General features: G+C 50.3%; 5 protein-coding genes across 19 annotated transcripts; 2 read left to right on the top strand and 3 right to left on the bottom strand.

The window, feature by feature from the left end:
• Positions 1-14,299: 14,299 nt before the first annotated feature.
• Positions 14,300-29,562, bottom strand: LOC133359063 (excitatory amino acid transporter 5-like). Its single transcript, XM_061577444.1, is given in 14 exon segments — positions 14,300-15,712; positions 15,714-15,881; positions 21,511-21,607; positions 22,075-22,209; positions 22,697-22,891; positions 23,024-23,257; positions 23,438-23,537; positions 24,094-24,341; positions 24,831-25,084; positions 25,238-25,280; positions 25,428-25,643; positions 26,331-26,410; positions 27,381-27,537; positions 28,116-29,562. Coding segments are annotated over 13 exon segments (2,259 nt in total). The 5' UTR covers positions 27,528-27,537; positions 28,116-29,562; the 3' UTR covers positions 14,300-15,370.
• Positions 29,563-44,365: 14,803 nt separating this feature from the next.
• Positions 44,366-48,439, top strand: LOC133359081 (prostaglandin E2 receptor EP4 subtype-like). Its single transcript, XM_061577464.1, is given in 3 exon segments — positions 44,366-44,521; positions 44,761-47,659; positions 47,661-48,439. Coding segments are annotated over 2 exon segments (834 nt in total). The 5' UTR covers positions 44,366-44,521; positions 44,761-47,368; the 3' UTR covers positions 48,204-48,439.
• A 19,166-nt stretch (positions 48,440-67,605) lies between these two features.
• On the top strand, positions 67,606-81,128 carry LOC133359106 (disabled homolog 2-like). 4 transcript variants are annotated; one of them, XM_061577492.1, is made up of 14 exons: positions 67,606-67,922; positions 69,413-69,926; positions 70,598-70,737; positions 71,388-71,486; positions 72,223-72,354; positions 72,801-72,893; positions 73,696-73,737; positions 74,209-74,259; positions 74,403-74,468; positions 76,257-76,388; positions 77,476-77,536; positions 77,940-78,620; positions 78,838-78,971; positions 80,078-81,128. In XM_061577492.1, exons 2-14 carry the CDS (start codon positions 69,725-69,727, stop codon positions 80,147-80,149), a joined length of 1,905 nt encoding a protein of 634 aa, XP_061433476.1. In that variant the 5' UTR covers positions 67,606-67,922; positions 69,413-69,724; the 3' UTR covers positions 80,150-81,128. The 4 variants fall into 4 exon arrangements, with proteins under 4 accessions (XP_061433476.1, XP_061433474.1, XP_061433475.1 ...); XM_061577490.1 differs by having other exon boundaries at positions 76,257-76,604; XM_061577491.1 differs by having other exon boundaries at positions 67,609-67,922; positions 76,257-76,604; positions 77,940-78,614.
• A 2,050-nt stretch (positions 81,129-83,178) lies between these two features.
• Positions 83,179-112,341, bottom strand: LOC133359107 (dual specificity protein phosphatase CDC14AB-like). 11 transcript variants are annotated; one of them, XM_061577494.1, is made up of 19 exons: positions 112,215-112,341; positions 108,170-108,336; positions 106,822-106,912; positions 106,546-106,621; positions 105,703-105,795; positions 103,112-103,191; positions 102,614-102,680; positions 98,541-98,603; positions 98,370-98,457; positions 97,943-98,025; positions 97,295-97,442; positions 96,956-97,094; positions 96,543-96,744; positions 95,830-96,038; positions 95,376-95,423; positions 94,228-94,392; positions 90,111-90,417; positions 88,940-89,003; positions 83,179-86,484 (listed from the first exon to the last, which is right to left on the bottom strand). In XM_061577494.1, exons 2-19 carry the CDS (start codon positions 108,213-108,215, stop codon positions 86,384-86,386), a joined length of 2,070 nt encoding a protein of 689 aa, XP_061433478.1. In that variant the 5' UTR covers positions 108,216-108,336; positions 112,215-112,341; the 3' UTR covers positions 83,179-86,383. The 11 variants fall into 11 exon arrangements, with proteins under 11 accessions (XP_061433478.1, XP_061433480.1, XP_061433479.1 ...); XM_061577496.1 differs by lacking the exon at positions 112,215-112,341 and having other exon boundaries at positions 88,955-89,003; positions 108,170-108,561; XM_061577495.1 differs by lacking the exon at positions 112,215-112,341 and having other exon boundaries at positions 88,940-89,000; positions 108,170-108,561.
• A 1,772-nt stretch (positions 112,342-114,113) lies between these two features.
• On the bottom strand, positions 114,114-131,941 carry SASS6 (SAS-6 centriolar assembly protein). 2 transcript variants are annotated; one of them, XM_061577411.1, is made up of 17 exons: positions 131,789-131,941; positions 128,637-128,697; positions 127,409-127,488; positions 125,300-125,404; positions 124,641-124,812; positions 123,579-123,656; positions 122,966-123,085; positions 120,488-120,679; positions 120,027-120,221; positions 118,739-118,828; positions 118,264-118,443; positions 117,608-117,689; positions 116,398-116,540; positions 116,065-116,118; positions 115,792-115,910; positions 115,305-115,381; positions 114,114-114,802 (listed from the first exon to the last, which is right to left on the bottom strand). In XM_061577411.1, exons 1-17 carry the CDS (start codon positions 131,878-131,880, stop codon positions 114,675-114,677), a joined length of 1,968 nt encoding a protein of 655 aa, XP_061433395.1. In that variant the 5' UTR covers positions 131,881-131,941; the 3' UTR covers positions 114,114-114,674. The 2 variants fall into 2 exon arrangements, with proteins under 2 accessions (XP_061433395.1, XP_061433396.1); XM_061577412.1 differs by lacking the exon at positions 116,065-116,118.
• Between the last annotated feature and the right edge of the window lie 11,754 nt (positions 131,942-143,695).

The following is a 143,695-nucleotide window of genomic DNA, read 5'->3' as shown; positions in this document are numbered from 1 at the left end:
CAGGGCTAACATTGGTGACGAATATCTGAACCGGTCTTGGGCCTCCCCTAGGTTGGCTCAGCCGTAAATGAGTGCCCAGTGTTGTATCGCTACCACCGCCCGAGAGGAAACCGGAGAACCCGGAGGAAACTCAGGCAGAACAGTGGGAAAACACACAAACGCCACTCACACACACTCGCATACAACACTCAATTACTCTCACTCACTCTCACTCTGCCGAACAGGGGGAATAACACAAACAATTTACACAGATAGGCGCCCGAGCCAGGAATCGAACTCGGGCTCTTCTTGCTGTCATTCGCGAGCCGCTACCAGCACCACCACCACGCGGATAAGATAATTGGGTTCGCTGGGCATTGCTCTCCACGCATGGACTCTGCTGTCGCGAGGGGTAATTGCTGACCGAGCCCGTGAATCTTGTCCCAGCGGCGCGGAGGAGACACGTGTAGACGGGGGATACGTGGGTGCGTGAGACCAAGTCAAGGATTAGTGGCGCAATGATTGTGTAACACAACACGGCGCCACGGTAATGCAACAGATCGTCTCCGAGTGCGCGTTCTGTGTGCGCTCGCGTAACAACAACGATAAAGATCCCAACACGGACTGGCGGTGCAAGTGCGTTCACCGCTGCGCCACCGCTCCGCCCGCCATGCTCACAGCCAACATCGGTGACCAATATCTCAATGGAGCCTCGGCCTCCCCCTTGGTCGACTTGGCCTGACATCAGCACTAGGGTAGCAACGGTGGTCTCGGGGTGACCCTCGTGCGCCCTGCCGGCCTCGGTGACTACTCGCGAACACCCGCGCGCGTTAATCCCAGCTGGCAGGAGGTCACGGGACAGACCCAGGTGCCACGGGTTGGCTGAGATGCACCAACTTTGCTCCCACTGTGTCACTTCAGTTTAACACGTAGGCTTTCGCGACCAGTATTATTCATAATAAAGGCTTTTGGGTTAGATCGCGTAAGTATAAATGTGTCGCAACCCTCCACCACTCGACACGGCCAATCAGTAAAAAATGTGTCACGTTAACGCCAATTAGTTACTTCGGTGTGTTTTAAAGAGTGAATCCACAATATTTCGAATGTGAGTACGACGTTTCGCTGGTAATTACATCCAGCATCTTCGGGCGATTTGCCAGGATAGTGAAGCCATATGACTGCGCTACTCCGCTCGTTTTTGTGTTCGTCGCCTCTGCTCATTTACAAAAACAAAGACACAAACCCACTGCTTATCCCTTCACAGACTCCTGGGCCAGGTGCTGTTAGCGAGCATCTATTAAGGTCGGAAAGGCACACGAGGTGGTGGTGTGGTCAGCACCACGCCCATCTGTTTTTATCTCCCCAGAACGCACCAGGTTTTAATTTAAGGCTGAATCGATCGAGGGAAGGCCCAGGACCGACTAAAATGATCGCCACTGTTATTAGTCGTGAGTAGGAATCTAACGTATGTCGTCGGGTTCGTAGCGCAGTACAGCGCTAACCACAAAACTACCGCCACCCACCTAACCGCACGCACACACACAGCAAGCACGTAATGACACGTGCACACACACACACACGTGCGCTAAGACGAGCACTGCACGACCAATTCCCTTAGCCCGGGCATCACAATTACAGGGGCAGGCGTCGGGCCATAATTGCCTAGATATTTTCCTTGTCTGTAGTTCTTAATTGAGCAGCACGTGGAGCTGTGGTCTCTAATCTCAGGGCACGTTTGTCGGTCTTGTCATCATAATTGCATCGTACTTTTTATTTATTTTATTTGTACTTGTTTACCCAGGAAAGCCTCGCAGAGTCTCAAGACTCATTGTTCAGGAGGATGCTGCCAAGTTGTCACTTTGCTGCTGCTACTGCTGCTGCTGCTGTGATTCCAACTGGGTGATCTGCAGGTAACGTTTTAACATTGGGATGTTTGACTAATGCCAGTTACACTGTGTGGGTTTTTTTTCTTCCTAAGGGAGTATAACGGAGAACCCACAGGAAACCCATGCAGAACAGGGGTAGAACGTACACACTCCACAGAGAAAGGCAGGGAATCGAACCCACTCGCCTCTTACTGTAAGACACGAGTGCTACCGATGCGCCACCCTTCCGCCCAACATCACGACTGATCATCGTTATCATCATCGCTATCGATATCACAGTCAACATCCTCATCTTCACTGTTATCAACTTCATCATCATCAATACCATCATCATCAATATCATCGCCATTATGATTAATAAACGTTGTCACCTCTCATCATCACCATCACTGTCATCATCTTCAGGACACTTTTTGCCATTTCCCAAATTTATTTAAGTGCAGAACCACATTTAAAGTGTGTATGGATTGAAGCCATCAATTCGCTACTACACTTCAGCAAAACCGGGTTTAATCACAGCTCAGTCTGTGTCTCTGTCTGAGTCTATGGGTCTCCCTGTGTCACCATCAACCTCCTGCTCTTGAGACCCCGGTGTGGCCACTGTGCTTGGGGCTGAAACTTGGATTGGAACTCAGGATCTCAGCGGTGCCGACTCCGCTGCTCTGATCTCCGGGCCATCACCCGACCACATCTCGGAGTGAAATCTCTGCACGGGCAATGGCAGTGGTGGGGACCTCAGGACTCGAGCGAGCGGCTCGCCGCGTGGGGGGTGGGACTTGGCCCATCATCATCCATCTGTCCGGGGTCGACAAAATAGGCACAACTTTATAGGAACGATCAACAGTGGTTGTCTTATGGATAGATCCTCCGCTGCCACCATAGGAATGTTGAATTTCTACCACTGGCTCAGCAGGGCTGTAAACAGATGACACCAATGCCTCGATGCTCATTTTGAGCAGCAGCAGCAGCAGCAGGAGATCACCCAAAGCAGGAGATCACCTAAAGCAGGTGAACTCGCAATCTTCCGACTGTGAGCCGCTCGCTCTACCGCTGTACCACCGCCACCCGCCCAGCCAGTGGCGATGGTGGCGGCTAAGCGTCAACACATTTGTTAATAATTTCAGTCTCATTATTTTGTATTATTATTATTGTAATAATTACTACTGCTCCCCACCTGCACCCGGGCCACGTGCCGCCGCTTTCTATACCCCGTATACCTGTACGCGTCGTGCTGGATTAAGGCCTCTCTCTCTCTGGGTGAGTCAATTGCCTTTCGTCGCCAGTGACATCATCATCGCCGCCACCGCCGGGGCATGGACAGAGACGATGACCGCAGTGGGCGGAACGTGAGGATGAGAAAACACGGAGCTGCTGGGAGACACGGAGCTGGAAAACACGGAGCCGGGAGACACGAGGCCGGGAGACACGGGGCCGGTAGACACGGAGCTGGAAAACACGGAGCCGGTAGACACGGGGCCGGGAGACACGGCTCCACCCTCTTCTTCCTCTCTGTTGCGAGTTTCTCATGAAACTCTCAGGTTAACCCAGCAGACAATACGCCCCCGCCACTTGCCTGTTGTATCACGTCTCGAATAGTGGGTTTTACACATCCCGTCAGCACGGCCTTGTGGAATTGTAGACTGTTAACAGCATTGATTCAATACGGGCACAACTCTCGGACCGGTTTCGACATTCAGTGTCTCATCAGTAGAGTAAGGCTTACTTGAAAAAAGTGCTAGTAAACTGCCAGATGGAAACATGTAATTATATACTAGAGTATTATCACGCATAGTACAAAATAATAATTAGCGTCGTTATGCAAGATGAATTGTGATCGCGTTGAACACATTACTGCTGGAAAAAAACACTCCCAGGATGCCGTGTGGCTGGTGGGATGTGTTAACAACACTTTCATATTGTCTATGTGGAGCGACGGATATGGGGAGGGGGCGGTAATGACTGCTGAGTTATTTATATTCTCAACAAACCGGCTGAATATTCTACGCACAGCAAACACTGGCGCACTCACGCAATGTACGGGGCTATAGCGCCCCCACCTGGTACCGAGAGAGATCACAACCAGATGACGATCCAGTCCAATAAGTGAGACTTCCTTGATGTTTCGAGTGGCCGCGTGGCTCAGGGATCAGAGCGCTGAGCAGACACCGCGATGATCCTGGGTTGCAAGCCGAGGTTCAGCCGCCTGTGGCTGTTTTATGGTCTCAGCCCCGTCACCAATAAATTACACAGAGACCTATAGACACAGAGAGCTACAGACTCACACAGAGACATATAGACTCATACAGAGAGCCATAGACTCACACAGAGCCAAAAAATCACAGACCTATAGACACAAACAGAGCCATATACTCACACAGATTCGTACACTCACACAGAGAGCCATATACTCATACAGCGATCCATAGACTCACACAATGACCCATAGACTCCTACAGAGACCCATAGACTCACACAGAGACTCATAGACTCACACAGAGACCTATAGCCTCACACGGAGAGCCATAGCCTCACACAGAGAACCATCGACTCACACAGAGAACCATCGACTCATACAGAGACATATAGATTCACACAGAGAGCCATAGACTTTTACAGGGAGCCATAGACTCACACAGAGACATATACTCACACAGATTCGTACACTCACACAGAGAGCCATAGACTCATACAGAGATCCATAGACTAACACAACGACCCATAGACTCCTACAGAGACCCATAGACTCACACAGAGACCTATAGCCTCACACGGAGAGCCATAGCCTCACACAGAGAACCATCGACTCACACAGAGAACCATCGACTCATACAGAGACATATAGACTCACACAGAAAGCCATAGACTCATAGAGAGCCGTAGACTAACACAGATAGCCAAAGACTCACACAGAGAGCCATAGACTCGCATGCAGTTAAAGAATCACACAAAGAGTCATATACTCACACAAATAGCCATAGACTCACACAGAGAACCATAGACTCACACAGAGACCCACAGACACGCACAGAGATCCATAGACTTACACAGAGGCCTATATAATCACACAGAGAGCCATATACTCACACAGAGAGCTATAGATTCACACAGAGAACCATATAATCACACAGAGAGCCATAGACTCACACAGAGATCTATAGACTCACACGGAGAATCATAGACTCACACAGAGAGCCATAGACTCACACAGATACCTATAGACTCACACGGAGAGCTGTAGACTCACAGAGAGCCAAAGACTCACGCAAAGTTATATACTCACACAGAGCCATAGACTCAGACAGAGAGCCATGTACTCACACAGGGAGCCATAGACTCACATAGAGACCTATAGACTCACACAGGGAGCCATAGACTGACACATGGCTATAGACTCACACAGAGAGCCATAGATTCCCACAGAGAGCCAAAGACTCACACAAAGTTATAGAATCACACAGGGAGCCATAGACTGACACATGGCTATAGACTCACACAGACAGCCATAGACTCACACAGACCCATAGACTCACACAGCGCCATAGAATCGCACAGAGACTGATAGACTCACACGGAGAGCCATAGACTCACATAGAAAGCCATAGACACACAAAGTTACAGCAAGGCGGTAATTATAATATATATTGGGGGGGGGGGTAGCATTTTTGAATTTTGGGGGGGGGGGGCCCAAAATTCAAAAATGCTAAAAATGTCCTTCCCAAAAATTTTATATAAAAAATCGTAAAAAAATAATAAGAATTGCTATGCTACGACATGCAACCACGCACTGCCATCCGAAATAATCATTAGCAAATGTTTTCATAATCATAACTAAACTTAACAAATTACGATGTACTGCAGTTCTGCGTGTGGTTTGTCCAAGTCGTGTTGCCGTACCCCAGCAGAAGCTGTTGCTCAACTGCTGTGGGTCGGTACAATCAATGTCAAACACTGTCCTGTCTCTCCCTTTCATTACTTTAAAATTTGCTAAAAAGTGGAAAACAAGAATGTAATGTGAGTGTTACGTAGGCTATATCATTGTCGAGTGGAAACAAAGTTTTTTGCTGAAAACGGGCTGATTTGCGATTGATAATCAATCAACCATCACGAACGTGATGGTTGATTCTGGCGAATTGCCCGATGATGCTGGTTGCAATTACCAGCGAAACGTCGTATTCAAATTGTAAATGTTGTGGCTTCAACACACCGGTGGGCTAAAGCAGTGAACTATTTGTCTTTGTCAACGTGACACATTTTTACTGATTGGCCGTGTCGGGTGGTGGAGGGTTACGACACATTTATAAATAACGCGATCTAAACCCAAAAACGTTGATTATGAATAACATTGGTCGCGAAAGCCTACGTGTTAAACTGACGAACGTTAGCTATCATAGCTAAGTAAGTTACTTGGAAAGTTAATTAGCCACACATTCACCCAGCGACCAACAATGGCGCTCACGGGCGTATTCAACTAACGTTAAAGCCTTTATTATGTTATATTTGTCAGAAAGCCCGCGTGAAGTCTGAGTAAAGTCTTCTTGGTTCTTTCGGTAAAGTCACGTAGAAGGGACATAATAAAATAATAAAAACAAAACATAATAAAATATAATTATATAATAATATAATAAAATTCTTATTTTATTATTTCCCTTCTACATGACTTTACCAAAAGAACCAAGAAGATGAATCCCTGTAGTCACTAAAGCTTTAAATCGAAATCTGAGTAAAGTGTCAATCATTTATGTTGCGCTGCATGTGTAATATTTGAAGACAGTAGTAGCTTTCATTTATTGCATATTTGTATAGGATAGTGGAAAGCTGTACTTGCTTATGATAAATAGCATTCTAAGTGTTTCTTTGATTAAAGTGCAAGCAGCTTTATTACAGTCAGCTTTCATTCACAGTAAGTGTCATCGTGAGAAAGAGGAAGGGTGGCAGCTGACATTCGTCAGTTTTTTGGGCAGCCTCAGAAAATAAAATAAATTGAGAGCAGTGAGAAAATGAGTAGCAGTCAGATGATAGAAGTTTACAGTAGCACAAGAGATGAGTCAATGTTTCTCGATATAATAATTGCCATTCAGATCAGAAATGGTTATTAATCCATTCCTGAACATCATGGCAAGAAACACCACATGTTTACTGATTATATTTCTTTCATGTTCAATCTGGTGCATTCAGAGTAAAGAGAGAGAGAGGGAGAGAGAAAGCATGAGGATGCCGACGGCAGGGAGAGCAGGTGACATGGAGGTGAGTGAGAAAAGGAGCAAATATCGATGGTTAAGACCGAATAATGACATCACAATAGTCTAATCCTAATGTAAATTTTTAGCTGAGATATTCCTCTAAGTATGGCTTCTCATGTGTATTTCATATAATAAAATCAAGCAGGGAGAATGAGTTTGAGACAATAACAGCGAGAGAGAGAGAGAGCAGACAGGCAAGTGAAGATGAAGATGCGCAGGCCAAAATCAGCCAAATGGTAATGTCAGACCTAGTCAAACCCTATTAAATAGGACACTCTACTTTCAGGAGAAATGGTTTAAAGATTATACTTGGCTCCATTACAGCCCCTCCTTAAAGGGGATCTTCTGTTTCTATTGTGCTAAATACTTTGCAACACAAAAGTCTAAGCCTGCGTCAAAAGCAGATTCAGCTTTTGTCAAGACTGTCTTTCAAAATTGGAAGAAGGCACTGGAGAAATGTAGTGCACATAAAGACAGCCAGTGTCACAAATTAGCTGTGATGACTCGGATTCAGGAGCCCAAACCTGTTAATGTGCAACTTTCACGTGAGCTTGAAAGACAGCAGCAACAAGCGAGGAGAAATCTTATGAAGATTGTTGGGGGTGTGAAGTACTTGGCACGGCATGGTCTGGCTTTTTGAGGCATTGATAAGGAGAGTGGGAATTTCAGCCAGCTTCTAAAGTACAAGGCAGAGGGCGATGCAGAGCTGACCACCTGGCTGAAAGGTCACTTGGATTTCACCAGTCCCCAAATGCTAAACTAAATTTTTAAGCTGGTGGGCAATACAATCGTCAAATAAATTGTGTCGGAAATAACATCAATGCCAGTGGTCCAGTTCGCACTTGTCATTGATGGCACCCAGGAGATATATCAGGAGTTGAGCAGGAGTCGATATGTTTGCGCTTTGTAGATGCAGATCTAAAACCAAAGGAAGAATTGCTGGAACTCTACGAAGTGACATCAACGACAGGGCAAAATATAGCCAAGATGGTATGTGATGTGATGATGTGTCTAAGCATTCCTTTGTCCCAGCTTCGAGGACAAACCTATGATGGTGCCGCAAATATGGCTGGACGATTGCAGGGGGTGCAAGCCATTTGAAGCAAAGAACCGCTGGCGATGTATTGCCACTGTGATCCACACTGCCTGAACTTAGTTACGCACGCTGCCTGTGCAGCCTCTCCACTAGTAAGAGAATCAATGGGTCTCGTGCATGAATTGGGGGGCTTCTTTGATCAATCTGGCAAGTTCAGGGTGATTTTCCAGGAAAACGCAAAATCAGAGAAATGGTTTCACCTCGTTGAAACCTCTCTGTCCCACCAGGTGGACTGTTCGCACCCCTGCCATCCACTCAGTTCTCAGCCAGTATGAGTCAGTGCTGACAGCCCTTGAAGAAATGGCATCATGCAACTCATCTGACACTTCCACTAAGGCCAATGCTCTTCATGGAACACTTCTAAAAGGGAACACTGTGCTCGGCCTTGTAATGGCTGAAGACCTGATGGGGGATTGGAGTGCCTGAACACCTCCCTGCAGCTTAGAAAACAGACTGTTTCAGGCGTATTGGAGGCTATGGACCATGTCAAAACAAGCATGCAGGACAAGCAAACGGAGGAGCACTTTGATGTCATGTTCGCAAAAGCAACTGCTGTGGCAATAAAGGATGGACCTTACAACCTATTCAGATGCCTCATATCCCCAGACCTACAAAGCGTTACACCGGTCAGGCTGCAGTCCATATCCATCCGGATGCCCAGTCTTTGTACAGAGCCCAATTCCTACAACGCCTTGGACACAGTGAGTACCGTATTTTCCCACATATAACCCGCGGGGTATACCACTTTTTACAAATATAACAAGACCCTGCGGGGTATATGGAGGTGCGGGGTATATGGAGGTGCGGGCTATCCCAACAATATTTTACACGTGTGACATGTCATAACTCGTAAATTTCATGGTAGGACTATCCACTATGCAACACTTACCTTTGACAAAAGCACTGCTGAATAAACCACTCGCACTATAATTGCACATGTTATCACGTTTGAAATAATTCTAATTGTTTGTACAATCGAACAACAATGTTTGAAGTGGGCGCACTTTGTTTACCGTAATACTTTCAGTGGCTGTAGGGGGGTGATAAAGTTTCAGCTGAGGCTATGGATTGCACAGTGGGAAGGGCCTTAACAATCGTCTACCAGACGCGGAATGATAATAATTGCTGAGTCCCTTATGCCGCCGCTATTGGCTGAGCACTATACAGTCGCGACCATGAGCTTTGTTTCAAACTTCCAATGGCTTTGTTGCCAGGAGGCAATGGCGTTACCGTAGTGCCGCTATTGTCTGCGCAGTGCGCAATCTACCAGTGATAAAACTGTACAGGGGTAACTACCGGTCCAGTACCTGTAATATGATGAGGTTGAATGCTGGTAAGCCCAACATTACGCTTACTTACTTATCCACCAGTTACGTGTTACTTATTTATTGGATATTTACTTTTGTTACTTATTTACTGTTTTAAGTTCACTCGTTTCCGGTTAGTTTGTTTTCTTTGTGCACGTCATGATTTTAATGTTAACAATTGATAGTGGAATGTATTACAAATGTAAACTTTGTATTAATATGATGGAATTAAGCTGTGGTAACGACATTAAAGATATTAATGCATGCGGGGTATATGGAGGTGCGGTCTATCTGAAATTTGTTTGACACAAAACGCTCTTTTTGCAGGGTATATGCGTCTGCGAGTTATATGCATATGCGGGCTATATGAGGGAAAATACGGTACTCAATTCATAGAGAGGTTTGATCAAGCTGGATTCCACAAGCTGCAGCGATTTGAAAATGTGCTGTTATGCGGAGACATGGACAAGGTGGTAGACGAGTCTCCTGAATTTAATTCAAGACTACTGCAGCTGGTCATGTTTGGGGCTAATTACACATCTCAAATGAGCTCAGATGTTGCTAGCATTATTAGTGAAATTGTGTCAGAGGTGAGAGGTCTCTTCAGTCAGGTGGAAGCTTTAGTAAGGCTTCTGCTGGTCGTCCCGGCCTCCTCTGTAGAGGCTGAGACATGTCTTAGATAGTCGATGAGTCAAACAAGGCTGAATAATGTGGCTATGTGTCACGTGCACTAGGAGAAACTGGACCTTGAAAGAATATGCCAGTCTTTTATAGGCGTCAACGATAAGCGCAAACAGGCCTTTGGATCCTTTGCTTGAAGAATGGCAAGTCAAAACACTTGTCATTGCCTGGAGAGAGGAGGTGATGGGAGGATAGGAGCAGAAATAACTTCAGAGCAGGGGAGAGGAAAACAGATGACTGGAGAAGAGAGGAGAATATAGGACCAGAGGAGGAGAGGAGAGAGGGCTGGAGAGAAGAAGATAGGAGAGCAGAGCAGAGCAAACGCCCCTGCTGCCTACCCAAGTGTACTTGTAAATATGTAAATAAAAACAATTTTCTAAACCTTGGCCACAATATCTGGACTTGGCTTCACATAACAATGCACAGATTTTTGTGGCTATGGTTATACTTTATTAATCCCTAATCTCTGCCATGACATACAATGAAACAAGAAAAGGTAAAAAAGAAAAAACAGAGCGTATTCATTCTAGATTTGAAGCTTTCGTGACTGCAAGGATTCATCCTCTTAGGTTTTTTCGGTAAAGTCACGTAGGTAAAAAATGTATATACATACATAGCAGGCGTGACCAAAAAGATCTCCAAAATTCTAAAAAAACATAAGATCCAAGTCCGATTCAGTACAGTACATAAAATCCGTGATCTAATCCCATCTGTAAAAGATGTCATTCCTGACTTGCAATACCCTGGAGTCTATAAATTGAGTTGCATCTGTGGTGAGTGTTACATTGGGGAAACGAAACGTCATGTCTCCGATCGTGTCCACGAGCACAAGTCAGATCTGAAACACGGCAAAATTGAGTCTTCCGCCGTTGCTGATCATTGCTACAACGCTGTGGGCTCTCATGAGATTATCGTTTCCGAGACCAAGGTGCTCTGCAAACTTTCTGGCTACCATCAAAGGTGTGTACACGAAGCCATCCAGATATACAAACACAGACATAACTTCAACCGTGATGATGGGTACAAACTGAGTAATCATTGGAAAGATGTTATTAACCATGTAAAAAATATTTAATTACACATATTTGGACCATCTTATTTGACAGGTACTAGTCTACTTTACCGGGAGTTGACATCCCCAGCGTTTAACAGTACTGCTTTCTTTTATTTTGATTATCAGCTAACACCGGCCACAACCCCGAGTCGATGTGCATCGTTGTTCTCTTTTAGCCCCCCCCCCCCACCGTTCCATTCCCTGGCTACCACATTCAGATAATCCCCCCTCCCCCTTAACTTGTATTTAAGAGCTTGTCTCTTGGATTTTTCCTCACTTGATACAGTAAATTTAGCTGTGACGGTCCCACCTGATGACGAAGACTTGTGTTGCCTCCGAAACGTCGTGATTTATTATTTTATTTCTATTCTTATTTATATATTTTTAATTTTTTAATTTTTTACATACGTGACTTTACCGAAAAAACCTAAGAGTAAAAATCAGGGCAATGTAATACAATACACTATTAGACATTATTATGAAAATAAATCAAAAGTTTATCCCATGTGTTAGTGATTTTTTTTCATATTTTAATCAGGAAATGAGTTTTCAAATTTAGATTATTTGTTTCGATTGACTCCATGGCTACGGCCTCGCACAAAGCCATAAACACACACAGAGACCGATAGGGGCAATGGCTACTAGATTTTTGATCCAGATGTCGCTGGTTCGATTTGATTTCTCGGAGTGGCAGTTGAAGCAGCAGAGCGAGTCTCTAAAATCCCCCACCCCTCCCCTCCGCAGCTACCACTGTATGGGTTCTCCAGTCACGTGTGGTGGGGTTAAATGTGGGTATTCCCGCCACTTCCAACTTGTCTGGCAATCGTGGACATGTGGGCAAAATTACCACTCGAGCTCCTTCGAGAAGAGACCCCTTCCGCCAGCAGGGCCTCGAGCGAGCAGTTGCAGTGCTATGCCTGTGCCTCGCACTCACCTTGCATATATGATTTATTCCAGCGGTGCATTCGTCACTGACGTTCCCCTGGAACCGGTTCTACAATCTGTTACCTCATTTAGACCACCTTTGCCAGTACCAAAATATAATAATAGGGTTTTCCCCTTTTTTCTGGCAACAAAACTTAAACCTTTTTACAAGGATTCATGTATGTATTAACCACAATACTTGCAGTCGAAATGCAAACAAAAACACACGGTGATCATATATGCATTGTCTTTGAAACTGATTGGTCCACACCAAGGGACGGCTTTCTTTTGAGCCTCGACCCAATTGGTGCTCGACCAGAGGACGCCTTTTAGCGTCCTCGAGGGAAAACCCCTATTATTACAATCTGTTACCTGTGGAGCGGTCATCGTTGAACAATCCCTACCATGAGTTGCTGCACTGCCGCCTTCTGCCCTCGGTGAGTGACCCCAGGGCCCCGTGGCCTCTCTGCTGAGTGACCCTCTGGGTCCCGTGGCCTCTCTACTGAGTGACCCTCTGGGTCCCGTGGCCTCTCTAATTGAGTGACCCTCTGGGCCCCGTGGCCTCTCTGCTGAGTGGCCCCAGGGCCCCGTGGCCTCTCTACTGAGTGACCCTCTGGGCCCCGTGGCCTCTCTGCTGAGTGACCCTCTGGGCCCCGTGGCCTCTGGAGAGTGGCCCCCAGGGCCCCGTGGCCTCTCTGTTGAGTGACCCTCTGGGTCCCGTGGCCTCTCTGCTGAGTGACCCTCTGGGTCCCGTGGCCTCTGGAGAGTGGCCCCCAGGGCCCCGTGGCCTCTCTGCTGAGTGACCCTCTGGGCCCCGTGGCCTCTCTACTGAGTGGCCCCAGGGCCCCGTGGCCTCTCTACTGAGTGACCCTCTGGGCCCCGTGGCCTCTCTGTTGAGTGACCCTCTGGGTCCCGTGGCCTCTCTGTTGAGTGACCCTCTGGGCCCCGTGGCCTCTCTACTGAGTGACCCTCTGGGTCCCGTGGCCTCTCTGTTGAGTGACCCTCTGGGTCCCGTGGCCTCTCTGTTGAGTGACCCTCTGGGTCCCGTGGCCTCTCTGTTGAGTGACCCTCTGGGCCCCGTGGCCTCTCTACTGAGTGACCCTCTGGGTCCCGTGGCCTCTCTACTGAGTGACCCTCTGGGCCCCGTGGCCTCTCTGTTGAGTGACCCTCTGGGCCCCGTGGCCTCTCTGTTGAGTGACCCTCTGGGTCCCGTGGCCTCTCTACTGAGTGACCCTCTGGGCCCCGTGGCCTCTCTGTTGAGTGACCCTCTGGGCCCCGTGGCCTCTCTGTTGAGTGACCCTCTGGGCCCCGTGGCCTCTCTACTGAGTGACCCTCTGGGCCCCGTGGCCTCTCTACTGAGTGACCCTCTGGGCCCCGTGGCCTCTCTACTGAGTGACCCTCTGGGCCCCGTGGCCTCTCTACTGAGTGACCCTCTGGGCCCCGTGGCCTCTCTACTGAGTGACCCTCTGGGCCCCGTGGCCTCTCTGTTGAGTGACCCTCTGGGCCCCGTGGCCTCTCTGCTGAGTGGCCCCAGGGCCCCGTGGCCTCTCTACTGAGTGACCCTCTGGGCCCCGTGGCCTCTCTGTTGAGTGACCCTCTGGGTCCCGTGGCCTCTGGAGAGTGGCCCCCAGGGCCCCGTGGCCTCTCTGCTGAGTGACCCTCTGGGTCCCGTGGCCTCTCTACTGAGTGACCCTCTGGGCCCCGTGGCCTCTCTACTGAGTGACCCTCTGGGCACCGTGGCCTCTCTGCTGAGTGACCCTCTGGGTCCCGTGGCCTCTCTACTGAGTGACCCTCTGGGCCCCGTGGCCTCTCTGCTGAGTGACCCTCTGGGCACCGTGCCCTCTCATGAGTGGCCCTCAGGACCCCGTGGCCTCTCGTGAGTGGCCCCCAGGGCCCCGTGGCCTCTCGTGAGTGGCCCTCTGGGCCCCATGGCCTCTCTGCTGAGTGACCCTCTGGGCACCGTGCCCTCTCATGAGTGGCCCCCAGGGCCCCGTGGCCTCTGGTGAGTGGCCCTCAGGACCCCGTGGCCTCTCGTGAGTGGCCCTCTGGGCCTCTCCGCTGAGTGGACCTGTGGGTCCCGTGGCCTCTCCAGTGCCAGGGGAATGAATCACACACAGCGGCACTGCTAAAGTAAGAAACGCGTTTAATGGAGACGTTGTCCGTACATCAATCTCTGTGACAGCCGCACGAACACAGTGGGAGTGACGCGGTGACTGACCATGACAGTGAATGCCGTGCGTGTGTGGGCAGGCACAAAGACAAAGGTCCCCCGTGTAGCCCACACAGACTGTTGAGGCAGCATCTTTAAGCGAGTGCCTACGAAGGCCGTCACGGCGCGGCACCTACGAGGAAATGTTGTGGGCGGAACCGCGCCCGGCCTGTGACCACCTTTGTCTCTCCCTGTTGCTGAGGTTTACAAGCCCCAGCAGGTACTCATTTAAGGCTGAGTCGACCCAGGGGAGGCTCAGTACCGGTTCGGATATTCGTCACTGATGTTGGCCGTGAGCAGTAATCGAACTTGGGTGGACGGGTTCGTAGCGCAGTGCGTTAACCGATGCACGACTACTCCCCACACACACATGTATATACACAAAAACACACAGAGAGACACAGCGAGAACAGCACAGTAGAATATTTATACGTTTTACAAAAAGCACTTCATATTTTATTGGTTTGGTTTTTGAAAGTTTTTTGTTATGCGGTAAAAAAAACCTTAATTTTAATTCATCGTCACATGGAACAACATTGGTAGATTGAAAAGTCTTGCGGTTCAACACAGGCGTGGCTGTGACTCGTTATGAACAGACAGGGTCCTTGCCTACAAACATCTGGCAGTTCACCAGCACTGGTTCAAACAACCCTGAATGTGCTGATGAGACACGCAGTGTTTAAACCTGTCTGAACGTTATTTCGTACTGGATCAATGCCACTGAAATGATCGACTCTCGGAAGGCAGCGTGGCTGATGGGATTTGTAAAAACTACTTTTAATGTTTATGTGGAGGGAAACATATGTTAAGGAGGCAAATTTTCTACAGAGTTATTGGGTTACTTATATTCTCCACAACAACATCTGAAAAATCAGAGAAGTATGCCACTAACCAGACACTAGCCAGCCAGACACTCACCCTAAGCCCGATGTCTAACCCGATCTACACAACCGATCTCCTCAACGCCCCCCCCGCCCCATGGGGAGTTCATAGTTCACAGGATGGACTCCGAGTCGGTGTCTTCTGACGAGTCGATGACCACGACGACGTCATCATCGTCATCATCACCATTCATGTCGATGACGACGCACGCGTCCGCTCGCTCGCCGCCTCTCGTCGTCCGGTCCTCGCACTCGTCCACAGCCTCCCCCGCTCCTCTGCCTCCTCCCGCTACCCCAGCAGCCCCCGCTGCCCGTGAGGTGCGGATGCTGGTGGTGCTGCCGCTGCTATTCCCCACGCCGCAGCGCGACCTCCAGTACTCGCGGCGCAGTGTGGCCGCGCGGCACGAGCGTGACCGGGGATCGCGGGGGCTCGCCGGCAGCCACGTCCCAGTGCACTGCACCGCCACCGCTGTCACCGCCGCCGCCATCGCCGCCGCTATGGCGGCCGTGCCGGGGGTAGGTGGCCGCTCGGCGGGGCAGTTTGACCCCTGGGATCACCGCGCCATTGCGCTGCATCGCGACGTGGGGCAGCCTCATGCTCTTCAACTCCACGATCCGTTGTCCCTGCGGAGTTGTAATAATGATTGTATAGCGATATAGAGAGAGAGATATACACAGTGTATCAGACTACACGTGCTGGTCCGATATGTTCGAGGGGACGGGTTCACCGATCACGTCTCTCCAACGCCTTGCGAGTAGCGACCTTACCTTTAGCTTTATTATAATACTATAATAATGATATTATTTGGGTCTTTCGGTAAAGTCACGTAGATAGGTTCAAAGAAAACTATGACGTTTCGATCGCAACACAAGCGCTCGTCATCAGGAAGAGGCAGTTAGCTTCTAAAGGTAAACTGTTTATTAAGGTTTGAAATGAGCATAGCCCAAATGTCAGCAGCCAATGTATATAAGTGGTGGGCAGCGACCGCGACAGTGGTGGGTTTTTCCACCAATCAAAGGGCTGCCCAGTGAAAATTTGCATGATAATGTAAGATCATTGAGCAGCCTCCACGGCGGGCGCCCTGATGTGGCTATGTTAACGTGAGAGATTAGCATGTTAATAGAAGATTACACAGCAAAAACCTCGAGCTCAGTGAGCGAGGTGGCTGTGTTAGGGTGCTACATTTTACCTGTTAATGTAAAATCTATCTACGTGATTTTACCGAAAGACCCAAAGAATGTTAATTCCTGGAGTCACTGAAAGCTTTAAGTCAAGATTTAACCGCCTCTACGAGGAGGGTTTCCACACAATCTATTAGATATTTAACAAACTTCGAGACAAGAAGGCTCATCTGATCGAGTCGCTCACATTCCTGAAGAGATGCTGCGAAACTAAGGTAATACCGATCGCCTTTACATTGACATCTGCTGCTGTGACTTCTCACAATGCTAAACGGATCTTGTTCAGGGCCAGCTTAGCTCTGATCTCAGAAAGAATAAGATTTCTCCGATTTGAAGTACATAATTTAGACAAGACTCTCTTGAAATCACACTTAACATTGGCGGAAAAAATGTCTACATCTGATTGGGAACCTGTAGATAACACGACAGCCTCTTCAGTCAGCTAAATGCAAAGATAACCTGATTTCCAAGTTCAACCTCTTTTCCAAGAAGAAGCCAGATCCACACGTTAAAAAGTTAGACGTTGAAAAGATTGTTATCAATCAGAGTAACAGTCTAATTTCTGACAGCCTAATGTCCGTTCTAGATAAAGGGTGGAATTTTGCAGTCCCTAAACACATCCCAGTTGAATATTTTATTGGCCAGGTTTACGTAGCCCTTATGGGTTTAGGACACATTACTGCAGACGTGGCAAGATCAGAAGTCGCTGTAATCTTCAAAAACGCTTAGGCACCTATTAGCAACATCAGTAAGGATGAGCGCTTTGAGTTTTCTCAATTAAAAAAGAGAGATGAAATAGTCATCTTCTCAGCTGACAAGGGCAGTGCCACAGTCATCATGGACAAAACCACATACAATAACAAAATTCAGGACCTACTTAATGATGGTAGCTATACAAAATTTTAAGAAATCCCACCAACAACCTCGTTACGAAAACCAACAAGATCATCACCGATTTGACATCTTTAATTGAACCAACCAAGCGGTTTTCTTAAAACCCTCTGCTGCTAGACCACTCTTTATGGATTTACCAAAAATCCATAAATAGGGTACACTCCTTCGTCCTATCGTCTCCACCATTGACTCATCCACCTACAAACTGGCCCGATTTCTGTCTGAGACCTTACAACCATTAACTGGTAAGACCACCTCAGCTGTACTTAACTCAGCTCACTTGGTATCGTTAATTAAGGACATCTCACTAGATTTGCTCGTTAGTTTTCATGTAGTCTCTTTGTTTACCAAAGTTCCTGTGCCTGACACCATTGTAATCATTGAAGGTTTGGTCCAACATGGACTGAATGCTGATGTACCAGCCAAGGTGAGACACTGCCTCAACAATACTTACTTCACCTGGAATGGTACATTATACAAACAAGTTGATGGTACCCCAATGGGTTCTCCCTTATCTCTAGTTGTAGCCAATGTTTTCATGGAAATTTTTGAGACAGATGCCATCCAGGCATCCACTCTATGTCCATCCTTGTGGAAGAGGTACGTAGATGACACGTTTGTCATATGGCCACATGGCCGACCAGCTCTGAACCAATTCCTCAACCACATCAGCTCCATAAACCCAGCCATCAAATTCACCATGGAGGTGGAAAAGGATGGCAAGCTACCATTCTTGGATGTTTTAATCGAAAGGAGACCAGATGGCTCAATGGAACACTGTCTACAGGAAGGCCACCCATACGGATGCATATCTTAACCTGACTCCCACCACCATCCTTCCCAGAAGAATTCCCTCTACACCACCATAGAGCTCGATGTATTTCCGACCATCATCACCTAGCCAGTGAACTGGAAGACGTACACTAAGCTCTCAAGATGAATGGGTATTTAGACTACACAATCCGTAAAGCTATCACCCCAACCGTTGGGAAAGAACCATCTGAGGATCCAATTAAAACCATCACCTTGTCATACACAGCAGGGGTCACTAAAAAGAGTTCCAAAATCATGAGCAAACACAAGATCCAGGTTCGATTTAACACAGCATATAAAATTTGTGATCTGATCCCATCTGTGAAGGATGTGATCCCTGACATGCAATACCCTGGCGTCTACAAACTAAGCCGTGTCTGCGGCAGTAGTTACATTGGGGAAACTAAGCGACATGTCTCGGACCGTGTTCGTGAACATAAGGCAGATCTGAAACATGGTAGGACCAATACCTCGGCCGTGGCTGATCATTGTTTAATGCGGTGGGCACGCACGAAATGTATTTCTCTTAGACGAAGGAACTCTGCAAACCCACTGGCTATCAACAAATATTCGTTCAGGAAGCCATCCATATATATAGAAACAGACACAATTTCAATCGAGAAGATGGGTATAAACTGAGCAATCATTGGAAGGACATTATTAACCGGTTCAAGTCAAAACTGACTGTGATGTTGCCATCCTACCACCTTCCGATGCTAGTTGTTATTTTCGTGACTGCAGGGATCCATACTCTTTGGTTCTTTCAGTAAAGGCACGTAGGTATTAAATAAAATAAATTAAATCACAACGTTTCGATTGCAACACAAGCAATCATCAGGTGGGAAAACCACAGCAAGAATTTTTTGTTGCTGAAGTGGGAGAGAGAGTTGCCGTGGTAAGAGATAATATAGGTAAGAAAGGGGGGAGGAGCAAGGTGGAGAGGAGAGGGGTGGGGGTGTGGAGTAGGGGGATGGGTAGCGCTGCGTGGGCGCGAGGAGGAGTACGTGAGGCCAGTTGGGGGGGGGGGGTGTAGGCGGGCTGGCTGGGAGTGGGAGGGCCGAGAGAGCTGGGGATGTGGAGGAGAGGTTAACTCGGAAAATTTACCCGTAAAAACAAAGTTTTTCACTATAAATCCTTTATATGCGTGGCAGGCGAACTTCATATAAAGGATTTAAAAATATATTCGCCTGTGGAGGACGCGGGGATCGATCCCGCGACCTTTGGCATGGGAAGCGAGGGCGCTACCAACTGCGCTACTCCGCCACGGCCTGTGGAGGGGTTACGCTCTGGGCTCTTACACTCTGACGTTCAGCCAAAGCCATGAATGCGTTCTATTTTAATATATGTAAAAATAATTTTTTTGCCTAAAAAGTGTAAAATTTTGGGACATTTTTTTTCACGAACAATAATTGTCTCGGCACAACGAGTCTGTGTGGAAAATGTCAGCTCGATTGGATCACGGGAAGTGGGTTAAAAAACGACCGAAAGATTTGCACGGTCCTAAGCAAGCACGCAAGCAAGCAAGCAAGCGAACTTAATATAAAGGATTTAAAAATAGAGTAGTCGTACCCGGCAGATATGATAGACAACAACCGCTACAAAGCAGTTATGGTTTTACCTGTTTAATAACAAAGGTTTGTTCATGAAGCCATCCAGATATATAAACATAGACATAACTTCAACCGAGAAGATGGATACGAATTGAGAAATCTTGGAAGGATGTTATTAACCAGGTAAAACCCGGGTACGACTACTCTATTTTTAAATCCTTTATATTAAGTTCGCTTGCTTGCTTGCTTGCGTGCTTGCTTGCTTGCTTACGACCGTGCAAACCTTTCGGTCGTTTTTTAACCCACTTCCCGTGATCCAATCGAGTTGACATTTTGCACACAGACTCGTTGTGCGAGACAATTAATGTTCGTGAAATTTTTCCAAAATTTTACACTGTTTAGGGAAAACAAATTAAATATTTAATTACCAATTGTTTAATACTGCAGACAATCATCTGACCCATAGGTGGCAGCCATCTCAAGCTAGAGGACAAGAGGACTCTAGCCGCCACGCATATAAAGGATTTAGAGTGAAAAACTTTGTTTTTACGGGTTATACTTATTCAAGTTAACCTCTCCTCCGCATCACCAGCTCTCTCGGCCTACCACTCCCAGCCCCGCCTACCCCCCCCCCCCCCAGCCTCACGTACTCCTCCTCGCGTCCACACAGCGCTACCCCACACCCCCACCCCTCCTTCCCCGCCCCCTTGCTCCTCCCCCCTTTCTTACCTATACTACCTCTTACTACGGCAACTCTCTCTCCCTCTTCAGCAAAAAAATATTGCTGTGGTTTTCCCACCTGATGATGATTGCTTGTGTTGCAATCGACACGTCGTGATAAAAAAAAATAATCACCTACGTGACTTTACCGAAAGAACCAAAGAGTATGGATTCTTGCAGTCACGAAAACTTCAAATCCAGAATTAGTCGATTTAATTTATTGTGTTTTATATCTACGTGACTTTACCGAAAGAACCAAAGAGTAGGTAGAATTTCTCACCCTAACCACAGCCACCTCGCTCACCGAGCTCGAAGTGTTTGCTTTGCGATCTTCCATTAACATGCTAATCTCTCACGTTAACATAGACACCTCAGGGCGCTTGCCGTGGAGCCTGCTCAAAGATCTTACATTGTCATGCTAATTTTTACTGGGTAGCCCTTTGATTGGTGGACAAACCCACCACCGTCGTGGTCGCTGCCCCCCACTTACATTTAACATTGGCTGCTGACATTTGGGCTACGCTCATTTCAAACCTTTATAAACATTTTACCTTTAGAAGCTAACCCCCTCTTACTGATCACGAACGCTTGTGTTGCGATAGAAAAGTCGTAATTTTTTGTTATTTTCTTTGAACCTATCTACGTGACTTTACCAAAAGACCCTAAGAATATGAATTAAGTCATTATCGATTTTGAATGTAAAAATTCAGTGACTGTCTGCTCGAATTAACATTGAGGCATTGGTGCTCATCTCTTGTTTGAAGCCTTGCAGAACCAGTGGTGGAAATTCCATATTCCTCTGGCGGGGGTAAGGGGGGTGGTGCAAGTCTCTCCATAGCACAACCACTGTTGACTTCCCCACAAAGTGGTGCAAATTTTATGGACCCCGGAGGGAGGGATGATGATGTGCTGAGTCAACCCCACCCCCCCAAACCAGTGATCTGAACTCACGACCTTCTGATCGCTGTGAGCCGCTCGCTCCACCGCTGGGCACCCCAACCGTCACCGTCGTGAGAGGTGACAATGGCTTTGGGGGGGAGGGCTTCATCCAGCAGTAGATAGACCATGGCTGATGGTGATGCTGATGGACTCACCCCGTCCAGCTGTTGGAACTCCTTGCGGCAGATGTGAGATATGATCCCGGCTCCCAGGGAGTCACCCAGAACATTCACCATAGTCCGGAACCGGTCCCTGCAGCCAGAGACAAAGACCCGCACACACAGACACATGCACGGACACGAGGTTAGATGGACACGCTGAGAGATGGACAGAGTGCAGGTTAGATGGACAGACAGATGGAAACACATGATAAGCGCGTGTCTCTGTATCTCTCCGCTAGTCTATTGTGTGTGCTTGTCTCTGTGTGGTAGGCGTGTGTGGTTATTGTCGTCTGCCAGTCATGTCAGTCAACCCATGACAGCTGAGTCTGTCCCATGGCCTCTTGTCAACTAGGAGCCTTCCACACTTCCACACTTTACTGGCCTCGAAGTGCACCTAGCCTGACACAAGCGCCGCAGTGATGTCACCAGCTGAATGGCGGCCATTGGTATCGTCGCCCGCCAGGACGGGACGACAGCCGCACGACCCCCCCGGCACTTGCCCCTACAGACCGTGTGGGCTACAAGGGGGAGCTTTGCCTTGCGTGCGTGTGTACCCACAGCGCCCAGTCGACGGCGACGATGAGGGAGATGTCCTCGCTGGGCAGCCCCACGGACGTGAGCACGATGGCCATCGTGACGAGGCCCGACTGTGGAATCCCGGCGGCGCCGATGCTGGCTGCCGTGGCCGTGATGCTGACGAGTCCCGAGGAGATGCACGCAGAGGCACGGAATATTATGTAGAGACTCTCATGGTCACACACACGCACGGCTACTGTTTTATTATTATTTCGCTTGTTTATCCAGGTAGCATGAAGAAAGATTCAACTCTTCACAGGAGGGTCCTGCCAAGTTTTTGTGATGGGGGTGATGAGTGCTGCTGCTGCTGCGTGATAGTAATTGACTAATTTTCAAATTTGGACCGTGATGCTGACATACTATGGCCTTCGCTTGCGAATGGCGTCATGCATCCTTAACGTTCTTACCGCGAGTGAATCGGATGGTGCGTCGTAGTAATTTTTTTTATAAATACAGCACCACCACCACCGCAGTCTTAATCAGGACAGCCACCACATTCGATCCGCGAACCTCTGCAAGTGGCAAACGCCACTCTACCGCTGGGTCACGGCATCCCCGGCGCAGGTTGCAGGGTTTGGCAGGGAGGAGGATGAGGAGGAGGCACCTGATGGTGACGAGTTGGCCGAGGTCCAGCTCGTAGCCGTTGACCTGGGCGATGAAGATGGCCGCCACGGCCTCGTATAGTGCAGTGCCGTCCATGTTGATGGTGGCCCCCACCGGCAGCACGAAGCGTGCGATGCGACGGTCGATGTGGTTGTTCTCCAGCAGGCAGCGGAACGTGATGGGCAGCGTCGCCGAGCTACCATCACGACAACAGCGACAACAACGACGACAACGGTCACACGACGGAGACAACGACGTTGGGCTCCCGTGGCGGCCCCGTCGGGCTGGCCATCCGGCTATCGGCCATGGCGGCGAGGCCGGCGGGCACCTGGAGGAGGTGGCGAGCGCAATGAGCAGGGCCTGCAGCATGCCACGCACGAAGGCCACGGGGTTGCGGCGAGTGACGGCGCAGTAGATGCAGGGCAGCACGACAAGGCCGTGCAGCACCAGCCCCGCCACCACCGTGGCCGAGTAGAGGCCCAGGCGCCGGCCCAGCTGGGATGGGTCGTCCATCTCCAGCACCTTGGCGGCCACCAGGAACACGATGCCCAGCGGGAAGTACCTGGGGAGACCGGGCGGACGGGAGGCCAGAGAGGTTGTGGTGGTGCAAGGAGGAGGAGTGGGTTCATTGTGGTGGTGGTGCTGTTGGTAAAGGAATAGTGGCATTGGTAGTATTGGTAGTGCGTGAGTGTCATTGGTGGTACTGGTGGTGTTGCTAGTGTGTGCCGGTGGTGAGACCCACCACACAGTGACGGATACAATGCGCAGCACAGCCTCGTTGAGACACTGGCAGAACGTGACAAGCGGCAAGCCGTTGTGTCCCATCTTGCCGAGCATCACCCCTAGAGCACACGTCGCGAGCGCCAGCACACAGCCACGTCACCCGCATTGCCCACCCAACTGGAAACGGCAGACCAACGTTGTGCGTTGGCAAGGGCGATTCAACCTCCCCACAACCAGGACGTCAACTCGCGTCGTTCCGATTGCGTTTCTGCTCAAACGCATTTCTCCCCATTGCTGTGCCTGCCTCAGTCCGCTTCAGCTTTCCAGGAGCATTGTTATCGATAAAGAACACGAATCCGTGGACAATTCACCTCCTTCACACATCTGTCCTTCCACATGAAGTATTTTATTTACACATCCCATCGACCAAACGGCATTCTGGGAGTGCATCATATTAGCAGCATTGGTTCAACTCTTGTCGGCAGAGTGGGGCTTGCTTGCACCATCGCTGGTGAACTGCACAGACGGTTACAGGTCAGAAAGGACATGGCTTCTAGTTCCACGCAAAGCCATTGTAACACGAGATAACACTGTCACCAGGTAACACCGTCACGAGGCAATACGAGGTAACACCGTCACGAGGTTACATTGTCTACGTCGGAATGGAAGCCGCACCCATGGTGGCTGAAAAGATGACGATTCCCAGGACGTTCATTCCCGCGCTGGTGCCCGGGACGCTCCGGTAATACACGCGGGGCGGCAGCGTAACCATCTCCACCAGCACCCTCTCCGTGGCAATGCCGCCTCCACCGCCGCTGCCGCCGTCGTCACCATCCCCGTCACCATCGTCGTCATCATCCTCCGCCACGACGTGAAACACGAAGTGCGGTCGGCCTTCAATCGTCTCCACCTCATCGCCCGCTCTGGATGAAGAGTAAAGAGAACCAATGGTTTCGTGTGGCTGGAGTGTGTTATTACTATTATAAGTATTCCTCTACGACGCTTGATTAACGACAAAAGTCTCTAAACTCCTTTTCAGGAGGGTCCTGCCAAACGTGGCAATGATGCTCTTGACGTCTCTCATCCCAATCGAGGAACTTCTCGGCATCGGGAAGTTTGGCCAACGGCGGTAACATTGTGTGGCTTTGTTTTTTAGCTACGGGAGGCAACCAGAGAACCACACACTGGCACACATAGACAAAGATCCCCCGTATTGCATTCAACAGACTCTGAGGGCAAGTGCTGTTTGCGAGCACCTATGAAAGCCGAAACGGCACATGAGGGGGTGGGTGGCCAGCACCACAACCGGCGCCTTTGTCTCCATAGTGGAGATGTTTACACTACACCAGCTACTCATTTGAGGATGCGTCGACCTAGGGGAGAACCACGCTCACACAGTTGACTTTACTCACCCGTGTCTGGCCGGGTGCTCCTGCTGCTGCTGCTGGCTATGCTGTCGCTGCTGTCGCTGCTGCTGGTGTTGCTGGTGCTGTGAGGGGGCTGGTCGCTTAGTTGGAGCCCATTTGCTACGACCACCACCTCTACCAGCACCTCCACCACTCGTGATGTTGGGAGGCAGGGTGGTGCCTGTTGACGACGTGATGGGTGACACGAGGTGCGGAGTCTCGTTTCGCGGCTTCACCACGGAAACCATATTGGTGCGGTACTGAGAAAACAGATCATCGTCGCCCTCATCATCGTCATCGGCCGTGATCTATCCACTGCTGGATGAAGGCCTTCCCAATCCGCCAACACGGGCTGATTTCGTGGCTCCATCTCCGCGGAGAGATCTGTGTGGAGAGATCTGTGTGGGTCTCACCTGCTGGAACGTTGCCTCCACGAGGTTGGCTGGAAACATGTTTCTGCAACGAGAGTGCGGTGACATTGGAAAAGTCGCTCAACAGCAGCAACAGCAGCAACAAGTGAACCGGCGGTCATAATCTCTCGGCGGAACAAGTGGAGAGTGTGGAGGGTCGGCGTGTCGTGGCCGGCGCAGGCCCCGTGGCCACCGTATGAGGTCGAGCAGGGCGTCCGCCGAGCTTGGCAGGCTGCGGCCTCCCTGGTCGCGGCCGTCGCGCTGCGCCGCGCTGCCCGGGTGCACGGCGCACGCCAGCACGATGCCGATGACCACGGCGAGCAGCGTGGTGCTCAGATAGTAGGAGACCGTCACCAGGCCCAGGCGGGCGCACGTCTTGCTGTCCAGGGCGGCCAGGCCAGAGATGAGGCTGCAGGCACAGCACGGTTTTAAATGACAGAGTTTCGTTTAAACGTAAAAACAAAACATCAAACGGAGAGTTGGCGACAGCAGTGCAGGGGTCTGTGGGCCGAGTGCTCTCTCTGCTCCGTCCTGTGAGTCGCATTCAGGTGTACCACCTGGCATCGTGCCATTGGCGATCGTCATAGTACTCCGCCACCTGCGTCTTCGCGTAGAGTTACACTGCACTTAATCCCACGGCTCAGGGAATATGGGTCAAAAGGCCCCTGTTCCGAGCCCCGAGTGGAACGGAGGAGACCTGGGGACGTCGCTAATTCCAGCCCAAGGCAACGCGGCCGCAGCGTAATGCACTAAACGCTTTGATGCGCCTCTCCGCCCTGTCAGAGGGCCGTCGCTTGAAACGGTTTTGCCAAGTTCAGAGTCTAAGAGTTAAAGTGAGTTCCTGCTCTACTGAGCAACATCGACGCATTGGTGCTCATGTTTCGTTTACGGCCCTGAGCCAATGGTGGAACTTCCACATTTCTATGACGGGGGCGAGTATATCCATAGGACAACCACTTCATCTTCGCCACAAAATGGTACTCATTGTATCAACCCCGGAGGGGTGATGGTAAGAGTCAACCCTTCCCAGGATATGAACTCGCTAACCACTGCACCACCGCTCATCACAACACGCATACACACAGGTGTCCCGTACCTGGATGTGACGAGGGGTAGGATGAGCATCTTGAGCATGCGCATGAGCAGCTCACCCGGGAAAGCCAGGTACTGGATCTCCTGCAGGGCAGACGACCAGGCGCTTTACAGAGCACAGCACACCAGAGACTCACCATCGGGCCAAACGAATCCAAAGGTTAACACGGAGGAGCTTTGCGCAACTGATATGATTTGTAATTCATAATTGGGTGAAGCCATTTCATGCCCAAATGTGTGTCGTAGGCCTTACATCACACGACACAGCCGAACGCATGTTCACTTGTCACGTGGTGTACAAGCAGTTAATGCACTGATTGTTGTTGTAGCTCAGATCAGCGCCGATGAGTTGGAGAACAAATCTCAGGGCCTACATTGAGCAGCGATTTGATTCACGACGTTTGGCTTGAAACTGCGGCAGGTGTCTTCAGAACAAGGTGCAGGAAGTCAAAGTAAATTTGGGGTCAAATATTCTGACTTCCTCGACGTTATGTTGACGATTCTTGGCGTGACTGGCTTACACGGCCAAGGCACGTGTGCCTCATCTGCAGACACCTGCACACGAAGTGAACACACCTATCACACGCCTCGCACACACCTCGTATTGTTAATTTTAGTTTAATGTCACGTCTTCGCTGATGCAATTCGCAGTCTCATAGTCGCTGACGAACCACGGACACGCGGGAAGGCAGACAGGCGGTGAGTCGGCACTAACAACTGCCCAGGTTCTGCAGTCCCCTATATATTGAGACGTTTTCAGACAATGAGTTGAGACATTTGGGAGTAAACCGGAGCACCTGGAGAAACCCCGTGCCTGCGAGCGGGCAACATTATTGACATGTGTCACATACACACACACACATCTCTTGACAGGTGTCACACACACACACATCTCTTGACAGGTGTCACACACACACACATCTCTTGACAGGTGTCACACACACACCTCTGCACAGGTATCACACACATAGACACACACCTGTCGACAGGTATCACACACGCAGACTCACACCGACTTCGCAGGCGTGTGGCGCGCGTGCTGGGAGCTCGTCACCTGCTGGGAGAGCTGCTTGGCTCGCAGCAGGAAGCCCAGGAGGCAGCCCACGATCACCGACATAACGGAGAGGATGAGCAGCAGGTTCTGCAGCACGGACGCCTTGACGCGGAGCCACGCTGTGCTGCTCGTCGCTGCGCACGCCATCCTGCTGTGCCTGCCGGTGAGTGGTAGTGGTGGTGAGTGGTGGTGATACTGATGGTGCTACGGGTGAGTGGTGTGGATAGTGATGGTACTACGGGTGAGTGGTGTATGTGAGAGTGGAGGTGACACTGCCTGAGCTGGTGGTGAGTGGTGGTGATAGTGATGGTCCTACCGGTTAGTGGTGGTGATGCTGTTGGGGCTGGTGGCGGCGGTGAGTTGTGATGGTGGAGTTTACGACGGTCGGCACTGGCGGTGGTGGTGCTGATGCTGAGATGACTGCTGAGGCCCCTGGTGGTGGTGGTGCAGCTGATGGTTGTGTTCTGCTGGCGCTGCTGCTGCTGATGCAGGTCTCTACTCAGTCGTGTTTCCCACGCAGGTTCTTTACATCCTGCTGCTGGTGTTGATGTCGCCGCAGATCCAATATTAAGGTGTTGCCTGCTGCTGATGATAATGCTTCTGCTGATGACGCTGATATTCCTGCAGCTTACGATTTCAATGCCAGGTTAAGACACAAATTTATCGGCAAAACCGTGGCGATTTCCGCTTCCGAACAACAACGAAACGAACCAGGCGATCGCTGCCAGATTTTACTTTTCAAAAGTTGCACGGCATCTCGCAGTCCACCCTTGCTGGCTCGTTGGTTGGCATCAGCGAGGCTTCCACCAGCGCTCGGCGTCCCCCGCCAGCGCTGCGCATCCGCTCCACCGCCACTCGCTCCCCGTCAGCGTCCCTCGGCTGCCCCCCTGCTCTGTCACGAACCGGGCTCCATGCCTGACAGACACTCGAACCGGAGCAACAATCCACGGTGCCACTACGAAAACTGGTTAACAGAACAAAAAAAACCCAAACCGTTCGGTTACGCCATTTGCTGTTGACCCCCAGTTTCTGCGCGCAGGGTCCAGATGCGCAATGCGTAAAGCGGCCAGCGACAAACCGCACCGGTTGGTTTGGATTCAGTTAGGGCCTGGACCGCCGGCTGACGCGAGAAGGGCCGGGGAGGGCCACTCGCGAGCGCCGCGATTCTCCCATCCCCGACACCGCTCGCCAAAGGCTCAAAGCATTTGTCTGAGCCACTGCGTAGCAACAAATCCCCTCGGCTTTGCGAGACCCGGGAGTAATCTCGGGTAATCCGCGCGGCACGAACATCACCGAGAGGAGAAACGGGCGACCGTGTAATTGTCTAGGCCACCGCCTCCAAAGCAGTTGAATGATGTGGCTGAACCAACAAGCAACAGCGAAACAAACTCTTTCGAGTTGGTGGTCGAGACAAGGCTGAGAGGATTGTGCGTGCGGTGTGGTGGACGCGTGACGCGCGTAGGGGCAGGGCACATGGAGTGTCGCCTTGCTGCTGTTTCTGAGCAGCTCGCCTGCAAGTGTTGATAAATCTACACACCCACTCAGCCACTGACTCACCTACCCACTCATCCACTGGCTCACCTACCAATAAACCTACCCAGTTATCCACGACCTTACCCTTTAGCTCACCTACCCACCCACTTACCTATTCACCTGCCCACGCACCCGAAGAAACACCCACTCGCCCATATGTGATTATTTTTTAACACAGTTGCTTATCAAAGGGCCAAAACGTCAAGCGGTCAGCAACAAACAGTGCTGTTGAAGTGGTCATAGATAAGCGTTAACACGTTTCATGAATTAAGCACGGTTATTATTGTTGTAAGATCTTTGCGGGAAGAGATGACGATGATGGTGGGAAAGGGAATTCCAGAGTGGAGCAGTGCGAGGGAAGAAGCAGAAAGAGAAGTGAGTGACTTGCAATGTGGTGAGTGTGTGGGTGAGTGGGTAAGTGAGTGAGTCTTGCTCTGACCTGCAGTGTGGTGGTTGAAAACTGTGTGGATGAGACGATTCAGTGTCTGGTAACCCGAGGGAACAGCCGCCACTGCAGTCGCGATTAAAAAGTGATAAGGAGGCGATTGACCGCCAGTGAACCAACGAGTGCGGGACCATCAATGACCCCGAGTGCTGCTTCACTCTGGACCTTGTGTGGTGCAGCAATGCGGTGGGAGCCTGGCGCTGCACAACCAGATGTGACAGCAGCAGCGAGGGTCCGGTTCGTGCCGTCCATGGGAGCAATGATTGCTCGGCGTTGATTCGCTATCGCGTGAGCCCCACTCCATCCCGTGCGATGCCGTCAAGTGTCTCGGTTCGGGGCGTGGAGCGTTTCTCGTGCGAGTGATTTCCTGCTCCGCTAACGAGCACTAAGGCGTTGGGCCGATCGCGTCTCTCGCGCGCCTTGCGAGCGGGGATCTTGGCGCTTTCTCGTTGTTGAACATTCGACGTCGGAGTGATTCCTGCTGCTCGAATCCACATTGAGGCATCGGTGTTCATCTCCTGTTCACAGCCCTACAAAGCCAGGGGTGGAATGTATACGTTACTATGACGGGGGCGACTCTGTCTCGGCGACAACCACTACTGACCTACCCACAAAGTGGTACTTATGTTTAGGTGAACGTATAAGGTGCTAGGTAGGTGAATGTGTAGGTAGATAGATGTCATTGTATCGACAATGGAGGAATGATGTCCACCACCCCCCAACCAGGATTCAAGATGTGAACTCACAAACTTGCCGGCTGTGAGCCGCTTGCTCACCCAACCAGGTGACCACGCGTCACAAAGAGACAAAGACCCCCCGTGTAGTCGCAACAGGCTGCAGGAGCAAGTTCCAGAAAGGCACACCAGGGGTGGGTGATCAGTACTACGGCCGGCTGCCTTTGTCTCCCTCGTGCCGATGTTTACACATCATACCGGGTGCGCATTTAAGTTCAGATTTTTAGATCCAATAATCACGTGTACACGTCGTGTATCCACGACGGCACCTCGCAACCCCTCCTCAACAGCCCCCCCCCCCCCCGCTCCTGCTCGAGCGAGGGGATTTGGACCTCTACACGGATATGGAGGGGTCATGGGGATTAGAAGGGGTCAAGGTCCTGGTGTGACCGATCTCTAAGCCTATGCGTCAGGATCTCCGCTAAATCCTCCAGAGCCGCGCAGCGCCGTCGCCGGGCCTCGCAGTCATAACATGTTTTCATTCATTGATCTCGTTAAATAGAGTGCCGCGTATTGTCACTACGAATGTTGTTTCTAGTGTAGTGCTTTTGTTAAACCGGCAGAGCCTCACGTGCGAGCGTGACCCCCGGCGCCGCAATCAGACAAAGCGAGCACGAAAGGTAGAGTGAGCGAGCGAATAGAATTCGAGACAAAAACAACAAAAGCATTACCACTTGACAGAAGACATTCGAACACAGTGAACAAACGCAAATCGGAGGCGGTGCTGTACTCCCGTTTGCAGACCTGTAGAGCTAGCGGTGGAAAGTCCACGTTCCTTTGGAGGGTGGGTGACATTTTACTTACGACAATCGCCGTTGACACCCCCACAAAGTGGTACCCATTTAATCGACCTCGGATGGAGGGAGAGGTGATGGGCTGAGTCAACCCCCACCCCATCCAGGATTGGAACTCGCGAACTTCCAATTGCGAGCCGCTCGCTTTGTCACTGAGCACTTGGCCGGTTTCAAAATATGCATCGTCATCATCATCATCATTGTTATTGTGCTGTGATGATGAGGTGGCTCGTCATTTACAGATGTTGTCCTAAAGAGGATTGCTACGGAAGTGGCCATGAGCGCTGTGCACTCACGCCGGCTGGCATAGCCCGCGCCCTTCCCTTTCTGCAATTCTCCGCGCATCTCCGCTGGGATTATCGCTGTGTCTACCAAGCCGCGCTGCGCCCTGAGCATGACTCACCGCCACACTGCCCCGTGTTGTTGTGTCCGCTCTTTGAGGACCCGTGTCTGAACACGGGCAATTCAAGAGAGCCTGGCTCTGCTTACAAGACACTAAATGTCAAAATCTGTCCAGAATGTGCTTGTGTATAGCCAATTCTGCTGAAGTTACGCACTCCCAGAAGGCTTTTCGGTCGTATCTGTGCCGATTTCTATTTGGATGTCTCTCACAATTATTTGATTGTTTATGCTCTGGTGGCTGTTTGCTTGCTCGCTGTATTTCGTTACCTTCTCGCTTCTGTCGTTGTGGTCACCCAGACCACTCTTGCAATCGAGACTCAGTCAAAACAAGGACAAACAGATTCAAACAGAGCTTTTATCCTACAGCGATCACCACACTCAATAATGCTAATTAATTATTAAGTAATAGTGTTTACAATTGACTGTGAAATAGAGATGTGCAATGACAAAATGTAACCTTATGTGGGTATGTGGGTATACTTGGGCTGTTTTTATATATAGTATAAATTGATTATCTTTCATTTAATTTTATTTTTATTTTCTTGTTTTATTTAATTTAAATTTATGAATGATGCCCTGACTGGTGAGCATTTTAAATTTCGTTGTACTGGTGACAATGACAATAAACGATCTATCTATCTATCTTTTGAGTCCCCCGCGTGTCAACAAAACACGACAGTGATGTTCGGCTCAGTTTGGCATTGAGGCATCGGCGCTCATTTGTTGTTCACAGCCCTGCAGAACCAGTGGGGGGAAATTCCACATTCCTATGGCAGGAGTGAGTCTATCCATAGGACAACCACTCTTGGCTCCATCATCCTTAACACAAAGCGGCACACATTGTGCCATTGGCTTAGAGGGAAGGCGCCTGGATTAGGGATTTGCCTCGGCTGTCCCCGTGACTCTGGGTAACCAGCATTGGGTCATTGTAACGGTGGCAGTATTAATCCGCTCGTCCCTTGCGTGCGTTCAGCGGTGGAGTCGTTTGCGATGGGTGACGATTTGCCAACAGTCCACAAGGTAGCGCTAACGTCATCGGAGCGGGGAGGGGGGGGAGGTTGATGGGAGGTGGTGGTGGCCGAGGTCGAGCGCAGACTCCTGCTGCTGCTGCTGCTTTCGTGGTTGGTCTGGATAAGCCCCCACTCCGCCTTCCCCGGCAGGATGGTCCCTCCGTTTGCTCTGCTACCCCCGCTGCCTGGAAATGTCCGCCGAACGCACGTGTTCACGAATCACAGTGGATGGGGAACGTGTCCTGATTATTTGTAATATGTTGTGTTTCTTTGACCAGGAGATGTAATTAACCCACAGAGACACGTGAAACAGCCTTTCTTTTGCAATGTCAAGTCTTAATTAGCTTTATAATTATGTCGTTACACTTAATTCATAATTGGTTTTGTGTTCAGCCACGTTCATGATCTGGCCAAACTTCACCACCCGACACGGCGAAACAAATTGTCACGTGCGCAGGCGTTGAACCGGGCAACGACAGCTATCGTTGACAATCTGCACTGCATTCCTCGTGGATGAATCTGAGTTTTCCTTGAGCGATAAACCCGAGGCGGGCCCACGAGGAGGCGATGGAGCCACGTCGAGCGTGACAGTGCGGAGCACAGGAGCTGCATGAGCACGGAACCTCGGTTAAATCTCCTGCGAGCAGGCCTCGATTCATCACGTGGCCTCAACGTGCACCTAGCCCAGGGGTCGGCAACCAAAATAACAAGAAGAGCCATTTCTTTCCAATTCGGTACAAAATTCAGTATTTCAAGAGCCGCAATGCATCTGAGTACATACGTACTCATCGTCAAGAAGCAGCCCGTAAAAAGCCGCATGCGGCTCCGGAGCCGTAGGTTGCCGACCCCTGACCTAGCCGGACACAAATGCTGTGGTGACGTCCACTGAGTAGTGAACGGCGGTTGTGTGGAGGGTGTAAGGCGCTATAATTTCTCTTACAAAAAAAATCTGGACCGGTTTTGATATGCAATGTCTCATCAGCAGAGCCAGACTTGCTTGATCAAACTGTTTATCGGCTTATAAATGACACATTTCTATTTATGCGATCTAACCCAAAACCCTCTGTTATAAGCAAGGAACTTCTCTGGTAGGTATGGGTGATAGACGCAAAATTCTTGGTAATATTGTACTAATATGTGATAGAAGTCTGATAGTTATGCCACGGCTAACATCAGTGGCTAAAAGTTACGTCTGCGCTGGGCACACGCCGCCACGAACTGGTCAAATGCCCTCCACAACTGACACGGCGCGAGCCATCATCCTGCAGTGGATTCACTAACAAGTAAACCCGTAAAAACAACGTTTTTCACTATAAATCCTTTATATGCGTGGCGGCTAGAGTCCTCTTGTCCTCTAGCTTGAGATGGCTGCCACCTATGGGTCAGATGATTGTCTGCAGTATTAAACAATTGGTAATTAAATATTTAATTTGTTTTCCCTAAACAGTGTAAAATTTTGAAAAAAAAAATTTCACGAACATTAATCGTCTCGCACAACGAGTCTGTGTGCAAAATGTCAGCTCGATTGGATCACGGGAAGTGGGTTAAAAAACGACCGAAAGATTTGCACGGTCGTAAGCAAGCAAGCAAGCACGCAAGCACGCAAGCAAGCAAGCGAACTTAATATAAAGGATTTAAAAAGCGACCACTACTGCTGGCGCAGTCGTGGAGTGATTTCAAGTCGTCGTTGTGGGTTGACTCAGCCCATCATTCCTCCATCCGGGCACCACTCTGAACAGATAAAATGAGCACCACTTGCAGCTGAAGTCAATTGGTTTCCTTTTGATAGGCTCGCCCCCGCCATAGGAACGTAACATTTTCACCACTTGGTTGAGGCTGTGAACAGGAGATGAACATTACATGAATGAGCAAATGAGCGAGAATAAAAGTTGGTATCGTGTATTTATGTATTATTCCGCTCGTTTACCCACACAAGCCTCGCTGAGTCGCAGGAGGGTGCTGCCGAGTTTTCGCAGCACGGGTGATTTTGCTGCTAATGCTGTGTGATCTCAACTTGGCAGGCGATTTTTCAGCAATGGGATGTTGTTTGGCCAATACCAGTTGCATTGTTTATTTTAGCAATGGCAGGACATCGGAGAACACAGAGTAAACCCACACAGACTCGAGGGAAAATTACAAATTCCACACGGAAAGGCACTCGAGTCGGGAGTCGAACCCAGGCCCTTCTTGCTGTGAGGCTCAACGAGTGTTACTTTGGGGGCAGACGTCCGCCCCACCGCCCTCGCCGGGCAGGTGGGGCGCAACGTTTCCCCCCTCCACTCCCTTCTCCTCCACTCCCTCCTCCACCGCGTCGATCGGCCCCCGGCGGGCTCCCGCCGACCGGGTGATCGCCCCCCCCCCCCCCCGTGCTGGCGCTCTCTCTGAGTCACGTGGCTGCAGCGCTGGCTCACCGCCGCACGGGGTTACTCCGCGCACGCCCACGGACACCGCCACTAACACGAAGGCGGCTGCGTGAATATGCGCGCGCGCCTCTGGGTGGTTAAACCCTAATCCACTGGCACACAAAGGCTAACGCTAAAGGGCTGCGCGAAATTGCGCACCATTGGGTGGTTATTCGCTACCCCGCACCCACGATAAGACGCGCTCTAAAGCGCGCTCTAAAGCGGCAGCGCGAACGCGCACGCACCTGCAGGTGATTTTATTTAACAAGCACGTGCGTAAAAACGCGCGCGTCGGCGAGCGGGTTTAATGCACCCCGCCTCTGCCCTAATACTCGCGCCACACGGCTGCACGGACGCGCCCGCGTCGGCGGCCGCTTATGTTATAATACACGCGCGCCTCACACTAAAATTACCAACACCGCGTCGAGGTTCCACACATACACACAAATCACACCACACCGATACTCTGTACTAAAGTTTATTAACGGTGCAAATACACACTATCTGGGGGTGGAATATTTCGCGAGAAGAACTTAGTCTAACTCTGCCGACGAACCCAGTCACTCTACCACGTACCTCGAAGCTGTACTCACGTCGTACGGACGCTGTGAAAGTCGGAGGGAGAAGGACGACAGAAAACTTTACCTATCACTGCCTCGTAGCAGCACTCGCTGGCATCACGCGGATGCTGCGAGCGGCTCGAGGAGGCAGGACGGCAGGGAGTGGGTCTTGACAGCCCAGAGGTTGAAAAGGCCCAGAGTGACGTCGCACCGCGCAGCCAATCGTACGCTTACCTGCGCCCTTGCAATTTTAAACCAATTTTAGGGGCATCGCAATGTAACCTATCCTGCGAGGTTCGGCCAATCTCCTGTCACCGGGAAACCGTGGGACTCTCCCTCTAGGGGCCCTTCGCATTAAAACCCGATCGGCCAGGCAATCTCCCGCAGGGACACTACGTGGGTGCAAGTGCTGCGTGTGTGCTCAGGGTGGGGGTAGTGGACGATCACGTCGCTTGCGGAGTCGCTCCGCGGTCGTGGCACCACATTGCCACTCCGCTATCATGACCAGCGCAGGCAGAGCTGTGCGTACGAGATGTTCTTGATGAATGTGCAGTCACGTCCAACGTTTATTACAAACACGGCGCCTCGAGCTCAATTGAGATATTAAACGATTGCTACCAGAAACATATATTTTCCAGAAAGAGAGAAAAAAATAATGACATTAAACCAAATGAAAATCCATGTCTCATCCTGCGTTAAACTAATCCCGTTGAAGGTATTCACTGTCCTTTTGCCGTGCGGCCGATGGGCGGTGTGATAGTCGCGTGGCGCACGCTGATACCCATACTTTACCCCACCTGCTCCTCCTGCCCAATTACCCGCAAGGCATTAGTGGTCGTTCTAATTGATGATTTTGCTCATGTATTAGTAATCAGACGTAATTAGTTTGGCGAAAGGGTGATGGGGGAGTGGAAATGTGTGCGGGGTGTGGGTGATAGTGGTGCTCATCGCGGTGTGTAAACGCGCGCTGCCCTATGCGCCCGGCAACCCGAGTTGGATTCCCGCTCAACACCGGGCCTCCCCTAGGTCGACTCCTCCTCAAATGAACACTTGGTGTTGTTTAAACATCACCGCTAGGAAGACAAATGTGGTCGGGAGTGGTGCTGACCACCCACCACCTCGTGTATCGTGACTGATGTAATAGGTGCTCGCTAACAGCACTTGCCCCGGCTATTTGGGGGATCGTAGGCGTGTATGTATGGCAAGGCCGTAGCCATGGAGTCAACATTGGGGGGAACCAAATCTATATTTGAAAACGAATTTCCTGCCTAAAATATGAAAAAATTCACTAACACATGGGATTAACTTTATTTTTATTTTTAACAATAATGTATAATAGTGTATTGTATTACATGGCTCTGTTTTTTATTTTTTACCTTTTCTTGTTTCATTGTATGTAATGGCAGGGATTTAAAAAGTACAACCATAACCACAATCATATCAAAATAAATCTATTTTATAGCAATATATTGGGGGGGATATTTTGAGCATATTTTAATATTAGGTGGGATGTGTCCCCCCCCCATTTATATTATAATTACGGCCTTGATGTATGGGAACGTATATGTAAATAGAGAGGCCTGGGGAGGCCTTCATCCAGCAGTGGATAGATTGTGGCTGGTGCTGCGTGTGTAGGTGTGTATGTACGTGTCGGTGTAATGTCTGTAACTCGGACAAGAACACGTGTTCAGTAATCCCATCACCCATTAGGGGTCGGGCTCCTCTTGCGCACCACGCCGCCAATTGGAGGAATTGCACGGAGGAGGGACTTGCGGCTCAAATGGTCCAGAATGGTTCTGAGTTCCAGCCCTGGGTCTGGGTGACACAGAGATGATCAAGAGTCTAACGCGTTTCTTGAATTGAGCGAGGATATTGATGGGAGGAGGGAATTCGAAGGTGGAGCAGTGCGAGAGAAGAAGAAATAGAAGTGAGGTGACCTGCAGTGTGGTGAGTGGGTGATAGGGTGGGCGAGTGAGGAGGTTACGGGGTGAGTAAGTGAGTGGTGAGTGTGTGTTGTTGTGACCTGCAGCAAGGCCGTCGCCATGGAGTCAACATTGGGGGGGACCAAATCTTCCAGGGGGTCTGGGGGTCCCTCCTTTAAACTAATTTCCTGCCTAAAATATTAACACATAGGATGGACTTTTTTTATTTTTTACAATAATGTCTAATAGTGTATTGTATTACATTGCTCTGTTTTTTATTTTTTACCTTTTCTTGTTTCATCGTATGTAATGGCAGAGTTTAGGGATTAGTAAAGTCCAACCATAACCACAATCATATAAGGAGAAATCTATCTTATAGCAGTATATTGGGGAGGACATTTTGAGCATATTTGAATATTGGGGGGGATGTGTGTCCCCCAATACATATTATAATTACGGCCTTGAGCTGCAGTGTACATGGTGATGAAACACTGCGAGAACAGTAACCGAGTTCAGGGTAACCTTAACAAGTAGTCGCCATGGAAGAGTGGTAAGGAGACGACTGATGGATCGAATCAATGAGTGCTGGATCACCAATAATCTAGGTGAGTGAGTGACTGGGTGAGTGAGCGAGTTAAACTGAGTGAATCAGTGGATGCTGGATCTTCAAACACCCTGACTGCTTTCCCACTGAATATAGTGTGCAGCAGTGCGGTAAGAACTGAGTGGTTCTTCTTGGGAAGGAATTGTGCTATGGATGACAGCAGCGATTATGAAGCGCACAGGAGCAATAATAGATCGGGGTGACGGCTTATCAATATTGTGTGGTGGCAGTGGTGCCAAACCTTTTAGATCAACTCAGCTTGAAATGCTCCCCACTTCAGCCAGGCGGGGGTGGTGACACTCCGCTTGGCTGCCCTGGATCCAGGACTGTGGAAACAGCGGCGAGGTTTGGTGGACCACACACAGATGTTATGAAACTCCCTTCCTGTTGGCGTAGAGTAGGAGCCATGTCCTGGCTCGCCAGGAGCAGGCAGTACAGCAAGTGGGCTAATCGCCATCTGTTGCTATCTGGTAGAGAATTGCCCTCACGCACGGCGTGGGTGTCCTCTGGGCGCTCCAGTTTCCACACACGTGTGTGGAGGAGTAGTGTGATGACGTCATATCATGGGTGCTGTAAGGTGTGATGACGCCATATCATGAGCGCTGTAAGGAGACACCTTCGAGAACAGGGGCGGGTCCGAGTGAACGGGAGGAGCCGCCAAAGGGGTATTTGAGGGGGACCCCGTGACGAAGGCAGGGTCGTTGTGGGAGCCCGGAGTGTGGATCGGCTGAAGGAGGTCTCTCCCGCTCGTGACCGGACGGTGTTGGCTGAACCCCCGTCCGGGGTCGACGAGTGGGAGAACCGAAGAGATAGCCGAGAGTAGGGCTCCAAGAAGTCTGTGAGAATCGGCTGAGAGTGAGTGGGGTTCTTCTCTCCTCGGCCGGGCGGTGTTGGATGAACCCCCGTCCCGGCCCGAGTGAGAGAGCCCAAGGGATAGCCGAGGTTAGGACGAGTAGAGCTTGGGGGTCCACGGGAAGGACCGAGTAGAGAGAACACCTACCCCTGGTGTGAGCCGAGTGTTTAAACCGGGTTAATAAATGTCGAAAGCCCTTACAAGAAGTTCCGTCTCCGCGTGGTTCTACGATGCAACACTTGTACTCTATAATAAACACTCATTATTATTTGGCTGAAAATATCTTAAAATTAAAACCAAATGCAGGACCCTCCGGAATTATTCTAACTTTGTGGCGTAGAAAAGTCCACTGCATAAGCATTGCCCCATACACAATAGGAAATTGGCCGAAGATGTTATCCGAAAATGCAATAAATGGCCTCTGGGGGCCACGGTTCGTTTATGAGCTGAATTTATCAAATCGCGGGTGACTCAGGGATGCTTTGTCTATAGGAGGTGATTAGGGGCGACTCGGAATGAGATGAAAAATTAATGACTCACTCATTCACGTCCCTTGTTTAATCATTGCGTGGGCCCCTTCACACACAATGCAAACACAACACAAACACACAGCTACACACAAACACAGTACCACCTACACACAGCCATACATACAGGAACACAAAACAGACACAGCAACATACACCCAGCAAGATTGGCATGTCCGCTATGACATAACCAATATCAGGTAACAAACACCCGCGTGTGTTAGCGTGGGGGGATGTGCGTGTGTGTGTAAGGAATGTGCGTGTGTGTGAAATGTGCGCGTGTGTGTGGGATGTGCGTGTGTGTGTGGGTGGTGCGTGTGTGTCGGGAATGTGTGTGTGTGGGGGGTGTGTGTGTGGGGGATGTGTGTGTGGGATGTGTGTGTGTGTGTGGGATGTGTGTGTGGAGGGGGAATGTGTGTGTGGGATGTGTGTGTGTGTGGGGGATGTGTGTGTGGGGGGGGGGGGGGGGGGGGATGTGTGTGTGTGTGTGGGATGTGTGTGTGGGGGGGATGTGTGTGTGTGGGGGATGTGTGTGTGTGGGGGGGATGTGTGTGTGTGTGTGGGGGGATGTGTGTGTGTGTGGGGGGGGGATGTGTGTGTGTGGGGGGGATGTGTGTGTGGGATGTGTGTATGTGGGGGGGGGATGTGTGGGGGGGGGGATGTGTGTGTGTGGGGGGGATGTGTGTGTGGGGGGGATGTGTGTGGGGGGGATGTGGGAAGTGTGTGTGGGATATGTGTGTGTGATGTGTGTGTGTGATGTGTGTCTGTGGGGGGGATGTGTGTGTGGGGGGGATGTGTGTGGGGATGTGCGTGTGTGTGGGATGTGTGTGTGTGTGGGATGTGTGTGTCGGGAATGTGTGTGTGTGTCGGGAATGTGTGTGTGTGTGTGGTATGTGTGTGTGGGATGTGTGTGTGTGTGTCGGGAATGTATGTGTGTGTGGGATGTGTGTGTGGGGTGTGCGTGTGTGGTATGTGCGTGTGTGTGTGGGATGTGTGTGTGGGATGTACGTGTTTGTGTGTCGGAAATGGATGTATGTATGTGTGGGATGTGTGTGTGTGTGTGGTATGTGTGTGTGTGTGTGGGATGTGCGTGTGTGTGTGAGATGTGTGTGTGTGCGTGGGGTGTACGTGTGTGTGTGTGTGGGATGTGCGCGAGTGTGGGGAGTGATAGTGCACTGTTTTTTATGTGCTTGGGAATGTGAATGTGTGTATGGAACCAACAGTGTCAAGGTCGGCCTCTGTGGAGAAGGTTCGTGGAGGACGCTGCTGGGAAGTTGGAGGCAGTCGTCCTTCAGCAACAACAGATGGCAGATGTGCGACGTTCACAACAATGAGCGGAGCGCAGAGCGGCTAAAACGCAGAGTTGACACAGTGGGGAACACAGGTGGGTGCATCTTCCATGCAGTCGTCTTAGTCAAGCCATGACACCTCGGTCTGTTCCGTAACCTCATGCCAGCGGGCCTTCGACACTTTGCGTGGCGTCAAAGTGCGCCTAGCATGGCACAAGCGCCGTGGTGACGTCACCGCCACTCAGTGGTGGACGGCGGTTGTTGCTGTTGTGTGTATGCCACGGACAAGATTAGAGACGAATATTTGAACTGGTCCTGTGCCTTGGATAGGTCCACTCAGACTTAAATTAAGGAGTACCTGTTGAGCAAAAGCGGCCGTGCTTGGCGTGATTCTGCCTACGTGACCTCCTATCTGCGTCGTGCCAGCCGTCGTAGGTGCTCGCTTCCTGCACTTGCCCCAACAGGCTGTGTAGGCTGCACGGGGATCTTTGCCTATAGCGTCATGTGCATATTCATACACTAACCGCAAACATAAGGACACGCGCTTATCTCGCCCGCACGGCTCTGCACGATATCGCTCCCCAAGCACCCAACACTCGACTCCACTGCGCAACACCGATTATTATTATTTTATTTTCCCCAAGGATTCACAATGGCCGTGTCAGGGGCACTGAGTCGTCAGCACCGCTGAGATCCTGGGGTCAAGCCCTGGGTTTGAGTCGCCTTCTCTCTCAGGGGTTCACACAGACAAGTGAGTATACATACACATCGACGTGAGTACATACACACGTGTACATACACACATACACGTGTACATACACGTGTACATACACACATACACGTGAGTACACACATACACGTGAGTACACACACATACACGTGTACATACACCCACGTGAGTACACACACATACACGTGTACACGCACACACACGTACACGTGTACACACACATACACGTGTACATACACGTGTACACACCCACACGTGTACATACACACACGTGAGTACACACACACACGTGAGTACACACACATACACGTGTACACGCGCACACACGTGAGTACACACGTGAGTACACACACACTGACCTCTGCAGGGGTCAATAACACTTAACGCGAAGCAGCGCGCCACAGTTATTGCTATTCGACCGGTTCCTCTCGGGACGTCTCCCTTCATCACGACCGTCATCATCATTAGCAGCATCAGCCCGGGTGTTGGGGCTGGAATAGCGCACGAGGAGATGGTGTGGCAGCATACCCCGACGGCTAGCTGGCCACATCTCTGTGCGATCTGCAGATTCCCCCAGCGCCGACGTGACCACATGCCAGGCGAGGTTGTTCCGAATGGCCTCTCCGTGAGACTCGGGACAGGGGGCTCAGTGGTCGAGCGAGCGGCGCAGTCGGAAGGTTGCGAATTCAAATCGTTGTGGAGGGGGGGTCGATAAGATGGGTAACAGTCAACAGGGATCTTCTTTATGGATAGCCTTTCGCTCGCCATAGGAACGAGGAATTTCCACCATTGGCTCCACAGCAGGGTTGCAATCGGGAGAGGAGCGCCGATGCCTCCATACAGTCTGGAACGATATCCCTCTGCACATTCGCAGCATCACCTCAATCGCCTCCTTCAAGAGACACTTAAAAACTCACCTCTACAATCATGCTTTTGAGCGACTCTGAGCTTGGCTCCGCGCCTCTGAGTTGCGGCCACTACGTCTGCAAATTTGCGCGCGTTACAAATTGTACTATTGTTATTATTACTCGCGGGAGCAGCAGCAGCGGTCGCGAGGCCTCGTTGTGTAAGCGCCGGGGCCGTGGCCCGTGAAGGACGCGGCGGTGGCTCTCGGGACCCGTGGAGGGCATCTCGGTGCGGGTGCCTCCACTGCTGTTACCGAACCATTCACAGGTCGTTATGGTTCACACTTGCGCTCACGATTCGCGCGGATCATTGGAACGCGGTCGCAAATAATCGATTTTTTTTTTTTAAATCCGCATCTTAAAATTGCAAGGTGCCGCTCGTGACGTCAGCACAGGTGTTGGTTTTGTGACGTCACCACGGCTGGTGGGTGTAGTGACGTCAGCACGGCCGGTGGAGGTGGTGACGTCGGCACGGATGAATTGAGTTCAGTCCACGCGCAGCGCTGCGAGGGAGAGAGGGAGTGGGAGACTTTGACTTTTAAACAACTTTTATTGCCGCCAGCAGCAAAAGCACTGGATGCGATTTCAATATGAAATACACAGTCACCAGCAAATAAAATAAAATAAACGCTACAAATCCACGCGCTATGGCGCTAAATGCAGCGCGCACAACACGAAAGAAAAGTCACGTGGTGGTGGTGGTCATCGCGCACGCCACGGTGACGAGCGAGCGCTTCAGAAGGTGGGAGAGAGCGAGAGGCGGTGGGACAGAGAATGCGAGAAGGGAGTAAGGGGAGAGCGAACTCAGGTGAGAACGCATCACGTGACCGACTATTACCATCGATGCACTAATTATACTAATTGACCTAACTACTGTATATTATAGCGTTAATTATAAGCACGATTAATGATAATGAATTGGGTTTGTAATATTGTGACTGCGACGACGAAATAAATGAACAAGCGGTGTTGGTGTGAACTGGACTACCGATTCGCGGCACCACGCTCCCTCTGTGTGCTCACGCTGTGGTGCTGAGGGTGGCAGCAGCTACGCGGGCCGTGCGATGCTAAGCAGGTCGTGCCTGGTTAGTCGTCATTGTCGTCAAATCGTCAGCTATGATATTTCCACTGTTGGATTGAGAAATCTCCAGTCTAACTCGTGTCGCTCCTGCGCGCGAGCCGACTTCATCGCTCCATCTCCACTGATGGACGTGCTCTTGGGGAAGTTGTTGATTGCGGACCGGGATCGTGGTCACCTGTTCCCGTGAACGTCTCTCGTCAATTCCTCCACCCGTGTCGAGGACTCGCTTCGACCAGACTCTCACCCTAGATTTGAAGTTTTCGTGACTGCAGGGATCCGTGAAATATAAATTATTTTATACCTACGTGACTTTACCGAAAGAACCAAAGAGTACAGACTCACGGTTTCGTCTCATCACCACACCGCACTACTTCACTCTGGAATTCCCTCCCATCATCGTCTCTTTTACCCATGCTCTTAATAATAAGTGCTCAATTCAAGAAATCTGCAAAAAACATGTGTATGTCTTATCCACTAAAAGTGTTGATAGTACGTACTGTTTGTTGCTAGCCGCTTGATGTTTTAGGGGCCTATTGGGCATATGCTCAGCAAGTTTGTAAGACGAAGTCGCCATCTCAATCTCTGGGTTACGTTCTCAGTACTCCTGGAGGGCAATCGTCAGGGGACGGACGCAGCAGCGGCAGCGGCATTGGCAGCGGCGGTGCACTCCACAGGGAGCGGTGCCGGCTGCTTGGGTTCGGTCTCACGGCGTGGCAGTTCTCCCGATGGGGGTGCTCAACCCACCCCTCTGTCCACCCACCCAGCATTACTAAAGGGTAACACCGTCACACTGGAGTCGATGGGCGTGTTAGTTTCCTGTGGCGAGGTCAAATGTGAATACACTATAATACATTTTTCCAACATGTCTGGCTCTCTCCCGTGGAAGCCCATTCCACCAACAGTGGCTTGAACGAGCAGTTGCAGAGCTGCGCCTTCATAAACACAACTTGTGATGCACAATGGGGTCTGCTGCTCACACACTGATGCCAGCCTCAATCATGCCATTGACTCTGACTCTCCTGTCACCACAAAGTGGCAGTGTGTGTGTTTGTTATTGCGTCGTGTTGAGTGTGTGTAGGTCGACTCGGCCTCAAATGAGTACCTGGTGCGGTGTGTAAACGTCGCCACTAGGGAGACAAAGACGGCCGGTCGTAGGTCTGGCCACCCGCCCCTTCGTGTTTCGTTAAAGTTTGAATAGGTGCTCGCTAATAGCACTTGACCCGTTAATCTGTTAATGGCTATATGGAGGATCTTTGTCTTTGTTTGTATTCAACATTCTTGTGTTTTTGTCTTTGATCCACAGATTGAACCGGCAACTCTGACTCTTATGAACTCGGCAAGCACTCACAAGTACAGTCACCGGCACTCACTAGCACACATTCACCAGTACACTCACCAGTAGAAACTCACCAATATCCTCACCAGCACTCACCAGTACCGACCCCACGTAGGGAACCATCGCCTATGATGTCGCGTTTTTTACTAGGCAGGTGTGACAGCACTTGACATGGCTCGCACGCAGACACATACACACTTCCTTGATTGAATAATACAGCGTGCGTGCGTGTGTTTGTGCATGGGTGGGGTAGCGTTGTGGTTAGATCGCAACGAACCCGGTGAATCGAGTTTCATTCCCGCTGATGGCCAAGATCAGTCGCAAATATCTTCACCGGTCTCGATTCTGGCCCTCCCCAAGGTACCAAACAGAAATAGTACCCAACAGCACTGGGGAGACAAAGGCCGCAGGGCAAGCGTGGTGTTAAGACTTCTTAGGTGTTCGCAAACAGCCTTGCCCCAACAGGTTCTGTAGACTATACGGAGATCTTTGTCTCTGAAGCGCTTCTGATAATTGGGAGCGCTTTGAAATTCATTACCTCTTCCTGTCGAGGCAGCCTCGGGGTTAATCTTATTTAAACATAAAGGACGACACGCACCGTAAGCGCATGTGCTGAGCGTTAATTATACATACGTAATTGCCTACTTTTATTTCACGGGTGGGAGACCTGTTGAATTCTCCAATCCTGTGACGTGCGTAAAATTTTGACAGCATGTTTGAAGCCACTTTGTGCCTCAGCGCTGTAGAATTCGTAACGCGCAGTTTTATTTCGTACGGATGCTCAAGAAAGCAGACGAGTGGGAAGAGCAGCCAGAAACAGCGCCAGCAAATGTCCAGCTCTGTGGTCCTATATTCAGACATTTGGCCAATTCCATTAATGTGTACTTATGCATACCTTGTTAATTCGTTTAGTCCTGACGGCGCGTTCGAGCGCTGTAAACCCATTGTTAAACACAAGTCAAATAGTAAATATTACTCTGTAGTATAGATGCGCACATTTTGACCGTTAGCGAGACTGCCTTCTCAGTTAGCCCATCATTCCGGGGATCACGTTACGGACCCAACTTTGGGATTCCCTCCCATTGTCTCTTTTCCCAAGCACATAAACAGCCCTGCTATATTCTAGACACGTGTCACACACTCTTAACTACCATACTTTGATAGTGCTGTTTGTTGCTGGCCGCTTGATCACGTTGGTAGGATGAATTGGTGTCGCTGGCGCAACGAGGCACTGGCGTTCATCGTCGCCCCACGGAGTAAACGCCGTGCCATTGTTTGACATCGCCAGGGATGATTCTCGCGTCGGATTTTTACTGCGCGAAACAAAACATGAATTACAATGGCACAGAATTTGCAAGCACTCTCAGCGTGACAGCATCCAGATAATGAACTAGCTGTCTAACAATCTAGCCGTCTAGTTAACGAGCTCGCTGTTTAACTAGCGTCACACAATATTGGCGAAAGCCACGGCCGCTCTTCGCCTGTAGCTCACAGACGCACAGATCAATCAATACATTCAATTACAAAAAAACGCAATTCATACAACGTACGAATGCGTATGTCCATAAATATTAATTCAGAATGAAAATCTAATCGGCGTTCCAGAGAATCCATTGAGCTCAGGTGAAATGAACCAAGGAGGAGTGTAACAGCCACAGCGCTTTTGCAACAGCAGTGGCAGTGACAGGAGCAGCGGCAGCAGCAGCAGCGGCAACAGCAGTGGCAGTTAGCAGGAATTCACTGCCCTCACTGTGAACACGTCCACCGTAAGAACTGGGAGCTTGGAATTGTGTGGAGACATATTACTATTGATTTAAACAAATTCTCAATTTACTTCCATAACCTTTATTTGAACATTGACAACACAAGAAAGCCTGGAGATTCAATACAAGGATTATTTTGTCGTTTTACCCGTGGGTGATTTTTCTCGTCTGGCGTTTGGGCTGTAACAACGGCGCACGGCAGCCGGCTCCTGAAACTGGCACCACCGCCTCTCTCGCACCTTATGGGGCGCGGCAGTCGGTGACGAGAGTAGAACGTGTGAATTAGCACGGGGAAAGCAGCCGTCACACTGAGTGGCTCTACACCATCTCTCCACACCTCGTCACAAACAGTATTCAGTTACAGACACGCATACTACATACACACGCACGTCCCCTCGGGGATTCGTTTTGGCCAGGTATGTTTTGGTTGGCAACCCAGATAATATTTGTGCACCCGGCACACCACATCGAGTATATCTATTGTTATGGCTGTGGTTACTGCTACTTGTCGCATGCCAACTACTCTGGACACCTTATAAACGAGATGATTCCAACTGAAGGAATTTCCAGGTGAACAATTTTTTATGAAGTCAAGTACTCGAGTCTCACAGGGACCCGGAAAATAGTGAGTGAGGGATTTGGCCCTGGCTCTGTCTGTGTGTGTCCACCATTGGCTAGCAGTCTCTGAATGTCTTGTCTCATTGTGAGCAAAGTAGTCCTCTAAGATTATTTAACAAATCTCAGATTCTAGCCACGTGTATTGTGTGTCTTGAAATTACGATGGTTTTTGACTTTCAGCACACATTTGCTTAACAGAGTTAACATTATGGGGCAGCGGTGTTGATGTGAGAGTCCAACAGCAACACCGAGGGTGTCGAAATGTCTCTGTCTCTGCACAATGAGCAAGCGAGAGTCCCTTACGCTTTGTTTCTCGCATTGCGTTTCTCTTGGCGAGGACATTCCCACACAATTAGCACCTTTCCAGACAGTGAACACACACCGCACTCTAATTAACAAGAGCAATTAACGAAAACCTTTCATGACCGGCGCGTACAGCCTGTGTAAAGCACAGAATCGTCTCTTGTGCTCAACATAATCATGGCTAACGCCAGCGGAGCCCTCACGATCGCTGGTTCTCCAAATCACACCAACTCACTCTTTCTGCTGACACCACCACTAACATCATCATCGTCATCGCCGACACCACTGACACCCTCATCGTCCCGCGGTGGCAGCTCCGGTGCCCGCGTGCCACTGTCGGCAGTCCTAACCCCGGCATCGATGTTTGCACTCGGCGTCCTGGGCAACGCCGTAGCCATCGCGGCCCTGGCCCAGACACCGCGGGGCCGCAAGGACGGCGCCTTCTACGCATTGGTGTGCGGTCTGGCGGATCACCGACCTTCTCGGCACGTGCCTGAGCTCGCCGGTGGTGATCGCCGGCTACGTGCGGGGTGGCTGGCCCGGCGGCGACGCGCTCTGTGGCTTCTTCGCCTTCACGCTGCTGTTTTTCGGTGCGGCCGGCATTAGCATCCTGTGCGCCATGTCGGTGGAGCGCTACCTCGCCATCAACCACCCGTACGTGTACAACCGCTACGTGGATGCCCGGCGTGCCCGCGCGGCGCTCGCGGCGCTGTACGTGATTAATGGCTGCCTCTGCGCATTGCCCTGCGCTGGCGTGGGCCGCAGCGTGGCCCAGTTCCCCGGCACCTGGTGCTTCTTGGACTGGCGCAGCGAGGAGCCGACGCACGCCGCCTACAACTTCGCGTACGGTGGCTACAGCGCGGCGCTCATCGCGATCACCGTCTTCTGCAACATTGCCGTGTGCCGCGCGCTGCTGCGCATGAAGCGTCGCACTTTCTGGCGCTCGTCGGTGGCGTCTGTGTCGGTGGTGGTGCCACCGCCACCGTCCTCCTGTTCTTCGGCACTGCACTAGAACGTCACGCGTCTCCGCCGGTCCCTCCTCGTCCCCCTCTGTCGCCACTGCGTTCGCTCGAACGGTTCTGTCGTCCGTTAGGGGCGGTAGCGGTGACGACGGTGGCGGCAGCAGCGGCGGTGGCGCTGGCTCGCCCTTGGTTTGTCCGGAGTTGGAGCGTGGCGGTTCATGTGCTCCAAGCAGCGCTTGTGAAGTCGGCGAAGCATCTTCGTGCCACAGATGTTGTCGTTCGTCGATGCTCGTCCACGCTCGGTGGTCGTCGGCGTCGGTGCGGTCGCCCCGATTCTCGACGAGACCTCAAGCTGACCGAACGGTGCCATTCCTGGCTTCTCCATCGTCGGTCCAGACACCACCACGGCGTCACCCCTCCCCCATGGCCTCGCAGCCTGACCCCGTGACGTCAGTGTCTCTCAGCCGCTGTCTGCCGCTGAGCCAGACGCCACCCGGTCTCCTGGAGAAGGAGCAGTTGGCGAAGGTGTCCGGGGTGGATGCGGATCACGTGGAAATCCAGGAGACCCAGGAGAAAGAGGAGTTGATGAGCGAGTCTCAGAGGGAGTCAAGGCAAGACACAACCCAGGAGACTGCCAGCTCTCGTGGTGAGGCCACCGGCTGCAGTGATGGACGGCTGTTGGAGTCGAGCCGGAGGGGCCGGTGGCACCGCAGGGGCCTCCGGGCATTGGGTCCCTCGGCCGCTGAGGTGCAGATGTTGTGGCTCCTTCTGGTGATGACGGTGGTCTTCCTTGTGTGCTCCATTCCCCTCGTGGTGAGTCCGCGGCTTCCTGTGTAAGGAACCACTTATTTTGTTTGTCCACTGGGTGACTGACCTGGGTTATCAAAGTGATGAATGTAATCATGAGAAATAAAGCACAACAAGAAGAAAATAGAAATCAAAGAAAATGCAACTATACATACATCAGATACAACAAACAAAAAGAATTCTAGATTTGAAGCTTTCGTGACTGCAAGGATTCATATTCTTAGGTTTTTTCGGTAAAGTCACGTAGGTAAAACATCAAAATTAATGAAAATAAAATAAATTAAAAATCACGACGTTTCGGAGGCAACACAAGTCGCCGTCATCAGGTGGGACCGTCACAGCCGGATTAGCTGTATCAAGTGAGGCAATGATTCAAGATGTAATCCCTTAAAAGCAAGTTGAGGGGGGAGAAGAGGGGGGGGAGCTCATCAGAATGTGGTAGCCAATGAATGGAACGTATCGGGAGGGAGAGGGGCGGGGCTCAAAGACGGCACGGAGTGCCACGTACAACGCATCGGGAGGGGGAGGGGGGCGGGGCCAAAAGGATGGACGACGGCTTGGACGCGGTTGCTGCTGCACACGCCAACGCATTGGACAGAGAGGGGGAGGGGAGGCCTGATACACATGATAGAAAAAGAACGAAAATGCCCATGTTTATACCAATGCTGGCTGAACAATGAAGAGAGTACTGTTAAACACTGGGGATGTTAACACTCGGTAAAGTGAAGTAAAATAGTGCCAGTTAGATAAGATGGTCCAAAAAAGTGTAATTAAGTCTTTTTTGCGTGGTTGATAGCATCTTAGTAATCATTGGAAAGATGTTATCAACCACGCGTTGTACGTGGCACTCCGTGCCGTCTTTGAGCCCTGCCCCCCTCCCTCCCGATACATTCCATTCATTGGCTAGCACATTCTGATGAGCTCCCCCCCCTCTCCTCCCCCCTCAACTTGCTTTTAAGGGATTACATCTTGAATCATTGCCTCACTTGATGCAGCTAATCCGGCGGTGACGGTCCCACCTGATGACGGAGACTTGTGTTGCCTCCGAAACGTCGTGATTTTTATTTAATTTTATTTTCATTAATTTGATGTTTTACCTACGTGACTTTACCGAAAAAACCTAAGAATATGAAAACAAAAATAAGATTGTGGTTTCATGTCTCTCTTGGCTCTCCTCGATCTCTCTGCCACATTTAATACCGTTGATCGCACAGCTTCTCTGGATTGTCGTCTCACTCGGGTGGGTCTTGTTTCTAAATCTCTTCTTGGTTCATTTTCGACTGCTCTGACCGCTCCTTCGTCTCTATCCAAAGCACATCTCCGATCTCGAGACCTTTCCATGGTGGCCCCCAAAGTCCTGCTCTCAGTCTCCTCTTCTCCATCTACCTCCTTCCGCTTAGCAAACTCAGCTCATCCATTAGCATACCTCTACACTTCTATGCTGACGACACACAGTCCTACAGTTCTTTGACCCTTGTGATGCTGCTGTCTTCTGCTGGATCTCTTTCTCCAAACTCGGTATCAAAATAATCGAGGTGCGAAGCTTTGGGAATAATATTACTCTCCTCCCACTCCCACCATCCACCTTCTCGACCTGGACTTGAACCTTGCCCCCACAATTTTCGACCTCGGCTGCACAATCCACCCCAGACTTTCACGTTTCCCACCTTGTAGAAATGTTTATTCTCACCTATGGAGAATCACCCACAAGAGGCGTCCTTACTGTTACTGAGATGCTTGTCTGCACCTTCATGACATCTCGACTCAACTGTTGTGACTCCCTCTGTGGTCTCCCTGATGTCCATGATGCACACGTCTAACCCCATTTTCTCCGCTCCTGCCCCATGCCTCCCGCACCGGCCTCACCTTCACTACCATCACCACCACCCTGATTCGCAATCCACCACCACCTTTCTCACCATCCTGCCTTCTAACCCTCATCACTACCACCACCACCACACTCTTAACCTTCACCATCACCACCACCCTGACTCCTAACACTCGCCACCATCACCACGACTCGCAGGTGCGAATCTTCGTGAACCAGCTGCACCGTCCACCGGTGGAGCGCCACATCCCACACAACCGCGACATCCTGGCCATCCGTCTCGCGTCCTTCAACCCCATCCTGGACCCCTGGGTCTACATCCTGTGCCGGCGGGGACTGCTGGGCCGACTCGTGCGCCTGTGCCGGCGACTAACGCGCAAACGCACGCCGGTCACGCAGCGCCGAGCCAGAGGCACCAGCGTCTCCCGGAGGATGTCCGTGGTGCAAGGGGATGGCGACGATGGTGATGGTGGAGAGGATGGAGATTGTGGTGCTGTCAGTGTTCCTCGCCGGTCGGCTGCAGTGCAAGAGGACGATGGTGGTGGTTGTGGTTGTACCGGTGGTGGTTGTGCCACCACCAACAGTAGTCGTGGTTGTAGAGTTTGCAGTTGTGGTCGCGCCGGTGCCATCAACGCCTGTGCCAGTGTTCTCTGTTGGACATCTGTGGCGCAAGCGGATGGTTGTGGCGATGGTGGTTTTGGCACCACCAGCCGTGACGGATGTCAAGGAGAGGTAGTGAAACGATACAAACGAGATGAACACAATCATAAACAATCCAAACGAGATGAACACAATGATAAACAATCCAAACGAGATGAACACAATGAGAAACAATAAAAACGAGATTAACATAATAAGAAACAATACAAACGAGATGAACACAATGAGAAACAATACAAACGAGATGGAGTTGTCTTCTCAATTGACTGATAACCTGTGTTGTATTATATCGGAACATGTATTATTATGTTTATAATTATTTTAAAACGTAATCTTGTTTCTGTAATCAAATGCTCTGCACTTAATAGCATTGCTAGTCTTCGAGTTAAAGCCGGGACGGGACCGGTGGGTTCACAGTGGCCGTGTCACCTTCGGTGGACACGAGCGTTTTATCGTGTGCTTGCGGCTTGAACACAGAAAGATGCCGTAAATCCTCCTCGCATGAGCCCGCGATGCGCGCACAGACCCCGCAAAACGCGAAACACGGATTGCGCGTCTGTCTCAGGCACTCAGGAGCAGCTCCGGATTACATCATCACTTCCGCTACAGCGGCCAATCAGCTGCCAGGACAAAAAGCCTGACGCAACATAGCTGTCGTGATGTCATTGCTCCGGTCTGTGGCTGAGGTAACTTGTATTAGTGATTTACGATTTTAAAGTAACGTGAGTGTGTGTATGTTTGTTTTTTCGTGCACATATTTGTGCAAGTTTGTGAGGGCATGTATTTGTCTTCAAGCTTGTGAGAGAGTTTGTATCTATCGTGTGCCGTGCCAGCCTTCATCGGTGCTACTCTCTAACAGCACTTTCCACAATAGTCTGTTTAGGCTACACAGGGAATCTTTGAGTCGCAGCGTGTTTATTTGTACGATCAAGAGATGGCTCCCGATTGGCCGACCATTGTTTTGTGGATGATCTTGTAAATGCTGCTGATTCTGAGTTCTTTTTTAACCTGCCCAGGGCCAGATTAAGATTTTGTAGGCCCCTGGGCTACAGGTACTGTGAGGCCCCCAGTAATATTTTCAAAAGGAAAACAAAGTTAAAGAAAAAAATATTTTTACAAGGCTAACAACAAATACAATTTAGCATTCAAATGAAATAACTTTTCACTTAATCTCTGGAGGCCCTCCAGCTGGCGGAAGCCCCTGGACTGCAGCCCCTAAAGCCCGTGCCTTAAATCTGGCCCTGGCCTTGTCATCAGCCTCATAAAAATAAATCACGTGCCTGAGTACCCTATGTCATCAAATACTGCCTCCACTCTCCAGAAGCAATGGGGCAGTTGTGCAGAGAGTGGGAGACATTTCCGTACCCGGGCAGTGTGCTTGTGACAAGTTGCGATTTGGAAGTAGGTCTCCGAATCACCCAAAAGGCATTTTTTCATCGTGACCGCCACTTGGTGGTGAACAGCGGTTGTAATTTGTAATTGTACTGGTGATGGTGTGTCTGCGTGTATATTTGTGATGCTGTGTGGCTGCGTGTGTGTTGAGGGGTTGTGCAATGTTAATCGTCTCGGTCAACTCATGGTATATCTGTGTCTGTCCCGTGATCCCCTGTCAGAGAGTCTTCGACACTTGACGTGGCCTCAAGATGCATCTAGTCTGACACAAGTACTGTGTTGACGCCACCGCCACTTGGTGGCGAGTGGTGGCTGTGTGTGAGCAGCGTGTGTGGTGCCGCGACCACAGAGCAACTCCGCAAGCGCCGCGATTTCCTCCAGGCCCCTGCACTAAACACACACCCGTACGCAGCGCACCCACATAGTGTCCTGGTGGGGGGATTGCCTGGCACATCGGGTTTTAATCCGAAGGGCCCCTAGAGGGAAAGTCCTACGGTTTCTCAGTGCCAGGGGATTGGCCGACCCTCGCAAAACAGGTTATATTGCGATGCCCCTAAAATTGGGTAAAATAGTATGGGCGCAGAAAGAGAAGGTTCCCGAGGCCAACCGCAATGAGGTTCAACACGAGGGGAGACGGAGGGCGGCATAAGCGCGAGAGCCCTTCCAGACAAAGGGACAGTGGGTGGCCGCCGCTGCCCGCCGCCCACAGCCGCCGCCGCGCAGCACTAGAGGGAAGACACGGTAACGGGGGTGGGGGGGGGGGCAGTAACCGCAGGTAGGCACACGTTTTGCCACGCAGTACAATGGCACCCGGGCCTTTGAAGTCAAGAGAATAAAAAGAGTAGCCCGGGACGATTTGAGTCAGTTGTCTTCAAACTCCAGGCCATCAAGACCCACTCCTTGCCGTCTTGCCTCCTCGAGCTGCTCGCAGTCTCCGTGTGATGCCGGAGAGTGCTGCTATGAAGCATTGATAGGTAAAGTTTTCTCTCGTCCTTCTCCCTCCGACTCTCACAGCGTCCGTGCGACGCCGTGAGTCCAGCTTCGAGCTACATGGTAGGATGCTTGAGTGACTGGGTTCGTAGGCAGAGTCAGGCTCAGCCCTTGTGAAATATTCCCTCTCCAGGTAGTGTGTATTTGCGCCGTTAATAAACTTTAGTGCAGAGTATCGGTGCAGTGTGATTTCTGTGTGTGGGTAGAACCTCGGCGTGGTGTCTACAATTTGTGTGTGGTGCGACTGCGCGGGGAGACGGTGTGCGCAAGAGAGCGAGCGCAGGGCTGCAACGTCGGTGTGGTGTTGGTCATTTGAGTGTGTATGCGAGGCGCGCGTGTGTAGTAAAACATAAGCGCTCGCGCGTGTTCGCACAACAATAGCATTGACGGCGAGGCACGCGTGCAAATTCGCGCAGCCCATTAGCGCTAGCCTTTGTGTTCAAGCGGATTAGGGCTTAACCAACGGAGGTGCGCACGCATATTCATACCGCCATTTTCTTTAGCGCTAGCCTTTGTGTAAAACGAGTGCCTGCAGGGGCGTGCGTGTACATTCAGCCGCCTTTATATTAGTGGTGGTGTACGTGGGCGTGTGCGAGATAACCCCGGGCGGTGGTGAGCCAGTCACTTAGCTATGTCTCTCAGAGAGGGCGCTGGTAGCAGGGGGGCCGATCACCCAGTCGGCAGGTGCCCGGTGAGAGGCGGCTGAGGGGGTGGATGGGAGCGGGGAGGCATGCAGTCTGCCCCCACAATTTGGTGTCAGAAGTGGGACGACCCCCCACGCCTCCAAGGAAGAGAGGCGCCACACCTCAAGTGAAGGTAAGATACGTATTTACCAGACAATGGATTCCGTCATGGAAATTGTTTGCCCGAAAACTCACGTACGCTAAAGACATTAACGGCCGACTTTGTAGAAGTGCTACCCGCAAGCACGCAAGTGCAGTGGGGGGTACTAATACACCGAATTGACCAATGCTTAGGCGCGTGCAATGAGGAGAAATCGAAGGCGACATTCGATGCGCACCGCCGCCAGCCCGGCAAGGAACTCCGCAACTACGCAGCGCGCACGCCCGGGGTATGCTGCGAAAATTACTGAGGACCTCGCCGCCGAGACAGTCCAGTGATATCTGACTGGCACCTTATGGTGGCAGCCAGATGTGAGCTGCGCGCGCCTCCCATTTAACGTCCTTGTTGAGCGCACATGTGCATGCGAGAGACTCGATAATGAGCGCGCGATCCGGACCTGGTGGCGGTGGAGGCGGCCCTGTGGGAGGAAAAGGTCGCCATACAAGGACCCTGAAGTGGTTTGTACGCCCGGTTGTGTGAAAAGAATGGGGTGGTGCGGGAACTAACCGAAACCGGACAGCTGGGGTGCATGTGTGTTCCCGCCCAGGTGTGGCCCCAGCTGCTACGGCGGGTACACGACCACCCGCTTGGGGGCCATGATGGGGAACGGCGTACTTGGGAGACCCTGCGTCGCCAGTATCTCTGGCCAAAACTGACGCAGGACGTGGCCGTCTAGGTGCAGGGCTGCCGTGCCATCGCGAGCCTCCTTCTAGGGGAGGAGGAGGAGCTCGTCAGGACTGGTGAGAGGGGGCGCTAGGGAGCTCCAGGACCCCGTGAAACAACCTCGGGATGGGTAGCAGGGATACAGACTGACATAGGGGATATTGTCGGGGTCGCTGGCCCCCGAGATCCCTCCCTCGATAATGCTAACGGCCGGGCTAACATCATCACTCGTCCCCCCGCTGCTAGGAGAACCGCTGCTGGGTTCCTCGCCCATGGTGTGGGAGCCGTCGCTCGAGGATTCCCCTCCACCGCTGGGTCCGCGTAGTAGGCATGGTTAGTTACCGAGTAGTATTATGCCCCCCTTCACGCTACCACGATACCTCCCTTTCCTAATCACGCACCTGTAACCCACACACGGCTCCACACGCGACACCCTCTCCACACCCACACACAGCTCCACACGCGACACACCTCTCAACGAGATCACACGAGGCCACGATCAGCTATTAAGGATTTATTGTTTGCTACCTGGGAATTAATGTTAAATCAGTATGAATCGACGAGGCTGGCCTAATAGAGACCTATTCCCTATTTATCGGCTATGATCCTAATTCACCTTCTTACTCACTGTTAGGTGCCCACGGCGGTCCGTTGATCCCGTGCTCGCAGCGTACTTCGATGCGTCTCACGGACGTCCGGGTCGCTGGGCTGGAGAGCGTCTTGTCGCCTGGTGCTGGAGTAAGAGACAGATCTCCCCTTTGCGCCCCCTTTTTATCCTTCCTACATCAAAGGGATGCGGCTCCGAGCGTGGTGGTGGCCCCCTCCCAGTTTTTCTTTAACAATGGGCGCGCGCCCGTCAGCGCGCGTGCGGCGGTTCCGGGCGCCCTTGCTATGCTAATCAGATGCGCTGCGTGTGTGGCGTTAATTCTAATTAATCCCTTTCTCATGCATGGCGCCTTGGTCATGCACATTATGCAGCGGCGTCTATCACAATGGCCTGCTGTGGAAGTTAAGCGCGGAGCCTCCGCATGTCTCCACCACCTGCCCCATAAATTGAGCACTATGCGCCCGAGTCGCCTCTCTGATTATTTGCAATTCCAGCCCTATCCTTTAACTTCCCTAACAATGGCACCTACGCACTCGAGCCCGCTTTGGCACGCTAAACTATGCCGCCCCGTCCCTCCTCTGCCTGTCTCGTCGACCCGTGGGGGTGTGTGTGGGGGGATGCGTTTCAACCGCGGTGGCCGAATGCCCTTCGCCGCGACCATACCATCTTAAGGCCGGTCGCAGCGCCGCGGTGCGAAGTAGCGTCGGGGGAGGTCGTCCAATTCCCTGGTCGCCGGAAACCGTGAAAGTTATCCCGATAAGGGCTTCTCGGATTAAAACCGGTCGGCCAGGTGACCTCCCCTCGGAGCTCTATGGGGGGGGGGGGGGCGAAATGCGTGCGGGTGTGTTCATGTGAGGTGAGGTGAGGGGGACGCGGAATTGGCTCTGTCGCTTGGTGGTGGCGAGGTCGTAGCTGGGGCGCCTGCTGAACGGCTTCGTGGCGGCGGCATCACAATATACGCGAAGAGGTGACCCAAGTATGCGGGGAGGTGACCCGAAATATGACCAAGCTGCAGTCTACAGTGGAGACAATCCAGTCCGAAGGTGTGAGGACTACGCTCCACGGTAGGGGGGCTAACCAGGCGGGTGTCCCAATTAGAGGCAGAGTTCGGGCAGATGCGTATCGGGAGGAGGAGGGGGAGTGGGCCTCCTACGGAGCCACCACTCTTCCCCGGGCGTGTTATCTAAAGCGACCGTCGGGGGCATCTCGTGAGAGACTGTCCACAGATCAGCCATGCTAGACACGCACCAGGGTTATTAGCCAACGCCCCCTAGAGAGTGGACCAACTAGGGGTGCAATCGACACGATCCCGACAGATGCCGACAACAACACCCAATGACGCGGCGACTGCGGAGGACTGGCTGCGGAAGCTAGTGGCAAGAATCACGGGGGCCACGTTGCTGGTGGAAGGGTAGGTAAACTGGCAGCGTACCCAGATTCTCGCTCGTGAGTTGACATGGGCCGTCTACAGGCACTGGACCGCGCGCTGCACACTGCGAGTGCAGCTGGGATGGGGCTGCTGGATAGGGTCACCCTGGAGGTCCGCCTCGGACACCAAGTGTGTGACCAAGAATTCTACTGGTCGAGCGTGTTGTGCCACGAGTGTATTGAAAGTACCGACCTCCTGGAAGGCAGCGGGGAGCGGATTCGGTTCCTGGGACAAGAGCCGGATCGCCCCCTGCTTCACACCCGTGGCCACTACACTGGTGTCGGCCGTCACCATCGGGCCTCTCGCGGAGATGCTGGTGCCGGTGGTAACACCCTCCACCGACCCCACACACCGACCATTGAGTTAGGTAATGCTGACTCCTCACCCAGAGTTGCCGGTACGGTACAGGGTTGTGGGGTCAGCCATGCTATTAAACATGGATGGGGGCCGACTGTTCATGCGGGTATTTAACCCCCACAGTACCCCAGCAACGCTGCGTCAGTGCACCACGGTAGCCACCGTACATCCTCTGCATGCACGCCACTCTAACCAGCTCGGTGTTTTGCCCTCTGGGCTGAGAACCTCTGCCGTCCCGAAGATAACCAGGACCTGGCCTGGCAAGTCGGTCCGACTCCAAGAGCAGATGTCGTTCCCGTGCTCAACGCGTTGCAGGTACCCTGGGCAGATTTACCCAAGGGGAAGGCTGATCAGCTGTGAGGTTTTCTGCGGGAGTATGTCGATGTGTTCAGTGAGCACGATTCAGATATGGGCCGGACAGACCTCGTTAAACACCAAATTGACACAGGTGCAGCCCGACCCATTAATATATATCCGGTCACGGATATATAACATAATCTAGCCCTCAGTGAGCACCTGATCTGCCCTGGTTGTACTGGTAACAAAAAACGAAGGGTCGACCCGGTTTTGCGTTGATTATCGAAAGCTGAATGCGGTTACCCGCGGCGACGCCTTCCCCATCCCCTGCATCGACGACACCTTTGACGGCCTCGCGGGGGATCAGAGGCGGATCGGCCTAAAGACCGCATTTACCACCCCGATGGGACTGTTCCAGTTCCGAGTACTTCCGTTTGGACACACTAACGTGCCTGCAACATTCCAGCGGTTGATGGAGTTGGTGATGCGGGGCTTGCAATGGGAACAGTGCCTAATTTACCTGGATGACGTGATAGTGTTTAGTAGGTCCCTGTCTGAGCTCTGGTCCAGGTTACGGGAGGTGTTCCAATGACTGCGAGCAGCCCATCTCAAGCTCAAGCCGCGTAAGTGTCATATTGCGCAGCGCGAGGTTGGGTACCTCGAACACCGCGTCAGCGACCCGGAAAAGGTACGCGCCATGGTGGAATGGCCACGGCCGAGGAACCTGACGGAGATCAGGTCATTTTTGGGGCTAGCCACTTATTATCATTGATTGCATGCCCTCTCACCCAACTCACTTCCCCTAAGAACCCCTATCATTGGACGGAGGCCGGCCAGACGGCCTTCACCACCCTCAAGGGCCACCACCACAAATGTTATCCTGGACACCGACACCTGCAGCAGTGGGCTGGGTGCTGTTGCTGTCACAGGTGCAGGATGGGACTGCAGCGGGTCATAGCATACGCCAGCTGGACCCTGAGCGGGGCCAAATTGGATTATTGCGTGACCCGTCAGGAACTGTCGGCCGTGATCAGTTCCAGCCAGTATCTGTACGGCAGGAAATGTCGCGTGCGCACTGACCATTATGCTCTGCAGTTCCTCCTCACATTCAAGGAACCACAGGGCAGATGCCCCTGTGGCTGACACAGCTGCAGGAGTATAACCTGCACCACCCCATTCTTTACACACAACCAGGCGTACAAACTACTCCAGGGCTGAGCGTACGCACTGTGAACGCAGACGCATTGTCAAGGCGACCAGCAGTGTGCGCCGAGACGCAGGTGGAGGAGGTCTGCCCGTGCTTCACGGGGAGACGCTGCCGACAGGCAACGGCTCCCCTGGAACACTCTGAGACTAACCCCTCTCCATTGAGAGAGAGTACCATGTGTGCCACAAAGGTCCCTGCGGAAGGAAGCCGGGGGCCCGGTGGGCCGCCCTGGCGGGCACGGAGCCCGCACCCAGGTGCCCGACGGGCCGCTCGATCCCGCCTGGTTGGATCCAAGAGGACATCAGCTGTGCATTACCTCACCCGATGGCCGGTGCGCGGAGTCGATGGATGGTGTTGCCACTGGCACCAGCATCTCGGCGAGCGGCCCGATGGCAGTCACCCGGGTAGCGGCCACGGGTACGAAGCGGGGGCGATTCGGCTCTCGTCCCAGGAACGGAATCTGCTTCCCACTGTCCTCCGTGGTGATGCATTCGCTGGCGGGGCTGCACGTTGAGCCCCAACTTTTCCAGGAGGTCGGTGCCTGCAATACACTCATGGCACAACGCACTCGAGACATAAAACTTCTGGGTGCACACCTGGCGTCCTATGCGGACCTCCAGGGTGGCCCTCCCCAGTAGTCCCATCCTGGCTCCACTCGCCGTGTGCAGTGCACAGTCCGGGGCCTATAGGCGGCTCACGTCGACCCCGATCACGCTGCAGTGCACCACGCTCACGAGCGAGGCCACCGCCCCCGTGTCCAGCAGGATCTGGGTACGCCGCCCGTTGACCTGCCCTTCCACCAGCGACGTGGCCCCCATGATTCCTGCCACCAGCTCCCGCAACCAGTCGCCAGGAGTCACCGTGCCCTTGGGTGTTGTTGCTGGGATTTGTGTGGAGGTCACTCGCTCACCATTATATTATTCTCATTATCGTCTATTTGTGTCGGGATCGTGTCGATTGCACCCCTAGTTGGTCCACTCTCTAGGGTGCATTGGAGTTTAACCCTGGCGCATATCTAGCGCGGGCGATCTCTCACAAGATGTCCTCGACGGTCGCACAGGTAACATGCCCGGGGAAGGGTGGCGGCTCCATAGTGGGCCCCCTGCCCACTCCCTCTCCCAGTACGCAGCTGCCCAAACTCTGACTCTAACTGGGATACCCACCCGGCCAGGCCCCCTACTTTGGAGCGTAGCTCACCCATCTCGGCCTGGATGGGCTTCATATTTAGGTTCGCTTCCTCGCGTACGTGGGTCACCTTGTCGTCAACTTGGGTTATCCGGCCTGCTATGTCCCCTATGCCGGTCTGTAGCCCTGCCACCCATCCCGGGGCTGTCTCGCGAGATCCCGGAGGCTCCCTTGCCCGTCCCCTTATCGTCCTGGCGAGCTCCTCCTCTTTCCTCATCTGGGAGCAGGCTCGCGATGGCTCACTCTTGTCCCGACCCTCGGAGTTGCGTGCGCTTGCCGGAGAGTTCCTCGCACTCAACCGCGCGCTCGACAAGGGTGTCAAAGGGGAGGCTTGCGTTGCCCACTTTGGGCTGTCACCACGTTGGTATGAGCTAAATACCTGGAGGATTTTGTCGGCAGTTAGCTCGTCAATTACCTCCATCGCAAATCATGTCAGCGATCGCACGTCCTCGGCATAATTCGTGAAAGTCCTCGCCGGGTTGGCTGCAGCGCACCTCTAAGGTCGTCTTTGCCTGCCTCACATTACGCGTGCCGTAGCGTAGGTCGAGTCGGATGATCAACTCTTCTAACTGGGTTTGCGCGCTTGCGGGTAGAGCTTCCACAAAGTCAGCTGCCCGCCCATCCAGATTCATAGTAAGTTGCCGTAACGCCTGCATGTCCGTCCAGCCATTAAGTTCTTTAGCCCCTGTGATGTTGCGGGCAAATTCTGTCCATTAAGGAGTCCCCTAGCCGGTGAACATATACCTTATTTTCGCGTGGAGTAACGCACCTCTCTCCCGTGGGGATGTGGGGGTTCGTACCACTTCACTCATGTGAGAGCCGCCGCTGCTCGATTCCTCGTCCATGGGGGGAGGGCTGCCACTCTCCGGCCCCTCTCCCCGTGCCGCGACCCCGAGTCTTGTTTGTGAGGCATAGCTCGGGGCTGGCACTCGGCTGCCTGGAATCAATCCATCACTTCTCAGCCACTCAAACGCGACGTCCCCGCTCACACAACCCCGCGCACCAATCACACGCGTGGAACGGGGGTCAGGGGTCAGAGGGCAATCACGTCATCCGCACACGCGTTGCCGCTGAGGGTGGGTAATGGAGATTGTTTAAAGGGCTGTGGGGTGGGTATTCGGAGTTGGTTTTAGAGCGACACACCAATCGCACGCGTGGAACGGGGAGGGGGGGTCAATGGTCAAAGGGCAGGGACGTTACTCGCACACGCGTTGCTGCCGAGGGTGGGTACTGGGGATTTAAAGGGCTGTGGGGCTGGTATTCGGGATTAGTTTTAGAACGAGTGTGATGCCGCCACCGCAAAGCCGCTCGGCGGGCGCCCCATCTTCGACCTCGCCACTGTGATGCCGCCACTGCAAAGCCGCTCGACGGGCGCCCCATCTTTAACCTCGCCACCACCAAGCGACGGGGCCGACCCCGCTTCCCCCTCACCACTTCCCACATAAACACACCCTCACACATTTCTCCCCATAGAGCTCCGAGGGGAGGTCCCCTGGCCGGCAGGTTTTCACCCGAAAAGCCCTCATAGGGATAATCTTCACGGTTTCCTGCGGCCAGGGAATTGGACGAACTCCCCCGATGCTAATTCGCACCACGGCGCTGTGACCGGCATTAAGATTGCATGGTCACGGCGGGAAGCTGCCCAGCCACCGCAGTTGAAACACACCCCCCACACAGACGTATTGGTGAGGCAGGCAGGGGTCCACAACCATGAACTAAGAGGAAGCCAGAGGGGGGGGGGGGGCGACTGATTGGCGTGGCGGTGTGATCGGGAACCGCCGGCGTGCCGCAGCACGCGGCGAGCCTTGTTACGACAAGCCGCAGCTAATTGACATAACAAAGGCGCCCGGGGGCCGCCGCCGGCACCACGGCCAGCAGGCAAACCCATTGTTAAGGAAACCTTGGAATGCGGCTTAATGCGTGGGGCGACCTGATTGGCCGAGAGGGCCCCGGGTCGGAGGCCTTTAATGTAGATTACCGATAAAAGGGGAACGCAAACAGGGAGAGGGCTCTTGCTCCAAAGTCAGCCCACAGGACGGTCTCCAGCCCGGCGACTCGGACGTCCGTGTGACGCGTCGAGGTGCGCAGTGAGAACGAGATCAACGGAACGCCGTGGGCATCTAACCACGTACGGGAGCCGGCGACGAGCCATGCCTCTCACGCGAACTCGCGGAGGTGCGGACCAGGGAGAGGCCTTGGGGGCCAGCGGCACCAACACGAGTATTACTGCACCCTGGGGAAGTTAATAAATGGTTTACTCGTCCCCCGGCTTTTCCACACAATAATGAAGGCTGGCGACAGGATTTGCGCGCAAACTTGGCTACACGGGTCGCGGTACTCGACCGAATGCGCGAGTCAGGCTCTTGCACGATGGTTGCCCCGATATAGTTGGGCACGCGCCAATCTCCGCGTCCTGACGAACGTACACACGCCACTACACGCTCTCCCCACACTCGGTGAAACCACACGACACTGTTGTAGGTCACTACCAATTTTTTCTCGGCGAAATCAGTGGGGTTACTAACTGGTTCCCGATGGTCTAAACCCAATCTTTCCCGACCTTTTCGACTTATCTTCTCGAGAAATTACCGCGCCGTTCTCTGTTTCTCTCTCTCGCACTCACAGTTCAATTCGTGCGGCGCTCCTGCGGGCCAGTCCTTGCTGCACTGCGACTCGTCACACGGACGTTCGAGTGGCTGGAGAGTCGGCCGATTGCTGGCTTGTGCTGGACGCAAACCCACTCTATCTCCACCTTCCCTCACATTTTATTGTGCTTCACATCAAAGAAAAGTCGTCGCTGATCCGATGGCCTTCCCAGCCAATCAAATTGCTCGTCTGTACCATAGTTCTATTCGGACCGGTGCTTTCAGCGCCGTCCGCATCCAGGTCTCCACATCAAAGGGAATGCCACTAAGCTCCCAACCAATCAGAGTGTCTGCCCTGGTTTCCCGCCGTTCGTGGCTCCGCCCCCTACCTGCCTGCTAACCCCTCTGTGTTGCGTGTGTTTTAACCGCGGGGGCTGAGTAGCCTCGTCGTGACCGTGTAATTCCACGTTAATTCACGGCGCCGCAGCGCAATTTAACCTGGGGGAATCCTCGGTCAATCCCCTGGCCTCAGGAAAAACCGTGGAGAATGTCCAACCACGAGGAGGGCTCCTGGGTGAAAACCTGTGGGCCAGGCGACTTCCCCGCGAGGCTCTATGTGGGGGTGGGTGCGTGTGTTCATGTGGGGGGTGGTGAGGGAAGAGCAGCATCGGCCAGGCCGCTCCGTGGTGAGGGCATCATGGGTGCGGGGCCGGCAGAGCGGCTTTGCCGCTGTGGCATCACAATGGTTATGAGGTGGGGAACGGTGGTGTAATAGTTAGCGTGCTGCGCTTATGAACCCTGCAACCCGAGTTCGATTCTCGCTCACAGCCAACACCAGTGACGATTATCTGAACCAGTCCTGGGCCTCCCCTAGGTCGTCTCAGCCTCAAATGAGTACCCGGGTCTGTGTGAGACATCGCCTCTAGGGAGACGAAGGCAGTCAGGCGTGGTGCTGGCCACCGACCCCCTCATGTACCTTTGCGCCCTTCATAGGTGCTCGCTAACAGCACTTGCTCCAACAATCTGTTCAGGCTATACGGTGGATCTCTGTCTTTGTGGTGATGATGGCGGTGGTAGTGGCGGTTGCTGTGGTAATGATGATGGTGATGTCTGTCCGTCCTTCTCTATGTTCACTGGTGTGTCTGTTTGTCCGTATTCCTGTCCATCTGTCCACGTCAAAGTCAATGGAGAGATTTTCGCATTAAAAAGGTTTAGGCACATGCCTGCAATTGCTCGCTTACGCTCACCTATCGACTGTGGTGAGCCCATTTACATTGGCGTGAGTGCGTGACCCTCCTGTACCAGAGTTTTTGTATTCAGTGAGGCTCTCTGGGGTGGGGCTGGGGAGGAATTAAAGAAACAATATCCAGTGTTTCAACTGGTGCGCCGGGAGATGGAATCAACCCGATGGCTGGATTGCAAGTCCAGTGCCCTGCTGCTGACCCGTTGCACAGCCGTGGTCGCAGCTGCCCTGTTTATCATTGACGAGCTTCAGCCTCTGTGTTGGAGACAGCGGTCCAGAGACGTGCGGCCCGGGTGTGTGCACGTGACCACGCCACGATAACCCTGTGTGTCTTCTAGGTCGAGTTTTCCTTTAAACAACAAAACATCTGTTGAAAATATTTGTATAACCACCTCAATGTTACCGACGGCCAACACCGCAAGGGTAACAATCTCTGTGCTATGCAAAAGGGCCATTCCCAAACACGGGGTGCCTATCATGTCTTCGTTTTATGGCTACAGGGTCCTGCCAAAATTTGGCGGGATGGTTACAATCTGCTGCTCTGTGTAGTGTTCCCAACTGAGTCTATTTTGCAGTCATTCAAATTTGGTAAAAAATTTGAACCGTAAACCGTAAAGTCTATGAACGGGTGAATGCCATGATATCACTTAATGCTGCCTGTTGCTGGCCGCTTTGCGTTATGAACATTTGGGTCTATGTCCAGCAACTGCAATTAAACCCAGTAATTATCAACTCATAAGTTAATGTCAGTGTGACATCTCCGATTTATATTTCTGCCTTTCCACTGCTGGATGAGGGCCTCTCCACACGGTGCAGGTCGTGATGATTATTTGACCATACGTCACTACGCTGGTCAGTGCGGGTTGGTGGTGAAGCGGGGAAGCAGCGACGTGGGAGCATCGTACAGTACAACAATGGCACATTGCAGCACAGCCCCGTATCCTGTAGCACGTGCTATGAGTGATGGGGGTGCCCATGCAAGGGACTATCTAAGCTCAAACCTCTCCACTTATGATTACGACTGTACAGAACTTCACGGTTGTTGAGCGCAGGCCCAACCAGCCAAGCACAAACACACAACTTCACAGACTGACTCATCACCACTACCGCCACCCGTATGAGTAGGGCACGGGCTGACGTTACCGATTAACCAGAGTTTTGTGTTTAATTGGCTCTCTTACGAGGTTACTCATTGCTCACATCGCTTCTTAACCCAGTTAATATTTTAGTGGTTAAAACTTTTACAATTTGTTTCATCCAGTCATCCTCGTGTCCCCGTTGTGCGTCTGGCGCGTTACAAAGTTCAACGTTTAATTCGGACGAGAAAGATGTCTCACCAAGAGAGGTGTTACGAAGAGATTTCTCGCCAGAGAGAGAGCGAGCGAGAGAGTGAGTGAGAGGTGGGGGTTTACATAAAGCAAAGTTTTAAAATGTACATTTAAATTTTAAAAAAATACGACATGATGATCGAAGCAAAGTGTCGAATACACCGAGCATCTTCTTGTTTCCACTGATCGTAAAAAAGAGAGACACATGACTAAGCTAACAGCACAGCCCACGCGTTCCCGAGCACCCGTGGCACGAGCTGACTTTTAGTGTTAAGTCTCAAATTGATTTTGTGTGACCAGAAAAAAACTACCGAATAGAAATCGTCAAAAGAAAAAAAAAATCGCATTTCATGCGATAGCAAGAAAGAGCAGGTTTAATTTGAACAGGAGGCAAGGGAGTCGACAGCACGGATGAGTGTGCGAAGATCGTGTTGGTTTCTTGACCATACTTCACTATGTTGGCCAGTGCGAGTTGGTGATTGGTGGTTATGGTGGGGGTCCAGCCACCGCATGCCCAAGCATCTTCTGTTTGGCCGGAAAGAGGGGGCTAAATGGCCGCGGCACAGGCTAGAGAAGAGATGGACTGATGTGGTACAGAAGGATGTGGAGTTGATTTGACCTGGTACCAGCCAGTTTCGTGAAGCACGCTGCTGCTGGGGAGTTGGAGGCAGTCGCCCACCAGCAACAACGGAGGGCAGATGAGCGACGCTCACAACGAGCGGACTGCCCGGTGGATAAAACGCAGAGTTGGCATAGTGGGGAGCACAGTTGGTGCTTCTGCCAGTCCTCTCAGCTAGCCAACCCATGACACCTGGGTCTGTAGCGCGTCCTGCCAGCGGACCTTCGACACTTCACGTAGCCTCAAAGTGTACCTAGCCTGGCACAAACGCCGTGATGACATCACCACCACTTAGTGATGGGACGGCGATTGCTGTGGTGGGTGCGGGACCACTCTCAGCCACTGATGTCGGCTGTGGCCAGCAATCAAACGCCGGTTGCCAGGTTTATAACGCAGCGCACTGATCACTGCGCCACCGCTCCCCCCCCCCCCCCAATTCCTGAGTTAATTATTAATTAATGTTGTTGTGCTCCTCAGGGGTTGAGGGGCGACGCAGGAAGTGGCGATCAGCTGATTTCCTTTGGGGCGCACAAACATCTCTACTCCAACAACAATCATCATCATTATCAGCAGCAATGCCAAAACTACAGAAAACACACCAGGCGCAAACATTCACCGGCTGCACCCTGATGATGATGCTCAGAGGCATCTGAACCGGTCCCTTAGTCTCTTTTCTCAACCTCAACACAAACTCATGATATAAATATAAAAGTATTGTTTAACACATCCCATCAGCTACACGGCTTTCTGGGAGTGTATCTTAGCAGAATATGCTCAATACCAACAAACTCTAGACCGGTTTCGACATTCATTGTCTCATCAACAGTCGAACTAGGGCACATTTTTGTTGAACTAGGGCATATTTAGTTAAACTAGGGCCCATATATAACAGATATGACCCTTGCCTATACCATCCTGGCAATTTATCAGGATTGGTTTAAGCAAGTATGTCTGCTCATGCAACACTGAATGTCAAAGCAGGTTCAGAGTTTATTTGGTATTGTGACAATGCTGCTGACAAGATGCACTACTCCCAGAATGCCATGTGGATGAGATGTGTAAAGCAATACTTTATTTTTTACGTGCAAACAGCGATGGGAAGAGTTGAAGCTGTGATAATTTATTTTATATATTAAACGGGCATTGGGGCGGTGCTTTTGCCCGGTTTACAGTCATGAGAACCAGTGGTGTATATTCCACATTGCTATGGCAGGGGGGCATCCTTACAGTAATCGTCACAGGGACGGCTGGAGACATCTTCACGGACAGTAGAATTACGCGCAGAGCTCATGGGTTCCCGGCCACGGACGATATCGGAGCAGACAGTGATCTGAGTATCACCCACGTGGCCAGGATCAATAATTGACTGGATTATGGAGGCGGCAGGTTGATGCTGAGTGGTTAATGATCAACACCGTTCGTCTTGTCTCGAGGAGCCCCGAGCTTGGTTTCTCTACCTGACGACACCGACGTCTCCCATCATTCAACTCCACCTCCCTACCCGATCATCTACCTCCATTCAACTACACCTCCCTCCACCATCTCCATCCATTCAATTCCACCTCTCTACCCCATCATCTCCCTCCATTCAACTCCACCTCCCTCCCCCATCTCCCGCCTTCCTTCCCACACTTCCTCCCGCCCCCACTGATCCCCTCCCCCTCATCACGTGCCGCTTCGAGTGGCAAATTCCAGCGGTAACGACGAGGGGAGATGGAGCAGGAGAGAGGTGAGTGAATCTCCATTACCGCCACTCTCGTTATTCTAATCTCTACTAATTACGAGTGTCAGTCTCAACTGTATAAATTACATCACTCATTCGAAGTACTCTCACCTTTGGCAATTCCTCCTATTCCTTAATGTTGAGTCCGATTGACGCGTCCCGCGGCCGCGCTGATCGGGTTCTAGAGGGACTTGAGTTGAACCTGCTAGTACAGGGGTCGGGAACCTTTTTTCCTGGGAGAGCCATAAAAGCCAAATATTTCTAAATATATTTCATTGAGAGCCATATAGAATTTTTAACGTATAATAAATTAAATATGTCTTACTTTTAATGCGACTTCTGGTGCTGCATGGTTTTGCTGATGGCCTTGTAGTCTGGTTCATACGTGGTGAGGTTGAGCTTCGTGCAGGCGTGACCCGTGAAATGTATCTTCAAAACAAATTTCTGTTTACTTTAATATGACACAGTATTATACAAGTGAAATTTATCTTCAAAACTAATTTCTGTTTACTTTAAAATGACACAGTATTATTAAGCAATATCACAAGTATTTTAAAATCAGTTCCAAACTGATTTTTGTTCTCTTTTCAACTCAAAATTGTCTGGGAGCCATATGCCGTCACTGGAAGAGCCATATATGGCTCGCGAGCCATAGGTTCCCGACCGCTGTGCTAGTATGTTACGCTGTGAGCGCGCTCAGAGAGCTCAGGCGCGCGTAGACAGCCCGAGCGAGATGAGACTTGAGGTGGTCAGAGGTGGTGGCTACGCTGCTACACGACGCGGCTTTCTGAAGTAGTAACCCAGCACTGGAGGCAGCAGCAGCAGCGAGCGTTGGTGGATCGCACACAGATCTTGTTGTGAAACTCCCGTTCCGTGGGTGTCGAGGAGGTGCTCTACCCTGGCCCTCTAGTTGAAGGCAGTGTAGCAAGTTGGCTCATCGCCATCTGTTTCCGTCGGTATAGGGATAGAGCGATGCCCACTCGCGCACTTGAATTTTCCCCAGGGGCTCCAGTTTCCACCCACTTGTATAATTAATCGCTCATCAGTAATTAACGTCATCTGTGAGACAGGTGTGTGTTTATTGGAGGTGAGGCGGGTGAGAGTGTTTCCAGGTGAGTCAGGTGTGTCTGTGCTGTCGGTGTATCCAGCCAGGTGGCTCAGCGGTAGAGGGAGCGGCTCACAAGTGGGAGGTTTTGTGTTAAAATCCTGGTTGGATGTGGATTTAGCCCATCATCCCTCCTGGGTCGATAAGGAAGTACCACTTTGTGGGGGAGTCAAGAGTGGTTGTCTTATTGATAGACTCACCCCTGTCATAGGAATGTGGAATTTCCACCAGTGGCTGTGCAGCACTGTAAACATGAGATGAGCAGCAATGCCTAATTGGTCATGTTTGCTAAATTATATTAATATGTACTGAGTCTGCTTTGATAGATGTCACTCAACAAAGTGGATGAATATAAATTCAATGTTCATGTGTTTATCTTTTTTGTTTACAGACGGGAGCTTCAAATAATGACCAGGGTCATTTCAAAGATAGCATTCAGCATATAATTGTTACGTGTGCATTTTTAGTTTAAATCAGATTAGTGGCTTAATTCAATATAAAACAAACGTTAAATAAAGCTCATATCGAGTACATCGTGGGTAGCGCTGTTTGTTGCAAGCCGCTTGACGTTTTGGCCCTTTGAGTCTGTGGTCAGCAGCTGTGTTTAAAATATCAAAACCTCGGACAAATTTTTATTTTGTTATCATCGAGAACATTCACTTTATTCAACAACAAAAATTACACGCTTATTTAAATACCAGTTATGTCAGCCCAAGTGGAAAACCCAGGAGATGGATATGGAACAAATCCTGGATCAGAATCAATGGCTCCAGGGTCTGGAGCCCCAGCCCCAGGATCTGGAATCGCGCCTTCAGGAACCGAAATCTCAGCTGCAGGGTCTGGAACAGCCGGAGAGACGGATCAGAAGGGCGGGTTCTTTGCAAGAAAGTCGGCGAAGAAGAAGTGTGAGTGAACTTGCAGATGATGTCTTCCTCGGCATCGTTGGCATCGTCGTCGTTCAATGACAACCAAAGATTCACAGAGACACCCAGACCCGGGGCTTGAACTCATGCTCCCAGCGGTGCTGGCTTCGTGTCTAAGCCGAGGCCACCCTGTGTCTCCTGGACACAGTGTTTTGCTGAAGCCCAATACAGTAGGAATGGTTGTTCCCTCTTTACATTCTCCAGATTTCTGCTCCTCATCTGCCTGCTCTCGCGTTGGTTTAAAAAATACAGTTTTCTAGTGTCCAAAGCTCGAGGCTGAGTGGGCAATTGTTCCATGAGAAGAGGCACATAATGGCCGGCTTACCACAGTGTGATCTTTGAGTGGTACCTGTGGGTGATGAGAGCACTCCGAGACCATCACGGGGTCTCTCTGTCTCTCTCTGCCTCTCTCTCTCTTGTGTGTGTCTCTGTTTCTATATCACTGTCTCTCTCCTTGTCTCTCTCTCGAGTCACTAATAACCATCTCAGCAACATCATGGTGATGGTAATAATCATGATATCTATAATATTGATGATGATGCTATTCAGAAACATTGTAATTATGAGATGCAGAATCACTGTGGTGAAGGTATGGATGATGGTTTAGGTGATGAGGCTGCTGATGTTGATGGTGTTCATGTTGCTGTGAGTAGCCCAGGAGAAAGGCCTGGAGGAGAGGGCTCAGCGTTTCCGTGACGACGGCGTGCGACACAAGGCCAAGCTTATTGGGGTGGATGATGTGAGTGACTCACGCGGGGAGAAGCTCTGCCAGGACTCCATGATGAAGCTGAAGGTGAGTCAACCATAGTCACAGAGTCACACAGAGTCATGTAGACCCACAGAGTCACACAGACACCCACAGAGTCCCACAAGACCCACAGAGTCACACAGAGGCCCACAGATGCCCACAGAGTCACACAGAGGCCCACAGATACCCACAGAGTCGCACAGAGACCCACAGAGTCACACAAGACCCACAGAGTCACACAGAGGCCCGCAGATACCCACAGAGTCACACAGAGGCCCACAGAGTCACACAAGACCCACAGAGTCACACAAAACCCACAGAGTCACACAGAGGCCCACAAATACCCACAGAGTCACACAGACACCCACAGAGTCACACAAGACCCACAGAGTCACACAGAGGCCCACAAATACCCACAGAGTCACACAGACACCCACAGAGTCACACAAGACCCACAGAGTCACACAGAGGCCCACAAATACCCACAGAGTCACACAGAGGCCCACAGATACCCACAGAGTCACACAGAGGCCCACAGATACCCACAGAGTCACACAGAGGCCCACCGATACCCACAGAGTCACACAGAGACCGACAGCTTGTTGCTGGTTGTTATTGACTGACCTTCGCTGTGGTTGACCCTTGGTGTGGTTGACTGTTGCCGGGTGTGGCTGTGTTGGTGGTGGTGGCCCCAGGGTTTTGCCGCGGCCGCTCGCTCCCGCGGGGAGCACAAACAGAGGGTGGTGATCCACTTGTCGCTCAGCGGACTCCGAATCTCCGATGACAAGTCCGCCGTGAGTCCGCGCCACCCCTAGATCTGTTCAGCCCGAAATTAGCACCTCACCTAGGTCCACTCAACACAAAATGCCCACTAATGCCCTCTCCCCGCTGCTCTCACATGGTTAGATAAAAGGCTGCTACATGAGAAATGTGGCTACCATAGCGGTATAATGATCCACACAGTGGTCTTATGATCCAGAGGTGGCCAGTTCGACTCCATCTCCCGGTGTCACCGCAGTCAATCGGCAGGTCACTTGTGGTGGGGCAAAGCGTAGGTACTTCTTGAATACTTCTGGTTGGTGTGGAAGAATAAACCAATACACTAGCACTCCCTCTAGTGGAGACCTTTCCACCAACAATAAAGTGAGCGAGCAGTTTCAGTGCTGCGCCTTTACTTATGACGTGGTTAATGGACTCGCTGATAAACAACGTGGCGCCTGCTTTACGAAACGGCCATCGACACGCCGAGCCCTCGTCCCACCAATTAGCACTAACGAGCCGCGGCTGTGGAGATTGGCAGTGGGCCGCTGCTGGGGTGGGTTGCGGATGCGCCATCCCCTCACGATCCATCTAGCTCCTTCTCTACACAAGAGGAGCCGATGTCATCGCTCCATCTCCTTCGTGGACACCCTCTAGGACATGTTCTGCTCGTTGCCTGTCGCTCCGTGTCTTGCCCCCTGTGTCTATGCCCCCTGTGACCCTGCCCCCCATGACCCTGCCCCCATGCTCTGCTGCCTCTGCCCCCGAGAGGTGGTGGAGCACGAGTCTGTGCTGGAGAAGATCTCATTCATAGCGAAGGACTCGACGGATACGCGTGCGTTCGGTTTCGTGTGCGGAGCCGAGGGGCAGCACCGGTTCTACGCAATCAAAACGGCGCAGCTGGTGAGGAGCCCTGGGCCATTGGCGATGGTTTGGTGGGTTGAAAGTTACGGGCTCAGTGTCCACGGTGCGTGAGCTCAGCACACGTCTCTCCAATTAGGCCAAGATAGTCCCGGTGGTGTCACAGTGGCCATGTTCCTAATGTTCTCCACGAAACTCTTTGTGAAAATCAGGATTTTGTCGCCAGTTAAAATGTCCTGGACTCGTTACATGGGCGTGGGCGAGGCTGCATGAGTAGTGGGCGGAGCTACTGGATGAGTGGGAGGAGCTGTGTTACAAGTGGGTGGGGCTAGTAGCTGAGAGGGTGTAGTTTTCTGAGGGTGGGGTTGCCAGCAGCACCATTGCTATTCACTCACTAAACTTCGTGTTTCTGTCATGTCTCCATCCATTGTGTCCTCCTCGTTTCTCCATATGTTGTATTGTCCTCTTGTTCCCCTTCTCTCCGACAGGCTGAGACGGTGGTTGCAGACTTGAGGGATCTCTTTCAGGTCGTGCAGGGTCTGAAGATGAGGGTCAAGGTTGAAGACCCTGGGGTTGAGCAGGTAAGGTGTTCCACCTGGGCTCCAACAGGTGAAGGGCACCGGAGCCAGGGCTGCTGTACTGTCGGCCTTGTGTACAGTGTAACCTGTGGCCCTCCTGGGCGGCTATATTGCTCGGAGGGCACAGATGCTGACCCAGCATCGAGCTATCCCGTGGAGCTATCCGCATGGAGCTACCCGCATGGATTATTTGTCTTGACGCGAGGCCAATGCCACGATCAGGGTAATAAAAAGGCTATTGCCTGACATGTCAGGCAATAGCCTTTAACTATTTATTGTCAGGCAGTGTGTGGATGATATCACAACCGTGGTGAAGCCGCGTAGAGGAGACATGTTGCAGTAAAAGCTGGATACAACGCAGGTGTCGGGGGCCGTGAATTACACGCAGTATAGGCTACCCACGCTATCATGGGAAGCACACTCTGAGAGGTCACCGAACTGCACAGATGTCTGTATACAGTGCAGCGTCGTCTCAAGTGCCAAGAGTCTGACCGCGTAACCAACCTGTAAGAGCCATCGTCGTATCTGCCAGTCGGCCGTTTTCCGCTTCTTTTTTTGAGCAACACTTATGGTCGGTTGTCGGCCACAAAGAAGCTGTGGAGTCTGCAGCGCAAGAGCCGTGACCCGATGGCGACGCAAACACAAACGTGTTTGTGCCCACTTGGAATGCCCGATTAACGTGAAGTTCATGTGATTTGTTTTTTTGTAGGACGAGAGTTGACCCGTGTGGTGAATCTGAATCCACTGTATCACGAGCCGTGTCGCTTCGGGCGTTTACCACAACTTGTTCGTTTTTTCTTTCCAGATAACACCAAACGAACAGAGTCATGATGGAGACACAATGCAGGTGAGTGGCGTAGGTATTCCTAACCAATGTTCCCCTGGTTTAGCCAAGACAGTCCTGGTGGCTTCAAATAGTCACGAGCGAGTAGATCGCAATCAGAAGGTTGTGGTAGCAATTGCTCATTAATGTTGGGTAGAGTGTTGCCCCCTCGCACGGGTGGGTTTCTCCAGGAACTCCGGTTTCCTACCACGTATAAACATTGATTCTTAATTGCGTTGGCCAAATGTTCAAATATAGGACCACAGAGCTTGGGTTGTTGCTGGCGCCTATCCTGACTGCCTTCCTGCCTGTCTGGTTGTCGGCGCCTCCGTGCGAAAGCTGCCACGGCACCACAGATTCTACAACAGTGTTTTGATCTCTGCTGTGTGCGTGTAAAACGCTGTGTGTACGGCGTGACTAAGTAAAACATCAGTAGTCATGTTACTGCTGGGTGGCTGCTGCTATTGTCATTTGTCCCCTGCGCCGTTCACTTAGGGTGGAGAGACACTGTTTGGACGTGACGAAGACACCAACAAAATCACGAATGTGAGTTTTTTAAAGCCCCAATGGGATTCCAGCGAGTCGAGAGATTTTTATTCTTATTAAATTATTATAAAATTGGAATCCCTTTGTGGGAGAAGTTAGAAGGGGTTGCACTTGTTTAATGATGTCGTGTTACACCAATCTAGGGACTGGATCAGCTGGATCTGTTTGGGGTCATGTCGACCCAGCCGGACATCAGCATCAGCCCGACTGTGAGTCCATGTGCTCTGTACAGCCACAACAACAACCGCCATTCGCCACTAAGTGATGGTGACGTCACCACGGTGCTTGTGTCAGACTATGTGCACGTTAAGGCCACGTGAAGTGTCGAACGACCGCTGGCAGTAGGTCACGGGGCAGACCCAGGTGCCATGGGCCGACTGACTGAGATGACTGGCCGATGGACCACCTGTGCCTCCTACTGTGCCAACTTGCTGTGTTTTAGCCGCTCGTTGTGAGCGTCACTGCTCTGCCCTCCTTTGTTGCTGGAGGGTGGACTCCTCCAACTTACCAGTAGCGTCCTTCACGAGCCTCCTCCACACACACGCACACATATGCGCACACATACACACGTGTACACAAACACTTGCGCACATACACGTGCACACACACAAAGACAAAGATCCCCTGTATAGCCTTTAACAGACAGTTGGGCGTGGGTGGTCAGCACCACGCCAGGCTGCCTTTGTCTCCCCAATGGCAATGTTTACACATCACACCAGGTACATATTTGAGGCTGAGTCGACCTAGGGGAGTTCCCAAGACCGATTCAGATAATAGTCACTGGTGTTGACAGTGAAGCGGAATTAAACTGGGGTGGCGTAGTATGCTAATCGTTGCTCCACACACACACATCCCCACGTAATTACACACGCACAAACTCTTTAATATACACACATTTTTGCACGCACATAAAAGCACACGGCGCAACTAGATAACTTTGCAAATTGATTTGGGACGGTTGATTGAATGTTGGACACTGTCATTGGATGGGCTCCCACCTGGTCTAGTGCATCAGTCGTTAATGTAATGAATAACGGATGGTTTTATTATTTCAATTAATGTCAACACCGGTCTATAGTTTTGCTCGTGTTGAATGAACGCTGCTGAAACAATAGACTCCCAGAAGGACGTGTGACGATGGCATGTGAAAAAAATACTAATTGTGTCGTAATGAGTTTTGTGTTCATTGTTTTTGCTTTGAATGCACGCATAGTCTACACAATAACAATAACTCTGTAACAGTAAGAGAATAAGGTCCTTCCACTACGAGTTTTGCACTAACAGTGTTGCTAATCACAGTTACGACCGACATCGTGAAAACGAGACGCAGCAACTCAGGGTAGAGCGAGCAGCTCGAGCACGGAAGGTCGGGAGTTCAAGTCTTGGTTTGGTATTGACCCAGCCCATCATAACATGAGTACTGCTTTGTGAAGATGTCAGCAGTGGTTGTCCTATGGGTAAACTCGAACCTGCCATAGGAACGTATAATTTCCACAACTGGCTCTACAGGGTGTAAACAGGAGATGAGAACCAACGCCTCAATGCTCACTTGAGCAGCAGCAGAACAACAAAGCGGTGCTCATTTTACCGACCCCCAGTCAACCTCCTGCGACTGCTCGCTCTACCGCTGAGCTACCAGTGCGGATGCCACTTCTAATCCTGCCACTGCTACTACCATTACTCACTACTGCCACTAACATTACAACTATTACAACTGCCATTACTCACTACTACTTCTACTACTACCATAACTCACAACTATTACCATCACTCACAATGACTATTAACTACCATTGCTCACAACTGCTGCGACTACCATTCATCACAACTGCTGCCACTGTTACTTCTGCTACTACCATAACTAGCAACAACCTCCACAACTACTACTAGTGCCATTACTAACTACTACTATCATCACCAGTACTGCTGCCTGGTTGTGGTTCTGGCTGCAGTGGTGGGGGCAGCTATGTGGTAACGCTCTTGTCTCCACTGTCCAGAGGGCCTCATCCCAGCCACCGTCTTGGTTCTCCTTCAACGATAACCACAACCACGTCCCCTCTCCTCTCTCCGAACCAAGCCCGTGGGGGTCCGCCCCCCCCCAAACCACTCCCTCATCTACGAGTCCTGCAGTAAACCCCTTTGCCGACATACACGCAACATCATTGCCACCGTCATCATCACTTTCATCATTGGCACCGGGGAACCCGTTTGCGCACGGATACATGGATTCGCTGCGTAACGGATCATCAGCTCTTCCGGCCACCGCTGCCGCCGCTATCATCACACCACCCCCCAGGAACAAGAACAACGTGTCTAATCGAGCAGCCGGCTCCCAACACATGCAGGTTCCGTTTTGTGATTCATTCACGTGACTAACCAATAGAGTAGAGCAGTCAGTGTGAATGATGATTTATTACAGTAATTCACTAATTAATTCCAGTCACTCTATAGTAGCGCACCGGTGGTCAGTCACCTCCTTGTCACTCTTCTATCGCCACTACCATGGTCACTGTTCCCATGAACTTCACACATTGATTCCTCTACCCGGGTTGAGGACTCGGTTCTGCCTGACGGATTTGTTCGATCTGAAGTGTGTTCAACCACCACACTGCAGGTCAGAATAATCCACTCACCCAGCTACTCACTCATCCACTCACTCAATAACCTTTTCACCCACCCACTCACCACACCCACCCACCCGCTCTCCACACTGTAAGTCACCTCACTTCTTATGTTTCTTCCCTCGTATTGCTCCACTTTGGACGAATTCCAACTCTTACAACATTAACCGCGCTCTATTCAAGAATGTGTTAACTTTTGCAACTGTAATAGTGATGTTTTGTTGCTGGCGCCATGATGTGCTGAACAACTATTGCACAGATCTCAATTGATTTGGGGGAAACCTTTTTCTTAGACTTTGTGTTGTTATTCAGCCAGGGGGCCCAGTGCAAGTGGCTTCCAACTCGAAAGTTGCGAGTTCCTATCCAGTCCATTAACATTGCACCCTGTGGGGTTAAAATGATTACCACTCTGTGGGGAAGATCAACTGCGGTTGTCTTTTTGAGAAATTCTCCCCCGCCATAAGAATGTAGAATTTCCACCACTGGCTTGGCTGTAAAGAGATGAGCATCAATGCGTAAATGCTAATTTGAACCGGAAATCATTTTCGTGTTATGTTCTATTGCTGTGTTAATGTTTTAATTGATTCCGTTTCAGACTCCGGGATCACTTGAGCTCTTTGGCTCAGATCTGTTCTCAGCTGACGCCTCCTCGACTGGTGTGTCTTAGACGTGGGGTGTGCGACTCTGTGTAGGAGTGTCCTGTAATGATGAGTCATGTTGTGGATGAATCTGGTCTAATGTCTCTGAGCATCGTTGTGGAGAATGTAATAAAATACATAACCAGACAAACATGCCTCCTTCACTTATCTGTCCTACCACAAAAAGTATTGTTTATACATCCAATGCGTGGTTGCTTGTATTTTTATCGTGTTGAACCACCATTGCTGAAATTATGGCACTTCCAGAAGGCCCTTTGGCTTATTAGCATAAAATATTTTATTTGGAGGGACAGATATAAGGAGGCGCATTGCCTGCCTTATTTTGTAAAAAAAAATCCATTAAACGTCTTTTGCTTGCAGCTCAACTCACAAAAACCACTTGCGTCTCTTTTCTCTACAGGCCCGAGCCTGTACACCGCCGCCTCAACACAGTCCAATATAGCCGCCCTGCAAGGCCTACACACCGCCATCACCACCGCCGTCACCTTCGGCTCCCAAATGCCGTACCCACCGAGGCCCTCCGGCTTCTCACAGGCGGCGCCGACGGCCCACCTCCCGAAGCCTCCAACCGCGATCCCCAGTCCCCAGGCCTTTCCGGTACTGGCGGTAGCCGGAGCATTTGGCCTCGCTCAGGCTCCGTTCGGTGCCCAGTCACAGCCGGCATCGGCGTGGGCCTCGCCACCTGGCATGGCCTACCGAGCCACGTCGCCCGCCATCGGCGCCGGTGTGTGGCCGCCGTGCGGGCCGCCGCCATCGCCGTGGGGTGCAGCGCAGCCGGCGGCGATGGCTCAAGCCGCGGCTCAGTCCTATCAGCCCAATCACTTCCAGGTCGCGCCAATTTTGACGCCGCCGGTCGCGATGCCGGTCGCGGTGCCGGTACGTGGTGTTGCAGTGCACGGGGAGAGGCCCAGGCCATCGCAGACGGACGCGTTCCAGATGCTGGACCCGCTGGGCAGTGGTGGCGCCGGGGCCGGGGCCGGGGCCGGGGCCGGTGTCGGGGCTGATGTGCCGTGGGGGAAGGAGATGTTCAAGATGGCACAGCCGGCGAAACCGTCACTCAGCCAGATGCAGAACGGTGCGGGTGTGTGGTGGTGATGGTGGTGTATTAAAAAACATGGTGACGTCGATGGTGGTGATGAGGATATGTTGATGTGCTAGAGAGGATGGTTATGTGTAGATGGTGGTGCGTTCGATAGGAATGTGATGTGTCGATAATGGTTTGTTAGAGAGGATGGTGATGTGGTTATAATCATAGTAGTGGTAAGTTGATGGTGATGTTTATGCTGTTGGTTCCACAGGAGCAACCATGCCATCGACCAATCAGCAGTGGCCTGGGCAGAGCCTTGCAGGGACAACCGCCTTCCCCACAGCCAATCAGCATCAGCCGGCACAGCCCACCCCCACAGGGGCCATCCTCGGAGCTCCTTCATTGGTGGGTTCAGTGTGGCTGACGTGGCTTGGACCCAGAGTTCATGTCACAAATGAGCAGGCAATTCCTCTCCTTCCCATATCGGTCCCTGCACATACAAAATTAAATGTCTCCGTGTCTATTTGTCTGTCTCTATGCGTGTCTCTCTCTTGTTAATATTGCTCACGCAGTGCCAGACACGTGGCTATGAAGAACGTGTTGGCATTCGCGTGTAAACAATGCTTCCCGCTGTGCTTTAAGAACTCCTGCTACCTGTAATTTTGTTCGAATCCTTCTATTCACCTGCGGGTTATCCGTGGGTAATGGGCATTACCTCATTGCTCATTTGTATTCTGTTCACTGGTAAGATTTGTGTAGCAACTTCATCCTATTATCTGGTGGTTATCCACAATATTTTACCCCACGGATAACAAGAGTAAAATCCAGGTTACCCCGCAGATAACAGGATCTGTGATATTGGTTACCCATATCACCATGGCTAAGAGGAGTTCCCCTGCAATACACAACACAAAATAATCATTAGGAATGCAGAACATTGTATTCCAAATGCAGATACACTCATTCACATATACATTTCACATTACAAATCATAGCTTGCACACGCACGTTACAAGATAGAGGTGCAGCGTTGCAATTGCTTACATCACTGCTGGCAGGTGCTCCATCTATGAGAGGGGGCTCTAGAGGGTATGTAGTCTGCGCTTCCATGCTGACAAGACATGCTGAAAGAGGAGGGCCTACCCACACTTTACCCTACCGGACACGATCTACAGATTGACCTGTTGGGTGGAAAGAGGCGGTGCGGGGGGGGGATTTGAAAACCCTTACCCTGCTGTCGCAACTGCCTGCTGTGCCAGAAGATCAAATCCAATTGGTAACCTCTGGATTGCAAAGCCCAGTGTGGCAACATTACACCACTGTGGCAGATCCTGTGTCAATGTACCAAATTAGCATCATATTAAACAACCAACATTCGCCAATAAGCGGCAGTGACGTCACCACGGCGCTTCTGCCAGCATTCGTTGCTCATACCACTACACAGCATAGCAGAGTGAAGTTTGTGATGTTAATGTCTCTTCCTCTATTCCTCTACCTCCCTCAACCCACAGGTACCACAGGTTCCTTGGCAGCAGGGGCCAACAGGTTCCGATGCTTTTGGTGGTAACCCGTTTGGCTTGTGAGGGTGGCAAAGCCACCCAGAGATCCCCACCATGAGTCACCCATCCTCCCCACGAGTCCAGGCGCCTGGTCCCCCCCGGCCTATGGTGGGCCCCAGTGCAATTGCACTGCCTGCACACTCGCTCGTTAGTTATACACCAGGGCCTAGGTGAGTCTTCCGTTTGGCAAATCGATTTCTCAGATTACAGAATTACAAATGATCAGCAAAACTCGAATATTCGTAAAAAGCCGATTAAGATATCTAACACAAAATAATCCTTAGCGTCATATTCTTGGGTCTTTCGGTAAAGTCACGTAGATAGGTTCAAAGAAATTTTAAAAAAAGAACAAACAACTACGATGTTTCGATCGCAACACAAGCGATCGAAACGTCGTAGTTTTTTGTTATTTTCTTTGAATCTATCTACGTGACTTTACCGAAAGACCCAAGAATATGAATTCTTACATTCACGAAAGCTTTAAGTCAAGATTGAATCCTTAGCGTCGTCGTGGAAAATATAATAAAAAATATAATCAGGCACTACGTCTCATATCTGCCCCTCCACATAACACATCTCATTGGCCACAGCCTTCTGGAAATGCATATGATCAGAATTGGTTCAACAAAGCAAAACTCTAAACTGGTTTCTACATCAGCAGTCATGCTTGCTTAAACCAATGCTGGTGAAATAGTTGTTTTGGTGATGTGATAATCACCGGTATAGTCTGAACACCACTTAAGGTGGATTACAATTCCAACGCCAATGCCTGAATGTTAGGAATGTAGACACTGCAAACACTATTAAGATTCGTAGCTACCCAGCGCAATTAACGAAGCCAATTCGTGGTATGTTTGGCGATCGCGTACGGTATAGTTTTGTGGACGTGTTGCTTAAACGATGATTGAAATGTATGGATTTAATTGTCAAAAACAATATTTGCACACATTTTATTTATGTGCAATGTCAAAAAATTTGTGCATAAAACATGAATTTTACTTTTCTCACCGTGTCCTCAGGTTGTTGCGTGTGTACGTGTCACCTTAATATTGACCAATCAGGATCAAGCATTCACCAGTATTCCAATCACAAGCAGGCAGTCGATATCGGCTACCAATCACCATCGCAATGAGCCAGGAGGCAAATGTAAACACTGGAACGCTGACTTGGTTAACCCTTTGATCAGTCCCTTATAGCAACACGACTTTATACTATCTTTGTTCATATTGGATCATCTTTAGGAGCTATTGTGACCCCACGTTGCACGTAGAATAAATGCATCAAAACTTTCAAACTAAGTTGCAAAGCTGATCATTAATTACATGTACTTTTTTATACAACCTAGGAATATAGGTAATAAACAAGTGATAACGATGGCCTATTTTCAATATACGTTGTTTTGTAAAGTTTTCCAAATGTTTGAATGCCAAATATTAGGTGACAGAAAACATTGTTGATAATCACTTTTCATAATCAAATATATAACAAAAATATGCCATGAACACTGGTTTTTGCCTCCATCAACACCACGCCACAAATTAATTTATGCTGACAATTTTTTGTTGGGGGCGCTGGGAGTGACAAAGAAACAGAAGAGAGCCCCACCGCTGATTTAGAAGATGGAACAATATTTCCAAATACTGGTGCCTCAAACCTAACCTCGTGAAAATTGTGGTATCATTGTTTCATTTTTCCAACTCAGAAGCTAACAGGATGATGAACGTGCATTTCTAAGATCATTCCCGACACAAACCCAGGATATATTGGTTTGACGTTGGACAGAGGCCTCACTTATTCTCAAAGAAATGAAGACGAACACCATGTCCAAAATTAATATCCAAAAGCTAACAGGCAGACTTCCCTCGCTTTATGGGGGTTCGGTTTATACAATATTGCAATGTATAAGCAGCCAGCCTATTTCTACTAAAAAATTCCTGTACGGTATGTGTTTGGAGTAGTGCATACAGTACGGCAGGCAGCTGTCTCGTGCGATCTGGATGTATGCGCACTTTTTTCTCCCAGCATCTATCGCATGAAGCGAGGGAAACCTGTACTGGGCTGAGGTTGTGATGCAAAGACACCTGCAAACAGCATCCCTGGGCCCATGTATATAGAACTTTTTTGCACCGTACGTAACCAGCCGTGCTAATCGGAAGTGCGAAACACGAGTGCCTTGCGCACTAAATCTTCCTACAGTCCAACAAGAGAACAAATGCCACATCGCGAGAATACAAAACGACCCTCAAACACGACGCTACCCATCTACGAAGATCTCGACCACATGCCAACGGTTCTGGACAGCAGCAGAGGACCTGGAATCGAAAATCACTCAAGAAAAGTGACGGCGCCAATAAGGCAGCACATTTGTCTAAAAAATGAGCCAAATAAAAGATCCGACGGCCGAACATACTTGCTCCGCACTGTCTGAGCGGCAGGTGCTTAATTATAAACCACATCAGGACTTCTTTTCATGGGCGATGTGGATCTCTAATGCACCAGTTGATTCAGAAATTCTGCACAGCAACTGTGGCAAACAATGGAACACATTGTGAACAATCGATCCCTTATATTCACTTCCAGGCGAGATGACGAATTCCATGTACGATGTTTTAACTAGATATCAAAATGAAACTACCCTTGCAAATGTTGCCATTTCCATACAACAGATTTATTTAGTAAAGTATCTCGCTTGTGTTGTTTCTTTTTTCCCAAAAAGAGTATCATTAATTCCGGTCAGAACTAATAAAGGTTTTGTAAATGTTTGTGAAGACACTAGTACCCGCAGGCCAAGGCCACTCAGCTCCTATTCCTCCCATACCACATTAGCCCATCTCTCGAGCCCGTGCTGGACTCGTTCAGCCCCCTCTATCCACCGAAACAGAACCTGAAACAAATATCCCACGTATACCGATAGTATTGGGGACAGGATTTGTTCAGATATTCGTCATTGATGAGTCAATTGAACTTTCATCACCAGGTTCAAAGCATAGTACACTTACCATTGCGCCACAACTCCCCATGCACAAACACCCAGCAATAACAAAAGCACAATACAGTCTCGAGAGGTTTAATAATACACATTGGTTGCTACACCCTACACTTAGGGTAGAAAGGGAGGTGGACGGTGGAAAGAGGCCCCCCTTATTTTCTTCCCGCCAAAGTAATAGAACATTCAGCCCCCAACAGACCCATTCACATTGCACAAAAATTGGGCTCAACGCGTCCAGATGATCAACAGGGACAATTCGACAGTGAATATTCCGGTCGATCGACGTTAAACATGGAACAATCTCGCAATCGTTACTCCGGTGGTGACAATATAAAAATACTAATATTGTGCACAGTCCCGCCCTTTGTGGTGGTTACTTTTACATTTTATAAATTGGATAAGAAATACTTGCATATGGGTACTGTTTGTGGGTATAAAAATATAACCATGTTCGGCTTGACGCACAATCTCGCGGCGCCGTCCAGACGCGTATCTCCACGTGGGCACAGGCCCCCACGTGATCGTCAGACAATACCGTCGTGGTCGTGACGTTTCGGATTTTAAACGAAAAAGGATTTTTTTTAAAGCTTCTCGCAAACATGATTAGCATATCCCAACAATACATGCTAAACGTCACGTTCCCACTGAATGCTGCACACACGTTTTTGTAAAAACCATTAATTCGCAAATATAATCATTATTGGCTAGTTCAGTGTCAAAAGCTCACTCCGCCTTCGGGTGCACTTGAAAACTCGTGTACATGCGTGTTACATATATATGTTAGTGTACTTTAAAACATCAACGGTAATCGCGACTGTGGTAGTGCAAAGCGTGTTGTGTACTGCTGCTTTATTCATGGTTGGTACTTTATCGTTCTTATTGCTGTCGTCAATGCGATGTCTCTACAACGTCTTGTGTTGCAGGTGAAGCGATCTTGAGAGCAGTGCTCACTCAGATACTCAGTTATGCTTTAGTACAAAGTTTGAACGTATAATTTAACCAATTGTTTGTCGACATTGCTTAATATATCACAAGATTAGAATCTGGCCGAGTGGCTCAGTGGTAGAGTGGATCGCAATTTGAAGTTTGTAAGCACCGTACAAATGTTGGTTGGGGGGGGTTGATAGCCCATTAACCCACCCACCAGGGTTGATACAATTTTGGCGCGTTATTTAAAAGGGTCGATGTGTCGCGTCGTTTGTGAATCAGGTTCTTTGGGCCTAAACTTCTACGTTAGACCTACGAACACCGGCCACAAACTTCTACACTTAATTAGCTTTTTTGCATAGAATACTCCCGCTCGTTAAAAAACAATTATACTTCGATCCCAACCCCACCTTATATAGCGCCATATTTGACCCATTTCAACTTTACAAACTGTAAATGTGTATAAACGCGGACGGCCCTTGTGTCAATCCACTGATTAAAGAGTGCCTTCAGCACGCTGTGCGGGCCACGGTGGGTTGTTTAACCATACTTTACCGTGCAAGTCATTGTGGGTTGGTGTAGGTGGGGAGCATTGATAGTAGAGAACATTGATTGGTGTCTGGACTTATCCCAAGTACTCCTACTAGCTGTTTCTGCACGTATGAGCTATGCATATACATACGTGGCTTTGCATTCACTCCCTCGAGTATTGTCACTCCAAACAGATGCTCACTAATGGAACTATCCTATAATTTATACAACAGCAGGGATTATTCAGCCATGCTAGTATGTAATGTGTACGTGTATAAATGTATGTATATACATTATAGCTATGTGCTAGCGTATGTACGTGTGTATATATACGAAGGAGTATAGATTAGGCACATAACGATTCACCAATTAAAATCCATTCTCAAGTTCATGAAAATTCATTATAAAAATACGATGCAAATGATCTGCTAATTTTTCATACAGGTTAATGAAATGAGACAAAACGAGAAACAATACAAACGAGACAATAATCTATTCTTAAATCAAACCGGAACCCTTCATTCAATACCCGGGGGGGGAATATTTATATGCCTGACCTACATGTGTGTGTGTATGTGCTAGGGTTGTCAAACAGTAACCGGTAAACTGGGAACAGTTTTCGGAATCGGTAACTGGTTACGAATATCAGAACCCGTAATGCATTTCAGTAGAATTTTTGTAATCAACTGATTGGCACGTGCGACTGACGTAAGGAGAGGGCGGCGGACATATGGAAAGGATGGTGGCAGGCATTAGTCACCGCGTGGAACGTTGCTTGTTTCTCAGTTAAGAGGTAAAGGTGCAGCCCTGCAAGTGTCCGCTCACACCACTGCTGGCAGAAGGGCCTCCACTTGAAGTACCTCTGGTGGTATTTGTTCTACTATTCCTCACTGACCAGTCGTACTCGAAAAGGTGGACGTACCCACACTTTACCCCACCACACAAAACCTGCCGATCGACTGTGGTGCACTCATGTACACTGGTGGGTGGACATAATAAATTGTGGGGGGGGGGGGGGGGGGTGTTGTTTCAACGGCCGTGCCACTAGATGGAATTTAACTGGCGATCTCTGCATTGCAAGTACCAGTGTGCTGACTGCTACACCACCCCGGTGGAAGCTGCCTTCATTTCTCAATTAACCCTTTCCCATTCCAATGACGTAGGTGTATGTAATCAGTTTTGCTACCGAGACATACACGTATAATAAAATAATTTTGTCATATCGAGGATCCCACAAGATCATGGGGGTGTGGCAGTTTGGCGCCAGCTATAATACAGTGAGGTCATGTCACTACAGTTCTCTCTGCGGAGAGCACGACTTTAAAAACAACGGTGCTATGCCTCTCTAAATAAAGTAACGTTGAACCACTTGCGTGTTCGGAGGTTCAGCGGTGAACAGAACCCATGCTGCAATTTGCAGACATCTCAGAACGGGAAAGGGTTAAAAAACTAAACACATTTTGTGTCCTTAACTCTAGACATTTCTATGTGCCGCAAACCGGTAACCATTTTATTTCATGCGATTACCAGTAAAGTAAAAAAAACTATCTTAACAACCCTAGTACGTACATAGATACATATACGTACGTACACATACTGGGAAATATGTACTATACATCGATACGTACCATACACATACATCAAAGAGGTGTGTATGCACGCACACGTGTATAGATGTAAGTATAAACACGTATGTACATATACAAAGCTTGTATTGTCCACAGATATGTATCATATCCACACATTAGGTATGTGTACACGCATGGGTACACACACGTGTACGAGAGTTGATGGCGGAGTATGCGATGATGTCACTTCGCATGCACCCCAGGCCCAACTGTAGCCCCTTCCACCGCAAAGCATCTTGGGAGTTCAGGGGTCGTTAGTACTGGCTCCGTGATGGCTGTAGAGACTGGAGGGGGGGCAGGGGGAAATTGGGAAACATAACATCCATTAATGATAGGGTTTTTCCCCTTTTTTCTGGCAACAAAACTGAAACCTTTTGCAAGGGGTAATGTTTACATTAACCACAATTATTGCAGTCAGAATGCAAACAAAAAACACTCTAATTTATGCATTGTCCTTTAAACTGATTGGTCCACACCAGAGACAGCTTTCCTTAGAGCCTAGTCTCATACAGCGTTCGACCGGATAACGCCAAAAGGTGCACAGTTCAAAGACAACGCACTATCAGAGTAATGAGGGCTCAGGGTAAGCATCTACATCGAGGCCTCCTTTGCCAGTACCAAAATATAATAGGGTTTTTCCCCTTCTTTTGTGAACGCAAACTCTGGTGGCACTAAATAGATTTTATACAAACAACAACGATAAGCTTTGCTGTCGGAACAATATTAATAACCGGTCAGGTGGCTCAGCGGTAGAGTGGGCAGCTCGCAATCACAAAGCTGCGAGTTCAAATCCTGAGGGGTCAATAAAATGAGTTGCATGGCTTAATTTTGCAGCTTTCGTGACTGCAGGAATTATTCTTTGGTTCTTTCGGTTAAGTCACGTCTAAAGATAAAATAATAAATTAAATCATAGCATATTACGACGTTTCGATTGCAACACAAGCAATCATCATCAGGCATAAAAGAAATAGCAACAAAAATCTAACTAGAAAACTATAGACAGACATACAAGCAGACAGACATCACAAGGACACACAGAGAGAGAACACATGTCGGCGCAAAGAGAGGGGTCGTTTCTGTGACGGTGCCTTAAATATAGAGAGGGGGCGGGGGCGGAGAGAGGGAGGGGGCAGAGAAAAAATTAGCATATCAATGAGTGGACGGCAACGTGATAATGCAAGTAAGACGACGACGCGGCACGGCAAATCAGGAGAAAGACACTAAAATTAAATAACCTAGTAAAATATCGAAATATAATGTAATGCAACACAGAGAGGCGGTCAACACACAATTAACGCATAGCCCGGTTGATTACGTATTTCAAAGATTGCTAAGTTAGAATTTAAGTTTGAAAATTCCAAAGAGAGGACACAGGCAGAGAGAACAAATAGCCAGAAAGAGAGAAATACGATAAGCTTAAAACTTCCCCGTAGAAGTGGCTCAATCTTAATTTTGGAGCTTTTGTGACTGCAGGAATTATTCCTGCAGTCACGAAAGCTCCAAAATCAGAGTAATGAGGGCTCGGGGTAAGCATTATTCCTGCAGTCACGAAAGCTCCAAAATTAAGATTGAACCACTTCTACGGGGAAGTTTTAAGCTTATCTTTGTTCTCTCTGCCTGTGTCCTCTCTTTGGAATTTTCACACTTAAATTCTAACTTAGCAATCTTTGAAATACGTAATCAACCGGGCTATGCGTTAATTGTGTGTTGACCGACTCTCTGTGTTGCATTACATTATATTTCGATATTTTACTAGGTTATTTAATTTTAGTGTCTTTCTCCTGATTTGCCGTGCCGCGTCGTCGTCTTACTTGCATTATCACGTTGCCGTCCACTCATTGATATGCTAATTTTTTCTCTGCCCCCTCCCTCTCTCCGCCCCCGCCCCCTCTCTATATTTAAGGCACCGTCACAGAAACGACCCCTCTCTTTGCGCCGACATGTGTTCTCTCTCTGTGTGTCCTTGTGATGTCTGTCTGCTTGTATGTCTGTCTATAGTTTTCTAGTTAGATTTTTGTTGCTATTTCTTTTATGCCTGATGATGATTGCTTGTGTTGCAATCGAAACGTCGTAATATGGTATTATTTAATTTATTATTTTATCTTTAGACGTGACTTAACCGAAAGAACCAAAGAATGAGTTGCATGGCGTGGATAAGTTGACAGCAGTTGTCCTATGGAGGGACTTGCCAACGTCATAGTAATGTGGAATTGCCACCGCTGGCTCAAGAGCTGTAAACAAAAGAGCATCGCCTCAACGTTAATTTTAGGAAATCTTTTTGACTATTCGAATTGATACCAAATATGCCAGGAAAGCCTCACCGAGTCTCAGAACTCTTTCTCAGGAGGGTCCTGCTACAATAGGATGTTTGGTCAATTCCATTAGTGATGAGAGTTTGGCTTCATGCGAGAGGAAACTGGAGAAACCGGAGAAAAGCCAGCATTACACTATGAGTGTGATACTCAGCGCTGCTACCTCCTGGCCACACAGCTACAATACCTGGCCAGTACTGGTGGCTTACTCATCCAAGTACTAACAAGGTCCAACAGAGCTTAGCTTTCCAGATCCAGCGAGACCGGGCACCATTCCGGGTGATTTGGTCACACAGAATCAGAATCTTTATTTATCCTGGAGAAATAAAGGGGAGGGTGTGAGTAGGGTATGGGGATGCAGAAATAGTGTGTCATAGAGCAAAGAGAAGAGAGAGAAGGGAGAGAGAACCAAGAAGAGGATGGATACCGGCGCATGGCTGACCGGGGGCAGCTGCCTCCCACACCGCTCCCTCCTCCGTTGCCGGCCTCTGCTGCGTCAGCCGACACGCCAGGTGGGTCGGGGGTCAGGTGGTGGGGGGAGAATTGTAGTGGAGGACGGCATGGGGTGCAGTTAAGGGAGTGGGGGAGCAGAAGAGAAGAGACGGCATGGCGGCAGAGTCAAGAGAAAAGCGTGAAGGAGGTAACGGAAGAGAGGCCGTCGAGTAGCATGAGCCCTTGCAAAGTTGCGGGATTAGTATTGGCACTGTAACTGGGTGCATATGCACAACACTATATACACACACCACATATACAGCTTGATACACGCGTACAACTGCACACACATACTAAAACACACACATATCTATACAAAGATCTCCTATATAACCTTTAACAGACCTTTTAAGGGCGGCACAGCATAAAGGAGTGGGTGGCCAGCACCATACCTGGCCACCTTTGTCTCACAAGTACTGATGTTTACACACTGCACCAGGTACTCATTTAAGGCTGAGTCGACACATACATAAAAAAGACAACAGAGTTACACACATATGCATGCCTTTATCACTCACTGCACACATGCAAACACCATGGTGCTCAAAGGTTTGCACACATACATCACTGCACAGAGGTTCATAAAACATACACCTGCAGGCACATTTAGACACAAATACAATCGGCCGCACACACACGAGAACCTGTGTAGGTACTGTGGTTATGGGATTGGGAGAGGATGGGGGGTTGAGAGGTTTCACCAGGTTTTTGTGAAAATAACAAATGATGGAAGTAACAAGCATCCAGCCTTATAGCCTATACTACCTGTTACTACAGATGGTCGTTGGTCACCAAAGTACTCACTACCAAGGCTCCACCTTGATTGCTTCCAAATTCTGATGGGCGACATTGTAGACAGCAGAGTACAATGATGCCATAGCTATTATTGTACTGTACTTTTACGCTCCCACGTCTATGCTCGCTCCCCACCTTCACTGACCAACTGACCAATTGACCTCACCTTCTAGGAGACTCAGTGCTATGGCCAGTTTTGGGATGGGGTTTTTCCACCGGTCTGACCAGCGGGCTAAACGTCTGGTGGGTTAACAGGCTGGAATGCTAATGAACCAACGAGCAGGCCGGCCAAACTCTCTCCGCCGACTTACTGAAGAGTAGCGGCCGAGCTGTCGAGGGGCAAGTGCCACAGCCCCCGGTGCATTATGGGTGGTGTCAGCAGCACCCGAAATTCTCCCACGGGTGTCGGGCGAGAAGATGACGCAGCCGCCACCAAATCCACCAACGCCGCCCACTCCCCAGTCATCACGATCCGTGGAGCTAAACTGATTGGCCGAGCGGCGCAGCGTCGACACGTGATTGGCCGAGGCTCTTGACGAATTGGAAACCGTGATGGTGACATCGCGATCGTTGGACAGGTTCCCAAGGGAACCGCTCAGTCGCGGGTTGAGTACAAAACTTGGCGGGAGCCAGGAGGTTGAGAGGGAGGTGGGGGGAGGGAGGGATGAGAGGGGAGACACAATGAATGAATGTTCATGCAGTGAAATTATTTTACAAAGTAAATGACCGCGTGTTTGTTCATGCAGATGTTATAAAATAAATGCAGCTGCTGATGATGATGATGGAAACAGTCATTGGGTTAAAAAGAGAATCAAGCGGGAATGAAATGAAGCGTATGTAGTTTTCTACACGTACATAAAGGCACACATACAACAACAACACAACAACCGCCATTCACCACTAAGTGGTGAAGATGTCACCACTACGCTTGTGCCATGGCCATATGCACCCTGAGGCCACGTGAAGTGTCGAACGCCCGCTGGCAGGAGGTCACGGGGCAGACCCAGGTGCCACGGGTCGACTGACCGAGATGACTGAGATGACTGGCTGATGTATCACCTGTGCCCCCTACTGTGCCAACTTGCTGTGTTTTAGCCACCCGGCGCTCCGCTCGTTGTTGTGAGCGTCGCTCCTCCGCCCTCCGTTGTTGTTGGAGGGCAGCTGCCTTAACTGCCCAGTAGCGTCCTTCACGAGCCTCCTCCACTGAGGCCGATCTTGACACCGCTGGTACCAGTCATCGGCAAGTCCACTCAGCTCCACGTCCTCCTGGACCACATCACTCCATCTCTTCTCTAGCCCGTGCTGCGCCCGTTTAGCCCCCTCGATCTGGCCGAACAAAAGCTATTTAGGCATGCGGTGGCTGGGCATGCGGGCTACATGACTCAGCCAATGCAGCCTTGCCTGCCGGAGTTCACCGATGGGACTTTTCCCAGATCTTTCAAGGATTTGCGAGCGCCTCACACAATCCAGCCTGGTTAAACCCAGGATGGATCATAGGCAGGCCAGCCTAAATGTTTCTAACCGGCGAAGATGCTCCATTAGGGGAGTCCACGTTTCGCAAGCATAGAGAAGGGAGGGAATGACTGTGGCCGAGAAGACCTGAAGCACCATTGGAACCTCATTTGCCAGTAAAAAATATGATAATTGTTTTTTTACCCTTCTATCTGGCAACAAAACTGACACCTTTTTTACAAGGAGTCATGTTTGCATAGACCACAATACCTGCAGCCATAATGCAAAAAAAAACATAACTCTGATTGACAAAAAACATAACTCTGATTTTGTTTGCATTATGGCTGCAGATATTGTGGTCTATGCAAACATGACTCCTTGTAAAAAATGTGGCAGTTTTGTTGCTAGTTAGAGGGGTAAAAACCAATTATCATATTTTTTACTGGCAAATGAGGTTCCAATGGTGTAAATGCTTACCCCGAGCTCTCATACTCTGATGGTGCATTGTGTTTGAGTTGTGCGCCTTTTGGCGTCATCTGGTCCAACCCATGTGAGACTAGGCTCTAAGGAAAGCTGTCTCGGGTGTGGACCAATCAACTTCAAGGACAGGGCTTATATATTATCAGAGTTATGTTTTTTGTTTGCATTATGGCTGCAGGTATTGTGGTCTATGCAAACATGACTCCTTGTAAAAAAAGGTGTCAGTTTTGTTGCCAGATAGAAGGGTAAAAAACCAATTATCAAGACCTGACGCTTCGTGTGGAGCGACAGACCAGGCAGCTTCCACACAGCGTTACGCAACCGATGAAAAGATATTGCTGCTCGACTGATTCGGAGTGAGGCCTCCGCTGCAAACCGGAGCCGGACATGAGCATACTGCCCAGGTATGGGAAACTCTCCACTCTCTCCATAACTGCCCCATCACCGATTGGGAGTTGTGGGGGTGGAGTGTCTGATGGTACAAAATACCCAGGCAGGTGCTTAGTTTTGGTGGGGCTGATGGTAAGGCCCCACCTCTTAGTGGCACACTCCAGTTTCAGAAGAAGCGTCTCTAACTCCTCCTCTGAATGAGCAGCAATTACCAAATCATCGGCATACATAACATGGTTGACAATAGGGAGGCATCCCTTGACCGCACCCGGGCATCGATCAGCCTCCCATTATATCTGTACCAAATGGAAATTCCTCCGGTACAGCTATTGAAGGCTTCACGAACTACATGGTTAAAATAGATGTTAAATAATGTGGGAGCTAGAGGATATCCCTGTCGCACCCCAAGGTGTACAGGGAATGGCTCTGACTCCTGGCCACGTAGTTTTACCCAGGCCCGCTCACCATCATGAAGGTCCTTAATGATCGTGAGCAGAGAGTCAGGGACTCCAAAAGCACGAAGAACAACCCAGAGCCCAGGCCTACTGATGGTATCATAGGCCTTGACCAGGTCAATAAAGCAGAGATGTAGGTCTTGTTGGAATTCCCTACACCTCTGCTGTAGCAGACGGACAGAAAATACGGCATCTGTGCAAGACCACCCTTTCCTGAAACCGCATTGGGGCTCCGCAAGCCTCTCCTCAGCGTGCCGAGCAAGACGATGTTGAATAATCCTTGCCAGGACCTTTCCCGGCACACTGAGGAGTGAGATGCCCCTGTAGTTGTTACAGTCTGTGTGGTCCCCCTTCTTAAAGAGGGGGACCACCAGGGCATCCTTCCAATCCTGCAGAACCCGTCCAGTGGTCCAGACTGTTGTTATGATGTCATGTAGGGCAGTCTGTGCACAAACGCTACCCTCCCTCAGCATTTCTCTTGGGAGATCATCTCTGCCCGGTTCCTTTCCTAGTCTCAGACTCTGGATCGCCTTCAGTACTTCATAAACAGATGGCACCTCAGCCAGCCACTCACAGGGGGTGACTTCATCTTCCAATATTTGAAGCACCACAGCCTCAACAGGGTCATCCCCGCTTTGTGCCACGATGGTTTCCTGGCTGAGAGATTTCCCCTCCCCCAGGACCTCACAAAAATGCTCAGCAAATCTGCAAACCTGTTCCTGGGGGTCGGAGATTGGATCGCCGTTTTTTCCCCTAATGATGGTAATAGGTGTGGCGCTGCAGGTTACTTTTTTGATGGAGTTAAATAGGGATTTGTGATCGTGGGCCACTGAGGCAGACTCCATCTCTTGCAGCGCCTCACGGCTCTCCGAACCTCCGAGCGAAGGTTGCGGTAAGGCTGCGTTAAGCCTCCTCTTTCTCTGACGTGGGATGCTGTAGACAGTTAGAGTGGGCTTGTCGCTTTTTCTCAACCATCCTGAACACCTCCTCTGTCAACCAGGGTCTCTGGGGAGGTCTGGACCGCGTACCCAAAGCAGCCATTGCAGCTGCATGAGTCACAGTCCTAAACCTCGCCCATTTACCCTCGACATCAGGAGAAGTGGGGGACGATGCCAACCCCAGTCGCAAGCGATGATGAAATTCTCGCTAGCAACTTTCATCAGCTGAAACCAGGCCACCATAGGTTGGAATGGGGTCTTGGGTGTACACCCACCACTAAACCATGGCACACATACACGCGCATATCCACATTCATAAAACATGCACAGACGTATAGACAAACACATGCACAAAAACAATTAAACACAGGCATGCATTAACAAATGCACCAACATACAATAACACACACCATGTCTCATCAAGCATAAATACTGCCATCACGTATATCTCACCAACATGCACTCACATCATCACCCACTAACACAAGACCGCACACACACAACAGACACACCGGCACCTCTACATTAATTAATATGCCTTCAAGACAAAAACTGCATACATCATCTTCTGTAACCATTGCCCTAACCCAACAGCTCACACACACACTAACATCACTAAATACACACACTGACTCACACCGGCGCACACACGAATACACTACCAATGAATACAATCATCAGGCAATCATCAGGCACCATCATGCAAGCGCTACCTCTTGAGGGCGGAGTGGCCCCCTCCCCCGGTGGAGTGCCGGGTGACACGGGCACTGCTCTGGACGCCCAACGATGCTGGAGACTTTGCCGATTTCACCGGAGACGACGGCGACAGTGACGATGATGACGTGGAAGCGGCGGCAGCGCCCTGCACCGTCGCCGTCCTGCGGGGGATGCAGGCGCGGTGCATTTGTTGAGTGGATGTACACGTATCCACCCGCAAGCGCGTCCACTCCCACACATAACCACCACACACTTAATTGGATAAAGCTATGAAGCAGCAATTGTCATTTCGACAGTGAAAATGTAGTAAGAGTCAGCTGAAAAATAATCTTGAGACTCATTTAGGCTTTCCATGGTAAGCAAGTGAAATATTATTTTAATAATTAATCAGATTGAGTGAATGCATGTATGTGTATGTGGGCCTGTGTCTGAGGATTAATGGTGCATGTGACAGTCATCTCCATCAGTCAACCCATGGCACCTGGGTCTGTCCCGTGACCTGCCAGCAAGCCTTCGACACTTCATGTGGTACATCGCCTGCTTCAGGCGCTGTGGTGATGTCACCACCACTTAGTGGTGAATGGTAGTTGTTGTTGTTATTGGGGACCGGTAGTGTAGCGGTTAACGTGCTGCGCTACAAACCCAGTGACTCGAGTTCTATAACAGCTCATGGCCAACACCGGTGACAATTATCTGAATCGGTCCTGGACCTCCCCTAAGTCGACTCAGCCTCAAGCGAGTACCTGGTGCGGTGTGTGAACAACAGGACTGGGGAGATGGAGGCGGCCGGGCATGATGCTGGCCACCCACCCCCTTGCCAGCCTTCATAGGTGCTACTCGCTAACAGCACTTGCTTTTACAGTCTGTTAAGGCTATATGGGGAATCGTTGTAATTATTTGCCTGCAAATACATTATAAGGGCATTTTCTTTGAAACACAGTTTCTGAGCACATGCCCAAAGGCCCAAATCGACAAACGGCCAGCGAAAAAGAGCATTATTAAAGTAATATTCACAAAGTTACTCGATTTGTTTAATGCATCACACCGACACATACATTGATGGACAGATATACAGACTTACAGATTAATAGAAAAACACACACAAATTGACAGACAGAGATGGTTGTGTCAATGTGGAACGGACCTCAGCTGTTGGGAAGAGGAGCGCGTGTTCATGCGTGTCTCTCCCCGCCTGGAGCGCAACGACACACACACCCCATCACGCACACATGCGTGGGTGTGTGAGCCTGACCGTGCCCAAGTGTATGCGTGAGTGAATGCATGCGTGTCGTTGGCACAGAAGGGAGCACAGGTGGTACATTTGCCAGTCACCTCAGTCAGTTTACCCATAACACCTGCGTCTCTATCAGTGACTTCCTGCCAGCAAGCCTTCTGCATTTCACGTGGCCTCAGTGCACCTCGCCTGGCACAAGCGCTGTGGTGACATCACCACCACTTCGTGGTGAATGCCGGATGTTGTTGTTGCATGCATGCATGTATGCACATGTGGTAATGTTACCGAGCGATAGGTCTTATTTGTGCATCACTGCCAACGGTTAATATGCAACTCAACCACCCGACAAAAGGCCTCCTCCCACCTCAAGTTTCCACTGGTGAGCAAGGCTGCCGAGTGCCGTGTGGTGACGCCGCTGCTGCTGCTGCCACTGCCAGCGCTGCTGCTGCTGCTGCTGGTGGCGGTGGGGCCGGTGGTGGCAGCATGCCGAGTGTGTCGCCGGTTTTTAAGAGCGCGGAGTTTGTCTCCCTGTGTGGGGCCACCACGGCCCATGCCCTCCACCTGCACCTCATACTGCACAGGTACACACATGCACACACATGTGCACACAAAACCAAAGATCCCCTGTGTAGCCTTATAGAGACTGTTGGGGCAAGTTCTGTTAAAGAGAATCGATTAAGGTAAACACCTATTATGACCAAAAAGGCACACAAGGGTTTTGTAGCTACCACTATTGTCTCACCATGCTCGATACTCATTTAAAGCTGAGTCAGGATTATTTGTTGAACTAGGCAAGCACTCAAGAGACCAGGATAATCTAATTTGTCAAAGAGCTGACCTCGGGGAGGCCCAGGACCGGTTCAGATATTCGTCACGGATGTTGACCATGAGCAGTAATCTAACTCCGGGCATGGGGGTTCGTAGCGTATTGTGCTAATAACTGCGCCACCGCTTCCCATGGACCTGATGTAAACACATATACCCATCTACAGACACACAAACGGAGACACACACAAGCACTTGCACACATCTCATTAGTTCCCCGTGACCCCCGACCCCAACGTTTGTGATACTCACGTCTTCGATCTGCGTGGCGTGCAGTGATGGCGATGATGAGGGGGAGATGGGGCCGAGCGGGTCGCGTAGACTGATGTCATCGACACGCGCCAAGATCCGCGACACGCCCAGCGCCGTGCCCTCGCGTCCCGTGGGGCCCGAGCCCACACGCTGCTGCTTGGCACGGAACGCCTCCCCCTGAGCCCACAGGCCGGATTGCCTCCTGCCGAGGGGGGCAAACGGGGAGCAGGCAGTGGAGCAGATTGGGTGAAGGTGTTGTCATGGCACACGAGTCTGTCCCGTCACCGCCTGCCAGCAAGCCTTCACCACTTCACGTGGCCTCGGAGTGCACCTGGCCTGGCACAAATGCCGTAGTGACGTCACCGCCACTTAGTGGCGAATGGCAGCTGTTGTTGTATCGGTGTGGTTCTCACTCGAGCAGAAAGTGCTGCTGGGGCCCGATGATGGAGCCCGGCCGACATATGCGGATCCAAGCGACGGCCTCGGCAGCCGTGAGGCGGTGGTGCTTCATGAGGTAGCATGCGATGAGCGTGCCTGTGCGGCCCAGCCCCGCTGCACGCACACAGTGTCACCATCACCACACGACAACGTTGTCACTATTGACGCATGCGCTATCTCTCCATTACCAGCAGCATCACCCTCCACCACGACTATCATAACTACACCAAGCGCCACCCCAATGACCAACACTCACATTACTACTACCATCACCACTATAACCACCACTCACACCACCACCAGTCGCGACGCACCCTTGCAGTGCACGGCGACGGCGCCCCGCGTGCCCTCGCAGATTTCACAGAACTTGCGCACGATATCGGGACTCGGGGAGCTGCCGTCCGGGAAGAACAGGTCGTGGTGCACCAGCCCCACGTCCGTGAAGCGCCGCGCGTCGTAGATCTACCCCGGCGCGCGGCAACACATATCATCATCATCATCATCGCTCAGCCATTGTTACCACAGTGGCGAGATGTTAACTACCTTGAGTGGTATATAGGTCGTTAGTTTGATCCCGACCCTGACGACTGTATATTTGGAGCTTGCATGTCTTTCTCCCCGTGGCCACGTAGATTTTTCTCCGGGTCCTCTAGTGTTTCCTTACACATTTAGAAACACGCCTTTTAAGAGTATTTGGCTGCTATATATTTCGACATGATAGGCCACTTCTTTGAGTGATCATTTGTGGCCAGATCGCTTCTGAAAATTATCTATATAGCTCAGTGGGCTTTACCTGGTATTTTATATTCTTTTACAGTTTTTTTCACCCCATACCGGACAAACAGCTAGTGCACCGACACTTTCAACCCTCGTCCAGTTTTAAAGCGTTACAAACGGATCCAGCGGCCAAGGCAAGAAGTGCCCGACCCGGTGCATGTTGCTGACGGTGTGTTCGTTCACACCTTCTTGTTGAGCCGGATGACGGTGGTGACGCCGTTCTTACGGAAGTACGGGATGTAGGACTCTGGAGAATGTAGTGGGTAGCCTGCACGTGCACACAAAATACATATCCCCCCCCCACCCCCATGTAGACTTTTAATAGACTGATAGCGAGCACCTATGAAGACCGATACGGCACATGAAGTGATAGGGGGCCAGCACCATGCCTGATTCCCCAGTGTTGATGTTTACACACTGTTCAAGGTACTCATTAAAGGCTGAGTCGATTATTGGGAGACCCATAACCATTTCAGATATAATTATCACTGTTATTGGTCCTGAGTAGGAACCGATCTTGGGAACCAGGGTTCGCAGCGCAGTGCGATAACCACTACACTACCACTCCCCATATGTGCATGCAAGCGCGTGTTTATGTGTGTGCATCATCACCGTTTTCCACTTTGCTTTTTGGGTGGGGACCGCTGAATGCCAGGAACCGCTCGGGTACGATCCAGTTAAAATCTCCATTCTCAACGTGCTGATCACACACAACAACAATAGTAGCTGTCATTCACTGTTAAGGATGAGAAGAGGGGAGGGGAGGGAGGGGAGGTGACCCACCTCGTAATGCTCATACTCTTCTAAGTCAAAACGCGTACAGTCCAGGAAGCCAGTCTGCAGTGCCTGCAAACGAACAGAAGCAGCAACAACACAAGAGCTTAGACACACACATCGACACACGACAACACAATAATGTCAACATTATAACAATAATAATCCCTTTAGCCAAAATAAAGAGGAAAGAAAGGATGAAGAATAGAAGGCGATACAGCCGACAGGTGGAACAGTGGCTACCCTACTTATCTTAACCAATCTTCTTCTTCTATCTATATATAAAAAAGTCAAAAATTGTGTGCGAGTTTGTGTGTGGCCGCGCGCTTGGCTCTCCAACAGCGGGGTTAACGTAAAAAAAAATAGCCAAGTACCACGCCAGAAGCCCCGTGGTGAGCAAGCACTATTCTTTTTTCACATCCGTCAACTTAAAATTAGTTTAATTAGCGATTTAGTGTGATTTCTGTGTGCTTCCCTTTAATTTATTTTTTTATGACGCATGCACGACCATACCAACTCACGTGCCTTTGGTGGGGGGGATGTCCCATGCCAAGTCGCACGCCTTTGGTGCGAGTGAGGGGAACATTTTCTTTCACGTTAAAAATGCTGTAAAAATACACTAAACGCTCAGGTAAACCTTCACTGTGTGATGTCCTCCCGACCCCACTGTGTGCAGTTATTACTACTATACAGTCGCTAAATGCTACCACTATAGGCGGTAGATCGTGGCTGGGGGGGGGGGGTCACAGGTGTAGCAGCCCAGCCCCAGTCTGCCAAGGTGCCACCTCGGCCAGCTGGACAATCTAGGCGAGGACGGAGGCTCTGCACGAGACTAGGCCTCACCACGCCACTCTGTCAGGTGAGTACTTTGTGCTATACAGTCGATAAATACTTCTATACAGTCAGCATGTACTACTGTAATGATAGCAGGTACCACCATAGTCGGTATGCACTGCTGTAATCATAGCAGGTACCACCACAGTCAGTACACAATGCTGTTACATTTTTAAGAGTAGTTTTGAAATATGTTTTTGACCCGGGCAACGTGTTGGATATATGACCCTTTTTCCAAAATTAATATTAAGAATAATTCTGCCAATTTTTTTTTCATATAATCAATCGCGGGGTCACTTGGAGCGAAAACAAACGGAACTCCCCCCCCCCCCCTTTCTCGAGCAGCTGCCTTGTCACGCTCGCAACAGGGAACCGGAGGTGAACCATAAAGATAATGACCCCCCCCCCCCCCGCTGCAAAGGAGAGAGAGAGGGGGTGTTGTAAAACGGGCGGCAAAAAGCGAACAGACGGGTTTTGGAGGCTATTTTAGCTAACGAAAAATCCAAAACTTAGCGACAAAGATTAAGTGAACATTATCGTAGTACGCCTCACACTCACTCCAAGTAAAAACCAGGCTAAAATCTACATCAGTTACTATTATTTCCCATTCATTATTTTAATACAAATGTCATTTATTTTTCTTTATCTACGCGACCAAGCCAAAACGAATTCTCTAACCTCGGGATATCAGATAACATAATAACTCGAGAACAAACCCAGGATACAGGTGGTGGAACGAAGGTTAGTAAAACCCTACGAAATACGCGGTAATGATAACAATGCTAAATCACAAATCTTGAATAAACACAAACCAAATAATAATTACGAAGTATTAGACAAAGGGTCATCTAGAAGAATTAAAGGCGAAATAAGTCAGTCATACCTAACCAAGATGTAATGTACTCCATAGGAAAAGAGCCTCCCAACAACTTTTTTTGCCCGTAAAAAATATAATTGGTTTTTTACCCTTCTATCTGGCAACAAAACTGACACTTTTTTTTACAAGGAGTCATGTTTGCATAGACCACAATACCTGCAGTCATAATACAAACAAAAAACATAACTCTGATAATATATGCACTGTCCTTGAAGTTGATTGGTTCCCACCCGAGACAGCTTTCCTTAGAGCCTAGTCTCACATGGGTTGGACCAGATGACGCCAAAAGGCGCACAACTCAAAGACAATGCACCCCATCAGAGTATGAGAGCTCGGGGTAAGCATTTACACCATTGGAACCTCATTTGCCAGTAAAAAATATGATAATTGGTTTTTTACCCTTTTATCTGGCAACAAAACTGACACCTTTTTTACAAGGAGTCATGTTTGCATAGACCACAATACCTGTAGCCATAATGCAAACAAAATCAGAGTTGTTTTTTGTCAATCAGAGAATGTGTGTCCTCGCGAGTGACGTCGACACATGAGGCCCAACCCCTCGCGTGACGTCACTCCACATGAGGCCCACCCCCCCCCCCTCATTAATATTCACGAGTGGGTGAATTTTTACACGAACGCAGGGGAAGGTCGAGCTGAATTAAATAATTGTTTACGCAAAGTTGCTTCAAATTACATTTCTTTATCGAAAGTGACGGTAAAAAATAAATCTACGCAGCAGTGCTACATCTGTACATGATGTCACTGCAAAAGAGGCCCCCCCCTTCATTAATATTCATGCCCAGGTGGAAATTTACACTCACGTACAAGAAGGTCGCGCACTCCACATGCCGCACCTCTCCCCTCATTAATAATCATGAGTGGGTGACGTCACTCCACATACCGCACCCCTCCACTCATTATTATAACCATTACCGGATGACGTCACTCAACATGGGGCAACCCCCCCTCCTCATTAATAATCATGAGCTGAACAATTTTTCTATTGAACGGGCAAAAAAGCTAGTATATAATCGTTTCCTTGCCTGTGTAGTGACATCAGGGATGTCACTGTATGGTGCCGGCCCGAGAGGGCCGTGGCGCGCGATGCACTGTCATCGCGTACACCCCGTAGGCCGGTGTAGTACCAGCCCTAGTGGGGCTTGGTATGCGCTGGGATCGCGCGTGCACCACGCATAGCGTGTAATGCGAGCTCCCACAAGGGGGAGTAGGAGGGTGTCAGCCCAGGGGCAGAATTGCCCCAGGCCATGGCACTCTGGTTGACCCCGTAGACACGTGATCCGGAGTGTCCACAGAGGGAGCCCCAGGTGGGGGGGCTAGGGGAGAGCTCTCGAGAGGGATCGAGACGGAACTAGAAGGCTCGAGAAGGCGGGCGGAGCGGTCCTGACCCAGGAGGATATAAGGCGGGTCCCTGAGGGGAACCGGGGTCGCTGCATTCTACAAGCTGGAAGCTCTACGTCCTACAAGCTGGAAGTTCTACAGGCATCAACACGTGGTTGGGACCCGAGTGAGGGTCAGACCCTTCATAGCTGTAACTCCTCCGTATAGGGTAGTTAGCTGGGTGGCCACCACCCTAGGCTGTATCTGGTGAAGGGGCAGTTACCCCTTTCTGTTACGTGTTGATGTTACAATAAATGTGTTGCCTCTAAAGAACGTCTGCGATTCAGTTGGACTCACTACACCTGTAAACATCTGGCAGTTTCATCACCATGAGTTGACTGCTGATGAGAAACTCAATGTGAAACCAGTCCAGAGTTTTGTTTGTGTTGAACCAGTGCTGCTGGTAAAATGCTCTGATAAGTCCATGTGGCTGATGGGATGTGTAAAAATGTATTTGTGTATATGGAGGGGCAGATATGTTAATCAGGTGGTGTATTGTATGCTTATCTGTTTCATCTTCACCTAGGTCACCCTTTCAAAAGCAGCAATGATGTTTCATGTATCCCAATGGCTATATTTCATGTCCAGGTTATTTAATGGATACTGTCAGACTGATCTACCAGTTGCACAGTGGTAACACTTGTGCCTCACAGTGAGAAGGGCCTGGGTTTGTTTCTTGACTCCTTCTGTGGCATTTGTTTTGTCGCTGGTTCTGCATGGGTTCTCTCCAGTATCCCTCCATAGCTAAAAACATACAATGCCATCAACGTTGGCCAAACATCCCAATGTAGCAGGACCCTCCTGAAAAATAGCCGACTGTGATGGTGGGGTTAAATGTAGGTAGGCCCACCTCTTCTAAGACATTTGGTCATCGTGGAAGAGTTGACCAAAATATCCTCTACAGGTCACTCTAGTAGTGGAGGCCATTCTGCCAGAAGTGGCATAAGCAATCCATTGCAGGCTGTGTCTTTACCTTGCCGACCCCCTGCAGACAGTCAAGGAGGGTCAGGTTGAAGCTGCATGGTCCGAATGAAGCATCTCTGGTGGGGGGGGGGGTGATGGTAGCAAGGATGAGTGAAAAAAAGACACATAAAACACACACAAGATGTACACAGATGTAGACTTAGAAATACACATGCAGATAAACCTAGACACAGACACAGCTCCACACATATACAGCTAAACACACAGATACAGAGATTTATACAACTACAAAGAACCCTCGTATAGCCTTTAACAGACTGTTGGGGCAAGTCCTGTTAGCAAGCACCTCACACAAGAAGTATTTCCTGATACACACACCACACAAACACACAGATAACTACAAATACACAGAGATAAACACAACTATACAGATATACATAGAGAGGTACACACACAGTTACACATGCACAAAGAAACATAGAGGTACACACAGTGACACGGTGACACAAAGACAATGACAGACTGTGTTGCAGGGTGAAGTTGTCACCTGAAGGGCAGGTAAGGGGGTGTGTTACCAGCCACTAGAGGGCGGTACGCCTCCTCAGGTGTCCTCTTCAAGTAGATAACCTGTGTACACAAACAAAAACAACGTTTTCTTTGGTTCTTCGGTAAAGTCATGTAGATAGAAAAATTATAATAAATAAAGTGAATAAAAAACCGTGAGGAAGAAGCCATCTGAGGACTCAATCAAAACCATCATATTGCCATACATAGCAGGGGTAACCAAAAAGATTTCCAAAATCATGAACAAACACAAGATCCAGATCCAATTAAATTACAGTACATAAAATTCGTGATCTGATCCCATCTGAGGACAAAATTCCTGACATGCAATATCCCGGCGTCTACAAATTAAGCTGTACCTGCGGCAGCAGTTACATTGGGGAAACTAAACAACATGTCTCGGACCGTGTTCGTGAGCACAAGGCAGATTTGAAACACGGTAGGTGCAATACTTCTGCCGTGGCTGATCATTATGTTAATGCAGCTGGCTCACACGAAATAGATTTCTCGAAGACGATGGTACTTTGCAAGCCTACTGGCTATCAACAAACATTCCTTCATGAAGCCATCCATATATAGACACAGACACAATTTCAACGAAGAGGATGGTTATAAACTCAGCAATCATTGGAAAGATGTCATCAACCACTTTGATGACATCTTTCTTGTCAACCTCCACTGTCAGCAGTATGGGTGTGTGCAGCGAGGTGCAATGATTGCCAGGACCGCCCTTTGCTTGGTGTAGTAGCTTGTCTTTTCTCCTACATTAGCATTAGATGCCCTGCCCATGCTGCTGACACACTTGGGAGATGCCCATCTCTAAACCTTTATAAACAGTTTGCCTTTAGAGGCTAACCCCCCTTTTTCCTGATGACGACCGCTTGTGTTTTTGTTTTATTTTAATATTTATTTTTATGACTGAAATGACCAATAATAAGTCTACATTATAGACTGCCAGTACGCTCACTCAGGTTAAGAACCAGGCTACAGTCTACATTATAGAATGCCAGTACGCTCAGTATAATAACAATTGCTACAGTCTACATTATAGACTGCCAATACGCTCACCAGCTTAAAAACCAGGCTGGTCTACATTATAGACTGCCAGTACACTCACCGAGGTTAAGAACCAGGCTAGTCTACATTATAGATTGCCAGTACACTCACTCCGATTAAGAACCAGGCTACAGTCTACATGAATGTTTTTTGGTATTTATTATTTTATTTTAGTTTTATTCACTTTATTTTATTATTATTTTTTCTATCTACGTGATTTTACCGAAAGATCTTCTTGGTTCAGTTACATTGGAGAAACCAAACGACATGTCTCGGACCGCATCCGTGAACATAAAGCAGACCTGAAACACGGTAGGACAAACACCTCAGCCGTGGCAGATCACTGTTACAATTCAGTGGGCTCACATGACATTGACTTCTCCAAGACAGAGGTTCTCTGCAAGCCATCTGGCTATCATGAGAGATTCGTTCATGAGGCGATCCACATATACAAACACAGAGACAATTTCAACCGAGAAGATGGATTCTGGCTTAGCAATCATTGGAAGGACGTAATAAACCATTTCGGATCTTAACTGATTGTGTTCACGTTTACGGTGACTTTCAGACCGCGTTCCACTCACTGGCATGGTGCAGTGTGCAGAGTAATGTATGGTGTCGTAATTGTATAGTAAATATATAGCAGTGTGATACACATTAGGGTGGGTAGAATAATACATAGTGTTATATTAAAATGGATAAGGCAGCAACTGCAGCAGCAGCAGCAACTGCAGCAGCAGCAGCAACTGCAGCAGCAGCAGCAACTGCAGCAGCAGCAGCAGCAGCAACTGCAGCAGCAACTGCAGCAGCAGCAACTGCAGCAGCAGCAGCAACTGCAGCAGAAACTGCAGCAGCAACTGCAGCAGCAGCAGAAACTGCAGCAGCAACTGCAGCAGCAGCAGCAACTGCAGCTCCCTTTGATACTGTTAATCCTGCATAATGCACATGCATATGCAGTACTAATCACATTCCTGCATTTCCCATAAATATGCTAAATTCCTCTTGATATGCAAATTCCGTTTGTCAATGCGCCCAGCTTATATATATGCTCCAAGCTCGTGTGCCGTTTCATTCAGACTGTCGCCTCGACGGACCTGGTTTTCACCTGAGGACGGCTGCTAGCGTTGTGGCCGAAACGTCGTGAGAATAATTTTATTATGTTTTATTTTTATTATTTTATTACTTCCCTTCTACGTGACTTTACCGAAAGAACCAAGAAGATGAATCCCTGCAGTCACGAAAGCTTTAAATCAAAATTTACCGAAAGAATCAAAGAATATTAATTCCTGCAGTCACGAAAATTTTAAGTAAAAAAATACGTTAACGAATCGGCTATATACATCGCACATAACCAACTTTTAGGCGCTCAATGTGACATGTGTATGAATCAAACTTCCATCACCAAATCAATGCATCACCAGGCATATAGCCACTACGTCACACCTTGTCACACCGCCCACCGGAGGGAATATAATTGTTAGAGAGTGCTGCGGGGTGGGTGGGGGGGGGGAAGCTCACTGCGTAAGAGCCGATGAGGAAAGCTGCATTGGCTCGTTTGCGTTGGTCAGGCCCCGTATAGTACACGATCCTCTTGCGTGCCAGAGAGAAGGACTACAAAAAAGACAAAGACATGCACAGACACGCACATAACGACACATAAGAGCTGGAGTGTGACCGCATCTGATTCAAACTTGGGGAGGCCCAGGACTGGTTCAGATAACAGCCACTGTTGATGGTAGCCTTAAGCAGGAATAAAACTTGAGTCGCTGGGTTCATCGCGCATTCTAATCATTGCGTCACCGCTCCCCACATATATACACACACATGTATGTGGAGAGTGGGGAATGGTGCCGCAGCGATTAACACTTTGTGCTGAGAAACCACTGACCCGAGTTTGATCTCTGCTCAGGGCCAACATTCGTGATGAATATCTGAACCATTCCAGGGCATCCAGAAAGTCAATTCATTTGGGCAAAGTGCTGGCCACCCACCCCCTCGTGCATAGTACCAGCATACTCTTAGCTTGTCTCTTGGATTGTTCCTCACTTGATACAGTAAATTTAGCTGTGACGGTCCCACCTGATGACGGAGATTTGTGTTGCCTCCGAAACGTCGTGATTTATTATTGTATTTCTATTATTTTTATTATTTAGTTTTATTTTTACCTACGTGAATTTACCGGAAAAAACCTAAGAGCATGAATCTTTGCAGTCACGAAAGCTTAAAATCTAGAAGATAGTACCAGCCTTGATGGGTGCTCATAAACAGCACCCAAAAGTATTTTAAAGCTATAGAGGGATATTTGTTTTCTTTGTGTGTGCATCTGTGTGTATACATGTATGTGCAGGTGCCGGTCAATACCTTGAGTTTCTTATTGAGCTTGCAACAGAAGCGATATAGCATGGCCAGGTTCAAGGGCCCAAAATCTGCATAAAAGCTGCAAAAACAACACACACTGTTACCTACAGCCTCCACTCACTCCCTTACCTCCACTCAGTCATCCCAAATTTTATTGCCCCCCCACACCCCTTCCCCCACCCACACCAATGTCTGCCTCCTCTCTCTCCGAAGGCCAGCACCTGGGCTCCAGTGCAATTGCACCACCTCCACCTTGGGCGGGGCATAGTAGTTACTCACTTCTCGTAGACCAGCTCATCGTCCGTGCTGAAGTAGTGTGTGTTCGCCGTGCTGCGCGGCTTACTACGCAGCGTGCTGAAGTACAGGCGGTCTGCTCGCGCGCACACACGCACGCACACACTCATTGTACACATATGCACACAAATTATACACACACAGGCAAACTCACTCTCCTACCCCTCCCTTCATATCTCTCAACTACCCTCCACGTACTATTCTGCTTTCCCCCTCTCATATCTCTCTCCCCGAGCATCTCTCTACCCCGTCCAAGCACTCTCCGAGCTCTCCCCTCTAATCTCATTCTACGCCCCTTCATACGCTCTCCTATCTCTCCCCTCACTCTCCTCCATGCACGTAATTTCTTGTTTATTAATTATTATCTTCCAATCAAAATATGGTCCACTCATTTGTAGTTGACAGTAAACGTCATGCTTCATGTTGAATTAATGTAGAATGTTCACTGTGAACCACCACTTGACTGTGGTGACAATAAATACTGGTCATGTTCTATACAAAAAACGCCAGCCAATGATATCAGTTGATTTCTTAAGTTTACCCAGGTGGTAACTCAAGAGACAAGGACAATCATATATCAGGATAGTCATTTTAAAAAGTAACCAGGGGTGTTTGTCTGCCAGCAGGAAGCAATAATTGCTATGCATAATCCTAACTTAGTACTGTAATATACAGGTAATTTGGTACGTGTTGACAAACAGCGACACAAAACAGGCTATTCTTGCAAATTATGTCCTGTACCATCATGGTTATTACACCCACATTAATTATTAGGGCGGCTACTGGAATCGACCTGTGAAACTCTGCAAAAAGCGGTGAACTACTGCAGTACCATGTCACCGCCCCTACATAGCATCACGCAAGATTGGGAATAACACAGTTCCTCACGTTATATTTAACAATGCTATTCTTAAATACAGCAAATGAATCTGCTTTGCACAACAATCTCATCCGGCCTATAATGCAATGGCTATACTGTATTACGATGTTGGAATACTGTTGTAATGGCTGCACCTCCTATTAGCACAGTTGGATACGTACGGTGCGAAAGAAGCTCAACATCTCATCTCATCCACACTGCAGGTCACAACAACTCGCTCACCCACCGAACTCATCACACTGCAGTCACATCACTTCTCTTTCCACTGTGTCCTTCGCAATGCTCCATCCTATCATCTCTTTTCCCCAATCTCTTACAACAATAGCCTTGCTCAATTCATGAGACGCGTCAACTAATATCTATCACAACATTGATAATGCTGCTTGTTGCTGGCCACTTGACGTCATGAACCTATGCGATCGTTTCTAAACAATGCAGCGCAACTCAATTCACCTTTAATGATCTCCGCTGAGCTGATGAGCTCGTTTTCATCAGCCATGGCGCCTCCTCGTCGTCTTCCTTTCCTCGACCTCGTCCGTGAAGCTCAGAGTCCGAAGACCGACTCTCTTGCGGCCTTCTTCTCCCTGCGGCCGAGGTCGCCCCTGCCTGGGTTAAGAAATCTATCCGACAACGGTTAACTGTGGGTACGCACGCCTTGGCCGCACCGGTTCACGCACGTCTGCTTGGCTTGCGGCGACTCGCGAAGCCTACCCCGCGCTCCCGGCGACGCTAGAACATCTCGGGTAATGGCACAGGACAAGTTGAACGTCCCCGTCTGCGCCGTCAGAAAAGCGAATTACAGCAGCGCCGCCGCCTCCGCCATGTTTGACGTCTCGCCCCTGGCAACGGCGCGAGGAGGCGATTGTATTTCCCACAATGTATCGGCGTCCCCCGCGCGCACTCGATTGGCTGCAAGGCATATCACGTGACACGTCCGGGGCCATGCCTATCACCACGGGTGGCTAATCTGCGCTACGAAATGTAATGAAGGTCACGTGACATCCAACAGGCCAATCGCAGGACGCGGAGCTTCACGGCGGTTTCATTCATAAAATGCGCGTGACGTCACCACGGGGCAGGCGCGACTTGGCAATGAAGATTTGAAGTTTTCGTGACTGCAGGGATCCATACTCTTTGGTTCTCTACCTACGTGACTTTACCGAAATAAGCAAAGAGTTTGGCAATGAAGGTCGAGGCGCAGGCCTGCACTGGTGCTGCTCCATCGGGGCGAGAACGACAGCCCCACTCGGGGAGGGTATTTTAGCCAACTCGTGTACGCCGACAGGACGCCGTGGAGGGCCAACACTTTACCCCCCCACCCCCAGCGCAGGCGACCTGCCAGTGGCGGCTCCTGCAAAATCTCTCAGGGGGGGCAAATGTCTGGATGATTGATAAGGATAAGGTCCACCCATGCAATGGATAAATTAACAGCTTAAGCATGTAAAGGCAACTTCACTTCTTTAATATTAATGAAAAATAAAGTGACTCTTACAATACATCTTGTTTGTTTCTATACTCACTATGAAAACAAACCACTCAAGTTTATTTTATTAAAGATTCCACTAGGTGGCGACAAATTATATTGTTGGATGAAACGTGCTTACGTATGATGACGTAGGCACGTTAGGGCGAGCCCTCCCGGAAGCCATAGAGAATGCATTGGAGCGCCCGCCGTTCGAAAAAAAACATCTTTGAATGTAAGTCTATGGGGCCAAATTTCGATTTAAAGCTTTCGTGACTGCAGGGATTCATCTTCTTGGTTCTTTCGGTAAAGTCACGTAGAAGGGAAGAAGATGAATCTATGGGGCCACTCGGGGCGATTCTCAGCCGGAGTGAAATCACCCAAAAAGAGGCGGTACTCCACAGAACGTGACATGACGCTGATTGGACTATATCCAGAGGCACAGTGACGGCTAGCGTGACTCTGTGGTTGAATGACATTGGTGGTGCGTCGCCCAATCGCCCTAATGAAGAAACCGCCCCTGCGACCTGCCTGTCAACTATGGTGCACCCAGTTAGATAGTTGCTGCTGGGTGGACAGAGGAGAAGCCGTGGGGGGGGGGGGGGGGGGAGTGTTAACAAACGTGGCTTGCTAACATATGACAGTACATCACTGTGGGGCGCCGCGGTGGCGAGACGTTAACTCCATCGACTGGTGTCCCGGACCCTGACGCCTCTGTAAAGTGTCCAGTATTTTAAATGTACATGTTCTCCCCGTGGTCTCGTGGATTAAGTTCTCCGGGTCCTCCTGGTTTTCCCTCCATGCATTTAATAGTGTTTGGCCCCTATAAATATTCACACAATACGCCACTTTGTTGAGCTAATAATTTGTGATGTCCACATCACTTCTGCAAAAAAGCTACAGGGAAAAAAGTATTTGATCCCCTGCTGATTTTTTACGTTTGCCCACTGACAAAGAAATGATCAGTCTATAATTTTAATGGTAGGTTTATTTGAACAGTGAGAGACAGAATAACAACAAAATCCAGAAAAACGCATGTCAAAAATGTTATAAATTGATTGGCATTTTAATGAGGGAAATAAGTATTTGACCCCTCTGCAAAGCATGACTTAGTACTTGGTGACAAAACCCTTGTTTGCAATCACAGAGGTCAGACGTTTCTTGTAGTTGGCCACCAGGGTTGCACACATCTCAGGAGGGATTTTGTCCCACTCCTCTTTGCAGATCTTCTCCAAGTCATTAACGTTTCGAGGCTGACGTTTGGCAACTGGCACCTTCAGCTCCCTCCACAGATTTTCTATGGGATTAAGGTCTGGAGACTGGCTAGGCCACTCCAGGACCTTAATGTGCTTCTTCTTGAGCCACTCCTTTGTTGCCTTGGCCGTGTGTTTTGGGTCATTGTCATGCTGGAATACCCATCCACGACCTATTTTCAATGCCCTGGCTGAGGGAAGGAGGTTCTCACCCAAGATGTGATGGTACATGGCCCCGTCCATCGTCCCTTTGATGCGGTGAAGTTGTCCTGTCCCCTGAGCAGAAACACACCCCCAAAGCATAATGTTTCCACCTCCATGTTTGACGGTGGGGATGGTGTTCTTGGGGTCATAGGCAGCATTCCTCCTCCTCCAAACACGGCGAGTTGAGTTGATGCCAAACAGCTCCATTTTGGTCTCATCTGACCACAACACTTTCACCCAGTTGTCCTCTGAATCATTCAGATGTTCATTGGCAAACTTCAGACGGGCATGTATATGTGCTTTCTTGAGCAGGGGGACCTTGCGGGCGCTGCAGGATTTCAGTCCTTCACGGCGTAGTGTGTTACCAACTGTTTTCTTGGTGACTATGGCCCCAGCTGCCTTGAGATCATTGACAATATCCTCCCGTGTAGTTTTGGGCTGTTTCCTCACCGTTCTCATGATCATTGCAACTCCACGAGGTGAGATCTTGCATGGAGCCCCAGGCCGAGGAAGATTGACAGTTCTTTTGTGTTTCTTCCATTTGCGAATAATCACACCAACTGTTGTCACTTTCTCACCAAGCTGCTTGGCGATGGTCTTGTAGTCCATTCCAGCCTTGTGTAGATCTACAATCTTGTCCCTGACATCCTTGGAGAGCTCTTTGGTCTTGGCCATGGTGGAGAGTTTGGAATCTGATTGATGGATTTCTTCTGTGAACAGGTGTCTTTTATATAGGTAACAAGCTGAGATTAGGAGCACTCCCTTTAAGAGTGTGCTCCTATTCTCGGCTCGTTACCTGTATAAAAGACACCTGGGAGCCAGAAATCTTTGAGAGGGGTTCAAATACTTATTTCCCTAATTAAAATGCCAATCAATTTATAACATTTTTGACATGCGTTTTTCTGGATTTTTTGTTGTTGTTATTCTGTCTCTCACTGTTCAAATAAACCTACCATTAAAATTATAGACTGATCATTTCTTTGTCAGTGGACAAACGTACAAAATCAGCAGGGGATCAAATACTTTTTTCCCTCGCTGTAAATAGCTCAGTGAGCCTTACCTGGTAAAATAAAAATTTAAATAAAAAAAGGTTGTCCAATATTAAAAATATAAGCCGACAGTCTTTCAAACAGGGTAGAGCCGTTAATGTCTGTTTTGACCGATGTACTTTGCATAAGGGCGTAATCATATTCATAGCCGATGCTTAAATAATTTAATTTGCAGTTGTCACGTGAGAGCTCACGAACATTTTCATTCGTATTTGTTTCATTTAACCAGGGTAGAGCCGTTAATGTACACAATGACATTTAAATGAAAATCGTCTATGCTTTTTAGTCAAGTTAAATCCCATTGAAATACGTAGGAAAAACCAAACTATTTACAGAAAAACGAATGTCCACAGACTAATAGAGATATCGAAATGCGTTTTGCTCCATTATGTTCTACGCGCATTTATTTTGCATTATAGCCGATGGGCATTGTTTTCTGTCATTTGTTTTAGTCTTTCTGGAAATAATATTGTTCGATGCCATTTAACTCGTTGCTTCAGTGTAAAATAAATTAAAACAGAAATATTTACCTGTCAAAGAAGACGCATACACGTTCCGGAAGACCGATCTTCAAGAATTATCATCCAACCTTTAAGCCTACGTATCCTCCCAATGCAACAGCACTACGCCTGTAAGTTTCACTGTAACTATGGGTTTCCCCGATCTCCATTGCAACACAGGTAATAAACCTCACATATCCATGTGCTCTCGCCTTGTTCAAAGAAACGCGAAGACCTGCCTTACATTGAACACAATCAGCTGCTTTACAAACACACGCCACGCCAGCCACATGGCAACACCACGCCTTAAAAGCACTTACGGCTTTAAAATAAATACGCAATGTCTCTTTCCCATGTGTCTATGCATAAAACAAACCAATTCTTTGTTACACAACTCATTGGCGACACGGCCGCCTGGGAGTGCATAATATTAGTCAGCACTCTTTCAACACAAACTCTGGACTGGCTTCGATATTTCAGTGCCCCATTAGCTTTCAGGCTTTTTTGAACCAATGCTGAACTGCCAGATGTTTATCGGTAAAGACTCCGTTAGATGAAGGCGGCATTGGCTCGATTGTTTGGGTCGGCCCCATATAGTACTTTTTATGTGGATACCAGGAAGAGGCGTATTGTCTTCCGAGTTTTTTTGCGATATATTAATTATTCTTCATGGCACTCATTACAGATTTAATAGTTTTACTGTTTTTGAAACATTCAGCCAGGGTTACTTTAGTTTTCGTAAGTCAGTTGTGCTTTATTATTAAAACGATACACTTTTATATTGACAAAAAAATATTTTCAAAATAAAGCAGTTACAAGCCAAGTGATATTCCATACAGCACACAAGTCGACACCAATTGCCAGGAGACAATACTATTTTGCTTAATTCCTTCAGCTACAGTTGCCAACTTTGAAAAATGCAAGAAAGCTCAGAACTGAAGCCTAATAATGGATACATGTGGAGGCGTAATCTTATTTGAAGGATGGCAGCAGGTGAAATGTGCAGGGTTTTTGTAAAAAAAAAAAAAAGTAGAACGGCTTGTGCATTCATTACACAAGCGGTACAATTACATGGTGAAAAACATGGACACTACGAGGGCGAGATGCTCATGTACACTTAGTTTTTTTTGTTATTGTGCATGATGGAGGCAATACAGCACGCAGGTTAATGACAGATTTTGGGGCAGCCAAATTGAGTGTGCCCTACTCTGGTACATGTGGGTATTCTCAGGCTACACCAGCTTTCTTAAAATAAAAAGTGTTCGGATATAAAGTCTAAACACCAGAAAGCTAACAAGTGGAATATTAAAAAGTCTTGCGTCTCTCTTGGGTAAATATTTAAAATCTTAGTACAGTATTGTTAAAATGCCTACAGTGCATCTCAAAGATGTGATCTTTAAATAAATCACACATACGTATAGTCGTGAACATTTTTTATACTATGTATAACTTGCCAGGTAGCTCAGTGGTAGAGCTGTTCGCAATTGGAAGCTTGCGAGTGGAAATCCAGGTTGGTGGTTGACTTCGCGCATCTTCCCTCTGTTGTCTATAAAATGAGTACCACTCTTTGGGGACAGCAACAGTGGTTGTCAGATGGAATCTCTTTTGCCATAGGAGTGTGGAACTTCCACAGCTTACTCAGGACTGGAAACAGGAGTTGCGCACCGCCTCTGCTCACGCGAGGAGGAATTTACTACCTTTTAGGCTTTATAATCATTACACCGTATAAATTCTGATAGTAGTGTACTTTGTATAAATTATGTTTAATTATAAATGCAGGCAAAATAATCGCGCCTAGAATTGTGGACATCATGAATAGTGGTGCAAGGATGGCTATGTAGTTATGGGATACACTGTATCTGCCAGGTATTTAACATAAAACAAAACCCGTCAACGAATCATCCACTCACAATTTAAGCAACGCACCACCCTCTTCCGCTACCGGAATTCTCAATCCCAGGAAGGTTCGTGTCTCCTTGTTTCAACCAGTACTGCTCAGATTTTCACCAAGCTAAGGATGTACACAAAGTCAGCATTGGGCAATTTTACCTTGAGTGTTTTAAAAAATAACTTGTCCAATCCAACAATTTTTGTTTGTGCACTGTTTGATTTATTCTGTAACATGGTTTTTGTTGTCATTTCTATTTGGTTGTTTTTGCTCTGCTGTATTTTTTTATGTAATTCTTTTTATCAGTCACTCTTGAGTTATCGCCTGATAAAACAAAATAAACCTACAACTTGAAAACCCGACACTTGCTCTTTCCTCAGGCATTCCTTTCCTTCACGGACGTCTCACTCCGGGCGACCAATAAACAACCACCAACTGGCAGAGCCAACTGAAAACAAAAACCGGAAAAATTCTCCCAGCAACACATTAGTGTCCGATAGAGACGACGATTCTCTAACTTGTGGAATGGATGGAGTGAGCGAGCCAACACAGCACCCAGTTGCGAGATTGTGCATCAATTATGTGTCAGTGGCACAGAGATGTCAGGATGCTGACTGTTGCAAATGTAGCTGTTGCTGCTGCTGGGTGGTGGTAGCTGCTGCTGGGAAATAGGAAGACAAAGGTGGAGGAGGTCCTGGTTTCGGAGCCATTGGACGGGTCATGGCCAAACCTGCACAACAAAGGGAAAGATGACATGAGAAGTTCAAAAGGTTTACCTTGGTGAAGGGCCAGAGGGAGAAAAGGATCTTTGTAAAGAATATAAGTTTAATTCCCATATGAGTCTCTCTACATAGCACGGTTGGCTACGATTAGCATGGTTGGCTAGATACAGTACGAAAGAAATTCAACAATTTCAGCAACATTGATTTGACAAACTCTGGACCGATTTTGACATTTAGTGTCTCATAAGCAGTCAGGTTTTCTTGAAGGAATTGTGAACTCTATAGGCAAAGGCCCTCACTGTCGTAAATGGGTGTCCCGGTCTGAAGCAAAACCGTACAATACATGACAATATAATCATTGAGTGTCATTGTGGACAATATAACAAAATAAATGGGCAATACGCATCCTTCCCATAATTGTCTCACTGTATAAAATGTGTTTAAAAAATTGCTTTAATGCGGAGAGAGATATGAAAAAATAAAGATGGGTAAATAGAGGAGGACACCCACCAGTCACCCCCCGCACAGGAATAGAACCGTCACGTCGTTGTAGATACTTGGCATCGAGGCCGACTGGGTCACTCAGGCTTAGCAGTGGAGAGAGAAAATGGGACAAGGGGGAGTGAGAACATAGGGAATGAGGATAAACAATTCATCATCTGGACTTTTACCTGTCTCTACATTCATAAACTAGTGCAATAACCACCCTAATAACATTAAATGTTTCTGTCCCTTAATTTTACTTCAAATGGTTTTCTAGTTATTTGTCTGAGTCAACATTCGTTACACGAAATGTGTTTGATTTAATATTAATTTATATTTTGTCGTCTATTTCTGATTGGTTGATTTTGCTCGGATTTCTATTGGGCTGATTTTTTGCTGAATACATTTATTTCATGATTGTACATTATTTTATGTTATTGTCTTTATAATTTCGGTTCCTCAGACTGACTTTTCAATTTAATGACTGGTTGGCTGGATGGGGGTAATGTCTCACTTTCGGCTAGGGAAGGCAGAAAGGGGGGCCGTCGTTGTGAGAGGGAGTACCCCCCCACTCCCTCCGTGAGAAGGCGCCTCCAACAGTGGTGTGCTTGTGGTGACCATCTGGGCGCCAGGCTGCACACACAGCGAGTATCACCATTACTTTCAATAATAGCATCACAGCCCTACTAGTTGTATCAATATAACTACTACCATCACTGACAGGACCAACATCGTGCTGGAGGAGTCATTAGCACAGTTGGTGCACGCTGCAGCAGGCAGTATTTACCCTGTGTTTGACGGTGAAGTTCCGCATTTGGAAGCCTGTGAGTGGAGACCCCATCTTTATAAAAAGACACATTCACAAAGGAAGAAAATTAGTTGGAGGTTGGAACAAGCACCCATCAGACATACTAATTAATCCCATAATATAATGAACACGTTCTGCCCAAACAAACATCAAACACACCCTTCGCCAGTGAAATAAAAACCAGGTGTTTGTGGAAGTCTGTTGCATTTTGTATAAGCCAGGACCTCAGCAGTGCCAGCTCAGCTCAGAGTCTCCCAGCCACACGACCACCTCTTGACATGGTTGATTTTACGTCATGTGTTTTTGTCTCACCGAAGTGGCCGGGGGCTGAGCTGGGTGGCTTGGGCGGTACACCAGGGCAGTGTCGTCGTCTCTCTGCCGCTCCCTGGCCCCAGCCCGTCCCCCCACGCCAGTGCTCTGGTTCTCATTGAGCTGCTTGTTGAGCCATGAAATCACTGCCGGGGGACACAGGGCATGAATCTCAGCAGGAACAAATAAAAATATCCCCCATAAAGCCTTAACAGACTCTTGAGGCAAGTGCTGTTAGCGAGCACTTATGAAGGCTGGGACAGTACATGAGGCAGATGGCCAAAACCACACCCGGCTGCCTTTTACTCAAAAGAAGCGATGTTGACACATTGCACCAGGTAGTCATTTGAGGCTGAGTTGACCTAGGGGAGCCCAGGATCTGCTCCAGATAATCGTCACTGGTGTTGAACATGAGTCAAAATCGAACTAGGGTCGCTGGGTTCATAGCAGAGCACGCTAACCGCGACACGACTGCAAACACACGCACCCGATCAATGTATAATGTGATACGAAGCACACATGCATATGCGCTTGTGTGATTTTGTGCAAGTGTGTGTTAGAGATGCTCACGAGCAGAGCACTGGGTGGTTTCAATGGGGCAAGGTGCACAGTGGGTAGCATAGTTGATGCATCTGCCAGTCACCTCAGTCAGTCAACCCATAATACCTGGGTCCGTCTCATGACCTGCCAGCAAGCCTTTAATCCTTCATGTAATCACGTCAAAATGCATCAGCCTGACACAAGTGCTGTGGTGATGTCACTGCCACTTAGTGAACGGTGGCTGTTGTTGTATTAAGGCGTGGTTAATTGCATGTAAGTGGTGTGTGCGTTAGTCCAGCTCCCACTTGTGGGGAGCGGTAGTATAGCGGTTAGCACGCTGAGCTGCAAACCCGGGGACCCAAGTTCGATTCCTGCTCTCGGCTATCAACAGTGACGATTATCTGAATCTATCCTGGGCTTCCCCTAAGTCGACTCAGCCTTAAATTAGTATCTGGTATGGTGTGTAAACATCAGTACTGGGGCGTGGTGCTGGCCACCCAACCGCCTCGTGTGCCGTGCTGGCCTTCATTAGGTGCTTGCTAGCAGCACTTGCCCAAAAAGTCTGTTAAGGCGATACGGGGGGGGTCTGGTTTTATATATAAACTCGTGTGCGAGGGTTTTACATGACAGGCGACAGCGTGTTTCTTTGGCATGTCTGGGGCACTCTCCTCACCATTCTCGTTGGTTTTCAGTAGCTGTTTACTTTCCTCCAACTTCTCCACTGTCGCCTCTAACTGCTCGCTCAGTTTTGCAGCCTAATCACAAGCGCACATGCACACACACGAACAGGGGTAACAATAACAATCACACAATCACGGAAGAGGTTGTCATCAACATATCATGCCCATCGACCCTCAGCACAAACATCCATCAGCTCATGAGCATCTATCTCCCTCGTGCTGCCCTAATGGCGATGCCTCAAGTGCTACCTTGATAATATCCTAGTGTCAAGCCATTGTCGCCACTCTTATGCCAAGACTCCCCATTGTAAGGCCCCCCTTGATCCTTCAGTGCCTAAAAATTTCCCAACTACTGCCACCACCCTGTGCCACTCATTGCTCAGGGCTATGCTCAACTGGCTCAATGGTAACAGCAATGCCCAATCCATTGTGCTTCTTATTCCACTTGCTTATGGCAGAATGAATAGCAACTTAATAAAACATTTAAAACCACGTGATGGCTTGAGGTGAGAGCTGCATGAGTTGTTGCTGCATTCCTGCTGAATGTAGTTGATTCACAATGTGCCCTACACTTTGGTCAGCATCCCTCGTGCTTCCACCTCCATGCCCCCCACTCCCACAAAACCACCCACCCGCCCCACGGTTGCACCTGCTCCTCTTTGTTGCACAGCGCGATACGCAGCTCAGCGGTTTCCTGACGCTCGCGCTGGAGGCCGGCATCACGCTCCGCCAACAGCTTCTCCTGCTGTGTGGTGACGGCGTTCTTGAGGCGCACTTTGCCCGCCTGGGCCTTCAGTTCGGCCTGTAGACGCTTGATGATGTCATTTGCCTGGGGGAAGGAGTGAGCAGTGAGCGAACAAGTGGGCAAATGAGTGAGTGAGTGATTGAATGAGTGGGTGTGTGAACGGATGATTGAGTGAGCGAGTGAGTGAACAGGGAGCGCATGGGATGTAACGTCGTCATAGACTGCAACATGACGCGCATTAGCTGGCTTGTCAACTGTTTTTATCATTGTATTTCTACACAAATTACATATCAACCCTTTTACAGAGCAATGTGGGCAGATCGGGTGAACATTTTTTGGATAAGGGAGGGGAAACAGAAGCAGAGGGTCAGGAAGGTACCTTGAGCAGCTCCTCGGAGAGCGATTTGATGGTTGTCTCAAGCTTTCCCCCCTGCGCCTGCTTCTCATCCAAACTCTCCTCCAGCTTTTTCTGAGCATGACACAACAACGTGTTTAGTACAAATAACCTTCCCTCTGTCTATCGAATGAGAGGCTTGTTACACAAAACATTGAGGGCTCCTCTGGAACAAGTTGCTATATCATGGATACTTACCCTTGCTATAGAAATATGTAATTCCCACCATTAGTTCAGGGCTGATTGTGGAAATGTTCATCTGGGCAGATATTTTTTTCAGCAAATCATTTTGAATATTTAAAAGGAAATGTCAGTAGAAAGGACCCACTCACACTTTTATACTCGCACATTCACAATGGGAGAACATATAGGCATACCTCTTATAGTGCTGCCTCCTATAACGCTATTTCCTTCAACGCTTTGGCCTAGATGAAAATTCCTGTGCGGATCAGCCCATATATGGAATAAAGTAGATGTGTTTTTGCCCATATGTGGTCTTGCGGAACCTAAATCGGTGTCTATTGTAAATTCTGTCGATCCGAAAGCCACGCTAGAGTATCCATTCATCGAGTGTCAATCACTGCATCGATTAATTGGTGATCCATGGATCTAGTAATCCCATTGGCTAGTCCTGTATAGCTTCCCGCAGAACCTGTTTACGGCAGATGGTAGTTAATCTTAAGCAAGCTCTGATAGAATGCACTGGCGAGTACAGAACTTATTGTATTTTTTTCATGTAATCATGAAAAGTTTTTATTTTAATTGATAGAATGCTTTAATATATCATGTATACAGTATTCTTTGGGTCTTTCGGTAAAGTTACGTAGATAGGTTCAAAGAAAATAACAAAAAAAGAGAGGAAAGCTGCTGAGGCAAAACAGTCTGCCTCAGCAGCTTTGCTCTCTTTTTTCCTCCTGATGACGAACGCTTGTGTTGCAATAGAAACGTCATAGTTTTTTGTATTTTTTTTTTACCTATCTACGTGACTTTACCGAAAGACCCAAAGAATACAGTATCATTAAGGTTATTACCGATACTGTATTACCCTCATATCGCTCATAGGTAAAAAATAGCGGACAGAAGCATCTCCATTTGAACAATGTTATAATGACCTCCCATAGTGCTCAGTTTACCAAGAGCGCATCCTGAGCGCTATAGGAGGTATGCCTGTACAACCAAATTCCACGCAGAAAGGCGCCTGAGTCGGGAATTGAATCCAAGACATCTTGCTGCACCACCCTGCCGTGTATAGGTAGAGTGGGTGAGGCGCCACCTGCTGCTGCCGCGTGGTGTCGAGCGCTTGCCCCATGCGTTGCACCAGCTGCTCTTTGTCTCTCGCCTCCTGCTCGAGTGAGCTCACACGCGAGCGCAGGGCCGCCAACGCTGCATCGGCGTCACGACGCTCAGACTCACGTGCGCCAGACTCACGGCGCAGCGACGCTGCCTCCTGCTGAACGCGAGCACTCTCCTGCATCGGCGATAATAAGGAAAATGGGACAGCGTCGTCATTGTCACGGCTGCAACCAACAACACGTGGGTGAGGGTCTGGGCTGTGACTAGAGACTCCGACAAGTGTGGTTTCCAAGTTTCAAACGTATTTTAATTAAAACAGGTAAGAACTCAAGAGACCAGGATAGTCTCATTTGCAAGAGTGACCCGAGTCACCAAAATGACAATGTGTCACGAAAGGTCCACTTATCAACCCCATGTCCCCCATGCCCTTCCCGTGTTCACCTCCTCGAGGGCACCGATCCTGGTGCGTGCATCCCTGAGCGCCGTGTCAGCTGCTCGGTGCCGCTCGGCAGCGTCCCGTGCAGAGGCCTCAGCCTGCGACGTCCGCTGCTGCAGCTGCGAGCGTAAGCGCCGCTGCTCGGCTTCCAGTTCGCGTCGCTCCTCCTCGTGCCGGCGCCGGCCCTCCTCCTCCACCTAGCAATGAGAGGTGGTGGAGGTGGGGGTGCCAGTTCAGTTACTTGGTTACTCAGGACATTGGATGAGCGGGTGGGCAGAAGCAAGGAGATAGGCAGGGAGGTAGACACATGCAGAGGCATACAGGCATATGGGCAAAATATAAAGGTGTAGAGAATCCACCAGACGAAGATTGAGAGTCGGCACTTTTCTTTATTCTGTGCAGGCCCACGCCGCACGCGTCCACCCTCCTCCGTTCCTCTCCAAGAAGCGTCCCGATCTCCCGCTTTTCCCAGTGACGTTACCTCTCACCCCCTTTCCTCGTGACATTATCCTGACACTGTACCCTTGGATCACGTGAGTGTTTCTACCCTTGGATCAAGTATTAGCACTACAACAACAACAACCGCCATTCGCCACTAAGTGGTGGTGACGTCACCACGACGCTTGTGCCAGGCCAAGTGCACCTTGAGGCCACGTGAAGTGTCGAACGCCCGCTGGCAGGAGGTCACGGGGCAGACCCAGCAGGTGCCACGGGTCGACTGACCGAGATGACCGAGATGACTGGCTGATGCACCACCTGTGTCCCCTACTGTACCAACTCGCTGTGCTTTAGCCACCCGGCGCTCCGCTCGTTGTTGTGAGCGTCGCTCCTCTGCCCTCCGTTGTTGTTGGAGGGCGACTGCCTCCAACTGCCCAGTAGCGTCCTTCACGAGCCTCCTCCACTGAGGCCGATCTTGACACCGCTGGTACCAGTCATCGGCAAGTCCACTCAGCTCCACGTCCTCCTGTACCACATCACTCCATCTCTTCTCTAGCCCGTGCCGCGCCCGTTTAGCCCCCTCAATATGGCCGAACAAAGGCTGTTTAGGCATGCGGTAGCTGGGCATGCGGGCTACATGACCCAGCCAACGCAGCCTTGCCTGCCAGAGGAGCTCACCGATGGGACTTTGCCCAGATCTTTCAAGGATTTGTGAGCTCCTCACACAATCCAGCCTGGTTAAACCCAGGATGGATCGTAGTCAGGCCAGCCTAAATGTTTCCAACCGATGAAGATGCTCCATTAGGGGGGTCCACGTTTCGCAAGCGTAGAGAAGGGAGGGAATGACCGTGGCCGAGAAGACCTGAAGCTTCGTGCGGAGCAACAGACCAGGTAGCTTCCACACAGCGTTACGCAACCGATGAAAAGATATTGCCGCTCGACTGATTCGGAGTGAGATCTCTGCTGATAAACTGGAGCCGGTCATAAGCACACTGCCCAGGTATGGGAAACTCTCCACCCTCTCCACAACTGCCCCATCACCGATTGGGAGTTGTGGGAGTGGAGTGTCCGATGGTACAAAATACCCAGGCAGGTGTTTAGTTTTGGTGGGGCTGATGGTAAGGCCCCACCTCTTAGTGGCACGCTCCAGTCTCAGCAGCAGCGTCTCCAACTCCTCTTCTGAATGAGCAGCTATTACCAAATCATCGGCATACATAACGTGGTTGACCAATAGGGAGCCATCCCTTGATCGCACCCGGGCGTCGATCAGCCTCCCATTATATCTGTACCAAATGGAAATTCCCCCGGTACAGCTATTGAAGGCTTCACGATCTACGCAGTCGAAATAGATGTTAAATAATGTGGGAGCCAGAGGACATCCCTGTCGCACCCCAAGGTGTACAGGGAAAGGCTCCGACTCCCGGCCACGTAGTTTTACCCGGGCCCACTCACCATCATGAAGGTCCTTAATGATCGTGACCAGAGGGTCAGGGACTCCGAAAGCACGAAGAACAACCCAGAGCCCAGGCCTACTGATGGTATCATAGGCCTTGACCAGGTCAATAAAGCAGAGATGTAGATCTTGTTGGAATTCCCTACACCTCTGCTGTAGCAGACGGACAGAAAATATGGCATCTGTACAGAACCGCCCTTTCCTGAAACCGCATTGGGGTTCCGCAAGCCTCTCCTCAGCGTGCCTAGCAAGGCGATGTTGAATAATCCTTGCCAGGACCTTTCCCGGCACACTGAGGAGTGAGATGCCCCTGTAGTTGTTGCAGTCTGTGCGGTCCCCCTTCTTAAAGAGGGGGACCACCAGGGCATCCTTCCAATCCTGCGGTACCCGTCCAGCGGTCCAGACTGTTGTTATGATGTCATATAGGGCAGTCTGTGCACAAGCGCCACCCTCCCTCAGCATTTCGCTTGGGAGATCATCTCTGTCCGGTGCCTTTCCTGGTCTCAGACTCCGGATCGCCTTCAGTACTACACAGGCAGAGGCAGGAACATGGGTAGAGGCAAGGGGATGTAGGGTGCTGTCCGGGACTCACCTGCTGGAATTTGTCTCTCTGTGTGGCAATCTCGCGTCCATGCTGCGAGGAGATCTCGCTCATTTGGCTCGACCACTCAGCTCGCACGCGTTCCAGCTCACGGCTCCGCTCTGCCAGGGTCTGTGTGCACAGTGACATACAAAAACAACCGCCATTTTTCCATTAAGTTTCAGTGATGTCAACACAGCACTTGTGCCAGGCTTGGTGTACTTTGAGGCCACGTCAAGTGTCAAAGCTTCGCTGACAGGGGTCATGGGGCAGACACAGGTGTCATGTGTTGATTAACTTGGATGACTAGCGGATGTACCACCTGTGCTTCCCACTGTGCCACTTTGTTTTAGCTACTCGGTGCTCCGCTCGTTGCAGGTTGAAACATTTCTTACAAATAAAACTAGAATTACACGTAGAAACATTGTCCTCTTCTTCGAAAACTTTGCAGGAAACTCCTGATAAAGTCCTAATAATATAATCAGTGAGACAATTATGAGTAACTAACGTGAATAGCCAATACATGAAAACGCAAATATTTGTTGTTCGAAATAGCATAATAAACACATTGGCAAGCATCTATTTATTGAAAGGCAATATACCCTCACACACACACAGAACTCACTTGCTGGGCATAGGCGAGTCTCTTTGTTAGGTCCTCTTCGGTTTTCTGTAACCTGGTCTCCAGCGCAGCATTCTCATTCTTAACAATAAATAATTAAAACTTTTAAAAGGCAACAAAGCACGTTAAAATCATTATTCTTACAATGTTTCACTGGCAAACACCTATTTGAAACATCTTATTTACAAGGGTGTCTAATAAACGTAATTGCGAGTATATACCAATACTTACAACAAAAACCCACTATTATCAGACTGCTGGGGCACGTGCTGTTCGTGAGCACCTATTAAGACTAGCACAGCACACGAGGGGGTGGTGTGGCCAGACAACACTTGGCCACCTTTGTATCCCCATTGCTGATGTTCACACACCACACCAGGTACTCATTTAAGGCTGAGTCAACCTCGGGAAGGTTAAAAAACGATTCACATATTCGTCACCGATGTGGGTTGAGGTGGAATCAAACTCGGGTTGGACAAAACTGCCTACTTGTCACAAAGTCCGTTACGTAGTGTGCCAACCACTACACTATAACTCCCAATGTACACATAAACACTCTCACTTGCTCAAATAGACCCACATCCTCACCTACACTCATAAACAAAAGCCAATATCTCCCATGTAGCTTACACACTGTTCGGGCAAGTGCTGTTAGCAAACACTTATGAAGCCCAACACGGTAGAAGGGGGTGCCATGTCGGTGAACTATACGTCAATACATTTGACCTAGCATGTAAACACACTTTACAGTGCTTTACCAACTGGTAAAAAAAAACACTGACGCTCACTCAGTGGATGTACCGATGCAGCTTGTAAAACCACCACAAAGCGCTGTATCAACTGGTAAAGAAATCACTGAAGCTTGCTCAGTGGATGTACCTATCCAGCTTAAAACCACCAGGGTGCTTTATCTCCGACACAGAGTGCTGTATATACTGTATGTACAAATACACTAAGGTTCTCTCAATGGACATACCCACTCGGCTTATAAAACCACCAAGCGGCCTGGCTGTAGCAACGAGGCTTGGCCAGTGAAAGGGTTTGCCCAGCTTGCAGACAACTCACCTTGAGGCTGCGCAGGCAGGAAGCCAGGTACTTTTTAAGATCGCCGTCGGAGGCCGAGAGCAGACGTAGAGAGAGGTGCGTCAAGTGCTTGAAAGGGTTCGTCTCCACCACTGAGAGGCAGGCAGTGCTGCCACGGTCTGCTGCACCTGGGCATTGCAGCTGCAGAAGGAACCTGTGTGAATGTGAACACACACATACGTGAACACACTGACTCAGACGCACGCACCTCCCAGAAAATCACAGCCACCAACCACTAGTGTCACGACCAGCCCCATTGCATTCACCACTGCTGCCTTCGTAATGTCACCAGCGTAGCACATCCACATGTACAACAACGGTTTGTCAATGCTTTCACAAGTACTACCACCAGCAGCAACACCATAACCAGCCTTGCTATATCCACCACTGCTGCTAGTGATTTGTCAGCACCACCCACTGGCATTACCACCACCATGCAGATTTCCTGGGTAAACATGCATACTAAAATAAAAAAGCCACCATTTACCATGACGACCAATGCCATCTCTACCACTATGAGCACCACTACCACGAGCTGTAGCATCGTTCAACACCACCACCACGTCACCATCAGTACCACCAGCAACATCATATACTACCACCACCCACCATCAACACAATATGCCATCATCACCACATACCGAGGCACATCTTTGTCCTGCTCCTGGATGCAGAGTTGCAGGAGGTCAATGAACTTCTGCGGGAAGGATGTGAAGTCCACGAGCAGACCCTGCTGGCTCTTTAGGCTTCACACATGCCCGCACGGATATACACATACACACAAAGCCCAGCATCACACCATGCAGCGGTTTGGAGGCACTTTTCTGTGAGAAGTCACCTAACTCATCTGTAGTACAACATTTTGCAGGCGAGGGTTAGTGGATCACATTTTGTGAAACTCACTTCTTTTCGATGGCAATATAACAGGTGGATTCATTTCCATCTGCACGGGGATTGAGTGTTACCCCCACTCACATGCATGGGTTTCCTCCAAGGCATATAAACATTACTTCATGGAGTTGGCCAAACATCCTAATATAGGACCACAGAGCTTGGATATTTATTGGCACTGGATCTGGTTGTCTTCTCACTTGTCTGTGGTTTCCAGAACCTCTGTGCAAAACACATGCGAATTACAAATTCTATAAACCCCACACACGCAAGGAGAATAAAAATGCAGTATACTACACAGAAATGACGGCAACCCACTTTTTGTCCTGCACGCTAATGGTCACCACGTCCTTTCTGTGCATGCCCAGGGACCAGCCAGTCAAATTTACTGTTGATGTCATTAGAGTTTGCATCCCTTTGTCAATCTATTGCTGGATGGAGGCCTTCCCATATTATATCGGTCATAGGGATTATTTGACCACACTTCACCACGAAATAAATTACTTGATTATGCTGCGCTGACAGTGGTACACAAGCACAACAAATAAAACATTACACTTTTCAACAACACTTCCTGAAAATAAATATATATACTCTTTCAAGCAGTATTGTTGACGAATGCATTGAGTTTTATTCTTATACTTCACCATGCTGGTCAGCCACAGCCGGGTGCAATGGATGCCTGCTCATGTAAAAACTGAGGAGTGAACTATGCATCACTGAGCAAAGTTATGGTTGTGTGGGCAGGTTCATAAGGGCAAGGATTTGGGCTATTGGTGACCAGGCTGTCGCTTAGCAACTGCAGTGAGCTGCCAACACGCAATGGGCAAAAATACACACCAAAATAATAAAGCACACAGACTATTCCTACCCCACTTTTTGAACAACCTTGTTTCTTCCCTTAACATCGTAAATCTTCCTTCAAAAAATATCCTGAAGCAGAAGATTAGTGCTGGATACAACTGCATTTGAAAAGTGTTATTCATTTTAATTATGATGTGCAATTTTGTCGAGAAACTGTATGATGGCTTCGTGTGGTCTGGGACTATTTTTGCTGTTCTATTGCTGCCTTGCCCAAGTTTGGGAATTGGTGTAATTATGTAATTTGAACTTATGTACTTTATCTAATTTATTTATTTTTAGTGATTTGCATACCTTTCCTATACTTTGCACTCCTATCGTTTTTTGTATTGTATCTTGTAAATTGTTGACCTACAACTACTGGACATCTGTGAAAAAGAGAATTATCCAGGATAATATAGATTCTGATTTTGGATTAAGTTTCAAGTTGATTTTGTTAAACCAGATGAAAACTCAAGAGACCAGGATAGTCTAATTTGCAAGATGAACCTGGATGACCAAAATTACCAAATAAATAAATAATATTTATTTTACTTTTTTTTACACGCTTTTATGAAATGTACTAGTAATGGAAGAACTCCACGACTCCAGGAAGTGGCCCCGAAGCTTGCGATAACGTAAGGGACCGTGGCCAATACAGCCAACGTCAGTTGACCGTGGACAATTAGACCCAAGCCGAAATATAACATATAAAAAATAATGTTTTAAAATATTTTTTTTCTTTTTTATGATATAATATAGTATTGTCATCAGTATACATAAGTATACCAAGTTTGCAGTCGATACCACATTGGGAAGTGAGTTAAAATTGAGTTACACGATTTGAGGATACAACAACGACAACAACAAGACAGAGTGAGTTAAAATAAATCGTGTAATAACATAGCATAAAATATCGCAATGAACAAATAGAGACCAGAGCAACAAACAGAGGATAGGGGTGAGGAGTTAAGGGATAGGGGTGAGGGATCGGGTGAGGAGAGTGTGTGGTGAGGTACCTCTGGAAGTCTTCATCTCCAAGATGAAGGCTATAGAGGAAGAAAGGGTCCGTGTCATCTGTTAGCCTCACTGTGAGATCCTGCGAGGGTGCAGGTCACAACCGCATCAGGTCACAAGCGATGCATGACACGAAATATTTCACATTTTTGTTAAACAGCATCCTCGATTTAAGCTGACAGATTCAGGGGAGACCTGGTGCACTGTAATTACAAAGGCAGTAAAATATTATGAATAAATTAAGTTTTTATGGAATAATCTCTTGTGCTAGGTGGCTCAATGGTAGATCAAGCAGCTTAAAACCAGAAAGTCCACAGCCTGGTTGGGGGTTGACTCAGCCCATCATCCCTCTGGGGTTAATAAAATGAGTTGCAATCCAGATAACTTGAGGACATTGCTTTGAGTTAACTATTTTACAAAGGGGATAACTTCAGGATTCAGAAATGGAGATACCCTCTTACATAGAAGATGCAAGGTTCCAAGGGGAGATATTACCTTACACAGAATATATTCTATTTTATAGGAGAAAACCATAGAGGGGGCAGATTCATAACACAGAGTATACCGTTTATTCGACAAGACCAGTGGTTCCCAAACTTTCTGAATTGACGGACAATATAAACCCTAAAATATGTTTAGCTGACCACCGTGCACCAATTAACTTGTTTCAAAATTATCACTCTGTCACTGTAAATGTTTAATGACAGGCCATCAAAACAGGCCTTTGTGGACCAGAGGGTGTGAAGTCACATTGGCCTAAAAGATAAGGTACAGGCCTCCTATGCCAGGGTTTGTGGGTTTGAGTCCCCCCTTGGGTAATTGTAACGTTCACTTGTTAGTTGCATTAGATGTCCTTGTCTGTTTACAAGCTAGTGTAATAATCACCCTTTTTCCATTTTAATGTTTCTATAACTTCATTTGACTATGGTTTTTCAAAGTAATTTGTCCACGAAGTTTTGTGGCAGAAAATGTATGCTCTGCTGATTTATATTTTGTTCTGATTTCATTAGGTTGTTTTTGGTCTGATTGTCACTTGCAAATTAGACCATCTAGATTGAAATCTCAACCTGTTAAACAAAATAAACTTAATCAGGATCTTTATTTAGACTGGAGGAATCCGAAGAGCTATTAAGCTCTTCTTCACAGATGTCCAGTAGGGGCTGGTCAGCATGTTACAGCAAACAGTACAAAAAAACGAACCACGATTCACAGTCCAGATCCCCTACCCACCTTCTTGATGATTGGGCTGGCAACGGACTGCAGCTCAACTGTTACTCTGATGTCTGTTCTCCTAAATCGCACATGCACCCATGTGAACATAAAGCAAATGACAGAAATGGACATGACAGAGCGAACGTTACACAATAGATATACACGATACACACATAATGCAGGAGATAAAACAGACATTATCCACACACAAAACATGAATCAACAACACGCGTGAACACACTTGTACAAATGATACACGTACATATCGACACAAGTGGACACACAATCAAAACCATAAATTAATTGCATGGGTGCACACATTCAACTTGTACTCCTTAAATACACAACCTGAAGGCGGCAGCTCCCCAAATTGTATTGAAGGTCGACAGCCATGACTGGGGGCAAAGCAGCACTCCTAAACCACTTGGACAACTTTGACTGTTAAATTTCGATTTAAAGCTTTCGTGACTGCAGGGATTCATCTTCTTGGTTATTTCGGTAAAGTCACGTAGAAGGGAAGTAATAAAATAATAAAAATAAAACATAATAAAACAATTCTCACGTTTCGGCCACAACGCAAGCAGCCGTCCTCAGGTGAAACGCTGTCTCCACGACAGACCTGGTTTTCACCCGAGGATGGCTGCTTGCGTTGTGGCCGAAACGTCGTGAGAATTATTTTATTATGTTTTATTTTTATTATTTTATTACTTCCCTTCTACGTGACTTTACCGAAAGAACCAAGAAGAACTTTGACTGTTCTTAAAAAGCAGTAAAAGTTTCCTTTGTTTACACGAGAAAATTAAGCAAACATATAATTTAACCTTTATTACACCATCATCAGCCAGACTCAATCCACTGCTAGACGAATGCCTCCCCTGGCTGTCGCCATCTCCACGGTCCTGCCAGGTGGTTCAGCGTTGGGTGTTGACTCAGCCCATTATCACTTTAGGGTCGATACAATTGATATTACTTCCAACAAAGGTTGCCCTATAGCTAGCTTTGACCCTGCCATCACACCTCGTTTAGACCTGTAAACAAATATTCTCCATCCAAGATGGTGCAGAATAATGGACCATCAGGAGTGGTTGTGGATCATGATTTGGTGGTAGGGCGTGATCCAGCGGTGTCTGATGGGTGTTTTATTTGCACCGCTCACCGTCCACACGGTTGACGAGGTTACATTTGAACTTGTGGACCCCAGTGATGAGAATCAATCAAATCTACACATGCCGGACGTGGGCCGTGAATGCAACAGCAAACAGACAACAATGTTGTCCCACAAACGTAACAGTACTCTCATGCTGCCAATGATGGCAAGGTGCTCCTGAATCCCTTTCTCCTGTTCAAGTCCAGGTTGAAGACGTTATACTCTTCTCCTCTGCATTTGACTAACTTCTTATTTAGATAAAATACATATGTTCAGTGTTTCTGTGCAGAGTCTTGAGATGCGGTCACATTTAGTTGTTAAATAAATCAACGTAACAAACGGCCTCAGGTATATATTCATAGAGATCCAAAGACTCGCAATCTTCTGCACTTAAATATAAACCATAATAAATCAGAAAATATATCAACTACAAAAATGACATCATCAATGGCATGTTAATATTAAGAACAAATGACGTAAACTTTTGCTAACATTATTATACTGTAATAACTATATCAGCCAAGAACGTATAGATGCGTCAGATACAGGCTGACATAATTACACTGATATTACAAAACAAACGAATGGCAATAACAATGGAGCCAAGACCAATAATTACTGCTAAATTTACCTCAGTTATTAGTAAGAAACTTGTCCTCTGCCTAATTAGTTTTCGCAGTACAGTAATTTGCAGGTCATTTTGCAGCACTGGGTTGTTGGGCCAATACCAGTTACATTGTTTTTTAGATATTGGAGGAAACCGGATAATTTAGATGCCACCCATGCAAAACAGGGGGAGAACAAATTAACTAAAAAACAGCCACCATTCGTCACGAAGTGATGATGGTGCCAGGCCAGGCGCACTTTGGGGCCACGGCAGGTGTCGAAGGCTAGCGAACAGGTCACCGGACAGAGCCAAGGTGGCATGGGTTGACTAAGATGACAGGCACAGTACACGTAACCAACTGTGCAACTCGGAGGTGCCGGGGGAGGAGAACTAAACGCAGGTAGATGCAACACCACCTGTGCCCCCTACTGTGACAATTTGCTGTATTTCATCCACCCGCCACTCGACTCGCTGTGAGGGTAGCCGCGTATCGGGTAAAGCAGCGGTCGGGAACCTATGGCTCGCGAGCCATAAATGGCTCTTCTGGTGACGGCATATGGCTCCCAGACAATTTTGAGTTGAAAAAAAATACAAAAATCAGTTTGGAACTGATTTTAAAATACTTGTGATATTGCTTAATAATACTGTGTCATTTTCAAGTAAACAGAAATTAGTTTTGAAGATAAATTTCACGGGTCAACAACGCCTGCATGAAGCTCAACCTCACCACGTACGAACCAGACTACAAGGCCATCAGCAAAACCACGCAGCACCAAAAGTCGCATTAAAAGTAATACCTATTTAATGTATTATACGTTAAAAATACTATATGGCTCTCAACGCAATATATTTAGAAATATTTGGGTTTTATGGTCAAAAAGGCTCCCGACCCCTGGGGTAAAGGAATCAAAACCCGTTTGCGACCTCTGGCGTCCCCCCCTGTTGCTGCCTCCACCCGCCAAACAACAACAACAACAGCAGCAGCAGCAGCTGCGTCCTTCACGAGCCTCCTCCTCCTCCTCCACCACAGAGGCCGATGTTGACCCCGCTGGTGTCGGCAAGCCCACTCAGCTCCAAGTCTCGCAGGAGTAGACAGGCGAGTGCCCAGCTGTTGCCGAGAAAATCCAAAGCTTTGTAATGAGCGACAGGCCAGGTAGCTTAGACGCAGAGTTACGCAGCCGATGCCAAACCAGACATCGGCAAGTTCACTCAGTTCCGTTTAATAAATCACACACCAGGGGGGGGAAGGGAGGGAGGGAACACACAATGATCGTCTTCTTGCCGAGATGCGCGAGTGTTGCCATCGGCATGCCGCCCGTTTGTGCTTCGAAACGGTTGAAAATCGACCGTCGGTCCATCTTCCTCCTCCTCCTTACCTGTCGGTCATTCATCCCCCCTCCTCCTCCTTCTCCTTACCTGTCGTCGCAGTCCTTGGCCCTCAACAGGAGCGACACGGCGCTGCAGAACAGCCGCCGCTGCTGCTGCTGCTGCTGCTCCTGCGCCGCCATCGCCGCGTCTCGCGCTCAACTTTCCCGCCGCGCGCCGCCACGAAGCCGCCGGATCGAATCGAATCGGCAAGTAAAGAGGTCGTCGACTCCTCCACACGCTCGGAGGTGGGAATCGAATCGGATAGTAAAGAGGTCGTCGACTCCACCACCACACGCTCGGAGGCGGGAATCGATCGATCGATCCTGCTCGCCAAGGGGGAATCGACTCGACTTTGTGATTACCTCGTCGTATGTCGTTTCGTGGTGACAATTGTCTGCGATGCTCACGCCACGTAACGCGCCGAGTGAACTTCGCGTTTTTACGATCACTTTTCATGCCCGCAATCGTCGCAGGTGTTGCACTGTACACATTTGTCGCCAATTCCCAAATAAACGCACTACGCTGCACTCGAATACATTCAACCATGTGTTGTATAGCTTGCAGTACTGGCCAGAGGCCATCACGTATCCGTATATCGTATTGTACAGCGGAGTTACTGCATTGTATAACTGCGAGTTCTGGAGGACGAGTGGTGATGGTAGGGTTATGGGTGAGGTTTAGGGTTGAGTTAGGGCTTTTAAGGTTATGCTCGGGGTGAGGGGTTACTGGTGTGGCGATAAGCCGCAATCTCGTGCATTTATGTGCACTACAGGTCGTCGTTCGGGTAGTCGATGGGTTCTGCATTGAGGCTGTGGGGGGGCCGACATCCCCCCCCTCCACCCCCCTCCACTCCCCCCCTCCCACTCTCCCCCCCTCCACTCTCCCCCCCCTCCACTCTCCCCCCCCCTCCACTCTCCCCCCCCTCCCACTCTCCCCCCCCCTCCACTCTCCCCCCCCCTCCACTCTCCCCCCCCCTCCACCCCCCCCTCCACTCTCCCCCCCCTCCACTCTCCCCATCCCCTCCACTCTCCCCCCCCCTCCACTCTCCCCCCCCCCTCCACTCTCCCCCCCTCCACCCCCCCCCTCCACTCTCCCCCCCCCCTCCACTCTCCCCCCCCCTCCACTCTCCCCCCCCTCCACTCTCCCCCCCCTCCACCCCCCCCTCCACTCTCCCCCCCCCTCCACTCTCCCCCCCCTCCACTCTCCCCCCCCTCCAAACTCCCCCCCCCCTCCACTCTCCCCCCCCCCCCTCCACTCTCCCCCCCTCCACTCTCCCCCCCCCTCCACTCTCCCCCCCCTCCACTCTCCCCCCCCCCCTCCACTCTCCCCCCCCTCCACTCTCCCCCCCCTCCACTCTCCCCCCCCTCCACTCTCCCCCCCTCCACCCCCCCCTCCACTCTCCCCCCCCTCCACTCTCCCCCCCCCCTCCACCCCCCCCTCCACTCTCCCCCCCCCTCCACTCTCCCCATCCCTCCACTCTCCCCCCCCTCCACTCTCCCCCCCTCCACCCCCCCTCCACTCTCCCCCCCCCCTCCACTCTCCCCCCCCCTCCACTCTCCTCCCCCCCCTCCACTCTCCCCCCCCCTCCACCCCCCCCTCCACTCTCCCCCCCCCTCCACTCTCCCCCCCCTCCAAACTCCCCCCCCCCTCCACTCTCCCCCCCCCCTCCCTCTCCCCCCCCTCCACTCTCCCCCCCCCTCCACTCTCCCCCCCCCTCCACTCTCCCCCCCCTCCACTCTCCCCCCCTCCACTCTCCCCCCCCCTCCACTCTCCCCCCCCCTCCACTCTCCCTCCACTCTCCCCCCCCCTCCACTCTCCCCTCCCCTCCCTCTCCCCCTCCAATCTCCCCCCCCCTCCACTCTCCCCCCCCCCCACTCTCCCCCCCCCTCCACTCTCCCCCCCCTCCACTCTCCCCCCCTCCCTCTCCCCCCCCTCCACTCTCCCCCCCCTCCACTCTCCCCCCCTCCCCTCCCCCCCTCCACTCTCCCCCCCCTCCCACTCTCCCCCCTCCAATCTCCCCCCCCCCTCCACTCTCCCCCCCACTCCACTCTCCCCCCCCCCTCCACTCTCCCCCCCGCCACCCCCCCTCCACCCCCCCCCTCACTCTCCCCCCCCTCCACTCTCCCCCCCCCCCTCCACTCTCCCCCCCCCGTCCCTCTCCCCCCCCTCCACTCTCCCCCCCTCCACTCTCCCCCCCCTCCACTCTCCCCCCCCCTCCACTCTCCCCCCCCCTCCACTGCTCCCCCCCCACTCCACTCTCCCCCCCCTCCACTCTCCCCCCCTCCAATCTTCTCACCCCCCCTCCACTCTCCCCCCTCCACTCTCCCCATCCCCCCACTCTCCCCCCCCTCCATCTCCCCCCCCTCCACTCTCCCCCCCCCCTCCACTCTCCCCCCCTCCACTCTCCCCCCCCCTCCACTCTCCCCCCCCCCACTCTCCCCCCCTCCACTCTCCCCCCCCCCCACTCTCCCCCCCCTCCACTCTCCCCATCCCCTCCACTCTCCCCCCCCCTCACTCTCCCCCCCCCCTCCACTCCTCTCCCCCCCCCTCCACTCTCCCCCCCCCCCCCTTCACTCTCCCCCCCTCCACTCTCCCCCCCCTCCACTCTCCCCCCTCCACTCTCCCCCCCCCTCCTCTCCCCCCCCCCTCCACTCTCCCCCCCCCTCTCCACTCTCCCCCCCCCTCCACTCTCCCCCCCTCCACTCTCCCCCCCCCCCTCCACTCTCCCCCCCCTCCACTCTCCCCCCCCCTCCACTCTCCCCCCCCCTCCACTCTCCCCCCCCCCCCTCCTCCCCCCCCCTCCACCCCCCCCCCCTCCACTCTCCCCCCCCTCCCCCCCCCCCTCCACTCTCCCCCCCCCTCCACTCTCCCCCCCCCTCCACTCCCCCCCCTCCACTCTCCCCCCCCTCCACTCTCCCCCCCCCTCCACTCTCCTCCCCCCCCTCCACTCTCCCCCCCCTCCACTCTCCCCCCCCCTCCACTCTCCCCCCCCCTCCACTCTCCCCCCCCCTCCACTCTCCCCCCCCCTCCACTCTCCCCCCCCCCTCCACTCTCCCCCCCCTCCACTCTCCCCCCTCCACTCCCCCCCCTCCACTCTCCCCCCCCCTCCACTCTCCCCCCCCCTCCACTCTCCCCCCCCCCTCCACTCTCCCCCCCTCCACTCTCCCCCCCCTCCACTCTCCCCCCCCCTCCACTCTCCCCCCCCTCCACTCTCCCCCCCCCCTCCACTCTCCCCCCCCCCTCCACTCTCCCCCCCCCCTCCACTCTCCCCCCCCCTCCACTCTCCCCACCCCTCCACTCTCCCCCCCCCTCCACTCTCCCCCCCCCTCCACTCTCCCCCCCCCCTCCACTCTCCCCCCCCCTCCACTCTCCCCCCCTCCACTCTCCCCCCCTCCACTCCACCCCCCCTCCACTCTCCCCCCTCCACTCTCCCCCCTCCACTCTCCCCCCCCTCCACTCTCCCCCCCCCTCCACTCTCCCCCCCCTCCACTCTCCCCCCCCTCCACTCTCCCCCCCCTCCACTCTCCCCCCCTCCACTCTCCCCCCCCCTCCACTCTCCCCCCCCTCCACTCTCCCCCCCCCTCCACTCTCCCCCCCCTCCACTCCCCCCCCCCCTCCACTCTCCCCCCCCCCTCCACTCCTCCCCCCCCCTCCACTCTCCCCCCCCCTCCACTCTCCCCCCCCCTCCACTCTCCCCCCCCCTCCACCTCCCCCCCCCTCCACTCTCCCCCCCTCCACTCTCCCCCCCCTCCACTCCCCCCCCCTCCACTCCCCCCCCCCTCCACTCTCCCCCCCCCTCCACTCTCCCCCCCCCTCCACTCCCCCCCCTCCACTCCCCCCCTCCACCCCCCCCTCCACCCCCCCCTCCACTCCCCCCCCTCCACTCTCCCCCCCTCCACTCTCCCCCCCCCTCCACTCTCCCCCCCCCTCCACTCTCCCCCCCCCTCCACTCTCCCCCCCTCCACTCTCCCCCCCCTCCACTCTCCCCCCCCCTCCACTCCCCCCCCCTCCACTCTCCCCCCCCCTCCACTCTCCCCCCCCCCTCCCTCCCCCCCCTCCACTCTCCCCCCCCCTCCACATCCCCCCCCCTCCACTCCCCCCCCCCTCCACTCCCCCCCCTCCACTCTCCCCCCCCCCTCCACTCTCCCCCCCCCCTCCACTCTCCCCCCCCCTCCACTCTCCCCCCCCCTCCACTCTCCCCCCCCTCCACTCTCCCCCCCTCCACTCTCCCCCCCCTCCACTCTCCCCCCTCCACTCTCCCCCCCTCCACTCTCCCCCCCCTCCACTCTCCCCCCCCTCCACTCTCCCCCCCCCTCCACGCTCCCCCCCCCTCCACTCTCCACCCCCCCCCTCCACCGCCCCCCCTCCACTCTCCCCCCCTCCACTCCCCCCCCTCCACTCTCCCCCCCCTCCACTCGCCCCCCCCTCCACTCTCCCCCCCCCACTCTTCCCCCTCCACGCTCCCCCCCCCTCCACTCTCCCCCCCTCTCCACTCTCCCCCCCCCCCTCCACACCCCCCCCTCCACGCTCCCCCCCTCCACTCCTTCCCCCTCCACTCTCCCCCCCCCCTCCACTCCCCCCCCCCCCCTCCACTCTCCCCCCCCCTCCACTCTCTCCCCCCCCCCCTCCACCCCCCCCCCTCCACTCTCCCCCCCCCCCCTCCCTCCTTCCCCCTCCACTCTCCCCCCCCCCTCCACTCCCCCCCCCTCCACTCTCCCCCCCCCCTCCACTCCCCCCCCCCCTCCACTCTCCCCCCCCTCCACTCTCCCCCCCCTCCACTCCCCCGCCTCCACTCCCCCCCCCTCCACTCCCCCCCCCTCCACTCTCCCCCCTCCACCCCCCCCTCCACCTCCCCCCCCCTCCACTCTCCCCCCCTCCACTCTCCCCCCCCCCTCCACTCTCCCCCCCCCCCTCCACTCTCCCCCCCCTCCACTCTCCCCCCTCCACTCTCCCCCCCCCCTCCACCCCCCCCCTCCACTCCCCCCCCCTCCACTCCTCCCCCTCCACTCTCCCCCCCCTCCACTCCTCCCCCCTCCACTCTCCCCCCCTCCACTCCCCCCCCCTCCACCCCCCCCTCCACTCCCCCCCCTCCACTCCCCCCCCTCCACTCCCCCCCCCTCCACTCCCCCCCCCCTCCACTCCCCCCCCCTCCACTCCCCCCCCCTCCACTCCCCCCCCTCCACTCCCCCTCCCCCTCCACTCTCCCCCGCCTCCACTCCCCCCTCCACTCCCCCCCTCCACTCTCCTCCTCGTCGGCCGCCTCTCGCCAGGCCCCCGCACACTCCCACATACACCACCACAAAAGCGAACGCGGAGGCGTGCACGCGCGCGCCCCCTGCTGGCGCGTATTTTGCGCAAAGGTTAGCGGTGGTATTACTGGTAGGAACGAAGTGAACCAGCCTAATAGATTATATCGTCCGTCCGTCCGTGTAGCAACATCGCCCCCTACTGCAAACACTTGGCAGGACCCTACAAAAACCTTTAGACTCAGTGACGCTTTCCTGGCTAAACAAGTGTAACATTCCCTTATAATTCCCTGAGATAGCTTTTAATTAAAACATTTAAATTAAAAATTAACTCACAGCGGCCTAAAGCCTACAGCTAGGCCTAAAGCCTAGAAATAGGCCTCAAACTCTCCCTTCGTATCGTACCCCCGCGTGTGTGAAAGGGAGTTACTGTTTAACAATGTTACATTCCCTGATGTTTTAAAATAGAAACATTTACATTTCAAGCTTTTACATTAATAATTAAAACATTTAAATTATACATTAATAATTAAAACATTTAAATTAAAAATTAACTCACAGCGGCCTAAAGCCTACAGCTAGGCCTAAAGCCTAGAACTTGGCCTCAAACTCTCCCTTCGTATCGTCAGATTAAGTGTAGCAACATCGCCCCCTACTGCAAACACTTAGCAGGACCCTACAAAAACCTTTACACTCAGTGAGGCTTTCCTGGCTAAACAAGTGTAATAATACATCTCTCTTCTCTTCTCTCTTATATATAAAAGTCTCCGCGCGCTCGCGCTTGCGGGGGATTTGGCTCTCGGACGGTGGGCTCAACGTAGAAAAAAATTTGACAGGCGGCACGCCCTAAGCCCCGCGGTGGGAATAGGCTATTCCGTTTTCCCATCCGTAAACTTTAAAGTAGTTTAATTAACGCATTTGTGCCGTTTCTGTTATTAATTGTTTACTTATTGCGCGCCGTCGACCATACCAAGTGACGCCAATTGCATGGGGGGGGGGGGGGGACCCTGCCAAGTCATGCGCGTTCGCTTGAGCTCATGGGGGACATTTTATTTTACGCGTTTAACATGGAATAGATATACACATCACGCTGTTGATTTCTCTTCACAGTGTGATGTCCTCTTCCCACCCCAATGCGTGCATTTACTGATATAAAGTCCTTACATATTAATTTAATATTATTAAAGCGGTTACATAGTATTATTCTGGCGAGGGCGGGGGTTGGTGGGGGGGGTGCGGGGTTAGCGGCCCAGCTCGCAGCCTGGCAATGTCTCACCTCCTCCGGCTTGCCAATCTAGGCGAGGCCGCGGCCTCTGCACGGGACGAGGCGTCACCACGCCAATGTAAAGTACAATTTTATTCAATCTTTCGCTAAGAACTCAGGGTTATTGTTTACTATTATTAAACAAATACGTTTACAAATATTACAATGATAATGTTTGTGTGCACATAACAACTCTGCTTCATTCTTTACTATTATGAACCTAATAAATTGCCTAATACTCTATTTCTACTATAATGTTCGTGTGCAGAAACTACATGCGTGTGCCTAAAGTCGATGTCTGTGTGTGTGAATCCATATGTGTTTGTGTGCGTGTAAGTCGATGGGTTTCTATGTGTGTGGGTCCATGTCTGTGTGTAAGTCCATGTGTGTGTCTGTCTTTTTCAAACGGACAACGCCCCATGTGTGTGTACGTACAAGTGTTTGTGTGTGTGTCAGTCCATTTGTGTGCGTATCTGTCGCTGTGTGTGTGTTAGTCCACATGTGTGTGTTAGTCCATACGTGTGTGTTTCACTCGATGTGTGTAAGTCAATGCGTGTGTGTGAGTCGATGTGTGTGCATGGCTCCATCTGAGTGTGTAAGTCAATGCGCGTTTGTGTGTCTATGTGTGTCAGTCGATGTGTGTGTGTTAATCCATGTGTGTGTATCTAAAGTAGATGTCTGTGTGTCACAGTCCATATGTCTATGTGTGTGTCAGTCTATGTATGTGTGTGTAAGTCCATGTGTTTGTGTGTGTGAGTCGATATGTCTGTGTGTGTCAGTCCATGGCTGTCTGTGTTAGTCGCTTTGTGTGCATGGCTCCATGTCAGTCAGTGTAAGTCCATTTCTTTGCGTGTCTGTAGGTCCATGTGTGCGTGTGAGTGAATGTATGTGCTTTATTGACCTGCTCAAGGCCTATGATACCATCAGTAGGCCTGGCCTCTGGGTTGTTCTTCATGCTTTCGGAGTCCTTCAAACTTTGCTCATAATCCTTAAGGACCTTCATGATGGTGAGCGGCCCCGCGTAAAACTACATGGCCGTCAGTCAGAGCCATTTCCTCTACACCTTAGGGTGTAACAGGGATGTCCTCTGGCTCCACATTATTTAACACATTTTGACCACGTAGTTCGTGAAGCCTTCAATGGCTGTTCCCGAGGAATTACCATATGGTACAGATACAATGGGAGGCTGATCGATTCCCGGGTGCGGTCAAGGGATGCCTCCCTATTGCTCAACCATGTTATGTATGCCGATGCTCTGGTGATTGCTGCTCACTGCGGCTGAACCTGGAGCTTGCCACTAAGAGGTGGAGCCTTACTATCAGCCCCACCAAAACTAAGCACCTGCCTGGGTATTTTGTACCATCGAACAATCCACCCCCACAACTCACAATTGGTAATGCGGTAGTTGTGGAGAGATTGCCGAGATTCCCATACCTGGCCAGTGTGCTCATGACCGGCTCCGGTTTAACAGCAGAGGTCTCACTCCAAATCAGTCGAGCGCCATTATCTTTTCATCGGCTGTGTTACGCTGTGTGGAAGCTACCTGGTCTTTCGCTCCATGAAGCTTTAGGTCTTCTCGGGCACGGTAATTCCTTCCCTTCTCTACGCTTGCGAAACGTGCACCCCCCTAATGGAACATCTTCACCGGTTAGAAACATTTAGGTTGGCCTGCTAACGATCCTTTCCTGGATTTAACCATATATGTGTGTGTGTGCGTCTACGTTGATGTGTTTCTATGTGTGTGGGTCAATGTCTGTGTGTAAGTCCATGTGTGTATCTTCCTTTTTTGCCCGAGCAACGCCGAGTACTTACCGCTAGTAGTGAATATACAGCAGTGTGATATACAGTAGGGTGGGTAGAATAATACATAGTGTAATATTACAATGTATAAGGTGGTGTATAGTAAGACAGTATATAATTTAATGTTGGGTTTGTCTATGGCAGTATATAGTACGGTGTAGACTAGTGTGATGTAAGAGAAAAAAGTTTAGCTGGAAGCATATTCTATTTTTTGTGACGTAGAATTGTAATGTATTACTTAATGTTAGTAGCTCAGCTTATTGGAGAGTATATTTAGTATACTGATGATACTATGTAGTTTATACTTTAGTTGTTTACGTGGTGGTTTAGCTACTGCAGCTACATACTATTAACATTCCTTCCCTTTATTAATGTTACCCCTATCCCCTCCCTTTGATGCTGCTAATCCTGCATAATGCACGGGCATAATATGACTTTAAACCCCCCGCCAAACCTCCTACGCATTTCACAAGTAGTACTAATCGCATATCTGCATTTCCCATAAATATGCTAAATTCCTCTTGATATGCAAATTATTTTGTCAAGGCGCTCTTACCCCCTCCATCCCAGCTTAAATAGATGCTCCAAGCCTGGGGTGTGTCATTCAGACTGTCTTCTCGACAGACCTGTTCTCCACCTGAGGACGGCTGCTTGCGTTGTGGCCGAAACGTCGTGAGAATTATTTTATTATGTTTTATTTTTATTATTTTATTATTTCCATTCTACGTGACTTTACCGAGAGAACCAAGAAGATGAATCCCTGCAGTCACGAAAGCTTTAAATCGAAATTTAACTCGTATTATTCTGTAGATTTTTCTGGCATGAAAGGTGTTAGTGTTCTACATGTCAACATCAGAGGGCTTGTGATTAAATTAAGTTAACTAACAAAAACATTTCTCATTCCTGCCATAAATGACGTGCAAATTATGATTGACAACAACCTTTTTCCGCTTGACCGAGGGTATACAGGAGGTGGAATTGCCATCTATGTTCGTAATACTATAGCATGTTCACCAGCTCATTCCTTGTTTAAAAAATGTTGCTTTGAAGGTCTGGCTCTCAGAATAACTCTCCCAAATAATCAACAGATATTGGTAGTGTGCTGCTATAGACCGCCTAGTGGTAAGGATGTGGAAGCTTCGTCTGCACTGAGAGAGCTTCTTGGGGGCCTCCCTAAAGGTGAAATAGTTTTAGTAGGTGATCTAAATTGGAATTGGCTAAACCCGCCGGCTGTGTCTCCCAGTGTCTCCCTGTGTCTTCCCATGTCTCCCGCGTGTCTCCCCGTGTCTCCCCCGTGTCTCGCTGTGTCTCCCCGTGCCTCCCCCGTGTCTCCCTGTGCCTCTCAGTGTCTCTCAGTGTCTCCCCCGTGTCTCTCAGTGTCTCCCCCGTGTATCCCAGTGTTTTCCCCGTGTCTCCCCTGTGTCTCCCCTGTGTCTCCCCGTGTCTCCCTGTGTCTCCCCCCGTCTCTCCCCCGTGTCTCCCCATGTATTCCACGTGTTTTTGTCTCCCCCGTGTCTCCCCCGTGTCTCTTCCCGTGTCTCCCCCGTGTCTCTCGGTTTCTCCCCCGTGTCTCTCAGTGTCTCCCCGCGTCTCCCCATGTCTCCCCCGTGTCTCCCCCCGTGTCTTTCAGTGTCTCCCCCGTGTCTCAACCGTGTCTCCACCATTGTTCTATCTCCCCCGTGTCTCCCCCGCGTCTCTCAGTGTCTCCCCGTGTATCCCCCGTGTCTCCCCCCATACCTCCCAGTGTCTCCCTCGTGTCTCCCCGTTTCTTCCCCCGTCTCTCCCCCGTGTCTCCCCGTGTCTCCCCCGTGGATCTATCTTCCCCGTGTCTCCCCCGCGTCTCTCAGTGTTTCCCCCGTGTCTCCCCGTGTCTCTCCCGTGTCTGTCTCCCCCGTGTCTAGCCCGTGTCTCCCCCCGTGTCTCCCCCGTGTTTGTCTCCCCCGTGTCTGTCTCCCCCGTGTCTGCCCCGTGTCTCCACGCATCTCCCCCGTGTCTTCCCGTGTCTCTCAGTGTCTCTGAGTATCTCCCCCGTGTCTCTCCCGTGTCTGCCCGTTTCTCCCTCGTGTTTCCCCCGTGTCTCTCCCATGTCTCCCCCCGTGTCTCTCAGTGTCTCTCTGTGTCTCCCCCGTGTCTCCCCGTGTCTCCCCCATGTCTCCCCCATGTCTCCCCCCATGTCTCCCCTGTGTCTCTCAGTGTCTCCCCCGTGTCTCCCCCGTGTCTCTGTCTCCTCCGTGTCTGCCCCGTGTCTGCCCCATTTCTCCCATGCGTCTCTCAGTGTCTCCTCAGTGTATCCCCGTGTCTTTCAGTGTCTCCTCCGTGTCTCCCCGTGTCTCTCCCGTGTCTGTCTCCCACGTGTCTAGCCCGTGTCTCCCCCGTGTCTCCCAATGTCTCCCCGTGTCTCTCCCGTGTCTCGCTGTGTCTCCCCTTGCCTCCCACGTGTCTCCCCCGTGTCTCCCCCGTGTCTCACCGTGTCTCCCCGTGTTTCTGTCTCCCCCTTGTCTCCCCGTGTCTCTCAGTGTCTCCCCGGTATCTCCCAGTGTCTCCCCCATGTATCCCCGTGTTTCCCCCGTGTCTCCCCCGTGTCTCCCCCGTGTCTCCTCCCGTGTCTCCCCCGTGTCTCCCCCGTGCCTCCCCCGTGCCTCTCAGTGTCTCCCCCGTGTCTCCCCGTGTCTCTCAGTGTCTTCCCGTGTCTGCCCGTGTCTCCCCCGTGTTTCCCCCGTGTCTCCCCCGTGTCTCTCAGCGTCTCCCCCGTGTCTCTCAGCGTCTCCCCCGTGTCTCCCCATGTCTCACCGTGTCTCCCCCGTGTATGTGTGTGTGAGTATGAGAGTGTGTGTGTGTGAGTCTGAGAGCGTGTGTGGTGAGAATGTGAGAGTGTGTGTGTGAGTCTGAGAGTGTGAGAGTGAGTGTATGTGTGTCTGAGTCTGAGAGTGAGTCTGAGAGTGAGTGTGTGAGTCTGAGAGTGTGTGTTTGTGTGTGAGTCTGAGAGTGTGAGAGTGAGTGTGTTTGAGTCTGAGAGTGAGTGTATGTGTGTGCGAGTCTGAGAGTGTGAGAGAGTGTGTGATTCTGAGAGTGTGAGCGTGAGTGTCTGAGAGTGAGTGTGTGTCTGAGACTGTGAGAGTGAGTGTGTGTGTGAGTCTGATAGTGTGTGAGTCTGAGAGTGTGAGAGTGAGTGTATGTGTGTGTGAGTCTTAGTTGTCTAGAGTGTTATACTGGTAGTAACCTCCTAGTTACACCAGCCCACAGGGGATTATTTTGTCCGTCCGTCGTGCAGGGAGGAGCTGGGTGCAGAGGGTGGGGCTTGGTGGTGAGGGGAGGATGGGGAGGGGCTGAGTGGGGAGGGTGGGGAGGGGCTGGGTGGGGAGGGTGGGGCTGGGTGGGTGGTGGGAGAGGTGGGGCTGAGTGGGGAGGGGCTGCTCTCTCCGTGGTGCCCTTAACACGTTTCTTCAGAGTATGGCAGGTAGGAACTTTGTTTGACACGCGCGGCGTTCGGGGGGGGGGGGGGGCAGTTGGATGAGCGGGCATGTTTAGCCTTCCCCCCCCCACCCTCCCCGACATCGTCAACCAATCGCGGCGTAGCTCGGTGTTCGGTGGGGAGGTGCATGGGTGGGCAGAATTCCGGATATGCACGACAGACAAATAATCCCT

Source organism: Lethenteron reissneri, chromosome 64 (genome assembly GCF_015708825.2).
Source record: "Lethenteron reissneri isolate LAM-NWPU_2019-01 chromosome 64, ASM1570882v1, whole genome shotgun sequence".
In the NCBI taxonomy this organism is placed as follows: Eukaryota; Metazoa; Chordata; class Hyperoartia; order Petromyzontiformes; family Petromyzontidae; genus Lethenteron; species Lethenteron reissneri.
Note: the sequence above shows the minus strand (reverse complement) of the source record. Positions and strands in the feature narration are given on the sequence as shown.

Coding starts and splice junctions, on each gene's coding strand:
- LOC133359106 (XM_061577490.1), top strand. CDS start 69,725: ATGTCAGCCCAAGTGGAAAACCCAGGAGATGGATATGGAACAAATCCT. Junction 74,260..74,402: donor ACACCAACAAAATCACGAAT/GTGAGTTTTTTA, acceptor ACACCAATCTAG/GGACTGGATCAGCTGGATCT. Junction 78,972..80,077: donor TCCTCGGAGCTCCTTCATTG/GTGGGTTCAGTG, acceptor CTCAACCCACAG/GTACCACAGGTTCCTTGGCA.
- LOC133359107 (XM_061577494.1), bottom strand. CDS start 108,215: ATGGCTGATGAAAACGAGCTCATCAGCTCAGCGGAGATCATTAAAG. Junction 106,622..106,821: donor GATGAGCTGGTCTACGAGAA/GTGAGTAACTAC, acceptor TTGTTTTTGCAG/CTTTTATGCAGATTTTGGGC. Junction 103,192..105,702: donor TCCTCATCGGCTCTTACGCA/GTGAGCTTCCCC, acceptor TTGTGTACACAG/GTTATCTACTTGAAGAGGAC.
- SASS6 (XM_061577411.1), bottom strand. CDS start 131,880: ATGGCGGCGCAGGAGCAGCAGCAGCAGCAGCAGCGGCGGCTGTTCTGC. Junction 127,489..128,636: donor CCAGCCCAATCATCAAGAAG/GTGGGTAGGGGA, acceptor GCACCCTCGCAG/GATCTCACAGTGAGGCTAAC. Junction 118,444..118,738: donor TCTCCGAGGAGCTGCTCAAG/GTACCTTCCTGA, acceptor TCCTTCCCCCAG/GCAAATGACATCATCAAGCG.